Source organism: Misgurnus anguillicaudatus, chromosome 19 (assembly GCF_027580225.2).
Source record: "Misgurnus anguillicaudatus chromosome 19, ASM2758022v2, whole genome shotgun sequence".
NCBI classification, from domain to species: domain Eukaryota; kingdom Metazoa; phylum Chordata; class Actinopteri; order Cypriniformes; family Cobitidae; genus Misgurnus; species Misgurnus anguillicaudatus.
The window spans coordinates 13417790-13526289 of NC_073355.2; the positions used below are offsets into that span (position 1 = coordinate 13417790).

General features: G+C 37.1%; 4 protein-coding genes and 1 long non-coding RNA gene across 10 annotated transcripts; 2 read left to right on the forward strand and 3 right to left on the reverse strand.

The window, feature by feature from the left end:
* The first annotated feature begins 9403 nt into the window (after positions 1–9403).
* dsn1 (DSN1 component of MIS12 kinetochore complex) lies at positions 9404–16334 on the forward strand. 2 transcript variants are annotated; one of them, XM_055188244.2, is made up of 11 exons: positions 9404–9528; positions 9840–9867; positions 10094–10367; positions 10465–10538; positions 10624–10696; positions 11875–11956; positions 12042–12092; positions 12451–12522; positions 12606–12753; positions 13202–13289; positions 16240–16334. In XM_055188244.2, the coding sequence occupies exons 1-11, from the start codon at positions 9497–9499 to the stop codon at positions 16320–16322; spliced, it is 1005 nt and encodes a 334-aa protein (XP_055044219.2). In that variant the 5' UTR covers positions 9404–9496; the 3' UTR covers positions 16323–16334. The 2 variants fall into 2 exon arrangements, with proteins under 2 accessions (XP_055044219.2, XP_055044228.2); XM_055188253.2 differs by lacking the exon at positions 9404–9528 and adding an exon at positions 9541–9749.
* A 3407-nt stretch (positions 16335–19741) lies between these two features.
* pbx4 (pre-B-cell leukemia transcription factor 4) lies at positions 19742–73405 on the forward strand. Of its 4 annotated transcripts, XM_055188269.2 has the most exons (10): positions 19747–20209; positions 20730–21046; positions 25180–25281; positions 28616–28689; positions 48199–48443; positions 52976–53166; positions 53444–53579; positions 58223–58379; positions 67500–67586; positions 70826–73405. In XM_055188269.2, the coding sequence occupies exons 2-9, from the start codon at positions 20862–20864 to the stop codon at positions 67541–67543; spliced, it is 1134 nt and encodes a 377-aa protein (XP_055044244.1). In that variant the 5' UTR covers positions 19747–20209; positions 20730–20861; the 3' UTR covers positions 67544–67586; positions 70826–73405. The 4 variants fall into 4 exon arrangements, with proteins under 4 accessions (XP_055044262.1, XP_055044244.1, XP_055044236.1 ...); XM_055188287.2 differs by having other exon boundaries at positions 19742–21046; positions 58223–58271; XM_055188261.2 differs by having other exon boundaries at positions 19747–21046.
* Positions 73406–76301: 2896 nt separating this feature from the next.
* Positions 76302–82874, reverse strand: lpar2a (lysophosphatidic acid receptor 2a). Of its 2 annotated transcripts, none has more exons than XM_055188308.2 (3): positions 82690–82874; positions 81374–82229; positions 76302–76726 (listed from the first exon to the last, which is right to left on the reverse strand). In XM_055188308.2, the coding sequence occupies exons 2-3, from the start codon at positions 82113–82115 to the stop codon at positions 76392–76394; spliced, it is 1077 nt and encodes a 358-aa protein (XP_055044283.1). In that variant the 5' UTR covers positions 82116–82229; positions 82690–82874; the 3' UTR covers positions 76302–76391. The 2 variants fall into 2 exon arrangements, with proteins under 2 accessions (XP_055044283.1, XP_055044274.1); XM_055188299.2 differs by having other exon boundaries at positions 81374–82294.
* Positions 82875–86644: 3770 nt separating this feature from the next.
* LOC129430779 (epoxide hydrolase 4) lies at positions 86645–91898 on the reverse strand. Its single transcript, XM_055188312.2, has 7 exons — positions 91415–91898; positions 90079–90164; positions 89794–89951; positions 89585–89713; positions 89360–89463; positions 87249–87397; positions 86645–86932 (listed from the first exon to the last, which is right to left on the reverse strand). Exons 1-7 carry the CDS (start codon positions 91655–91657, stop codon positions 86674–86676), a joined length of 1128 nt encoding a protein of 375 aa, XP_055044287.1. The 5' UTR covers positions 91658–91898; the 3' UTR covers positions 86645–86673.
* A 2285-nt stretch (positions 91899–94183) lies between these two features.
* On the reverse strand, positions 94184–107546 carry LOC141351007 (uncharacterized). Its single transcript, XR_012359155.1, has 3 exons — positions 107469–107546; positions 95474–95617; positions 94184–94725 (listed from the first exon to the last, which is right to left on the reverse strand). It is a non-coding gene; the product is annotated as an uncharacterized lncRNA (long non-coding RNA).
* Between the last annotated feature and the right edge of the window lie 954 nt (positions 107547–108500).

The window sequence follows — 108500 nt, forward strand, 5'->3', positions numbered from 1 at the left end:
ACAAAACAAACAAAAAGGTACAAGGTAAGTGAAGGTAACAAAACAAACAAAACAAACAAAAAGGTGCGAGGTAAGTGAAGGTAACAAAACAAACAAAAACAAAACAAACCAAAAGGTGCGAGGTAAGTAAAGGTAATAAAACAAACAAAACAAACAAAAAGGTGCAAGGTAAGTGAAGGTAACGAAACAAACAAAAAGGTGCGAGGTAAGTGAAGGTAACAAAACAAACAAAACAAAGAAAAAGGTGCGAGGTAAGTGAAGGTAACTAAACAAACAAAAACAAAGAAAAAGCTGCGAGGTAAGTGAAGGTAACTAAACAAACAAAAACAAACAAAAAGGTGCAAGGTAAGTGAAGGTAACTAAACAAACAAAAACAAAGAAAAAGGTGCGAGGTAAGTGAAGGTAACTAAACAAACAAAAACAAACAAAAAGGTACAAGGTAAGTGAAGGTAACAAAACAAACAAAACAAACAAAAAGGTACAAGGTAAGTGAAGGTAACAAAACAAACAAAACAAACAAAAAGGTACAAGGTAAGTGAAGGTAACTAAACAAACAAAACAAACGAAAAGGTGCGAGGTAAGTGAAGGTAACTAAACAAACAAAACAAACGAAAAGGTGTAAGGTAAGTGAAGGTAACAAAACAAACAAAAAGGTGCGAGGTAAGTGAAGGTAAAAAAACAAACAAAAAGGTGCAAGGTAAGTGAAGGTAACAAAACAAACAAAAAGGTGCGAGGTAAGTGAAGGTAACTAAACAAACAAAAACAAACAAAAAGGTACAAGGTAAGTGAAGGTAACAAAACAAACAAAAAGGTGCAAGGTAAGTGAAGGTAACAAAATAAACAAAAAGGTGCAAGGTAAGTGACAGTAACAAAACAAACAAAACAAACAAAAAGGTTTGAGGTAAGTGAAGGTAACAAAACAAACAAAAAGGTGCGAGGTAAGTGAAGGTAACAAAACAAACAAAACAAACAAAAAGTTGTGAGGTAAGTGAAGGTAACAAAACAAACAAAAAGGTGCGAGGTAAGTGAAGGTAACAAAACAAACAAAAAGGTGCGAGGTAAGTGAAGGTAACAAAACAAACAAAACAAGCAAAAAGGTGCAAGGTAAGTGAAGGTAACAAAACAGACAAAAAGGTGCAAGGTAAGTGAAGCGAACAAAACAAACAAAAACAAAACAAAAAGGTCCAAGGTAAGTGAAGGTAACAAAACAAACAAAAAGGTGCAAGGTAAGTGAAGGTAACAAAACAAACAAAACAAACAAAAAGGTCCAAGGTAAGTGAAGGTAACAAAACAAACAAAAAGGTGCAAGGTAAGTGAAGGTAACAAAACAAACAAAAACAAAACAAACAAAAAGGTGCGAGGTAAGTGAAGGTATAAAAATAAACAAAATGGTGCGAGGTAAGTGAAGGTAACAAAACAAACAAAAAGGTACATGGTAAGTGAAGGTAACAAAACAAACAAAAATGTGTGATTTAAGTGAAGGTAACAAAACAAACAAAAAGTTACAAGGTAAGTGAAGGTAACAAAACAAACAAAACAAACAAAATGGTGTGAGGTAAGTGAAGGTAACAAAACAAACAAAAATGTACAATGTAAGTGAAGGTATCAAAACAAACAAAACAAACAAAAAGGTGCGAGGTAAGTGAAGGTAACAAAACAAACAAAAAGGTACAAGGTAAGTGAAGGTAACAAAACAAACAAAAAGGTGCAAGGTAAGTGAAGGTAACAAAACAAACAAAAACAAAACAAACAAAAAGGTGCAAGGTAAGTAAAGGTATAAAAATAAACAAAATCGTGCGAGGTAAGTGAAGGTAACAAAACAAACAAAAAGTTGCGAGGTAAGTGAAGGTAACAAAACAAACAAAAACAAAACAAACCTGCTCACGTCGTACCTGCAAATCCAGAGCCTGCTCACGTCGTGCCTGCAAATCCAGAGCCTGCTCACGTCGTGCCTGCCAAGCCAGAGCCTGCTCATGTCATGCCTGCAAATCCTGAGCCTGCTCACGTCGTGCCTGCAAATCCAGAGCCTGCTTACGTCATGCCTGCAAATCCTGAGCCTGCTCACGTCGTGCCTGCAAATCCTGAGCCTGCTCACGTCGTGCCTGCAAATCCAGAGCCTGCTCACGTCATGCCTGCAAACCAGAGCCTGCTCACGTCGTGCCTGCCAAGCCAGAGCCTGCTCACGTCGTGCTTGCCAGGCCAGAGCCAGCTCAGTACCGGCCAATCCAGACCCTGTTCAGTGCCTGCCAAGACAGAGCCTGCTCTGTGCCCACCATGTCAGAGCCTGCTCTGTGCCTGCCAAGCCTGAGCCTGCTCAGTGCCTGACAAGCTAAAGCCTGCTCTGTGCCTGCCATGCCAGAACCTGCTCAGTGCCTGCCAAGCCAGAGCCTGCTCAGTCCCTGCCATGCCAGAGCCAGGGCCTGCTCAATGCCTGCTAAGCCAGAGCCTGCTCAGTGTCTGCAAAGCCTGGGCCTGTGCCTGCCAGAGCCTGTCCAGTGGCTGCTTTGCCAAGCCAGAGCCTGCTCACATCATGTCTGCCAAGCCAGAGCCTGCGCATGTCATGCCTGCAAACCAGAGCCTGCCAAGCCAGAGCATGCTCACGTCACGCCTGCACAGCCAGAGCCTCCTCACCTCATGCCTGCCAAGCCAGAGCCTGTTCACCTCATGCCTGCCAAGCCAGAGCCTACTTACTAAAGGTAAAAAAGGTGCAAGGTAAGTGAAGGTAAAAATGGTACAAGGTAAGTGAAGGTAAAAAAAGGTGCGAGGTGAGTGAAGGTAAAAAAGGTAAAAAAAAGTAAAAAAAGGTAAGTGGAAAAAAAGTCCCTGCCAACCAAGAGCCTGCTCACGTCATGCCTGCCAACCAAGAGCCTGCTCACCTCATTCCTGCAAACCAAGAGCCTGCTCACATCATGCCTGCCAACCACGAGCCTGCTCACGTCATGCCTGCCAACCAAGAGCCTGCCAACCAAGAGCCTGCCAACCAAGAGCCTGCACACGTCATGTGTGCCAACCAAGAGCCTGCACACGTCATGCCTGCCAAACAAGAGCCTGCTCACGTCATGCCTGTCAACCACGAGCCTGCTCACGTCATGCCTGTAAACCAAGAGCCTGCTAACGTCGACCCTGCCAACCAAGAGCCTGCTCACGTCATGCCTGCCAACCAAGACCCTGCCCACATCATGCCTGCCAACCAAGAGCTTGCACTCACGTTATGCCTGCCAACCAAGAGCCTGCTCACGTCATGCCTGCCAACCAAGAGCCTGCTCACCTTATGCCTGCAAACCATGAGCATGCTGATGTCACGCCTGCCAACCAAGAGCCTGCCCACGTCATGCCTGCCAACCAAGAGTCTGCCAACCAAGAGCCTGCCCACGTTATGCCTGCCAACCAAGAGCCTGCTCACGTCATGCTTGCCAACAAGAGCCTGCACGCATCATGCCTGCCAACCAAGAGCCTGCTCATGTCATGCCTGCCAACCAAAACCAAGAGCGTGCTCACATCATGCCTGCCAACCAAGAGCCTGCTCACGTAATGCATGCACACATGAGCCTGCTCACGTCATGCTTGCCAACCAAGAGCCTGCTCACGTAATGCATGCCAACATGAGCCTGCTCACGTCATGCTTGCCAACCAAGAGCCTGCTCACGTCATGCCTGCCCACATAATGCCTGTCAACCAAGAGCCTGCTCACGTCATGCCTGTCAACCAAGAGCCTGCTCACGTCATGACTGCCAACCAAGAGCCTGCTCACGTCATGCCTGCCCACGTAATGCCTGTCAACCAAGAGCCTGCTCACGTCATGCCTGTCAACCAAGAGCCTGCTCAAGTCATGCCTGCCAACCACAAGCCTGCTCGCGTCATGCTTGCCAAGCAAGAGCCTGCTCACGTCATGGCTGCCAACCAAGAGCCTGCACACGTCATCCTTGCCAACCAAGAGCCTGCTCACATCATGCCTGCCAACCAAGACCAAAAGCGTGCTCACCTCATGCCTGCCAACCAAGAGCCTGCTCACGTCATGCCTTACTCACGAAAAAAGGTAAGTAGTAAAAGGTAAGTAAAGGTAAAAAAGGTGCGAGGTAAGTGAAGGTAAAAAAAGTGCGAGGTAAGTGAAGGTAAAAAAGTGCGAGGTAAGTGAACTTAAAAAAAGGGTGCAAGGTAAGTGAAGGTAAAAACAAAAAGGTGTGAGGTAAGTGAAGGTAACAAAAAACAAAAAGGTGCGAGGTAAGTGTTACATAGGTGAAGGTAAAAAAAGGTGCGAGGTAAGTGAAGGTAAAAAAAAGGTGCCAGATAAGTGTAGGTACGTAGGTTCCGCGTCGGTTTTCATTTATACTTTTGCGTCGTCGTCCGCGTCGACGTGCAAAAACACGCGCGACCGCTGGTTGGCAGTATCCACGCGTGTAACCACAGTAGCAGCACAAACGTGAAAGAAGAAGAAGCTTAGCAAGTTAACCCACAAACGAAGAAGAAACAGCAACTTGTTGTGTATAATTTGAGAAGACCAGCAATAATGAAAGTAAATAAAGAGCGACTTTTGATGCAGTTTGAGTTAAATCACTCCTCAACTTGGCCATTCTTTGTTTTCACCGTCACAAACAGAAATACCTATGACACAGTTTTTTTTACCTGATGGGAGGGGTTCTGGTGGACCAATCACAGCGCTTGGGGTCCGCGTAGATCTGACGCGCTGTTAATTTTTTTGTGAGGTGCGCAGAGGCTACGGATAGGTAGCTACGGCGTAGAACCTACGCACGACTATAAATCACGCTTTAGTGTAGGTAAAAAAGGTAAAAGGTAAGTCAAAAAAGGCTCTTGGTTGGCAGGCATGATGTGAGCAGGCTCTTGGTTGGCAGGCATGATGTGAGCAGGCTCTTGGTTGGCAGGCGTGACGTGAGCAGGCTCTTGGTTGGCAAAAAGGTAGGTGGAAAAAGGGTAAGTGAAAAAGGGTAAGTGAAAAAGGTAAGTTAAGGTAAAAAAGGTAAAAGATAAGTGAAAAGCAGGTAATGGAAAAAGTACCTGCCAACCTATAGCCTGCTCACGTCATGCCTGCCAACCAAGAGCCTGCTCACCTCATGCCTGCAAACCAATAGCCTGCTCACGTCATGCCTGCCAACCAAGAGCCTGCCAACCAAGAGCCTGTCCACGTCATGCCTGCCAACCAAGAGCCTGCCCACGTCATGCCTGCCAACCAAGAGCCTGCCCACGTCATGCCTGCCAACCAAGAGCCTGTTCACCTCATGCCTGCGAACCAAAAGCCTGCCAACCAAGACAGCCTGCTCACGTCATGCCTGCCAACCAAAACCAAGAGCGTGCTCACATCATGCCTGCCAACCAAGAGCCTGCCAACCAAGAGCCTGCCCACGTCATGCCTGGCAACCAAGAGCCTGCCCACGTCATGCCTGCCAACCAAGAGCCTGCTCACCTCACGCCTGCCAATCAAGAGCCTGCTCACGTCATGCCTGCCAACCAAGAGCCTGCCCATGTCATGCCTGCCAATCAAGAGCCTGCCAACGTCATGCCTGCCAATCAAGAGCCTGCCTGCCAACCAAGAGCCTGCCCACGTCATGCCTGCCAACCAAGAGCCTGCCCACATCATGCCTGCCAACCAAGAGCCTGCTCACGTCATGCCTGCCAACCAAGAGCCTGCTCACGTCATGCCTGCCAACCAAGAGCCTGCCCACGTCATGCCTGCCAATTAAGAGCCTGCTCACGTCATGCCTGTCAACCAAGAGCCTGCTCACGTCATGCCTGTCAACCAAGAGCCTGCCCAGGTCATCCCTGCCGAACAAGAGTCTGCCAACCAAGAGCCTGCCCACGTCATGCCTGCCAACCAAGAGCCTGCCAACCAAGAGCCTGCCCACGTCAGTGAATTTCAGCGATGCCATTTTCTTCTTGAAATGGCTGAATCTGCTGGGGAAACGGCACCGCCAGTATGTGTAACACAGCACCGAAGCTTTGATCCACACATGGACGGCGAGTCCTGGAAACTTATTTCAGGATTCCGAAGGTGAAACGGAGGTATAAAGTGAGTATTTTGTTTTTCACGTCCATCAGCTGAGCTATGGTTGTTATACTTACACTATGTTAGCTTATTGTATGTGAAAATAGCTTGCATTGCTAACGTCGTGCTTACTGTTTTTAGACAATATCGACTTACATCCTATCGTCATTTCATGGAATGGGTTTTGCAAGGCGAAAGACTGGGGAAAGGACACCGACTTGTTTTGCCTGCCTGTGTTGTTCAGGACATCAGACATAGATATCCAGCTCCTCACGGGCAATATAGCGGCTATAAAGAAACGGATGAAGATCTGGATGAGCTATAAGTGTGAATTGTTTGTTTTTTAATAAAAAGTTAAAACTCACATTGGTTGTGGTTCGTTTTATAGTCCTTATTGTTGCTACATTAGAGTATTTGCCTAGAGAAACAGTGACTGCAATTTGAGGAAAGCCTTCTTGCATTTTCTTTTTAAAGTTTATGTCTAAATTGTGTAACATGGCTTTATTTTGTAACCCAAATGATTTTGTAAAGTAAGTAATGAAAGCTAAATCAGAGTAACAGTAATCATTCCACCTCCACAAGTCTATAATGTATAACTTTGGTGTACAAAAGACAGGGTTAGATGAAGAAATGTATTTTTTATTGTTCACAAAGGAAAAATATTGTTCCACCAGTGAAAAGCACACATTAAAATAAACAAGGACATAATTTACATCTAAAAATGTCCCGCACAAAATAAAAACAAAGCAAATAATAATAATAATAATTATGTGTGTATATATATACACACACAGTATATAATAATATAAATATAAAGAGTGGTGGCAGAATCTGATTAGGCACAGCAATAGGACTCACGGAAGAGGTGATTATTATTATTATTATTATTATTAGAAAGTGTCAGTCTCAGAAGTGACTTTTGAAAGAAGTCTTGACAGCCTCCTTTGATGGTTTAGGCACTGGTGCAATGTTGGGTGGCAGCGCAGGCTGTGTCAGGGCAAGTGAGGAGGTTGGCACGTTGAACACAATGTTTGGATTGAGTCTTTTGTCAATGGCCTTCTGGATGAGTTCTGCTACAAACTGTGTGGTGTGTGGTATGAAGCTTTTCTTCAAGACCCACTGCTTGGATCTCTTGCAAAGGGTAGGAAATTAGATTGGATTCAACTTTACTGTCATTATGCAGAGTACAAGTACAAAAAAAAACAAAGTGTAATTTGTGTCCAACCAGAACTGCAAAAATATGGTGCAGGATAGACAGTAATATACTGTTTGTTTACAGAAGTTGGTTAGAGTAATATAAACAAAATATAAATGTGTGCAGTTTATTAGCTGTTACCTTGTAAGAGCAGAATAAATATGGATTTGTAATATGAAGCATGTATGAACAACATGTACAGATATGTGCGATTTAGTAGCAGTAACCTAATAGTAGTATAAATAATATTGATTTATGTAGTGTATAAACAGAATATATTATAAGAAAAACACAATAAATATTTATATTCAGCAAGAACCATATAGATAAGATATGTACAGCTATGGGCAGTGTGGTACCATTGTAGTGCAGGAACTAACATTATAAAAGTAGTAATATAATATTATGTTTAATATATGGTGTAGAATGCACTCAGCATTTCAGTACCTGCATGAAAATATGATTATTATCAATAAGTCTAGAAAAATCCATATGAGCCAAAAAACACATTTTCTGGCTTTTTTTGGCCTAGAAGGCACCAATTTCTAAAATAACTTCACACTTCTACCTACATAGGTGACCCAATTTAATAATATATGAAAATTTAAATTGGCTGAAGAAGTCCTTTAATTTTCAATATCCTCTTAATTTTTTTACACCCTGCATAATGTGGGAAAATTTGAAAATGTATGCAAACTTATGACCACAACTGTATACTGTCACCTCATTGTTTTTGTATGCCAGTAACAAGGGTCTATAGAAGAACAAGAGGGGAAACTCTGATTCGTTTTTGGAAACAGCCACTAGATGGCGCTTCAGTAGCGCGACCGCCATTTAGGAATGAAAATTCTCACAGCCAATTCATTCTCAATTCATTCATATTAAAATGTATTTAATACCTAATTACATAAAATACCGAAATACGTAAAAATTACATAAAAATTTTGTACTAAAGTACTTTTTACTTAAGTAGATGTTTAATGTACTTAAATATTAAATATAAACCAAAAAATTGAAATTATGAAATGTAGTGGAGTAAAAAATATGATAATATGCTTTGGAATATAAGTTTTCCAAAATAAACACTGATAAAATACAGATACTTGAAAATTTACTTTTATGTAGAAAGTAAAATTGTCTGCCTCTGTCAATATGCCATACTTAAAGGGCATAATTCAAAGTATTTTAGCATGAAAGCAGTATTTTTCAATGTGTGACAGCGTCCTGTATCATAGCTAAATCTCTGCCGCTTATAACAACTCAAACCGTGTGAAAATCCGGTAAAAATTAGGGGAGTTATTATGATTATTCCTCATTAGAAATGAATGCAAGGGAGCGCACTGGAGACCCACCCAAGATGGCGGCCGCGCGATACGTCAGCTCAGTCTACAAGGTGTCTACGTATATAATGTCTATGGTTCAATGCATTACCGTTTCTGTTTAATAAACGTTGTGCAACGTTTTGTCGGGGCTGAACGCAGCCCTGATGCATTGTTTCAAAATAAAAGTGCTTTGGGTTGGGTAACACCAATGACATAAACTTGGGGGACAAATATTTATTTGATGAAATTCATATTAATAGTGTATTTTTACCATTTCAGTGTTGTGGTAAATTCATACAGGGTTAAAGGTAACTGTAAATTAGATTTGTTTTATAAAAAACATGGTTTTAAATAATAAGTACACAGTTCAACTTCCATGTATGATCAAAGGGACAGGGCAATTTTCAGGACCAGACATTTAAAAAAAAGTTTAAAAAAAGGAAAAAAAAGAAAATTAAATAAATCTCTCATCATTTTAAGGACAGTCTATATTTATTAAATATATATCATTATGGGATTATTGGGTGAAATTAAATGATTAAGGGTTCTGCAAAAGCAAGGGACAAGCATTTTTTTGTAGAATGACCCACATAGCAACTTTTGCTTTTTGTTAATACTTATCTGCTGTTTTCTTAAAGCTGACTTTTAATTTACTTACAATAAAGACATTTAGCAATTCTCCAAAATTGCTTGGATTTATAGTTGACATGTAAGATTAGGTTTGTAGCCACATGGGTAAAGATGCAGAAATATAATTGCATATTTGTATAAATGTAGTTTGTGTTGCTGTTAAAATACAATTATAGTGAAAAACAGATGCCTTGTAGTGAAAAACTGATTATTTACCAAAACAAAAAACCGAGAATCTAGCTGAAGGGCTTATCAAATGTAAAATGACTGCAGTTCCCATAATCCATCGCGGTAGAGGTGCGCGTGCCTGGGCGGGGCATAGGAAAGACGGCGCGCGGGCTTTGAAAGAAAATGGCGGAGCTACAGAATGAAGGAGTCGAGCGGTAAGATTTTAGGGGATTTCATTACGAGACTATGTATTAAATGCATCTCGTTGACATATATTTAAGCTTACAATTTTCTACGAAGGCCTGTTTTATTAAAATGCTGCTTTTAGACATGTCCAAAGCTGTTAATACTGTCAAGCAGCTCAACATAATTGCCAAATACCCATAACTATCATTTAAGTTAAAATAAACAGTTTATCTGAGAATAAAAAAACAAGGTTATGTTATCTTGCTCATTGTACTGTCAGTGTGATTTAATGGTATACGATAATACCCACCTTACATGATTTTTACAATCATTCTTACAGGTGTGATGACAGCAACATTCTCACTATGGTAAATCAGTTTTTTATTTCGTTTTTAATATATTTGTTATAACCGATATCGGTGTATATTTAAAACGATATTTCGAAATGTTATTATTTATACAAAACCTACTATGGCAGCAACCAAGTGTACTGCATGCTTACGAGAGGGTTTTTGTCACGTGCACGAACACTCTTTTGCATAAGTGTATAATATTGGATGGTGTTATTTTCTATATTTTATCTGTCTGATGAAGGTCTCAGAGGCTTCTCAAGGGATCAAACGACCACATGATAGTAACCACATCTCAGGTCCTCCTCAGAAGTCCCCTTGCACATCTCCGGCTCCTTCAGGAATGCAGAATTTAGGAGAAGAGCAAGAGTCAGATGATCCAAAGACGAGCTGTGTGGAGGACGTTATGACCATGAATTTACCTGCTTCAGAATCAAATCCTCGGTCAAGGAGGAAATCCTGGAGGAGATCATCCAGAGGCAGACGGTCTCTCCCAGCCTTCCACAGTACATCACAGCGTAAGTGCCCAGTCACAAATGTGGAATTCACTTTTCACTTCCATTTTTGCCATGGGGTGATTTTCATGCTTGCTTGTTTTTTATTTGCATGTTTTAGCCCTGTGTGAATCTATCAGTTTGTCTTTATCTGAAAATGAGAGGCTTACCGTGCTAATGAAAGCTGCTATGCAGGTAACTATAACTTAAAAAATTGTAAACATAAATCTGCTTTTTTGCTTTTTTCTATTTAAAATTTATCTCTCCTCTTTGTACATAGAAAACGGTTAAACGGGTCAAAAACAGTCTATACACTATTCCTGGTGTTGATACAGAGATACTTCAGACTCAGAGTAAGCTCTTTTTTAATTCACATAAAATGCTGAATTGTTACTAGTCCAGTCATCATTTTTACTGCTTTTTATAATATAATTCGGTACTCGTTGTCATGGGTCACAATATATTACAGGCCATAACAATATAGTATTTTCTGTAAAAAAGTGTCTTATAGCTGGAAATGATGAATTAGGCAGTCTGAGTTATGTTATTGTCAAACCTAGAGTATCAGTGTCGACAGTAGATTGGACTATATAAGACATTTTTACAGAAAATAATATTTTGTTATGGGCCGGTATGAGATTTTGGCAATATTACAACCTTATGCAAAAATATCACAGGCTTACTGTGTTGTGGTATTGCCATTGCAACACTAAAATGCATTGTTATCAAATGTCTGCGTATACAAACAACAAATTTTCAACTGGACACAATACATTTTATTTATAAGCGACATAAAACGGGTATGCCGGGTAAAAATAAACCCTTTAAATTGTAATATTCTTTAAAAAATATGTATTTTTTAATGTAAATTAAATAAAAAAATCGAATTAATTACTTGACTCTATTTATTAATTAATTTTGTGTAAACACAGCTTATACATTTGAAACGCGACTATTCGTATACAGAATAAAAGTTTTTGTTTACATAAATATTATACACAGTACATCAACAAATATTATGTATATAAATACAAACACATGTATGTATAATTTTAAATTAAAAATAGATTGATATAATAAATATTTATATTTATATATGATATTTCTATATTTACATATAATTTATGTTTATACACATGCAATTTTTTTTAAATATATACATGCATGTGTGTGCATTTATATATACATAATAATTATACACATTACACACACATTTAATATGTCAACAAAAACTTCTGTAAACAATTAGTCGCGGCAGCTCTTCAGAAAATCTTAGTGGTTTTGAAACCATGACTGTTTAAAACCTCACTATACCCCATGCCTAGTTATGGCATGTAACATACATGACAGAGTACCAAATTAAAGTAATTTAAAAATATAAAAAAAAATTTTAAATACGTTTGGAATGGATACCAAATGAAATTGCATAATCACCCACATGTTTTCAAATGCATTTAACTCTTAAAAATCCTGTCTAAAGTCTGACGTGTAGTGGAATTTAGTTTATTTATTTCATGGTAATGTTTTGCAGTTGAATCCTTGCATGAACAGTGGGACTCTGTGGCTAAAGAGATCAGCTGTGAAACTCAGACTTCACTCCCAAGTGTTGACAGGTAAAAAACTGCTTTTTTCCATTGTATTAATTAATCAGATGCAAATACACTTACATTTGTCTGTTTTTTCTGTATGTATTATTAGTGACCCTGTTGTTAGAGAGATCAGTGAACGCATTCAGAAGGACATAAACAGGTAATCCTTTGCCTGGATTTTGCTGAGGCATAACAATTTAGGGCTGAATAACAATTAATCGCAACTAATCGCTTGCAAAAAAAGTTGATGTTTACATCATATACGTGTGTATTGTGCATGATAATTATGCCTGATGTGTGCATAAGAAATCTTTACGTATGTATATACATTTTTATATTTATATATCATTTTCATATATATATATCTTTACAAAAAGATACAAAAGTACAAAAACTTTTATTTTGCAAACGATTAGTTGCAATTAATTGTTATGCAGCCCTATTACAATTTTACACTAATTTCTGTTTTCATTATTACACTCTATGTCTGTTAATAAACATATTTTCCCTCTTTTTAGGTTACAAGCTGAAAGTCTATCCTGGGAGTCGCTTTTAAACAAACACCGGGCCAAAGCTGAAGAACTAGACAAGTGAGCACCATTAGCTTTTCTTTGACTGAATTTTTTTTTAACACATGGTGGATAGGTTATGTGTATGTTTCTGTCCCTTGCAGATGTGTGGAGCGTGCAGAGGAGAAAGGAGTGCCACTGGACCAGTCCTGCCTTGCAAAGTCCTCACAGAGTCAAATCATTCAGGGTAAACCAGACTACAAGGCAGTGTTGATCAGACAGCAAAACCTGCTCAGAAACATGGAGTTAGTGGTAAGGATTCATTAAGTATATCAAACACAGTGCCTAGTTTTCTGATTTGCATTTAAAACATAAACCCCTGGTTGCACAGACAAGGCTTAAAGCTAGTCCTAGACTAAAACACATATTTGAGCTGTCTCAAGTTAAAATAACTTGAACTGACAGAAGTGCCATCGATTTGTCTTAACATACACACCAGTAACGTCTTTCTCTAAGGCATGTTTATAAAAGATGCTTAAACACTTTAATTTAACCAAGGCCTAGTCCTGGCATTAGCTAAGCCTTGTCTGTGAAACCAGATCATAAAAGCATATTATATTTTGTCTGGGTGCTGAATTGAAATATGGTTAAATGCCAATACAGTAATAGTTATGTTATAATACAGTTTTGCTAGTAGTGTAGTGGTCTTAATATTATGCTAAGAGCATTTGTCATATGCAAGCATCTCCTGTCTTCGCAGATGGACTCCAAGTGTTGTATAATGAGGGAGCTCCTGTCTTTCCATGAAAACTCTCAGCTGCTACTAAAGGAGACTAGTGCCAGAATGGGTAAGAAACTTTAGCGTTTAAATCAACAAATTGAATAAATAATAAGTAATGGGTCCACAAAAATTCAGGTGCAAAACGGCAGCAATAGACAAAGTGAAATCAGACTGGACAATGCATGACAAAACATAGTGCTGTGTAGGGTCAGATGTTAAAGGGGCCATGGCATGACTTTTTCCATGTTGAAGTGCTATAATTGGGTTCCTATTGCTTCTATCAACCTAGAAAATGTGAAACAAATAACCCAGTAACTTAGTTTTGGTAAACCATTCTTTGCAAGCACATGAAAAATTAGGTTATTGATATTTGGCTCTCCTTAAGATGTTATAAGGAGATCTTATTATTAGGGGTGTAACGGTATGTGTATTCGTACCGGACCGTTTCGGTACAGTGCTTCACATGTGCACCGAATGACCGAATGCAATCTTTTATGTGCGGAACATAGGTCAATTTTTGTGTTTCCACTAGAGGTCGACCGATATGCTTTTTCTCTGGCCGATGCCGATGCCGATTTTTTAGAAATCAGGGCAGCCGATGGCCGATATGTTTGGCCGATTTTCTATATGTACATAATAATCAAAATGTTCTCATCATTATTAGCAGATATTTTAAATGCAAAAATGTCACTATTTAAGTCAAAGTATTTAAAAATATATGACTGGTCTTTCTGAAGAGTTTTACAACCTCCTCTGCACCATGCATTTATCAGACACAGATATTACCTGACACTCTGCTGTCATAATCTTTGATCAGTTTTTTACCATGGCTTTTATTGCTTTGTAGGATAAAATCCTTATTTGGTAGACCTGATTAAATATTTATTCATCATAAAGTTAACATAGTAAATGTCTATGGTTTTTAGTTGAGACTGTTATTTAGGGCAAATCTTTCTAAACACATTTACATTCTCATTTCTGAGACGCTATAAGTGACTGATTGTGCTGACAGTGACGTCTTGTGAGTTTACTGTGTTGGGACAGATCTGTTGTTTCAACCGTTCATTCAAACGAATCCGTTCAAAGGAGTCAGTTCGCGAATCGGACGCGCTGTGTTCTAATCCAGGCTGAGCAGCGCAAAACTGTAAACAAAGTGTTACTGTAACAACACGAAAAACATTTCCTTTGTGGATATGATTTGGTCTTCCGACCTTTCGCCATCGGGTCAGTTTTGTTTTGAGTAATAAAAGCAGGGAGACAGAAAGCGTGCACGCGCGGCTCTTCTCTCTCTGTCACGCAAACAAAACTCATCATCACTCATTAATCACATGAAATGAGCCTAATCTTTGCACGGACAGTGCACCGCGAGACATAAGCCCGTCGCGCTGTTGTACTGGCTGCTTAATTCGCGCGATCCGCCATCATTTAGTAAAGCTGTTTGTGAACAAGGCATGGCTGCACACACACGAGACGGGAGCGATCTGCGTGCAGCAAGAGGCAGCGTCACGAGTTCTACAACAGCGCTTAGGTGCCCGCAGATGCGCCTGCCTATTAATCGGCCTAATTTTGAAGCAAAATCGGCCAAAGCCGATTTTTTAAAATATGCCAAAAATCGGCCAATTAATCGGCCGGCCGATAAATCGGTCGACCTCTAGTTTCCACACGAACGTATTAAGTGGCGGAAGTCTCCGCATTCAGCGCAAGTCTTCTGTCAAACATATAACATAATTCGGCCCGCAGAAAGATTTTTATTTACTTAGTTGTATATTCGTTTGATTATAAATGTAAACATTTGCGTGTTGCGTCTAAACGCGCATGTTTTGTTCTTTCAAAAGTGTGTGAGAGATTGCGCGTCTTTCATTGCTACGCAATCATGAGTCGCGCTTCTGTGTCTGTGACAGCGAGAATAAGGAATGCGTGATCAGATTTTTCATCTGCACCTCACATCAATCATATCATTGTCACAATGCGATCAGCTGGTCGGGACAGAGAAGAGCTGTAACCCGGACTTATTCAGCTGTTACACAGCTGCGGAGGGGTTGGTTAGTTTAAGTCACAGTTTACATTGGCAACACAAGCAAAGATTAGGAGAAACGTGCAGAAGATAAAAGATGGCTATGTATGCAACTCACTCATCTCAATATGAGTGTATAATAAGTATATCATCATGTTGCTTGCTATGCAGTTACACATAGAGCAGTAATATTATTTTTATACAGAGATGGTACATAAACAATTCAATACAGTGACTTAAAAAAATCCAAAATAAATCAAAAATGTAGGCTAATAGTTCATAAATGTATTCAGGAATTGAATTTGTTAGTTTAGTGCAAGGTTTTAGTAGAAGAGAAGGTTAAGAAAAGATTTACCTACTGTTATAAAATAATGTAAAAAGTATGTTATTTAGTGGAGAACTTTGCAGCAGTATTTTATTTATTATTCTTTTTTATTTTATATATATTTAATTTATTATATTTTAATAAAAAGTGTTTAAAAAAGTGTAAACAAATTGTTAAAAAAAAGTTTATTGTAATAAACAACCTGCAGTTTAATGTTTGCATTTTTCCCTTACTGTACCGAAAATGAACCGAATCGTGGCTTCAAAACCGAGGTACGCACCGAACCGTGATTTTTGCGTACCGTTACACCCCTACTTATTATAATAATAGCGCCCCTTAATCTGCACTATCCAACCACAGCACTGCCATTTCGTTCAGAGAGAAAGAAAAAAAATGATTGTCAACACAATCGAGTTTGAATTGCATCAAACCACCATCATTGTGACCACTTCATCCGCTCATTTGCATTTTAAAGGACACACCCAAAACGGGACATTTTTGCATACATCTACAAAGTGGCAATTTAAAACATGTTATAATAAATTATCTATTTGGTATTTTGAGCTAAAACTTCTGGGGACACCAAAGATTTATTTGACATCTAAAAAAAAAATGTCCCCTTTAATACTGTACTGTAATACTGGTCATTTCATTAAAGCTTATCTGTTTTTCCCACAGCTTCCAGGGCCGGACTCCAAAATCTCCCTTTATCTCCAATTAAACAGCTGATTAAAGGACCCGTGTCTAGTGTGTTGTCCTAGTGTATTTTTTTTTTTACAAAAACTCCAACTATTTTCTCAATGCATTATTTCTCTATACATTCTGTAACATTTATCATTTTCCCCCTGATTCACTTTTATCTGTTCTGTAAAATATCCATGTAATATTTTTTCTGCTACAAAAGTTATAATTAAAAATATAAGCTTTTAGCAGTTTTATATGTGCATACTTTTTAGCTGCTTTGTGTAAACTAATGGGAGTAGTAGTGTTTTTATATATAACAGATGATGGCCACTAGATGGCAGTCTAGTTATTCACCAGATTACTTCCCTGTGTATTTTTAACTTCTGTACAGTGTTTTGTCAAATTTAAAGTGATTTATAAATATAATTAAAAGCATGCACATTTACTGCATATAGAGTTGATTTGTTATTTGTTTGCAGTAGTTTAATAGTGTAGTTTTTTTTAGGGGGTGGGGTTCAAAATTATTCCGTTTTGAGCTCCCAACTGCTTTTAAATGTTTCTTAATATGAACAATAGATAATATTAAGTGAATTTATTTTTTACCTAGATGGTTAAATGATGAATAAACGTGTGTTGTTTTCAAGACAAATATTAAGCAAGTATTTCTGTTTTAAGTCATGGTTATTAGCTTAAAGAAAAGACCTTTGAGTGCCTTTTTAAGCCTCTATTATGTTTATTCCTGCGCGTCCTGTGACCATTCATATGGGCTTGACCCCTTCCCCCACACTTCCATCTCTTGTTCTCTAATGCAGAGCTGCTGAGCAAGATGAAAGCTCGGAGGATTTTCCCAATGATTTCTCCACTTCAGTCTTCAATTCACATCCTCTCTGTTTATATCATATTTCCGTGCCCTCAAGACTAAACATGTCCTACTCTGAACTCTCATGCCAATAATATTCGAGTCGGTTAGAACAAAGCAATTCACTTTAAACGGTCGGTCCGCTGTGATCATAAAGATTGAAGGCAGACGTTTTGCGATTCTCAGATAGCGCGTTCGTTCACCATCAGGAAACTATTTGGATCTCTTGTTTCCATACAAAATGAGGTCATTTTTCTGTTTCGCGGGAGGCTGATGAGACCTGGCTTGTATTTAGTGTTTTCTGTTAATGTTGGGATGGAGGTGGTGTAGCGGGAGAGTGGGGTTAAGCGTTAGAAGCACTGGGGGTGGCACAGCAAGAGAGATCGATTCTTATTTAGATGAAAATGAGGCTATGCGCTCGTGGGCTGAGGGTGCATCTGCCTCAAACTGATTTAAAACGAATACCTATTCAGAGTCGAGAGAAGGAAAAAACTATTCTCGCGGTGGCAACTACTTTTAAATTGAACGTCAATTGACAAAGATTAATCTATGCACGTGATACGGTAGATGTCTGCCTAGGTATGGAGTTTTATCTTATGAGAAAAACCTTATCGTTCCGTTGTCGCTGGACATATTAAATTATCCTCTGCTTTTTTCATTATGTGTCAGGATGCTGGAAATCTTCAAGTGTGTGTTTTCATATATTTTAACCTGTTTATATTGTTTTGATCTGTGCAATAAACAGAAAGGATCCTTATTAAATACATGGAAATAATTCACTTGTGCCTTATACTATAAGCCCCTTTTTAAATATAAAAAAGGTAATTCCTTTTGTTCAAATGAATCAATGGGCCATCATTTAGGAAGTGAAAGATATAGATTTTCAATTATCCAAAATCTAGTGTGAAAGCAATGCTGTGATAATGAGTTCAGGTTACGGTTTGTTCCCTAATATTCTCATTCTCGCTTCAGATTGATTAGTGTTGGATTGTAGCTGAGAGATGTGCTAGGCGTCAGCATAAACCAGCACCGGTTTTGTCCTATTCCTCTTTGCACACACACATCATCAAACTCCCATTGAAATGCTCCAGGCTGCATCTCTGCTCGCCATGTATCCCAGCAGCCATTTGTCTGTCTATTCTTTCTGAGCGATGAAGTACCCAAAAATGTCCACGTTTGCAAAAAACACGGGGAACACTTATTTTTAATCTGCACTGTCTGTGCAGAAGACAGATTGAGTCAAATAAGTAAAAATATTATTAACCACTTATAAATATACAGTAAAGCATGTACTACCAGATGCTTGCATTATGAGATAAATAAGTCATAACTTAAAATTGGTTGATTTATCAAGTAAAACTTCAGTATGAGATACATTTAGTCCAAACTTTTTGACTAATATGCACAATAACAAAGTTTTGTGCTAGGTAGCTATATTACTCTATATTTATCCCCATGTCACTACGGCCTATACATACTGTTGGTAATATGTTTTGCTTTGTCAGAAGAAAAATCTGTATACCCAGATCCATATATCTAAACTTAAATATTGCATTCGTTGAAAATTTATTCATTGCTTGTTGGTAATCAAGATTTTTTTGTACTGTGTCAGCTGTCCAGAATCTGTTATTGGGACAGATTTGTGCTTTGAGAATAATATGCATTTTCAATATTTTGGTAAGTGTAGCGTTTTTCTCGTCAAAACAGTGACCTTATCTTTGAAGACATATTTTAAAACGGCAATTTAAAACCTAAAGCCAAATCTAAACCAGTTTATATGTTCAACTCCATTCTTCATATACATGTTAATGGCCAGAGCCTAAAGCAAATAAACATGCAAATGATCTAGAAGTCAAGTTAATATGTTAATTTAGTCAATTATGCATTGCATACAACTTTTGTGACTTTGTTTGAAAGAACTTAAGTGTAAGAAAGCATATAGGCAACATAAAGGGGTGGTTTCCAGGACAGGGATTATCTTAGTTTAATAAGGAAATAACTAGTTTTTAACAAACTTGCTTAACTAAAAACATTACTGGTGTGCATTTTGATGCAAAACATGATGTATTTTAAGATATGTCAGTGAAAGTTGTTTTCAGTTTGGACAGCTCCATACGTTTTAGTCTAATCCCTGCATGGAAAACCAGCCCAAAATGTTTGATTGGCATCCTCTTGTTATGTTATTTGTAAAATATTGTAATATTTTGTGTCATGTTTTGAAAAGAAATAGTCCCGGAGCATTTATTGGTAAAATAAATAAACATAATTATGTCAATAAAGACGCTTACTATAAATGTTAATGCAAGGTTGATGGTATTCCCTTCTTAACTATTAATATGTATCTTTTAAAAATAAATCTTTAATTTATAGTTTATATAAATGGACTAAAGTAGATGATTTAATTAAATCAGCTATTGTAGTAGTACCCAGTTCCTGCATGTGTTTAGGTAACAAGTATTCGTTGTACTTGTGGTTACCTAAAGGTCTTATAAACATAACAGTAAAGCAAACGACCTGCATAAAAAAACCAAAGCTGCACAAGCACTCATTTTTAAATCTAAACATTGGAAACAGTTCAGTCTGCGCGCGTTCACTGTCGCCCCCAGAGGCTTTCTCTAGTAGTGGCTCTTGTGTGCGCGCTGATGACGTATGCGCTCGAATGTAGTAGCGTGAATACGCGCGGTGGTGCGCTCGTTCTCGTTCAGAGGGGGAGAGAAAGAGCCACCGAGGAGGGCAGAAAGAAACACAAGAGAAAGGGGCAAGTCTTTCTACGACAGCACCACGGCTTGGGAAGAAACCAACTGTCTCGAGTTGGCTGGGATGGAGCTGAGCGTTTCCATTCTGAGCCGTGAACGTCTTTTCGCGCCGTCCGCGTAAAACTCCTAAATCGCGCCCGGGGACATTTAGCGCAAGGCCGGGGGCAGTTTGCTGTCGGTCCCGAGGGTTCGTGGAGCCGTGTGAATCTGTTGCTAGCATCGCTCAAATGCTAGTTAGCCCCGCTGCTAAGCTGCTAGCCAAGACTGCGAGTCAATTGTGTCGGAGATTTCTTACTTGCATATAAAAACTGTTCCGTTAATTCCCTCCTCTTGAAATTCATTTTCCCGGGTGAGTTTTCATTTTTCCTAACTGAGGAGAGGTTAATAAACCAGCTGTAGTGTTTTTATTTCGATTTATTTTCAGCAGAGACTTTTTTTCTCTATTAGCTCGTTAGCCGCTCTGCTTGGTTTAGTCCAGCTTGTTAGTAGTGTCGCTCCTCATACTGAGATTTTTACTGTAATAGCTGTCATCGCCAACAGCACTCTTTTCCGTGCGTTTCTTATTTTTTTTAAGTGTTTTATCTATATGTGTTTATTAAAGATTTTACGAGTTGTTTAGAAAGGAGATAGTTTGAGATGCCGCGCGTGGGATACTTGATGTTTCCAGGGACGCTTTTATTTGCATGTTAGATTGAGTGCTACTGTTCAGTGCTTACCTTTTGGTTTTAGTTGGTTTAAAATATTAGATTCGGCAGGAGTTGCATGACGTCCGATCTTTTTTTGTTGCATTGACCCACGCACTATCCTTAGACACCATTTCACGTGGGTAAATTTCACATTTCAGACCTGTTTACATTATTTTCACATAGGCGTTCGTTAGGCTCCACGTTTCTATTCACGCTGGTGGTCGTACATGATCACGAAGGTAGATCGCTGCACGGTCGCGAAGCGTCTTCATTGGTTTGCGGTTGGAAAACGGCAAGATTTGGCTTAAAAGTACTATGGATGAACAGACCCGAATGCTGGCTAGCATGGGCGGACTCGCCGGACTGTCTCAAGCCGACGTGGGTGACCCCGATTCGGTTCGGAAGCAGCAGTCCCTCGGTCAGCCGCAGCAAGACATTGGGGATATTCTCCAGCAGATAATGGCCATCACCGACGAGAGCCTCGACGAAGCCCAGGCGAGGTAAGACCTGTTTGAGAGAAGTATTGTTAAAAACATGGGCGTACTTTGCTTTCCATTAAATCAGACCTTGTTGAAAAATATATACTTTATTTCTTTTACTGGGAAATTGTAGTGCATCCGCAGTCAGACACAATCCGGCTACATAACACAATGTGTATATAAACAGCACGCGCCTGCACAGTATACACGCGCGATTTTGTAGCTCGAATATGAATTGCAGCAAAATCCCATGTCGGGATCAAATTAACGCTTTTTTTACATTTACACAGTTATCATATTTAACAATGCATTAGGAAAAACACGGTTATGGGCACTCAATAAGTACATTTGGTTTAAAGGTAAACAGACCATTTAGGTTTTTTTAATCTTCAAGCCAACTAAATCAATAACGATGCATCAGGTATCTGAGTGTAATGGCCTAAAAATAATATAATTTCCAAACACTTCTGTTTGGATAAGTAGGGTCGCTTCATGTTTTCATAAAGGCTTTAGAGGTCAACCAATGTGTTTGTTATCAGGATCCCCATAGGCTCTGTGAAGCCATTTGCTTTTAAGTGAGCGTCTGCCAGATTGAGGGCCGCGAGATAAATGAATTGGATTAATCTGCTACCTCGTCATTAGCATAGATAATTAGCGCGCGCCTAATTAAGTCATCGCGGTGTCAGACTCAAACTCCAGACGCAACATCCATATCCCGCGTTTCCTTGCGCTTTTCCTCCGGTCCGGTCAGCGTATTTCTATTATTGACCGTTGTGTAATCGATCCCTCCGCGATCGGATGGATCGCGCGCTGTGACCTGTGATCTGCTGAAAGGTCACCTCACGCGGCGGTTCCCGGACAAAAGATGCCTTTTAATGAGGGATCGTGTGCGTCTATGGCCTGTGATGTGTCATTAGCTTGTGATTTTCCACCGAGCCATTTGACCACCTGGTTCTCTTAATTAATTCACTTCTCTTTTACCCCCCTCTCCTCTCCTCCTCCTCCCTGGTGTTCATCCTTTTCATTGTGTGTTGGGCGCAATCAATTCTCCTATAATGTGCGCGCGAGTGCAGCTGTCCGCAAATTGAGTTTCTATTAATGAGATGGAGGGGTCGCTACACGGGCAACTTATAAATGCTTTTTACATAGGGGCGTCTATATTGCAATATTGCTCTTGTTTGATTTGGGTGATTATGTAGTTGTTTTATTACTTTTAGAGAGTGACAGAGAGAAATGGATGGTGGTGATCAATCGGAAAAGGGTCTTGCTGTATGTGTTTGGATTTGGCCATTGAGAGTAAACAAAACAGTCATGAATGAAGTAGTACACCCAAATTCTGTCATCATCACTTATTTGCCCTCATGCTGCTACCAGCTTGTATGGCAAGCTTTAAATACAAATGGAGGTATTTTGCATGTCCTTTGTACAAAGTAGTGACACTATCCCATTTAAAGCTTCGTAAAACATGCTAAAATGAATGTCGTTTCTTGCAGATCGTTCCTATAGCTGAAGCAAATCTAGTTTGCACTTCCTCATAGTTAAACTTTTCTGCACCTCTATTGGTTGAGACGCATGACATCAAATGCTATTTAGCATCACCAGACCCTGTGCAACACGTTTCAAGTGTCAAATTTGAATATGTGTGAGTGCAAATTAGATTTGACAGGTTAATAGTATTGGAGTACATTTTGGGTAAGCTATTTAAGCATGATGTAAGATATTGATAGTAGGGATGCACCATACAAAATTGCTGTGCAGAGACATCTACCGATACTGATAGATACACTCTTAACCCGAATTAGTTGACTTTACTAGAAAATTGCGTGGAAACCCGTTGCACTAAATCATTTTAGTTTTTACACAGGGTGAAACTAAACAGGTTAACATAGAACCTTAGTGGGTGTAGCAGACAAATCAACTTGGCATTAGTAGTCTTTACTAAAAAGCATTAGTTTACATTATGATTAAAAAAAATAAAATAACTATTAAGTTTAACAAAAAATAGTAAGTTTAACTTAACTCTAGTTTAGTAAACTTATTTTTAAGTTGATTTTTGCTCTGTCCAACATTTCTAGTTAATTAATTGAAAAATGTATTTTCTATTTTTTAATTCATTTATATTACTTTTGGTGTTATAAGTTGTATTATAACACAAAATTCATGACTGAATATAAGTCAATCATTCAATAAACTTGTTTCTCCACAGAAATACATACAAAAACTGCATTTTTGACATGCATTGTCAGTACTGTGGAGAGAAATACAATAAAATGCGCAAAACATTGATTACCTGAACGGTGACATCACAGAAGTATAATTACAACAAAACAAAATCAATAAAGAGCTTAAACCTATATGACATTTTATTAACAAATATTTAGTTCTTATCAGTTTTTATTCTGTGATAAAGCATAAATAATCAAAATATTCAAGTGCAAAGGCTTATGGGTATTCCTCACAACATGTACTGATAATTTTAAGTTTGTTTTACTTGAATGTTTTAGTTTAATGAACTAAAACATTTAAGTATAGGTTCAAAATATTAAATAATGTTTACTTAATTAAGTAAAGACAATATCTGTGTTAACAGTGTACCAATAGTTTTGCTTTTTACTACCTGTTTCAAATTTTTATGTTTAGCTTAATGAATTGTGTTCACTTAAAAGTTTAATGAACTAAAACATTTAAGTATAGGTTCAAAACACAAAATATTAAATGGTGTTTACTTAATTTTTTAGGTAAAGACAATATCTGCGTTAACAATGTGCCAATAGTTTTGCTTTTTGCTACTTGTTTCAAATATTTATGTTTTGAAATCCTAGTAGTGCAATGTGTACAAACTACACCCCTGTTGTCATTGTCACCCAATTCAAAATAATCAGTCAGTATGAGTTCAGATGCATTTTCTTCCCCATTTGATTGCCAGGGAATAATGTACCCTGATCAATCGTCCGAAGTCCAGTTTTTTTTTGCCAATACCGATTATAGGTTAATATTTGAGTGCATCCCTAATTATTAGTAGTGTAAAGACATTGCATTTTAGTGATTTTATCCTTCGCTGATATTCTGCAGCGTTTCACGAGAGTCTAAGTTCAGTCTTGTCTTCTTCAGTTTTGAAGCAGAAATGCCCTTCGGTACTTCCGTGCAGACCTGAAATAGTTCAGATGCCTGAGAGAGATATGCCTTATTAGTTTAAGTGTGGGATGCTTTTAGGGCAAATATGCATTATTATTTTGTTAAGCATGGGATGGTTTTAGGGCAAAGGAGGTGGTTTCATAAACACACTGAGAAGCGTTATCCAAAGTGATTATTGCATACATAGTGTGGTCAGCATTCAAAGCCCTTAATGTATAGGGATTTTTTCCATCGAGTATAAACAGATGTCATTTATTTAATAGTAATGAATTATGCACTGTTGTGGTATCTCATTAAATGGATTTGTGTCTCATCATAATGCATCTTTAATTAATTAGTGTAATGTGTCCCAAACCTGCATTATTTGCAGAGTGGAGGCGCACGTTTCGCTTGGTAAAGAGAGATGGAGCGAATCAAGACTGAATTGCTTTTTATTGTATGTTCAATAAAAGAAATGCAGGAGACTTCTTAACTTGCATTTAGATAAGATATACTGATATAGGTATTGGTTAGTTTAGTTGACTCTTACTAGATTAGATTACATCCAATAGAATAGAGCTGCACTGATAAGCATTTATATCACTGAAACACTATCTGTCATATATGCAAATGATGATCTTCATTCAGTATGCCCGTGTTTAGTGCAGACTTGAGATGAGATTTGTCTGCTAAACATCAAATATATCAGCTTGTAGCCTCCCGAGGTACCAGGTTTGAGTCCCACCAAAATATTTATGCTTGCTATAATATAAGGGATTAAAAGGCAGGACTTTGTTCCAACATCTCAAGTATTTTCCGGCAAAATCAGACTTGTTCTGATTTCGGCATCGCATGCATGCTTACTCATATACCACACTGTTTGATTTTTTTCACACTTGATCTGCATTTATACTGTGGGGGTCTCTGGTCCCAGTGTAACGGGATGTATGGGTTAGGATGTCATTGGGACGGAGGAGGCAGATGCCAGCGCTCTCTGTGCTATCTGCCCTAAGCCTCTCACCCTGTTGCCCTGTGTCCAGATGCTGGCCAGAGGATGCACCGGCGCAGTGGACCCCACAGAGGGAGGGGGAGCTGGGGGGGAGCACAGCAGGGTGTGCCCTGCCGCTCAACTTCCAGCACAGGTCAGTACAGGAGCGCATGAGCACCCCCCTTCTCTTCTCTCCCTGATCATCCCCTTCATGCAAATGACAGAGAAAAATGCACTCACATACTGTAAAAAAAACAAAAAACAATACAAGCAGTATAATAATCTCTGAGGTGTTTTAGCGGTGGGCTTAAAATAATTTTGAATTTGTCACACAGGATTGAAATATTCATACAGTTTTCAGCTCTAAGCCTCACGTAACCCTCAGCATTTACAAATCACTAGACGTTTCAGTCACATCATGATCATCCATCCATAGCTGTACGTATGGTTTTCTGTTTGTATTGTCAGTTGTTGTTATGCAATGTTTCTGTATTTGTCAGGTCCAATCTGCTTGAATTGCTAGGGTTTATTGCAGACGTTCAGAGGACACAAAATACTAGAAAAATACAACTGTTCTTCTTATACAAGAAACATTTCACCATAAACAGCCAAATAAAGTCCCAGCAAATAGAGACAATTGAAAATTAGGCAATGCGTTAAGAAATGCTAACTAATCGACAGTTGTTGCATTGCTCAAGCTAGCAACTCGCGCTGTTGCCCGTTTCCGACGAACTGCTTAACAAGTTACGCTATGTGTCATCAGCTCAAAGCCTCATCCAAGGATCTTATTCGGGAGATTTTCCCACATCTTTTTCTTTTCGCCTCCGAGCAACAGGGAAATATCCTAATTTTGTTTGGTATCGTCCATATATAGCCGCAAGTGTGGTGTTGAACAGTTTATTACTTAAAAAGGTTAGTTCGGAGTGGACTAGTGTAGCATGGTTTTTGTTGGGATGCTTATTTATGATGTGCATGACGTTGTTTAGACAATATTGAAATGTTAAATTCCAAATAACATTAAATTCAAGCTTGCCACTTGATGTGTTATTGGACGTGTCTGATCACATAACCGTACTACACTTAGTCTGAGGAATACTAGATAATCACTAGTGTACTTCAAGGGATAGTTCACCCAAAAATGAAAATTCTGTCATCATTTATTCATCCTCATGTTGTTCTAAACCTGTATGATTTTCTTGAACACAAAAGAAGATATTTTGAGAAATTATGGTAAAAACACAGCATATAGTTTCCATTGATGTCCATAAAATAGTTTGGAAGTATTGTGATAAATGATGAAGAAAATATTTTGATAAATGATGGTAAGCACACAGTTGATGGTACCCATTAAATTCCATCATATTTTTTTATTCCTACTATGGAAGTAAGGATGCGTAACGATTAATCGCAATTAATCTATAGCAGAATAAAAGTTTTTGTTTACATCATATGTGTGTGAACTGTGTATAATAATTATGTATATATAAATATGCACACATGCATGTATAATTTTGAGAAAAAATATATATTTATAGACCGTTTCAGCAGTAACAACATAAACAAGCGGCTGTCGCGGTCCGCACGTAACTTCCGGTAAACTCTACTAAGAATAAATAACAAAGTTCTTTAAAAGTAGTTTATTTATATAACAAGCAAAAAAACAACACATAGATTACCTAGCAAACCAAAACATTTGTTACTTTCGACGAGGCATTTGTTCAAGAGATCAGTTTAGCAACAAGTCAGACCATTAAAAAAAGATCACTTGCGTCCGATGTATCACATGCGTCAGATGAAACGTCTATATATTAAGTATTTATATTTATATATATATAATATAAATTATACATTAAAAATGTATATACGCATGTAAACATTTCTTATCTATACAAAGTTATTACACACACACACACATATGATGTAAACAAAACTTTTATTCTGCTATAGATTAATCGCGATTAATCGTTATGCATCCCTATATGGAAGTCAATGGACACTATATGCTGTGTGTTTACCATCATTTCTCAAAATATTTTCTTTTTTGTTTTGTTTTAGAAAAAAGAAATTCATACAGGTTTAAAACAACATGATAATGAGTAAATGATGACAGAATTTTCATTTTTGGGTGAACTTCCCTTTCATGGCTGTAATATAGTAAGCGCTTACCAATCAATCAATCAATCAACAGAAACGCTAAGGCATAGAAACCCCTCTGCATACATTGAATTGTATGTATGTCACATGATGTGGCTTTTTGTATCATTTTTGTATGCTCAGCTGGCATGTTCATCCCAGCTATACAGTAAACACCCAACTAGTGAGTACTCCACGATTATTGGCGTTTGTTAGGGGTTAACAATGCTCCTAGAAAGCACGCTTCATCCGCCCTCTAATACAGTAGCGCTGAAATCTGGCCGCGTGTAGATAAGCTTCTTTCGCATCGGAGCCCACTGAGCCTGGAAATAAAGTTTGCTGATGGGAGACTGCCCTGAAATGATCGATGAACAGATTTAGCACATATGATTCTTGCTTTGAGAAGAATGTTTCCTCTGTGAGACGCTTGTTTTGATATTCTCCAGACCTGCTCAATAAATTAAGCACGTTCGGGGTGTAAAAAGGGCCGGATAATACCATTAAACGGTGGAATGCTTTTCCCCGAAGACAAATGAAGACCATGTGTCAGTTACTCATTTAGCCAGAATGATCTGGGGCTGCCGCTGTATCTTCTCCATCTACAGACGCGCGGGGCTTTTTCAGAGACATGACTTTAAAGTCTTTGCATGTCCATTACATCTTGTGTGATTGATTTCTGAGTGGATGTTTGTACTTGTGATTGTAATCACATTGAGAGGTGAATGTTCAATGCCGCTGGCATCTTAAGAGTAGGTATAATAACTCTGGTTTGTTTGAAAGCAAACTATGACGTATATGCTATCAGTTTAGTAGTTCAGTTCAGATTGGGTACAGATTTAATAATATGCCCTTAAAAATCTTTTACATTGTAGTATAACGTAGTATTTTCAGTTTGTGATGCCAAAATAAATAAATATATTTGACCCTATGTGTCAATAATCAGATTAGGAGCATCAAAATTTGATTTCAGTTATTGATTTTATTCTTTGACATGGTCTTACTTAGTGAATATTAAAGATATTTTCACAAAATGATGTTTACATTAAGTAGGGTGATTTTTATGTAGAAAATAATAAATCTCAAAAAATGACTGTAGCTGGGTCACATATACATAAAGAAATAGTAAAATTAAATCTTAATAAAATAAAATTTGATCAAAATTATCAGCACAAAAAAGCTAAACTTTGAACTGACCCAACCAAGTACCAAGTAGGAAAGTACCACGTAACCACTTTCAATTGGGCAAGTATGTTTGTTTAGGTAGACTCATATATCAAAAATCTCTGCATCAGCCAGTTACTATTTGAAATAACCTGTTAACCAAGCCTTGTTAACATATTCTTTATCTTGTGCAGGAAACATGCCCTGAACTGTCACAGGATGAAGCCGGCTCTCTTCAGCGTGCTATGCGAGATTAAAGAAAAAACAGGTAAGTCGTTGACTTATTAACCCAATACTCTGCAGCTCGGGTTTGGTTCTTGCATGCTTCGAGTACATCTTTTTCATTACTTTGTATTGATTCTGGATTGACCATATGCAGAGACAGGTGTTTAATAATCATCAGACTCAATGCGTTGTGTCCCAGCCCTCTTTTAGCGTCGCTAGTGTTCCTCTGGGGTGTCCATATGTCCTTTTGTGTCGCCCGCTGCAATCATTAGGTGTCAAGGCAATAGATTTATTGTTTATGTTGTGCGCAATCTCTCTCGAATCTATTTGGAGCGTTGGTAAAGCAACAAGTGTATGCGTTTTTATTCGTACCGTTGCTGTATATTTCTCATTGTGAACCCCATCCCAATCCGAAACCGGTGACAGCTCCTGCATTTTAACTCGCAGTGGTCAGTTTTCTGGCAGATCGGCAGCTTTCTCCCCTCAAACGAGAGGCTGACAAACGATTAAATATTTATGGAGGTGTTGGCGTTGTCTTTGTGCCATGCTTTCTCTCGTTTCTTTCCTGTCATATCCCGCTACTCGAAATCCGTCTCGGGTTCCGTAACAAGCATGCTCATGTGGAATTACAGTGCAAAAATGATGTGCAGCGGTCTGTTTGTGGCAATCTGTCAATAACCCGGTCTTACTTCGCTATAATTGGATGCAAGTAAAGGGTAGGTTGGAGGAATGGGTGTCGGGGGCTGTCCCTGTTGCCAAGGCAACCTGCTGTCTTATTTACCTAATGTCATTCACTTTGATTTTCACATTTAGCCTGCCAGTAGAGAGAGAGAGAGAGAGAGGTCTGGAAGAAATGCAGCACTAAATGGAAGCTGTGTATGTGCGGACAGGGAAAGTTAATGGTCAGAATTTTCCATACATCACTCGGGTTATCGCCCAACTCGATCTAGAATCAGTGTTTTACCGTCAACACATCAGTGTAAATGAGCTGATTTACTCGATGACAGGAGAAGGCCATTACCGTCTGATCAGGGACGCGGTTGCGCTGTTAAACCTGTTTTTATTGCCAGCGGTGTATTAAAATGTTCGTAAATGCAAGGCTATTCATATGTAATCAAATTAGTCATGCTAATATTTAATGGTCAGTTATATTTCAGCATTCATGTAAAAAATATTTTACTTTAATTGGTGTAAGCAGGCTCGAGTGTTGTCATGTGCGCTCCACCTTCCCCGCTCCACCTTCCCTGCTCCATATACCTGCACTGCAACTCCAAGACTCCCCGTCGCTTTCATCTCCTGCCTGAGGAATGTGAATTAAAGCAGGCAGGCTCTTCTACTGCACACGATTGTACTCCTGATCAGCAGTCTTTACATCTGTTTTCCACAGTCTCTATCTGTCTGCCTCCGTCTCTCGCTCTCATACATGGGTACGGTGGGGATAAAAGCGAGCTGGAGCTCAGGCCTTTCCCTGCCGCTGCAGTCTTGTCCTCTCCTCCCTCCCTCTCTCCTGATGCCTTGCTTCCATTCTTGAAAGCGAAGTCTTGCTCTGAACTCGGGGCTTTGATATGGTAATGGAGGTGGAGGGGAGGGTTAGGAAAGCGTGGGGGAGGGGCATTGAATTCCTCGGAGTGCTGCTGCAGTTCGGAAGATTGTTTTTTTATTGTTAAGGAAATGTTCTGCTCAAATGTAAGTCGCACTAACCACCCCCCCACCGCCCAACGCATATCCCCATCTGTTTAACATAAACTTCTTGTGCGTGAAATGTACGATTTGTTAATTAATCTCCTTAGAAACAAATTAAGAGAAAGATGAGCTTTTGGAGCCAATTGTGCCTACGGTATTGGCCCTCCCCCATCTACTTAAAATGGTTGAAGCTAGTTGATTCTCACCCTCCTCGCCGCCCTGACTTTTGTTCGGGCTGACCGGCTCATCTCTGAGGTCACATGCTTTTGTAGTTTGTTTTTACCGATTTTTGTAATGTAAATGAATCACAGCCGATATGAATATGGGCAGTCGACAAATAACTTTCACGTTGTTTATTTCGCCATTAAGCTTTTATGGGTGTAGTAAAATGTGGGTAGTCAGCGTTTCTTAATTTGCCTTATTTTAATTCACTGTTTAGACTACTTTCTATGGCAGTTTACTTAAGTGGTAGTGTTGTGTGACGAGTACATTATTTTATGTAGTCTCCCAAGTAATAAGATCATACAAACTATGAAAGTAAATTTAGTTAAATAGGTAGGTGATTTTCACGAAATCCAGATTTAGAAGGTGTCCAGCATCAGAATTTTTAGAAAGCCCTTGAAGCCATTTTTTTCCCACAAGATTAAGGTCTGAACTTACTATAACTTTAAAAAGTATTTCCTATAGAATTATTTACATTTTTTAGATTATCATTTTAAAAAATGATCATTACCGCAACATGATATTACATTAAATATATGCATTTACAAACTCATGTTTCGGTAATGAGAACTAAAAAATTTCAACTTTTATCTGGAGAGAAAAAATAAGAACTGCTTACCTTGTAGCCATCTTGAGTGTCACAGTCAATTATGTCCCTTCCAACAATTTTTTTAAAAAGATAGTTCCTTGAGGGCTTTAAATGATGATTGAAAATTGTTGTGGAGGATGAGAAAATTGGTCTTGGACACATTTATATTCCTTATTATTGTCTCTACATTTACCAATGATCACCAAATACCACATGTTTCTTTACTGTAAATGTTTATAGTATAACATGCACTGAACTTTTTATTTTTTAGATTTTTTAATTATAAATATTTCCATTGCAAAGAACCCAAATCCAGTCATGGACACGTTGCGGTAATGAAAATTTTCCCCTTAAACATGGAAAAACAACATAATTGGTTTGATGATGTCATTTGAAATCATGATGTGCAAAATAGTCCATGAAGAAATGTTTGGTATGCTTCTTATTTTGATAGCATTTACTTTTTTATCAAAATGTTTCATGACACCTCATAAGTCTAATTTCGCGAGAATCACCCAAATGCTGATAGTACTACCTATATACACCTCCTGTATCCTACATTTACATGTGCAGTTCACATAAAACCAAATTTGTCATTCTGTTCAGCTAGCATACAAATCTAGCACATATTCAAAACCCTTCAGCCCCTTTTCACTTTACTCCTTTAAAAAAATCATTTTATTTCAAAATTTATAGCCTAATATGTTAGCTTTGACATTAATGTCAATTCTCTTGCTAATAGCTTATTATGATTAAGTCGTCTGATGTTTGTGGAGTATTTACCACAAGAGCCGGCATTATACTGCTATTGCATTTCTACATAGACAATAAAAATATCAAACAAGTAAAAATGATTTATCAGGACCAAGAATACTTTCTCCTCAAATAAACTTTTGTTCTTTGTGAAATGCATCCAGAAGTGGCATCATGGTTACCCGTTTAAAAAATGTCTTCAACCTTCTAGTATTTGTTTTGAATAGACTTAAAAAGGACAAAATGTCCAGTACCTGTCTAGAGCATTGGTATGATATAAGCCTGATTTATTAGCCTCTTGGACTACATTTTAGTATATAGCCGGTTTCCAGGAATAATCATTTCTAGACTTTTATAGTACTTTTGTAATTTCTTATTACCAGCAAGTCGACACTTGTTATTTGTAAAAAAAAAACATTTTAAACGGCTTTGAAGATCCAACTGGCCTCTATTCAAACCTTTAACTTTTATGCTGTATTAAGAATTATATGAGAAAACTTTTATAGCCGTGTAGTTATTATACACTGTAATGTAATAAAGTGTTTTTAAATGTCAGTTACTTATAACCAATATAAGGTTTAAATAACTTTCAATTGGAGCATTAAAAAGCTTGACACAAAAAATAGCTATTTTGCAGATATTGGAAACTGTAAACTTTAACATACGTATTTTAATGTTGACCTTAAATTAAATATAATGTTTTATGTTACAAGCATGAGCCAACATTGGCCCAAATCCTTGTTTAACCAACCTGGATGAACTGACTGACTTCAGTTTTGTGGCCAAAGACCTAATTAAGGCTTTATAATTGTCATTCATTTTTGAAAGACCCTCATTTGAACCCTCCTGTAAAATTTTATGATTTGTTAGAAAATCTCTCTACTTTTTTACGAGGTCGAGCCTGCAGCCTGAGAGTAAAACAGCCAGTGGACTGTGAAGACTTTTTACAACTTAAATAAACTGCATTCGACATAAACACGGCCGAACGATAATTATACATAGTACGTACGTGCGAGCGCAGTGACGTCATTTTCACTTCAGAATCGTCAGCAGAAATGATCACATGAGCGCAGCCAAATTCATAAAACCAGCTTCCCAAACATCATAATTTCACATTGGCCCCATTTTATTCAGCATTTCTTGTGTGGTGCTCTGTCACTCAATCTGTTTTCTCTTCTCTGTTCCACGAGTGAGAAAGATAGAGTGTAAAGGGGGGAGAGAGAGAGACAGCGATAGAGAGAGATTGATGAGGCAGTAAGAGCAGCAGTAATTACTCTGTGTCCATTCCCCACGCCGGATTGGCAGACGGCTAATATCACACAGACCCCTGGCCCTGACAGGCGCCCCCCTTCCCCCATCACAAGGTCCAGAATGGTGGATGGAGAGGGGGAAGCGTCACCCCAAAACCTCGGCTTCATCCTAATGCTGTGTGGGCCGAGCGTCTTTCCTCTCATTAGGTTATTCCTCAAGGAGTTCGGCCCTTTCTCTGGACTCGACAACCAAAATTGGATGATGCACTTTTGAATTCAGGGAAACATTCAAACCGTACAGGCCTTTGAGTTGACGGGTCAAGTGCTTCCGATGCTGTTTTAGTCATTATTTACTGGAAACGGAAAATTTAAAGATTGCGCAAAATCATAATTAACTCATTTTTTATTTTTTACATCCTACTGCGCTAAAGTACTTTAGTGCGATACTTTGTAGATGTTATTTGTAATCGTTTTTATCTAATCTATTAAGATAAAATAACTTCCTGAATCTGTAAAGACTTTTACTAAGTTATCATGGCTATAATGCAGTTAATCATTTACATAAGTTATAATGTGCTCCCTGTGTCACGCTGATTGTTTGTTTATGTGATAGTGACATTTAAAACGATAATCCTGAAAATTGTATAAAAAATTATAAAACTAACATTCAAGAACTATACTTAAATTTTGAATAAAAATAATTTCTTTAAATTTAAATTAAAACGTAAAATAACAATTATGCACAACCTCAGCTTGCATTTATTATTATTAGCTTATTAAAATTATTGGTGCTTAATGCATTTTATTTCTTAGGGGCATTCATAGCATTCATTGCATCCTTTGACTTTCTGGTTGCACCACCTGACCTCTGCAATAAATTTACATTTAACGGACTTCCACTTTCTGGTATAAGCTTTTGCCTGTGATATCAAATTCATGAATATACTTAAATATAATTATACTTAAAATATAATTAAAATGTGTTTGATAAAATAGCATCTTTTCTAGTTACACTGGTTGTACCACCTGACACCAAAGGTGAACCAGTCTACCAATTACATTAAAGTAGCTAATTTTTCAGTATTTGAGAGAAATCTACAAACTTTTCATTCAGCCATAAAGAGCATGTTTACAGTTTATACTTGTTAACTTCTTAATAAAAGGCCCATGATTGCGGTTGTACTACCTTGACATTTGAGAACATCCAAATTGTTGGACAAAAGATTTTTTAAATTATCCTAACATCCCAACAACTACTAATATTTGTGAAATTTGTTTATAGGAAAGGCTTTGAACATAAAATAATGCCAATTTTTCATAATTTAAACACTATTTTTACCTGTTGTCTTATGCTACGTACACACCAAATGCGGGGCATGCCGTTACTCGCTCTAGATTACTTGCGGGATTTAACTTTGTGTAAAAAACAAATTTTGTGCTTGAGTTGAATATTTTTTTACTTTGGCGAAGACGCGTTTGCCCATATCGCATCATTCGCATCGCGCATTTCCATTGACTTTGTATGTAATCCATTCGCGCAAATCGTTGAACTCGCGTCTGGTGTGAACTCACAGTTAAACTGATCATTTGTACGGACAGTTGCCTCGCCTGTTTGAGAAACCGAAATAAAAATGAGTATTTATTATAAAAAATACTCTATGTATTTAAACTAAAATAGGTTTATAGAAAAAAATGAGTAATGTAATCATAAATCTATAGACGGTTTCAGCAGTAACAACATAAACAAGCGGCTTTCGTGGTCATCACGTAACTTCCGGTAAACTCTGCGAAGAATAAATAACCTTTTAAAGTAGTTTATTTATATAACAAGTAAAATAAACAACACGTAGATTATATAGGAACGCAAAACATTTGTTATTTTCGACGAGGTATTTGTTTAAAAGTTCAGTTTCAGCAACTAGTCAGACAAACTAGATATTAAACAAACAGAAACCGGAAGTACAGTTCGGAGCGGACGCTTATTGCGTCACCGCACGTGTGCCTGATGAAACGCTCTATAAATAAGTTATTTTTATAATGCATAATGCGGCCGGACACAAAAGTATACATGTCATGTCATTGACCCCTATGCATTTTGCAGACCAGTTGTAATGTACTATTAGTAATGCCTATTTACTTAAGTCTAAAATATACTTTGGCCGTTACATCTCACCATCCACGCTTATGCGAGTCAAGTATACTTAAGAAGATGTGCGGACGCATGTGCGTACGAGATGGAGCAGGACGTGGAAAGTCAAGTATACCCGGGACTGCACAGGTCATTTGACTGACATGTAAAATAATTGCCAACCACCGTTCATTTTGTTTTGTAGCATCATTGTGATTGAAAAATTAGCTCGGCTAGCAGCGAAATCTCATTTAACAGCTTCAGAGCAGACATGCACGGGCGCATAATGTTTAAAGTGCTCCTGCACTTTCACTCTTTTACTCTCTTCTTAATAGTTTCCCGTCACTGTCGTCTAATGATGAAAAGGCAAATAGCAATAACGCTTTTATTATATACCATCTGCACATGAGCGAATATCTCAACAAAAAATGTGAATGTTTGAAAAGATTTAATTTCAGAAAGCATGCAGAAGTCTACCGATTAGATTTTCCCCTAAAGTGTGTGTCGTTGTATCAGCCTGAAGCAAACCTGTGTCACTAAAAGCAGCAAATCCGGTCCACGTAAACTGCTTTGGCTGAAAAACTGAGTGACTTTAAATTCAAATTCAAGTGGGCTATATTGAGCACTTTAATGATGATGTGTTCACTCATACAATGCATCTCGAATTCATTCATTCTTTGAGAAACTGCTGTCAGTCCACACACACACCATCTGCTGTTTTTATATTTTTTTTTAACTAAAATGTTGACTACTAAGAGTGAATGGTGAGGGAAAGCTGCTATTTACTATATGAATATTTTGTTTGGAGATTTTTACACATTTTTTGACTAAATATCAGGTTAAATAAAACATTATAACCTTATAAATAATCTATGATGTCTCATACTACCTTTAAATTATATAACGTACATATCTAGGATCATCTCACCGTTCTTTTTAAAAATCAACCATTATAAACCATTACATCCCATTACATGTTAAAAATGATGCATCCGTCCTCTTATAAATGAGTGGTCTGTGGTGAAACTAATTAAGTCGCTGTATTAACAGCAAATTCATTTTCGTTTTGTACACACTTCACATAATTTAATAGAAATCCTGTTATACAATTGTTATTTTGATAAATAACCGAACTGCACAGAGCGAGATTATACACACGGGAGTGACAATTGTGTTTAGCTGCGGTGTGCGTCAAAATCATGCAAAATGAGGGTATCATGGAGACGTCTCTTATTGTCCCGGTCTTGGGACTAGTGTTTGAAAGAAGCCCATGTTTCTTTAATTAAAGATATGTAAATGTGGCCTCAGCTGGATTACATTAGCTGACGTGGTTTTGGTACGGGTGAAAGAAGAGAGTCGGAGCCCAACACCTAATCCAGAATAATTAAGGATTAATTACAATTGATGGGAGCCGCTCGTCCCAGTGTGGAAGTCTCTGTGACTAATCTGGAGAGAGGGGATTTGAGCAGGGGTGATCTGTCGAGTTTGCTCCTCTTACTTTAAGCTTGTCTTCAGGCAGAGAGTTTCGGGTTTCAGTGCATGCCATTTGGATTGAGGCATTAGCCTTTTGTTAATCTAGAACAGTGTTTCCCAATCCTGGTCCTTGAGGCCCCCCTGCCAGAAAGTTTTAGATGTCTCCTTATTTAAAACACCTGATTCAACTAATCAGCCTACTTCAAAAATGGTAAACATGTCTCCCTAACAAGCTGATGAGCTAAATCAGGTGTGTTAAATAAGGAGACATCTAAAACTTTCTGGGAGGGGGGCCTCGAGGACCAGGATTGGGAAACACTGATCTAGAATAATCTGTTTGTCTCACGCAAAGGTGTCAATACCGCCTCACTCGCCAATGTGGGTTAAGATGGACACACTGATAGCTAGCGGTGCTGCTCATGCTATTGTCCGTAACACAAACAGTTCTGGATGGGTTGCGCACCAAAGGTCAGGAGAGATTTAAACAAACCCCCAACCTTAAGTTCTCATCCTTGGTGCATAATGCATATAACTTGAAATGAAGTGATGCATGGAAAATGATTTGGAAAATCGCATTTGAAGTGGCTAGGGTCAGGTTCTTCCCTGAAGCCACATATATACAAGAACGGCATAGAGACTAGTAGTTGAAATGTGTTGACATGCTCAGACACATTTTCAGATCTGGCTCACATCACCGCTAAAAATATTGCTAGCATGAAATATGCTAGGTGGCGTTTAACATTTTCAGCTGTTTAAATGTGGCAGATAAAAAATGGTCCAGGACGTGCTGTTCACCTGTACACACATTACGTCACAGTGTCTCTCTCTCTCTCTTTCTCTCTCTCTCTTTGAGCTACAATGGGCTAAGGTTAGTTTACACTCCCTCTCAGTGCAGTCATCCGCCACTCTCCCCGGCCCTGTTTGCTTCTGTCATATTTCTCGTTCGCTTGTTATAAATGGGAGCCGCTCCTCTGATCTATTGCTTAATTGCCACCTAATTTGCATAACAGTGCAAATTAACGACCTCTCAAATGAGCGTTCATTTTTCACAAGGTCTTTAGGAGCTCCTTAAGAGGCGGTGCTAATTAGCACAGGAGGCAGCTGCTCTGATGAGCCGGGGAGCGGGCGAGAGGGGGGCGTGCCGGTATCGCCACGGCAACGGCCTTCTTCCTCATCATCATCATCATCTTCCTCCCGCAGCGAAGTCTTCTTTTGTCCTTTCCCGGCCCGTGCGCTCTCACCTGCGTCATCGTGTTTGACCGGTCGCAACGCGCTGAGTGAAGCCTGTTGTACTGGCACTCTGCACTATGAAATGCTTGTTGAGTTAATTAAGAGCTGATAAATGACACGTTAGACCGGACGGCGTGTTTGCCTAAGGTGGGAGCGCTATTCACACCCTAATCCGATACGATACTGTTGACACTGACCAATGGCCACTCCCTGCGGGGAGCGGAAAGGTGCGCGTGTGACTGGGCGAGCCACCAGGTGCACGCCGCACGTCTCTAGTAGTAAACATGCCCACAGACGCTGCTTAACTTGAGCGGCTTACTGTCGGAAACGACTGGTGGATTTGTAGTTCTTATTCAAAAACAAGACCTAGATGGTGGCACGTTTACAGCCATTTAAAATCAATGTATTATACAACTCCAGCTCGCTACCCGTTTGCCAGTTTCCCATTAGACTTTTAATTTCCCTAACCTCATTTTGTTAAGTTACTTAAGGTATTTTGAATATTGTCATGGGTGACATTAGGCATTAACCCCTGCTGTTTGTTGGTAAGCTTGTTGTTTAACACTTGCTTCATGCTGGTTTTCCAGACAAGCGTAGTTTCGAGTCTTCTCAAGAACTTCTGTTGATGGATCATTTCGGTTCTGCAGTTTCTCTTAATATGCAACTTAAATTAAGAAATTGCATTTAAAGATGGATTTTATATATATTTATATTTTGAAGGACTTTTTCATAGTAAATTATTTATATAATTTATTTATGAAAAAGGTAATGTTATACATTGTATATTAAGAGACTGAGAGATGACATGAGGGTGTATATAAAACTAATAACTTAATAAAAGTAATTTTGTGTAACAAACTGACATGTATAATGAGACCAACCAACTAAACCACAAAAAATTCACAGAATTCACAAAATCTTTTTAATACTGATAGTTGGTCCACAAAACATGATGTCACTTCCAGAAAAATTATGTAATTTAAGGAACTGGCTTTTATAAGTTGATGAGATATTACAAAAGTCAAAGAGAATATAAATATCAAAAGTATAAATGTGAATTACTTAATTGCAATGTTGCGATGAAAGAAATTAGGGATGGGACGGTTACTGGTTTCACGATTAACCACGATAAAATGTCCTGCCGGTTAGTATTATCATTTAAAATTTAATTATCATTACAACCATGTCTGATTACCGTAATTTAAAAAATTTGCGGTAAATCCTGTCCAGCCAGAATCAGTTTGACGCAGGCGTGCACATGCAACATAGTTTTTTGCACATGAAGGCATTTAAGGGATAATGTATTGTATTCATTCACTGTAAACTTATTAAGACTTTTTTTTTACCACAGAAAGGGCTGTGCAAAAATATCGATACAGCGAACTATCGTGATAGCTAGCTGTATCGATAGTATATCGATATTTCGATCTCTACTATCGATATTTTAAAAAACCATCAAATCCCTCTGTGTGCGTCAAACGACCTCCTCTGCCGCTGCTGTAGTTGTCACTGTCCAGTTGTCTGCCATTTACTGCCATTCGGATCATGTCTCAGGAGTTAGAGGGAGTGAGAAAATGGCAGAAAATGTGAAAACAGCTCTATTTTTTTACATTTTTGATAAAAAAACGCATTGCATTGTATCATGATACGCATTGTATCATGATCAATGTATCGTGATTCGTATCGTATCGGGAGGCCCTTGCCAATACCCAGCCCTAGAAATAATTTCAGGGACATGAAATATTAAATTGTGATTTTCAAAAATAAAACTTGTTCAAATGTTTTCAGTGTGTGTATCTGTTCTTTTTGAACATTTCCATCTCATTTTAACAAAACCATGATAATATTGATAACTGTGATAACTGTGGTCACTATAATCATGATATGAAATTTTCATACCGTCCCATCCCTATATAAAACTTATAAATTAATAAAAATAATTTTGTGAAACAAACTGAAATGTATAATGAGACCAACCAACTAAACCACGAAAGAAATCACAGAATTCACAAAGTCTTGGGGTGGGTCCACAAAAATGATGTCACTTTCAGAAGAATGACTGGCTTTTATTAGTTTGTGGGATTTACAAAAGTCAAACAAAATATAAATATAAAAAGTATAAATTTACAAAAGTCGAACAAAATATAAATATCTTAGGTACACAAGACCTATTAAATAATTCTCAAGAAAGCGTGTTTTCTTTTAAACATTTCTGTAGGAAAAAGTTTTGCATCGTAGAAGTTAAAATACCGACATCCGTTTCAAAATTCATCCCCATGTGAATTACTTATTACTTAATTGCAATGTTGCGATGAAAGATGGATGAGACGATAACCGGTCTCACGGTTAACCACGATAAAATGTCCTGATGGTTAGTATTATCATTTAAAATGTAATCATCAATACAACCGTGTTTGATTACCGTGATTTAAAACAATTGCGGTAAATCTTGTCCAGCCAGAATCAGTTTGACGCAGGCGTGCACATGCAACATAGTTTTTTGCACAAGAAGGCATTTAAGGGATAATGTATTTTATTTATTCACGGTTAAACTTATTAGACAGATTTGATTTTTTTTACCACAGAAATAATTTCAGGGACATGCAATATTAAATTGTGATTTTCAAAAATAAAACTTTAAAATGTTTTCAGTGTGTGTATCAGTTTTTTTTTACATTTCGATCTCATTTTAACAAAACCATGATAATATTGATAACCGTGGTAAACTTTCGTCACAATAATCATGATATGAAATTTTCATACCGTCCCATCTCTAGGGTTTATATAAAACAAATAAATTAATAAAAATAATTTTGTGAAAAAACTGAAATGTGTAATGAGACCAACCAACTAAACCACGAAAGAAATCACAGAATTCACAAAATCTTGGGGTGGGGCCACAAAAAATGATGTCACTTCCAGAAGAATGATGTCATGGCTTTTATTAGTTGGTGGGTTATTACAAAAGTCGAACAAAATATAAATATAAAAGGTATAAATTTACAAAAGTTGAACAAAATATAAATATATTAGGTATACAAAACCTATTAAATCATTCTCAAGAAAGCTTGTTTTCTTTGAAACATTTTTGTAGGAAAAAAGAAAAATGAAGAAGCGCAGTTTTGCATCGTAGAAGTTAAAATGGCAACATCCGTTTTAAATTCACCCCCACATAATTTCTTAATTGCAATGTTGCGATGAAAAAAATCTAACGGATGAGATTTCAATCTTTTCAATCTCATAATATTTCATTCAGCATATTAGGACATTGGGACGTGGAACTGTTGTGCATAGTAGCAATGACCCTCATATTTCAATCTGACTCCTAATGGCATCGCAGTTGAAAGATAAATTCGCCTTATTTACATCCCACTTGGCTCTCAGGTTAGCGTGTTTGTTTGCTTTCATGTGGGCGTGCTTTTCAGCACGAATAAATCCCTCCCCCGTCGCAATCGCCATCCTCCTTTTGATTTATTGGCCGTTGCGGTCAAAGCGTTGTCATTTCCTAAGTATCGCCCTACACGCGTTCGCAGCCCACCGTGACGACGATCACCCCTTCCTTCGTTTCTCGCTCTCAGTCTTTCTCTTTCCTTCTCCCTGCCCCCTCCGTTTCTCCATCTTTTCGCTTTTCCATCTCCTCCCTGCTATTTTATCTCCTCCTGTGACTCCCTTTTGCTTTTCCCCCACAATTCTCCTCTCCCCTTTTCTCTCCTTACCTTCTCTTCCCCCCTTCTGTTCCCTCGCTCTCTCCCAGTGAAAGGCTGAGAATACCCAAGGGAGCTGATGCAATTAAAATGCTAATCCTGTCTGTCTACAGAGAGAGGTGGGGGGGGCTGACAGCATGAGGGATTGCGGCTCACATGGAGAACTCGACTGAAATGGAGAACAGAGGATGGGGGGAGGTGGCTGGGGGCACGGAGAGAGAAAAGGAGGCGGGGTATGGCGGGAGAGAGCGGCCGGATTGGGGGGGTTGAAGGAAAGAGAGAATGCGTTAAGAGGTAAAGAGAGAAAGACTGTCGAGGCCCGATCAGAGGCTGTGAACGCAGACGTGATGGACTGTTTCTTCAGTAATGCACTGAAAATGGCAGCATTAATATAGTGCTACCAGCAGTGAACACAATACCTTTGTCTGCGCTTAACACATCACCTGTGCCGTACCTGAACGCCGCGTTCCGCACGGCAGAAATGCGAGTGATTATGTATGCAGTCGAACCCAGCTGGGTACTCTGAATATTTCATAGGCTGACTCGCCGGCTCGGTCTGCCAGCGGCGATGAGGCTCGGACGTGCGTCAGATTTTCCGTTAGGTCTTTCGCATTTCCTGCATAAACGTTTGCGCCAATTCGTCGCAAATGAGGGAATTCCTCCATGCGTGCGGCTGCGTAAACCTCCTGTGTGTGTGTGTGGGGGGGGGGATGCTGTGCAATCGCACCGATCATTCATAAATTTAATGGAAGGATATTAGTGCAACTTGGACAGATGCACCACATTAAAATGTACATTATCTCATTAGCATGGCAGTGTGTTTGTATTAATGAAGTGTGCTAATTGAAAGATTTAACAGCCTGGCTTTATTAATCTTCTTAAAGCCTCACAAACATTTAGACACGTCCGTGTTGTCTGAGGCGAATACGGTCAGTATTTAAAAGAAGCTTGAACAGATTCAGAACAGTTTACCGCAGCGCTATTATAAAACCTATTCGAGCGTAGCAAAATTGCCGCTTTATTTATGGATACATTATTATGGGTTTTAAAACCAAGGGCGGCGATAAATTGCAACATAAAGGGGTATTGGTAATTTAAAGGAGTCCGTGACAACTAATGGCAAATGTTGTGGGTTATTTGTGTAGGTTATTTGTGTAATTATCAGTAATCACGGCTTAATTGAGATAATTAGGGTAAAGAAAAGGCTGTGTGCTTAAGGGAATCAGCTGGAGGCAAGGCCTGTAATGGATATTGTGGGTGATACTCTTTGGGGAGGTGGTAAATTTCACTCTATTGATTGTGGGGTTGTGGTCATAAAAACAGTGACCCTCCCCTCACCCGTCAGGCTAAACTAACTATATACACTAAACTTGGGACAGAGCCTGGAAACGGTCTGGCGTGGACCAGGAGCATATTAAGGTGCAAATGCACACGCGTTTGTTAGCCAAACAAAGTTATTTACTTGAAGTGCATCATAGTTAATTTATTTTTTATCCATTTTAAAGTTTGTAGCAGTATTTTACCTATTATTACCTGTTATTGGACCTTTATTACCGTACTTTCCGGACTATAAGCCGCAGCGTAGTACAAGCCGCATTATTCAAAAATGCGTTATTTAGACATATAAGTCACAGTAGACTATATGTCGTGTTTATTTAGAAAATTATTTCACAAAATCCAAGCTGGAGAACAGACATTTAATCTGCAAAGGCAAGTTATTCAACTAAACAATAGCAGACAGAACAGCAGGCTGAATAGATGTCTGTACGTTTAAAGTAATATTATCAGTTATTTAAATGATAAACCATAGCATACAGAACGTACCTGGAAGGTTGAATAGGCTAAATTAACCGAACAAGCCAACTAGCGTGAAGTTCACATACTCGTCATTCCACATCACTGAATCCATTGAATTATAAATAAATACAGAAGCAGCATATAGCGGACTCTCACGGCTGTAGACGGTAATGTTGTCTCTTGCCTTATAAATGTCCAAATTAATTCATAGTGACTTACAAGGCGCACCTGACTATAAGACGCAGCACCAGCCAAGTTATGAAAAAAACGCGGCTTATAGACCGAAAAATACGGTATGTAATTTTCTTTAATTGGCTTATTAAATGTATCTGTCTATTTTGCAAGTGTTGTATCACATGACATGCAGATTAAACGAATAAAGTATATATTGTTAGTGTTTTATTTAGATTTTACTTTAAAATTATTTATTTAGATTAGGGCTGCTCGATTATGACACAAATCATAATTGTAGATTATTCACATTGACATTGTAATTGCGGTTAATTGATTTTACCTTTACGTTAATGTTTTATAACTTTCTGTGAAGCAGCTTGCATGGAAAATTGGAAACATCCGAAACAAAATAATATAAATAAATAATTGGAAGTTAAGTTGTTAGTTAAAAATCCAAAATGAATGGCTAAAGGACACTTCAACTTATTTTATAATGTTTTAAAATATCCGATCCACCACCAGTGTTGGTGATAACGCATTACAAGTAACGTGCATTACGTAATATTACTTTTCTGAAGTAACAAGTAAAGTAACGCATTACTTATTAAATGTAAACATTAATATTTAAGTGACTTTTTTTAAAGTAATGCAAGTTACTGTTTTAGTTTAATTAATTTGATTAAAAAAATTATGTATTGAATTCAACTAAACGTAGTCACATTATGCACTCTACGCGTAAAAAAGTTAAAAGTAGCTTTCCCCAACACTGTTCACCTCTGTATTTGGTGCCGAAACGCACAAAAATAAGCACAAATGGATAGTTGTATTTAAGTCTTTTGGCTATTATGTAATTGTTTCACCTGTAATTATAATCTCAATTAGTTTTTCGATTAATTGAGCGGCCCTAATTTAGATTTCATGATTTTATTGCAATTCCCCCACGAACCACCAGGGTTTCGCAAACCACTGTATGAGAAATCCTGGCTTAATAAGTTCTAAAGATGTGTTTCTGTTTTATATACCTGACCTGTGGAGGGAACAAACATAAGCACTCGAAACAACAGCGCTGTGTTTATTTAATGTTTCTTTTTTTTAAAGTGCCATTAAACCAGATGCGTACTCTTTAAGTAGCTAGCTATAAACATGTCAACTTTCAGCAAGATCATCTTCGAACTGTTAAATATAGTTAACCAGAAAGCGAAAACCGTCTAAAGACACTTTAATGCTCACTCTCTCCGCAATGCTGAACAAATTACCTTCAGACACATTTTAAGATGCGAGGTGGGTGAAATCGAACTCGCCTAGCTAGAAGCCTTTGCATTCACATGTTTGCGTAAATTAAGTTTTGGCCCTCGGGAGTTTCGTGGTGCGACTTCTTCACAACGCATTTTGCTCGCACTTAAGGTGTCGCTCCGTGAACTCTACAGGAATACTCTCATCGCAGTAGCATGCACTCTGAGACGGATTTAATGTACTTTGGAGAGAAAAAACAGTCGTCTTTTTTTGTTTGACTTCGGGGAGTTTTGCTGGAGAGGTAAAGAGAGGGCTGGTGAATCGGGGTCATTAGTTCAGGCGGCTGGGTCTGCTGCATTCCTGAGCTTGGAGAGGGGGAGAACCAAAAAAAATGGAATGTAACTCAAAGAGAAAGAAAGAGAGGGAGGACCTGAGCCGAGGGACCCTGAAGGGGCAAGAGAGAACAAGAAAAAAGGGCGCTTGCCAAGGGAAAGAAAAAGTTTTCGACGAGAGAAAAAAAACGAGGGGAGGGAGAGTTGGAAACAAATTTTTGAGCTGTTTTTGGGGGAGGGTAAGAGCTGAAGTCATTAAATGTGTTATCAGTTAAAGGGCGGACGGGAGAAAAGCTTTGATTTTATTTTATTTTATTTGAGATGGTACAGCCAGAAGATCCACTTTCACAAAAACGAAACTCCTCAGAAAATGCAGTGTTATGTGCACTATTTTGCGCTTTATGTTTCTCACTCTTTCAAATCATCATAAACTGGATGAACGAGTGCGCTACTAAAGTCACGATCACCGTACGCGTGTAGGAATGTTGTAGATCTGCTCTTGTAGTTTCTCCAGCGTCTATTGTGTAAGGGAAACACAAAAGCTCTTAAACAGAGCCACACATTTCTTTACATTATCTTTCATACACTTTGCCCTTAGTCGCTGCTCAGGCCCCTTTGTGCATATGTATGGCAGCTTGGAGCATGCGCTCGTATAGGTTTGTGAGCGATGGGTCTGTGGCGGCGAGCTGACAGAGGTCTTGCTTTAATTCAGTGCTGGAGAGGTGTGTACTTGTGGCCGCTTGTGCTTGTAGTGACAGCACATGCTCTCTTTTTATTGGACCACTGCTTTGTGCATGTCGAACATGAGGTACATTGCTGCCATCTGCTGGTGGAGTGGGAAATTGCATGTCTAATTTAAAAAATAACCCCTGGTTTCTGCTGTATGTGAAATGACATCTTAACAATGTGTAACACAAAGCTTTTTTATCTAATCACATTGAAAGTGAAAATATTGGATTTGTAATTCAGTTAGGTGAACATAGCTTTAGATTCTATTGTGGAAGGAGCTAGCCATTACAGCACAAGACAATATGAGGAGCTCAGATGCAAAAGCCACTAAATATATATGTATACATATATAGAGAGAGGAAGAGAGACACACAGAGAGACAGTGAGAGAGACAGACAGACAGACAGAAATATAGAGATACAGTATATAGATACATATGTAGATATATAGATATGTATAGATGTAAATATATAGATGCGTATAGATGTAGATATATTCATGCGTATAGATGTAGATATATAGATGCGTGTAGATGTAGATCTATAGATGTGTATAGATGTAAATATATAGATACGTATAGATGTAGATATATAGATACATGTAGTTGCAGATATATTTATACGTATAGACGTAGATCTATAGATGCGTATAGATGGTTTCAGCAGTAAAAACATAAACAAGCAGCTGCGGTGGTCCGCACGTAACTTCCGGTAAACTCCGCTAAGAATAAATAACAACAAAGTTCTTTAAATGTAGTTTATTTATATAACAAGCAAAAAACAACACATAGATTACATAGGAAACCAAAACATTTGTTATTTTCGACGAGGCATTGTTCAAGAGATCAGTTTAGCAACTAGTCAGACCATTAAAAAAACGAAATCGGAAGTAAAGTTCAGATCCAGACGTGTGTTGCGTCACCGCACATGCGTCCGATGAAACCGTCTATAGATGTAGATATATAGATGCCTATAGATGTAGATATATTCATACGTATAGATGTAGATGTAGATATATAGATGCGTATTGATGTAGATATATAGATGCGTATAGATACATATAGGTGTAAATATATAAATAAGTATAGCTTAGGGATGCATAACGATTAATCGCAATTAATCTATAGCAGAATAAAAGTTTTTGTTTACATCATATCTGTGTGAACTGTGTATAATATTTATGTATATATAAATGTGCACACATGCATGTATAATTTTAAGGATAAATAAATATTTATATATTAACTATTTATATATAATATAAATTATACATAAATATCCAAATGTATATACACATGTAAACATTTCTTAAATATATACATGCATGTGTGTTCATTTAACTGTACAAATTTATTATACACAGTTCACACACATATATGATGTAACCAAAAATTTTTATTCTGCTACAGATTAATGGCGATTAATCGTTATGCATCCCTAGTATAGATGTAGATATATAGATGCGTATAGATGTAGATCTATAGATACGTATAGATGTAGATATATACATACCTATTGACGGTTTCATTGGACGCAGGTGCGCTGGCCCGATGCACGTCTGGATCCGAGCTTTGCTTCCGGTTTCGATTTTTTAATGGTCTGACTAGTTGCTAAACTGATCTCTTGAACAAATGCCTCGTCGAAAATAACAAATGTTTTGGTTTCCTATATAATCTATGTGTTGTTTTTTGCTTGTTATATAAATAAACTACGTTTAAAGAACTTTGTTGCTATTTATTCTTAGTGGAGTTTACCGGAAGTTACGTGCGGACTGTGACAACCGCTTGTTTATGTTTTTACTGCTGAAACCGTCTATTGATGTAGAAATATAGATACGTGTAAATGTAGATGTATAGATGCATATAGACCGTTTCATCGGACGCACGTGCGGTGACGCAATTAAGTGTCTGGGCCGAACTTTACTTCCGGTTTCTGTTTGTTTAATGGTCTGACTAATTGCTGAAACTGATCTCTTGAACAAATGCCTCATCGAAAATAACAAATGTTTTGGTTTCCTAGGTAATCTATGTGTTGTTTATTTTGCTTGTTATATAAATAAACATATTTATATAATAGGACTTTGTTGTAATTTATTCTTAGTGGAGTTTACCGGAAATTACGTGATGACCACGAAAGCCGCTTGTTTATGTTGTTACTTCTGAAACCATCTATAGATGTAGATAGCAACTAAACCTTTATGTTATATAAAGTAGAACTTTTTCACCTGTAACCGGTTTGTATTGCTCTCTTTCACAGTGCTGAGCATCAGAGGCGTACAGGAGGAAGACCCTCCAGATCCCCAGATCATGCGTCTGGACAACATGCTGCTGGCCGAGGGCGTGTCAGGGCCCGAGAAGGGTGGTGGCTCTGCGGCAGCAGCAGCAGCTGCAGCGGCGGCCGGAGGATCACCCAACGACGGCAGCATCGAGCACTCCGACTACAGAGCCAAACTCGCACAGATTCGTCAGATCTACCACTCTGAACTTGAGAAATACGAACAGGTAAGAATAAGAAACTTGTGCACTTTGTGTATTAGTCACACTGGGGGTTTACATGTGAGATATTGAAAGTTGGACAGGGTTATTACAGTAAATTAAAACTGATTACGAAAATTGAAACTATAGTGAACTAAAATAAAAAAACTCAAACTAAACTTCAACTATAATGTGGACCTGCAAAACGAACTAAAAATAAATTAATGTAGGAAAACAAAACTTTAGTTAGCAGATGTTTGCTGGATCATTAATGACCAGTAGGTGGCAGACTAATGTCTAGAACTTCTGACTAGAGCTGCAACTATCGATTATTTTTTTCGATTAGTCGAATAGTCTAATGATTTTTGTTTTACATGTATAATTCACCAACAAATAGTAATGGTAACATCTGCCAACATTTTATTTATGCATTTTCTTAATTAAACAAATGAACAAAAAAAGTGTAACGTGAAAAATAAAGTGGCCGTGCCAAGGAAAATATAACAAATCACAAAAACAAGTCCAACAGAAATTCAGCCTAACGTAAAACGTGCAAAAGGGGCATTATTCACCTTAAACAATAAAATAGGCATCTATTAATTATTAAAATTAAATAAGTAAAATTAAAATAAATAAAACTTAATATGTATCAACTTCAACATTGAACTTTCCTAAAGTTTGTAGAGCTGCACGATTAATCGTTAAAAGATCAGGATCTCAATTCGACCCCCCCAAACGATCTTAATCCAGCATTTCTACGATTCAGGTCATTATATTTTCAAGGAGGAAAGATGCAGTTCTCGCATCAACAGGCAATCACTAACAGCGGCCGACATCTTCACATCACATCGGGTATTGCGTAAGTCAGATGTGCTCGTGCTTGTGTTCGCTTCACTGGTACAGCAGATGCTTTCCCGAGAAGTTAGACAGAAAGAAACCGAAACGTATCCAGCACAGGGGGAAACATTGCCTGCATCCAAATAACCATACTTGTGGTCTTTGCACTTACATGACGTATTTCCTGTATTTGGCTCAAGTGTTCTAGTGGGCGTGAAGATCCCAAGGATGCATGTAGATTTATTCCCCTAATAGGACACACTTAGCAAGTGTAAAAATGTCAATCCACGTGACGGCAGTTTGCACCAAAACGTATTCGTTTTTATTTAGGATATATTTTAAAGTTTTTCTTTAAATAAAATGAACACATAAACACTTTAAAATAAACATTTGCTGAACTTAAAGATTATTATCTACACTTATCTGAAACTTTCAGAAGCAGAATTCTTTGCACCTGTAAAAAAACTCTTTCTTTTGTGCATGCAGCTTTAATAAAGTTTATTAAACTAGTCCCTGAATAAACGACACAATTAATGTTGTTTCTTATTATTCTAATAGATATTAAAAAAATTAATAAAATGTGCCTTTTCGTTTAACTACCAACATAATATGTAATATCCAATTATTAACTTACAATTAAAAGTTTCTGCGACATCATCTCGTAAGGTTTGGGCAAAGTTTTACGATTTGCATGAACATGATGCGATACAATTAGCCTTGAATACCGCTTTAAAGCTTTAGGTTTTAGGACATGGGTTAGGTTATGGTTAGACAATCTAGTGCACTTACTTCCTGTCGTGTACACTCGCTCTCGAGTGGCCAAGACCGCAAGTGTGGGTATTTGGACGCATCCAAAATCGCCATTCTGCCCCAAGCCACAAAATATTCATAGGCTAGTATTTCTAGCTAAGAACTTTTGAATGTGTGCCTTGTTTTCTTTTTAAATGTTTAATAGTAATGCTTTGTTTATTAACATATTATTTCTTATACCACGGGCATGTTAAATGCTTTATTCTGATTGGCTGAGAAATGTTCCATGGGTGTTGGTTATTTTTTCTGTAAACCGCACACCTATGTCAAATGTCTTAAAAATAGACACCAGAACAATGTTCGTGGTAATTGTGGTATAAGATGAATAATTGACTCCAGTCCTTTGAATTATTTGAAAATAATGCAAAGCTGCTTCACGTCGTGCCACATTACCACCTTGGGTGTGCATTATTTTAGAAAAAACAGCCCGTCGTCAATTATTCCTTACTTATTTTATTGCCATCTTGTTTGTTAACCTAATTTTCAGAGGTTGTGAATCTTTAAAATAAAAAAGCTTTTGAAAATTGTGCGGTGTCGTTTATTTTAAGCAAAAGAATCGTGATTCTCCTTTTACAGAATCGTGCGGCTCTAGTTACAGTTAAAAAAATCTATTTTAGTTAGAATAATCTTTTAATATTTAATAAACTGTGTTTACGCTACTGTTACTTTAAAGAAATGCATGCCAGAAATACCTAACAGGACGAGCTTTTGTAATATCAGCGCACATATTTGCAAAAAATACGTTGGTTAGGAACTCCGCACTGCCAGCTGGCTTTTTGTGCACGCGAGCTCTAATAGGCAGTAACTTATTATTTCGTAACTTCTTAATATAAAACATGTCCCGCTCTTTATTTACTGTTTCAACATACTGCCCAGATGCCATACTGCTCAGTCGGGCGTCTCGCAGCTCGAAAGATCTCAAAGATGTATACCCAGCCGTTTTAAGCACAATATATTGCCTGCATTGATTCTATTGTTGTATAAATACTTACTGTAATAGTTCAAATACTTATCCTGCCGTCTCGTCATTTTGAGGTCAGAGAGCCCCAGGATGTTTTTTTTTAGATGTTCATGCAGAGATGTTGTGCTGCTATGGTATGCCATTTCAGTTTTACACAGTGTGCAGCGCACCATTTTATTTGGTCTTTGCTTAGAGTATTCCCACACTTTTGATAGCATTCTGGCTGTTTGGTATAACGCCTGATTGTCAGTATCAACGGAGTTGTACGCAGACATAAGTTTGTACAAGTAGGATGAGCTAATTGGTTGGTGTGGTATGTCCCGCCCTTCCTTCACTGTGATTGGACGGCTAAAATAAATTTAACAAGTGCAGCATTTTCCCCCACAGTTTAACATTTTTCAACTCTTTAGAGCAGTGGAACTTTTTTGGTGTGCGGCCCCTCCTAGTCTACGGTGACCCACACTTCATGACCCCCAAAGAAAATGTTTGACATAAACCATACAATTTAAATTAACCAAAACTTATTAAAATATACAGTGTAGTGTGGTTGTTTAGTAGTCTTATTTTTCTGAGGTTTAATTACACAGATTTCATGATAATTTAATGCATTTTATAAAATATTATAAAACTGGGGCCCCCGTCACCATCTCAGGGCCCCCAGTTTGAGAACCACTGCTTTAGAGGACACAAAACTTACCAATAACAACAAGTACATGGTGCACTTTTGTTTGGTGATGATAAATAAAAGCGCAGAAAAAGGATTATCCTATATAGTAAAGAAATGCATTCTGCTCAATTGGAATCAACAAAGAAAAAACTGTTTAAACGAATCCTAAATGAAACTTTAAGACTGGAACAACACACATACACCCTAAAAAATAAGGGTGATGCCTTCCGAAGGATATGGGAACCGCTTATGGACCTCTGACGCTACCATGTCATAACGGGGTTTGGCATATTTATATAACATTAAAGAAAATTAATCATGATCTGTGACCATGTACTGACTTGATTTAATTTTCTGTATTTTTTTATTATTATTATTCAATTTTATTTCTTTTCAATTTATTTCTTCATTTCTTTCTTTTTTCTGTCTGCTATGTTAAAGCAACACCAAAGAGGTTTTTTTTACATCTTAAATAACATTTCCAAAAAAGTTTCAGTCGTTCATCCACTCGAAACAGGGTGAACGGCACTTTCACATTAGCTTTGCAGCCCTCTATCGGCCAAAACCGCACTAAAGAAGTTTCCAACCGTTGTGTCGCGGTCCTGTAGTTCGAGTGAAAACTACAAAAACTTGCTTTATGGCAGACCTACAATCCAATCAGAGCCAGCTTTGCTGCAGTAGGCTAAATTATTTACGACAGTGGTAATGGACAATTCCGCTTTCAACCTGTAGGGGGAGCAAAGAGCAAAAACTCTTAGTGTTGCTTTAATAAAATGTTAAAAATCAATAAAAAAATAATTGAAAAAATAAAAATAAAAATGTAGAGCTTCACTGCTGATGACTAACTTGTTCAGGCCAGGACTAAATAACAAACAAACCTTATTTAAAAAAAAAAATCTTATTATCCTCATATTTCCAACATTTCCTGATTTGGCAAGATTAATGCCAACTTTTGACCACCACTACCATGGTGATATTACGCTATAGACTAAAACTAAATAATAACTAAAAATAATTAGTAAACAAAATCAAAACGATTTATGCACTGCTAAAAAGAACTAAAACTAAACTGAAATAAAAAAATTACTAAAATATATATATATATATATATATATATATATATATATATATATATATATATATATATATATATATATATATATATATATATATATATATATATATATATATATATATATATATATATATATATATAATTTTAATTTTAATTTTAAAACTATAATAACCTTATGTATTGATCCTCTGATCTGTTATGTTATGCAGGCCTGCAGTGAGTTCACCAATCACGTGATGAACCTGCTGAGGGAGCAGTCCCGCACACGGCCCATCTCACCCAAAGAGATCGAGCGCATGGTGGCCATAATCCACCGCAAGTTTAGCTCCATCCAGATGCAGCTGAAGCAGAGCACCTGTGAGGCCGTCATGATCCTGCGGTCTCGTTTCCTTGATGCCAGGTGGGTCATGTGTGGCCTTAATCTTTTTTTATGTACAGGACTATAATTAAAAAACTAAAAATAATGTGTGATGATTATTTTGAAGATTGGAAGTTTTAGTTCTGCTTTTCAGAACTTGGCACAATGCATTCAACACATTAGCTTTGAATTCCTTAACTGTAAAACATAAAGTAAAACTAAAATAATAACTACATTTAAAACTGTAATGTGCTTGGATATACATCTTACTGGGCTGTGCTAAACTTCTAAAACTTTTCCCCACCTACTGTGTCTTCAGACGTAAAAGACGCAACTTCAATAAGCAAGCAACAGAGGTGCTGAATGAATATTTCTACTCTCACCTGTCCAACCCGTACCCCAGCGAGGAAGCCAAGGAAGAATTGGCCAAGAAGTGTGGGATCACTGTCTCTCAGGTGAAGATGAGTGTTTTATGTACTGCAGAAATCTGCTGCATGGTTCACACATATCCTGGAAAACCTGGAATTCAGTAATGCATTTTTCCAGTTATGTACAGGATTATAGAAAATCATGTACTAAAAATAAATAAAACCGGCTACATTAGCGAACGGCGTGACTAAAGATATCTACTAAGGATGCACCGATATAATATGTCTGTGCTGATACCAATAGTTTAGGTTATTGCTTTAAATGATGATGTCATGAAATCTTAAAAGTGTGGCGCTTACAAACTGCAGCTCGGTTGTCATTGTTACCCAATTCAAAATAATCACACAGTATGAGTTCATGCAAATTTGTTATGAATTTGTTGTAATGCCTTTTGGCATGTAGTCCGTGTCTGTTTTGCCAGCTATATCCTAGTGACAGCAAACTTTGACAAAGCACTGGCACATTTATTTTGTAAAAAATACTGGCTATTTATATTACAGCCGTTTATGGAAGGCCAGTGTAGATATGTCTCACTGAACTTCCTGTTTTAAAAAGAAACACTTTAACACCGGAAAGAAGAACTGTGCTCTTCACTAAAGGTCATGGGACTGACTGACTTATTGTATTATTGCTATTTTAAATAAAATATAAAAAAGATTTTGCAGATAGGATTGTGCTTTTCCTGTTTATCTCACCAGGACCATCACCGTAGAAGCCACATCATACAATTTACACAGAAATGCATTATATTCATTGTATCTGTATGTGTACTCGCATTCAGAACTGTGCCAGTATCCAAAACACAGAGTTAATCACCTGTAAATCAAATTTGTCATGAATATTTTACCAGCAAAGTTAAACTTGACTGCTGTAATAAGGCCAAAGCTTTTTACTTTGTTCACACTGCAAACATTAATGCACAAATCTGATTTTCTGCTCCGATCCAATACGCGCGTGTGGTGGGCTAGTCGGCCAGTCGACGCGTTTTATCGCCATTTTATCTCCATACGAGCCGAGTCAGTCTGCCACCGGGTCACGTGTCATCTGGACAACGCTTCGGGAAAGTCAAACACACTTATTTGCGTGTAAGCCGATATGCATCTTGAATAGTTATCTTGAGTAGTTTTGCAAACATGCTGTTGGTGCATATTTTCGCATTTGTGACAAAAACATTTGACCTGGATCTGATTTCGAACCACACGTGGAAGTGACTTAAATCAGAATCGAAGATCAGATTCCATGTGGTTTGTGCTGTTCACACAGTCATACAAAGAGACAGACATGGGTCACATATGAGCAGAAAATCCGATTTTGATGGCAGTGTGAACGTAGTCCTTGATATTTGGACATTATTAAACCACCAATGCATTCCTTAAACTTCAATGTGAAAACCCAACTAAAGTAATTTTTGTGATTTACTGTTTTGAATGTAAACTCATCTGAATATTGACTGATAAGGTCATGGCAGAGATTGAAATTAAAGTGAAATCAATGATTGAAATGCTCCCAATATCAGACTGAGTCTGGACTTCAGTCTGGATTTTACAGGGTCACAAATATTGTTTGTCGTAGTTCCTGTAGCTGAATTGGTTGGGTATCGGGTTGTCTGCACAAATGTATGGATTTGATTCTTAGGAAGAAAATATCTTGCGTGTTTTTTCTGCTAATTTAAAACAAATTAATTAAATTATAACAATGAAATTAAAATAACATTAACCATTTCATTATAAAAAAATGCTACATTTAAAATGAAGACACATTTTCATTTTCACAGTTACAATGCATCGTCCCTTTCAAAATTGAATTGATGATTTGGCATTTTATTTTCACGTCAATGTGGTGCTAAGCCTAATTTTATGCCAATATTAAACTTTAAAGGTAAAAACATGAAAAAGAAACGCCAAAATATTTTATTTATGCTCACACAAATCAAATTTAAATGAAATAAATGTTTAGGTTTCATTTTGTTCTCTTTTATTTTATAGTTTTCATTTTCAAAGTTAACTTGTATGCAAATTCTATGTTAATTAGTGGGTGGACATATCTAATGTTGCCAACTTGCTAGATTTACATTCCCTTACTTTTTTTTTTACAAAAAAGCCCTAGCAATAAATTTAACAACCGAAAGTTCACGTGCACATATTCCGTCATCTGTGGTGCCCCACAAGTGTGAGGTCAGGGCTGTTTCACACATACATTTGCAGAACCTATGTGGTGCATATTTATTTTACATGCGCATGTTAACAGTTTGGAGCATTTACACTGCATACAAATCCGGTTTGTACAGTCCGCTGCAGATGCATGGCGTTGAAGCAGTATTTGTAGTTAAACTATGGTAATATAAATGCATGGCTTAAAGTTTTCCAGCACCCTGCCGGATCTTTGGTTCGCCTGCAATAAGAGAAACACATCTTTCACTCTAAACCAAACTAACAAATCAGAAGTAGAAAGGGGCGGGTCTTTAAAAAGTGTCGTTGAGATCCAGCTGCAGATGTCACGTAGCAAGTGAACATAGTCAGTAGGATGATAAGTTTATGAAGCCTAGGGAAGATGACTTAATTGATAAAAGACTTAAATCAGTGGCGCTTGGCATGGATAGCAGGAATATAAACATGTTTTGACCATTGGTGAATCTCATTTATCAAGTTGTTTATGTGGCTTGTGTGCCTTATTATTACCATACATATATTCAACCAAAGATTTTTAACATATAATTTCTCATAGATCTGTGTCACTTATTTTTACTCTCTAAATGCACCACATTGATATATTTACCTTTAAATGCACAAACAATTTGACTAAATTTGTTCAGTCTGATGGTTTACTAATAGTAAATTATGTCAGAAAAGTTTGTGTTTGCGCCATATTTTAGTGAGTAACCTTTCTTTATATTGCTGTTTTGAATAGCCCATCATAATCTGTAATTTGAGCCTGTCATGTGCTAATGGCAATGGCAGATACATTACTAGTTAGTTTCAACAATGTTTTTAACAACATGTCCACCCCTGCCCCCGGAAAATTTTCAAGCTCAGGATTTTTGTTGCTTTAACCCCTATATATGGTAATCCATCTGCCAAAAACATGCCAAAAATTATTAATTTGCCTAAGGGAATTAATAATTAAAATTATATTTAAAGTACTTTTAAAGGAAAACACCACCGTTTTTCAATATTTTACTATGTTCTTACCTCAACTTGGACTAATTAATACATCCCTATCTTTTTTCAATGCATGCACTTAATCTTTGTACAGCGCAGCGTGAATGTGTTAGCATTTAGCCTAGCCCCATTCATTCCTTAGGATCCAAACAGGGATGAATTTAGAAGCCACCAAACAATTCCATGTTTTCCCTATTTAAAGACTGTCACATGAGTAGTTACACGAGTAAGTATGGTGCCACAAAATAAAACTTTTGTTTGGATCCTAAGGAATGAATGGGGCTAGGCTAAATGCTAACACATTCACGACACACTGTACAAATATTAAGTGCATGCATTGAAAAAAGATAGGTATGTATTAATTCATCCAAGTTAAGGTAATAACATAGTAAAATATTGAAAAACTGTGGTGTTTACCTTTTTAAGTAAAAAAACACTATACAGTATGTTAAATTGTTTTTGTGGAAGGCGTCAATCAGTTTACAATCTGATACACAGAAGCCGCAGATCAGAAGTGTAAAACACAATAGGCATGTGGCAGATTCCTAATATGTACACACTGTACACCGGGTATCTGTGAAACAGGTCTGAGGTGTGAATAATTTGCGCTTACTTTAAGAGATGCGTAAAATGAAACAGTATGTGTACAGATGCGATGCTAGTTCATCAAAGTTCATCCAAAAAAGTCGTTAGATTTGTCGCCTGGTGCAGTTTTGTAAAAAAAAGTTACTTAATCTAGCAACAAGTTGGCAACACTGCCTCAGACACTAACTTAGTTAGGTGAGCAAGTAAACTTCACCCACTAATTAACATATAGATAGGAAAACAAAATGAAACTAGAAAATTCGATTTTTAATATTTTTTTACTATTATTGCGTCTTTTCATGTTTGCCTTTTAAAAGTAATATTAATTAATTAATTTAATCAACTTCAAATCATCAATTGCATTTCCTTTTTCAGTTTGACGCATGCATCGTCACTGTGAAAAGTTGTTAGTTTTCTATTTTTCCCAGTTTTAATTTTTATCATTTAAAGGTGCAGTGTGTACATTTTAGCAGCATCTAGCGATGAGGTTGCGAAGTGCAACCAACGGCTCAGTCCACTTTTCACCCCTTGCTTTTTAAAGACATAGAGAAGCTACGGTAGCTGACAAATATCTCAACTTAGTAAAAAAATTGTCCGTTAAGGGCTTCTGTAGAAAAATGGCGGCACAAAATGGCGACTTCCATGTAAGAGGACCCTCGCTGTATGTAGGTAAAAAGGCCTCGTTCTAGGGTAATAAACACATAACAGTTCATTATAAAAAGGTCTTTATACACCCCTGATAATATAATTTTGTATTTTATTTTATATTCTTCTAAAAATTACACACTGCACCTTTAAATGAATGGATTTAAAACTTCAATAAAGCGTAAGGTTGTTTGGATAAAAGCATCCTCCAAATGGACACATGCATGTATAGCAAGACCCTACATTAAGATAATGTTCTGATCAAAGTGTTTTCACCGCAGGTCTCGAATTGGTTCGGCAACAAGAGAATTCGGTACAAGAAGAACATTGGTAAGTTCCAGGAGGAAGCAAACCTGTACGCCGTAAAAACAGCCGTGGACGCTGCCAATGTGTCAGCACAGGCCAGCCAGGCGAACTCTCCAGCAACACCCAACTCAGGTAAAGTGCACAGCAGCAGATAAAGAAAAGACACAACACCAAGAGCACACCACATACTAAACCCCCCCCCCCCCTTCTGTCTACATGCATTTTATTTGCCTTCCTACATTTTGTTTTAGTCACTTTCTGTTCATCCGTTGTCAGCTTTTGTCTGTCCATGATCGCGATCTGCATCAGGATCTGTCAGTCATGCAAAGCAATGTCGTTGGGTATGGAAACGACGTAGTTACTGGAAAGTTTAGAGACCGTAAAGTCATCATGATTGTGTAACTAGGTAACAGCTGTTTTGTCAACACATGCAGGATTAGACCCGTCATAATGCTTGTGTTTTCGTAAGGGCTGGGTATTGTGACTGCGTATATATAACATGCAGTCGGTAGAGATTTAGCTATGCAGTTTAAACTATATCTTGCGCTATGTAAGAGCGACGAGGAAATATGAAGTTGCATGAAAATACAGAGCAGGACGTGTCCCGAACAAGCAGGGAAGAAGAAGAGGAATTTGTTATTATAGGGTGTATGCAAGAACATTTCAGGTGTAGTTGTTTACAGTCGCGAAGCAACATTTCAACGTGACGCATTATTGTAGGATATAATGTATACGTAGTCATAGGTGTGCGTATATTAGTGTGATTATAACGCCCTTAAATGTGTCTCATCCATTGCAGTTGGGTCGAGTCTTTTCCCTGCAAAAACACCTTTTTTACTCAGTATTTTTGTCTTGTTTTCAGTACAACTGTCTAAAAAATTTAAAAGTCAAGATGTATTTTTTATGAGCAAAATGACCTAAGAAAATATGTCTAGTTTTTAAGACCAAAAATAGACAATTTAAGTTAATGTGTGCTTAAAACAAGCTAAATAAATAAATATATATGCCAATAGGGTAAGCAAATGTGAGTTTTTTTAAAGTGTATAAAGGATTAGTTCATTTTTTTTTTTATCCAGATAATTCACTCACCACCATGTCATCCAAAATGTTGATGTCTTTCTTTGTTCAGTCGAGAAGAAATTATGTTTTTTGAGGAAAACATTCCAGGATTTTTCTCATTATAATGGACTTTAATGGACCCCAAACACTTAACAGTTTTAATGCAGTTTAAAATTGCAGTTTCAAAGGACTCTAAATGATCCCAAACGAGGCATAAGGGTCTTATCTAGCGAAACGATTGTCATAGGGGTGTAACGATTAATCGTGCAAATGCGCGTTTTCTCAATGAATAAATTTGAATGAATTACGGTGAAATTCCGGCACATCCGAACGCCAGGGGGCACTCCCGTGCAGAAACTCCCTTTGTGCCACACAAGAAGCAGCATTTCAAACGCTATTCCAGGAAATGTCTACACAGGAATATTTATACGCTGTTCTTCAAATTGTTTCAGGTATTTTCATGATAATAAAGAATATTTTGAATGATTTTGTTTAACGAGTGTTGCTTTTTTAAATGCACATTATAAACGACTCCGACTCATAATGATTTTAGATTGATAAGGACTTCCTACTGACCAAATTCCGTAATACAGGCACAAGCTGTGCATAAAACAAAGAATCGCAGCCTTGCGATTCAGAATCGTTTTCAGACAGGCATTTTTAATGAGGACCGCGATTGAATCGTGATTGAATCGTTACATCCCTAGATTGTCATTTTTGGCAAGAAAAATAAAAAGTATGCACTTTTAAACCACAACTTCTCGTCTTCCTCTGGTCCTGTGACGCGCCAGCGCAACCTCACGTAATACGTCATCACGTCAAGAGGTCACGGATGATGTATGCGAAACTACGCCCCAGTGTTTACAAGTGTGGAGAAAGAGGACCGACATTGTTGTATGTCCAATGATACTAATGTCTTTGTGTCAGTTTATTGTTTAAAATGGTCTGCAAAAGTGCGTTTTATATATGTAACACGTGACCTTTCCACGGCATTACGCAATTACGTGAAGTTGCGCTGGCGCATCACAGGACAGTAGATTTTGTACATTTACTACAAATATTATCCAATAATTCTCAAAAGGGCTGTTTTCGACTAAGGATTTTCATAGTCGAATCTGATTCGTTAGATTTTGCCGTGGTCGACTGATAGTGGAACCTTTTTTAATTAATTCATGTCGCGGTGAATGAATTTAAATACAGAAAAGCAGTGTCTAAAATAAATTAAAATTAAGAAGGTATTTATGCACCTGTACAGAAGGCAATGAATACTTATTTATGGCATTTTCAATAGTATATTAGTAGATAAATTAATGTGTATCTCTAAAGTATGAAAACGAATAAATCATTATTTTGGCTAAATTAAGCTGTATAGATCATTTTTAGTCAGAAAGATTTGTCATTATTAAGTTAAAATGAACTTACATTACAATACAACTTACATTATATCCGAGTGTTACTTGGTCAAAAATATGTATAAATATAGCCTATGCGAGTAAAAAAAATTTAAGAACATAAATGTTTAGCTCACGCGGACTGAACGAAAAACCGTTAATTAAGCGGACTCTCAGCAACATACTGGACGTGCTGATCAAGTCGCAGGTGATTTTCAATGTTTATAATGTTTCATGCAGATACTGTGGATGAAAACTTTCATATCTAAATGTCCAGGTAAGACTCAAGTGTTCAGTCAGTTAATAATAAAGCCACCGGCGTTTTTGGCTGCAGCTCCCTTATTCACGGAGCAGACGCTGTATACAAAGAAAAAACCTATAAAGGTTTTCATTTTAAGTGGGTTTAATGCTGGTAAGCAAATCAGTTATATTATGGCGCTTTGTATTTGTGTTGATCAGTTAAATTAAAATAATTTAATTTACGCTACATTATTCTGTCATCTTAGTTTCACTTTTGCATAGTATTACATTTTGAATAGAAATGTACAAAAAACAAGTTACTCTCTTAACTCTTTCTATTTTGCCTTTATTGTATATGATGTGAAAAATAAGGCATAGCTATATATGAATTTAATGTGAAAAGCGCAGTTACTTGTCATCCATGCGGTTAAGCTTCTCTGTGCTGCTGCTCATTGGTTACATAACACTTCCCTACTATTCGACTATGAGGTTCATAGTCGAATCAGACCTCTCCGAATCCAATCGTCGAATCCTTGCCTATAAGAATTCAGCCCTAATTCTCAATCATATGTAAAACATTTGTGTTTTAAATGGTAAGGTTTACATACTTTTAAGAGTGTTAGATAAATACTATATGAATTGTTGTTCATGGATTGATGAAAGAGATGCGTCACAGTCCTTTTCGGATGCGGAGCTGCGCGTGCAGTTACAAAAAATCCCATGCACACCTCAACGCGAAATGGGGTCTCGCACACCCAACGCACACGTTTGAGAACTGCAATTTTAAACTGATTTAAAACTGTTAAGTGTTGGGGTCCATTTAAAGTCCATTAAAATTAGAAAAATTCTGAAATGTTTTCCTCAAAAAACATAATTTCTTCTTGACTCAACAAAGAAAGACATCAACATCTAGGATGTTGAAAATGGACTAATCCTTTAAAAAAAGTATAGGATTTTTTTCTTACCCCATTGGCAGATATTTTTGCTTGTTTTAAGCACAAATTCACTTAAATGTCATGTTTTTTAAAAAACTGGATTTGTTTTCTTGGGTCATTTTGATAATCAAGAAAATATTTTTTTAGATATTTGTACTGAAAACAAGACAAAAATACTAAGTAAGAAACTCATTTGCAGTGCTGTTTTTTCAGGTGAATCTATTTATGCACGGCTACCATTTGTAAAATAAAAAAATGCACCTTTTACACCTTTTTGTTTTGTAGCTAATAAGTTTCAAAGAGAAGGAGAAAATAATCATAGGAGATGAAGCACCTTTCATTTGTTCGGTATTTATTTCGCCGGATTACCCAAAAATAGGCCTTGCTACATGGTTGTTTAATATCTAAACAATTTTCCTGAAATAATTATGTAGCGTTGTATACATTACCGTGATGACAGTATAACTCATGCATTTAGGTCACACCACCCGCACCCACCCCGAGCCACGTGAACATTTACTTTTTCTATTCTGTTCTTGCATGATTTTATCCCCTGTGTGATAACCCGCATCCTTTTGATAACTAACCCAGCGTGTAACCTTTTCCCAAAAGAGTGAGCTTTATTCACCATCGGCTTTGACGCTGTGTTGTCTGTTCGTCACATTCACGAGTGCCAATGTAACACTCAACACCCCAAACACACGGTTAGTGTAGTAAAACCTCTATTTGCTAAGGAGGCAGAATTGAGAAGGTAGGTGACTGAACTTGGTATTGTCATTTTCAACCATGACCTCCTGCCATCCTGTTCGTCTTCCTGCGGACAGCTTAAGAACAATACGTGACGTCATTCAGAGGAAACCGTAGATTTACCACGTAACCAGTGTTGTTAGGTGCACCCTTGATTCTTGTGTCCTTTCTTCTTCTTCTCGGGTTTACTTTTCTTTTTGTCTCCATTCAACGGAAATAGCTGAACAGATTAAACCACTGTCTTGGATTTCGGAATGTGGCTTGTCCTGATTTTCACGCCCCGCTCGTAAAATGCACTGCACTAGAGTTTTAACACGCACCAAACCTGACCCTGGCAAAGCTGATGGGCTGCGTATATTGCCTGCAGGGTCCTCGGGGCCGTACGGCCTGTCTCACGTAGGAGATGCCTACGTCGGCCTGCGCTCTCTCAACGGGGACGGCATCGGTGTCGCTCACGCTGTGCAACAGCAGCAGGTAGGGCAGGTAGCCCCTCCCCTTTGAGTAGTCCCAATGCACCGAGATTCGCTTCCCCAACCCATGACACCCGTCTTGACTTCTCCCCACCTCACCTCTGACCCGACCTCTAACCTGTAGTCTTATCAGCCATCTTCACTGCAGGATTTCCATTTTAATTTCTTCATGAGTCATCCGAGTCACATCCTCGGTCAGTCCTCTTCCTGTTAGTTTAACTCGTTTCTTTGGTATCCTTTTCCCTAAGACTCCATATTGTTGTGGTGTACTAGTGAGGCTTACACTGTCAACCATTTCTGATTCACATCGATATCTGACACAGATTGGTTGCTGGCATGTAAACAGTGTGCTATAAATAGAGGTTAACTGCTCACACTTAAAACAATGAAGTATTTGTTAACATTAGTTTACGCAAACTTATAATAAACAAAGCTTCTATAGCATTTAGTTATCTTAGTTCATGTTAATTTAAGTATTTACTAATACATTTTAAAAAGTTGTAACTGTTAACATTAGTTGCACAACAAACTAACATGAACAAAAAAAACTATATGGGACAGTTTGCCGTACAGGGTTTAGATTAATCCAGGACTAGGTTTTAGTTATATTAGAACTTTTAAGTAGGTTTTACAAACAAACCTTACTGGTGTTCATCTTGAGACAAAACAATAGCACTTAAATATGTTACAATATGTCAGTGCAAGCTGATTTCAAACTCGAATAAGCTTTTTAGTCTTGGTCTAGATTTGATACCTGTCCGGGAAACCGCCCCCATTTTGCTCATAGTTCATATTATTTAATGCATTTACTAATGTACCTTATTGTAAAGTGTTACCAGTTAACTCTTAAGGTTAAAGCTAGGGGTGCAGGAATAAATGCGATATACACTAATAATACGTGGCCAATAACTATTCTGAATTGCACAGCTGATATTATTCACAGCTATTTCATGTACTAAGGCTTTTGATCGGTAATGCTGCGTTTACACGAGCCGCATTTGAGGCGTCAAAATCGGGTCTACCGCGGCTAGTTTGCCGCTTGAACAGTTTGAATGCATTCGCGCGTCCAGAGCGAAGTAGACGCGCGGAAAAAGCAAGCATTTGTCGGGCGTCAGACGTGAAATCCGCTTCTTGTGGGAGGGGCAAGTGCTATGCGGTTGTCTGTTTGCAAGATGGCTGATGTTGGTTGTGCATTTATCGAGAAAGTTACCGGTTTGTATTTGGTCACCTTACTATAGGGGGGAAATAGTTTAAAAAACAGTGGGAATGCCGTGGGTCGTTAAACGTCACGTGACTCAAAAGTGAAATGTGTATTTACAACTTACCAGGTTGCCCAATGTCCTCATTGACACTCTTCCAGCGAGGTCCTTTTTATTCCTGTCTCTATAGAAATAAGAACTTGTGTCGTTTAGCTCCGGGTGACTGCTTACGGACAATATCAAGCGTTCCTTCATGTTGAATGAGTGACTCCGGCCGGGGGTGCCGCCACAGCAGCAAACAGGCTCCTGATTGGTTAGCGTGGTGCAAAAATTCGCCAAAGTTCCAATCTTTCAACTCGGACGTCAGTCGCAAATTTGCGTCAAACGCAAAAAGCACCATTCGCGTGTACCGCAGCAGACGTTCAGTTCACGCCATTTGCACGAACTAGACGCGCGAATGAGGAGGAATCTCGTCTACAGCGCCGCACTAAACCCTCATTCGCACCACGAGACCTCCAGACGCGCGTCAACGCGTCTTCACATTGACTTTACATTGAAATCACTTGCGCTTGACGCCTCTACCGCGGCTGGTGTAAATGCAGCATAAGTCCTTATCGATCCGAAATTACTGTTAGTTTGAGTCGTATATAAACATGCATTAAAAAGCAACACTTGTCAAACATAATCATTATATTTTTTATTATCATGTAAATACCTGAAAAGGTTTAAAGAACAGCAATATAAATATATCCTTTAATCCATTTCCTGGAGCTGCGTGTCATAGCTGCGTGTATATGGTTCTTCGTCTGCCTCGCATATTGAGTTTCTGCACAAGAGCGCCCTCTGGCTTTTGGATGTAGGGGCATTTCACCGTAATTTATTGAGAAGCATAGCAAGCAGCATCGGCCGATATATCGGTGCACCCCTAATTAAAGCCACTCAAGTCGCATTCATTACGTGTCGAAAAAGCAAGTGAACACTACGTTTGTAGTGTAAATGCTAATCCGTCTTAATACATCTTAGACGACATAAATAGCCACTTACCTGTCAGTCGAAATTCAGTGAAATATTTTTTTGATATATTTGATCATAGAGTGTTTGTTTCTTTATTTACACAAGGCTTCTTAAATGAAGTATCTAAAGAGTGATCTGATATCTGTTCTCATATTCAATTGACCTATTTACTGGTTGTTGTGACAAGATCTGCTTTAAAACCATTACTTGTCACTCATGTGCACGGCTCAAGCAGTGCAAGCATTTCACTCGCATTTGCAACTAAAAATAAATGCATGCGAATTGAAAACGTATTTAGGAGCCCGTGTTGTGGTGAGATGAGTAGTTTCAGATGCAAAATGTCAACGACCCCATACAGTCCAGAAACACAGTGCAGCTTTTACTGTTTGTTTTTTTTAAACAGTATTTTATTATAGAGATAAATACTCTATTTAAAGTTCAGACTGTTGATACAGTTTAAAATATATAAAATTTTACAGTTATTAAAAGATTACAAAAAGTACACTACTTATTTAAGATACAGTAAATTAAATAGATTTTTTGTTTGTAAATGTCTCTTTGTAATTCTTTATTAAGATTTTTATGAATCTTCACCATTGGCATTCAAATGATATGGGTTACAGATATCTATTAATAAATGGGTTTATTGTGCTGAAATAATGTCAGTAATACAATAACACCTTTAATTCAATTCAAATGGCTTTCTATAGAGCGTTTCACAATTTTGCATCATTGCCAAGCCGCTTTATAGTAAACACATATCGTCATATCCTCCTTAGTCTGGCAATGTGTTCAATGTGTTCAGTATTGTTCAACTTCACTTTGTGACTGTCTAGACAGTGATTTGTGTATCAGTTTACATGCACCAGATACTGATGATAGCACAACACAAACCGGTTTTGACCAATTTTCATTAACAAGAAATGAAATGTCTCACAGGTATTAATGTATATGCATTTAGGGGCGGTTTCCCGGAAAGGGGATTAGACTAGTCCTAGACTAAAATAAATATAAGAGCTGTCCAAACTGAAAACAACTTGAACTGGCATATCTTAAAATACATCAGTGCTGTTTGTTTTGCCTGAAAATGCACACAAGTAATGTTTTTAGCAAGGCATGTTTGTTTAAACTAGTTATATTTCCTAATTAAACTAAGCTCTAGTCCAGGCTTAAGCTAATCCCTGTACGGGAAACTAACGTAAAGTTTAGTTAACTTAATTAAATGTAAATATCAAACAAAAACGTGTCAAAATTAAGACTTGCCACGTAAACTTAGGTTTATGGATGCACCGAAAGGAGAAATCTTGGCCGAAGCCAAAACTGAATGAATCATTTAGCTGAATACCAAACAACTGAACCTGTTTTATTATTATTTTCCTAATTATTTTGCCAATTTTTGCACCATTTGCATAAATTAAGTTTTCAGAATGTCCTATTTTTATTTAAAAATAAAAATAAAAATTTGAACATTCCAACATACATTATAGGCCTTATAATTTGTACACCTGGTCACTTCATTTTGTTTCTGTGAACGGATAGCTATCTCACTAGTTAAACCTGTTCAGTTTACCATCGGCCACATTAAAGTAAAACATTATTTTGTCTAAAAGTGCAAAACTTCGCCTTAAAAAACTTGCAACAGAGTTTTTCGACGCTTTGTGCAACGGACGTCCGTCTGCTTGCTCAAACCAACGCAACCTGCAGTGGTGAGGAAAGTGATACAGCGCAATGATTGACAAGACCATGACAGAGAGAAAATTGCTTAACAAAATGTTTTTCTAATAAACGTTGTATTTCTTTCTTTAATAAGCATGTTTTGTCATTTTTTTTGTTACACAATACTGCCACTCTTCGTCGTTTCCTTTTCTCATCTATGACATGAGATAAAGCGCAATTTGATTGCGTCATTATTAACATCATTATTCGGTATTTCACTTTTTCAGAAAATGTTTTTTCGCTATTTTCGTATTCAGTGCATCCCTCGGGTAAACACAGCCTTAGATGGATTTAGTGTTAAACATTGTAGAAAAAAATGTGTCTGATCTTGCCCCAGGATCTGTGGCAGATAACCCACAGATGAACTCCTTGATAAAAGTGTTTTTTACAACCTATATATAGAGCGTGTCATTAAATGTACGTATTTAAAGACTTAAGGTTATGTTGCTAAATAAAGGGTCATGTGTTATGTGTGCCATAGGTGGATATCCTGCACCGTGCTACACACCTGATGGCAGGCTATGAAGATCTGGCAGGAAGTCCCCTTTACACCCCACACCGTCTAGACGTAAGTACTGAAAGTTAAAAACGTTGAGATTTTTTTTCAAACCGGAAACTCTTGCAGGCAGCATGTTTGGTCCTTACGAGTGGTCTCTGCACCTACACAAAAGCCGAGGTTTGGGTGACAGTTTCCAACGATCATGCATGCATGCATTGAAGCTGTGAATTTTGAGTTCTGTCGGGTTTGATTCTGAATCATAATAGGATTGCACTTAATTTATTATTAACATTTATGTGTCAGTCTGTGAAAACCCAGCTAAAGTAATTTTTGTGATTTCCTGTTTTCTACATAAAATCATTCTATGTAATATAACGAACAAACTGACTACACTGCAAAAAATAATTTTCAAGAAATTAAAAATATCAGTAAAAATATTTAAAAATTCTTAAATTAAGATGCCTTTTCTTGATGAGCAAAACGACCCAAGAAAATAAGTCTAGTTTTTAGACCAAAAATATCAAATTTAAGTGATTTTGTGCATAAAACAAACAATGGGGTAAGCAAATTGTTCTTGAATTTTTCTTGAATGTAGTGTTTAAGAAAAATGTTAAAGATTTTTTGCTTACCCCATTGACAGATTTTTTAGTTTGTTTTATGCTCAAAATCACTTAAATTTGATATTTTTGCTCTAAAAACTAGACTTATTTATTTGGGTCGTTTTGCTCATCAAGAAAAAGCATCTTAATTTAAGAATTTTTACATATTTTTACTAGGGCCGGGACTCGATTAAAAAAATTAATCTAATTAATTAGAGGCTTTGTAATTAATTAATCGAAATTAATCACATTTTAATCACATCAAATATTTGACCTGAGAACATTGAGGAGTTATTTTTTCACATGGATTTTTAGTATACAATGAATAATGACTGAATACTATATTGCTTATATTGTTTATTTTTGTTCAACCAAGTCGTTGTACTCGGAGTCGGGCTAACGTCCACGCTAGCTGCTATATGTTTTGCATTGAGATGATACTTGAGGCTCGATGTGCTGCGGTGATATCCGAAATTCCTTGTTGCATAGCTTACACACAACCATTCTCTTATCAACGCTTCCATCCGTTCGTTTTTTATTAAAAAAAAAATCCCATCCACGGGCCAACCAAAGCGATCTCATCAGCTTCTTCGTTCATGTTCACTGTGGTTTGTTGTTGTCTGAAGTCATGATGAACGCTAGTTGGTGCTCCAGTATATTCGGTCTGCCGAAACTCATCCAATAAGAAATGTTCCGTGCAAAAATAAGTGTGATTAAAATGCGTTAAAAACATTTAACGCGTTATTTTTTGTGTAATAAATTAATCTTAATTAACGCGTTAAAGTCCCGGCCCTAATTTTTACTGAAAACAAGACAAAAATACTAAGAATTTTTTTTCTTGAAAATCATTTTTTGTAAGACCGTGTCTGCACATGTGTAAAATACCATATTTGTGTTTCGCTGCAAGATTTGTTTGTGTTTTTAATTTGCATTAACTCTTTCGCCGCCATTGACGAGTTATCACGTCAATTAAGAGAAAACGCGTCCCTGCCAATGACGAGTATTTCCGGCTTTCCGCAACTTCTAAAACCCGGAAGTATCGCCCTAGGGCAAGCAGCTGCATGTCCATGTATGTTTTAAAGATCGCTCTGAATCTGATCTCTAACAAAAGTCCTTCACAAAAAATTCCTTGCTCAAAATTTTATGTTTTTGAAGAAACCTACCCATATTTGAGAGGTCAAAGAAAGAGAAGTAATGAAGGGTAGGATGAAATATTTTTTTAAAGCTGAGGGTCTGTTTTTTATTTGATATTTGTTTATGTTTATATATTTAAAGAAGAACATTTTCTGGAAGGCATTAACCCTCAAACGGTCCTTGGGGTCTATATGACCCCAAACGACATTTCATTAGTTAAAAAAAGGTTCCCTTCAGCTCAGAGAGATAAAACTTTGTGACTTTTACTAAATAATCTATCTTTACATACACAAAAAACTGGGCTTGATTCAGTTGTTCTAAAGGTATGTAAAAAAAATTTATTTATCTGTCCCTTGGGGTCAATATGACCCCAAATGAAAATGAATGGGAAATGCAAAATATTTTACTTTTTTCCATTTATCAAAAAATAAATATCAATAAATCCAGCATAAATCTAAACATTTTGACACAAAAATGAAGGCCTGGGGCCTCATTTATAAAATGCTGCGTAAAAACCATCCTACATTTGATCTTACAATCATTTAACAAAAATGCGTGCGTGTGATTCATAAACCGAACGTACGCGCAGAAAACGAGCGTACCCCTTTCAAATCTATAAATTGCAAATGAACTTGAGCGCGCAGCCGAGCAGTTTCAGATCTCCGCCTTTAAACAATGCGTAATTAATGTCAGACATATAAAAGAGCTCTTGTCAATGTTTAAACCCAATTTCAAACAGCAAAAATGGCTTATTTTCCAAAAACCTGCAGCACTCGGACAAGCAAAAGTGCGTACGTCTGCACACTTTACGATCAAATCTGTGCGTACGCATGCTTTATAAATGAGGCCCATATTTCTTGTGCACAAATGCAATGCAAAAAACACATGTTCACACAAACACATACAAACACAGACACACACACACACACACACACACATACACACTATTTTTAATGTGCTTTCTAATGTTTATATAAACATAAATTCACAAAATGTATCACTAAAGTAGTGATGTAAGCAGTTGTCCATATCCAGTAAAATGAATGGGTCTCTATGGGCATCTGCTGGTCGAAATGATTTAATTCCTAAACAGTATTTCTTTTATGTTTTTTTCTAAAAACCGATGTCTGAATTCAACACCTAACAATTATATTAATATCTAAAAACAATTTAAATCAAATTTAGATCAGAATTTATGTGAATTTTCATAAAAATTCAAATTTTTTCAGGCAAGCCGATGGTGTAGTTGAGGAATTGAGTGGTAAACGTGTAAAAAAGTACTTCAAATCTCTCAAAACACAGCTTTATTGTATGGAAGAGAAGTAAACAAAAAAATTATATATTATTTGTATTATTGGAAATGTATATTTTTCTTACAGTTATGCTTTCAATTTTGAGGTCATATAGACCCCAAGTGCCAGAAGTGTAAACAGAAAACGAGGAGCGTTTGAGGGTTAAACTTGTGAAGATCATGAAAAATGCTGCCGCTGGCAATTTTAAAAAAAATGCTAGTTAAAAAGCCTTTATTCATGTTCCCAAGTTTCTCATACCGTCACTATTTTACTCTCTCCACAGGCTAACAACAGCTGGCAAGACAACACCAACCCGTCCTCCATCACTTCTCCACCAGGACCACCTGGCAGCATCCATTCAGACACCTCCAGCTAATGCAGCTCTCACGCTACCCCGCATACATTTACTGACAGACAGAGCATCCCATAATCCAGACTCAGCCCCGCCCCCTTTCCTGCGTCCTTCAAACTGGCAGATGTCAAAGGTCTTCCATAGTCCTCCGTTCCGATTTCTCCACGGTGCTCCTCCAGGGTTCTCGCACCGAACCGGACTGTTTGGATGGATGCACGCGTACCTTTCGCAAAAAGGCCGTGGAATGTAAGACACGTCCTCGTCTGCAGGCTGGACCGTAACTTTCCTGTTCTGACCTGTCCTGAAGATTACACACCTCCTCCCTCTTTGCTTGTACCAAAGTGCTGTCAACGGTTGTCACACCTTCCTCTCGACGATGAACAACCTCAGACAACTGCCGCGCAGATCTATTCGTTTGCATTTTTAATACGCTTCTCTCTTCTTCATTCCCCTTTCAGTAAGGAAAGCGATGCGTTAATGACTTTGTCGTGCTTCTGCAAGCATTCGCTCTCACGGAGGAAGCCGTCCGTCATTGTTCGACATTGTGTTAAGCACAAATCCTGTCAGTAACACTTTCACCTGACGGTTGAATCTGTGAAAAGGTACGACGGACGTTTAACCGTTCCATTAGTCGAGTTTGGTGCGAAAAAGTGGATGGAAAAATGACCTTTTTTTTTTAGTTTAGCTATTTGTATTTTGTTCTGCGAAGAATGCACCAGCCAAAAGACTTAAGAGCTCAAGTCGAGCGTTAGGAAATGGGACAGATAGGTGGAGTATTCGGATGGGTTATTAGAAATATTTTTAAAGGGAAAGAAAAATGATATTCCACTGTCTTCCATGCATGTAGGGGTGTTGACATGTTTTAGCCGTTCCATTTTTTTTATTTTCCAAACAAATTACTATTAAAGAGAGAGAGAGGGTGTAAGTAACAGACCAAATAAATAAACGAACAACTATGTGAATAAAAATATACCCACAATGCATACTGCCCGATCCAGCGCTCAGGCCTGGCGTTTCTCTAAGATATCCGTGGACGGAAATTTGTCGTTTTTACGCAACGCTCGGATATTTTTAAGGAGGCTACCATCGTATTATCGCGTATATGATGATGATGTTACACAGAAAATAGTTTTTTTTTTTTATTTGTCCACATGTTACTATGTTGTGTGTGTATGGGTGTCTGTTTTTAAAGGGTTGGGTTGTCTCGTGACACACTTTTGCTGTGCTTTTAAACTGATTGTATTGTACGTGCAATTGAAAGCACCTGTTCCTTGGTAAAAGCATGCTGTCTTTTTCGTTGCCTACAATTTCACTAAACAAAAGGAACTCTTCGTTTTTTGCGTAATCGGTAGCCAAGGGCTTTTCTCCTTTCAAATCGAACCAAAAATGAGCACTGGACGTTTTGGGATTTGAAACAGACGGACTGACGCTAATACTGAGGAACATTTGAATAAATTTCTATTTAGTTTTAAGTCGAACAAGTTATTTGTATTCGGGACTTGTTTTTATGCGTTTGTTTCCTGCGACGATTACTTTTTTCCCAATTGTACCTTTAGTCGTAAAAGCGGAAGGACGTTTTGATATATGAATGGAAATTCTATATATTAAACAAAGGACTAAATGACGTTGAAACGTAAATTGGGGTTTTGTTTATATGTACACAGAAAAACAAACTCTGAGGAGCTTTTCAAGGTATTCATCATCATCATCATCATCGTGTCCTCTATAGATTACTGTTAGTTATAAACATTTCATATGGATATCTCCAACTAATGCTATTACTACACCAAAATGTCTTTGTTTTGTTTTTCTATCAGTCATCTATGGATGTCACTGTACAGATTGTGGAATGTTTCAGTGTATTTTCTCTTTGTTTTTCTTTATATATATTGTTTTGTTTTTTATCGCTGGGGTGTTGGATTTACTCACGAGGAAGAGTAATATTATTTGTTAGTCTTTGTAATAATATTCATTTTAGCCTTACATTTTATTTTACGAGTCTCAGAGTGTTATTCGTTTATTTCGTGTGTGTCGAACTGGTAACGTTTGTTTACGGTGCTGTGAAAATTCGCACTATTACTATTTGGATGCATCGTATATATGCAGTAAAGATATCAAACACTACATATCGGATTATACTTATAGACTTCACAGCAGTCAGATTTGTGCGTTTGGCTATTTAAAGTTCCTGGAGTTATTGGGTGGATTCCACAGCACTAAATCAAATGATATCAGTGATTTATTTTTATCGATTTTTATGATTATTTTACTAGAATTGTAGTACACGCTTCCTTCTGTATTTACCATTCTCTCCCTATTCTCTACCTCTCCTCTCTCCATTTCATTTGTATATAAACCCCACCATTTTCAGACTTGGTAGTCTGTATAAACTCCTTTTATACCTCAACTTTAGAACTGTTCTAGTGAGAGAGAAAAAAAGAAATATGAGAAAATTGTAGTGTTCCTTATTAGAAAAACAAAAACTAATAAAATAATCTAGTGTGCTTTTGAGCCTGTCGTTTTTTCTTTCTTTCCTCGCGTTCATTAAGCGGCTGTTTGCATGTTACTAAGTGTAAAATGATCTCATTACAGCCGTTACGAATGAGTCTGCCTTTGAGGACTCGCTAAACTAGCCAATTGTCGCACCCAGCCTGAATATTTATGCAGCATAAGGATTATAATATGAGCATCATAATATATCAGACCTTTTTCTTCTCGTCTTAAATTGACTGTGTGCTTTGTAACCATTTGGTCTGTTAAAATGAAAAAAGTCCTGCAAGAAGTAAAATTAGGAACACAGCGCTGAACTACATACAATACAACAAATATTGGGATGGCCTTTCTATTTAAAAGATTTTTGAGCTATACTTATGTTTTCTTATTCAGTGTTTTCCTGTAGTATAGTTTACTTGGTAGAGCATTGTGTCATGGGTTCGATCCCAGGATCACACTTACTGTTAAAAAATCAAGTTGTTTTGGATAAAAGCGACTACAAATGGTGTTATCCTCTCCTGACCCATCTGATCATTTAAAAAAATAGCACATTTCTCAACATGGGGTGCAATTTAAAGGGATAGTTCACCCTAAATGAAAACTCTGTAATTTACTCACCCTCAAATTGTTACAAACTATACAAATATCTGTTTTACTCAAAGGGAATATTTGTAATCAAGCAGGAAACAGGAGCACCAATGACTTCTATAGTAGGAAAGAAAAATACTATGGTGCCCCAAAACGATTTGGTTACAAACATTGTTTAAAATATTTTTAGCAAAGCAAAGATATTTTTACAGGTTTGTAACAATTTTGGGTGAGTGAACGGTGACAGAATTATAATTTTTTTGGGTGAACTATCACTTTAAATTAACATTCATGGCCACTGCACAACCAATAGACGGCTAATGTAAAATATTTTAAAACTTCTCATATTAGCATAGTAATAAGGTTGTAATGTTTTTCATCACTAATGTTTTTGAACTTGACAAAGTAAAATGCACAAAAGATCGGTTCAGGATTAGCGTAAACTATATTGTTTAAAAATATTTTAAAGGGATAGTTCATGCAAAAATATGAAATTGTATAATTTACTTCATTCTGCAGAACACAAAGGAAGATGTTTTAAACAATGTTTATAAACAAACAGATCAGGGGCACTATTCACTTCCATACTATTATTTTTCCTACTATGGAAGTCAATGGTGCCCCAGACCTTCTTTGTTGAAAACATTCTTCAAATATCTTCCTCTGTGTTCAGCTGAACAAAGTCATTTATACAGGTCTGTTACAACTTAAGGGTGAGTGAATGATGACAGAATTATAATTTTTGGTGAACTATCCCTTTAAATTAACTTTCATGGCCACTGCACAACCAATAGATGCCTAACTTATAAATATTTTAAAACTTTTACTCATATTAGCATAGTAATAAGTCTGTAACCTTTTTTATCTTGACAAAGTAAAATGCATAAAGGATCGGTTCAGGGTTAGCGTAAACGATATTGTTTAAAAACTATTTTAGAGGTATAGTTCACGCAAAAATTTAAAATTGTATAATTTACTTGATTCTGCAGAACAAAAAGGAAGATGTTTTAAACAATGTTCATAAACAAACAGATCAGGGGCACCATTCACTTCCATAATATAATTTTTTCCTACTATGGAAGTCAATGGTGCCCCAGACCTTCTTTGCTAAAAACATCCTTCAAATACTTTCCTCTGTGTTCAGCTGAACAAAGGCATTTACACAGGTCTGGTACAACTCAATGGTGAGTAAATAATGGCAGAATTATAATTTTTGGGTGAACTAAACCTTTAAATTAACATTCATGGCCACTGCACAACCAATAGATGGCTAACGTAAAATATTTTAAAACTTCTCATGTTAGCATAGTAATAAGGCTGTAACGTTTTTCATCACTAATGTTTTTGACCTTGACAAAGTAAAATGCACAAAGAATCGGTTAGTTTAACTATATTGTTTAAAACTATTTTAAAGGGATAGTTAACGCAAACATTTTACATTTTATGAATAACTTTGTTCTGCCTAACACCGAGGAAAATATTGTAAAGAATGTTTATAACCAAACCAATCAGGGGCACCATTCACTTCCATAGAATAATTTTTTCCTACTATGGAAGTCAATGGTGCCCCAGACCTACTCTGTTAAAAACATCCTTCAAATATCTTCCTCTGTGTTCAGCTGAACAAAGTAATAAATACAGGTCTGATACAACTTAAGGGTGAGGAAATGACAGAATTTTCATTTTTGGGTGAACTATCCCTTTAAATGGCCACTGCACAACCAATTGATGGCTAACTTAAAATATTTTAAAACTTCTACTCAGCATAGTAATAAGGTTGTAATGTTTTTCATCCCTAATGTTTTGATCTTGACAAAGTAACATGCACAAAGTATCGGTTCAGGGTTAGCATAAACTATATTGTTTAAAACTATTTTGAAGGGATAGTTCACGCAAAAATTAAAAATTGTAAACATTACTTTGTTCAGATGAACACAGAGGAAGCTGTTTTAAACAATGTTTATAAACAAACCGATCAGGGGCACCATTCACTTCCACAGTATTATTTCTTCCTACTTTGGAAGTCAATGGTGCCCCAGACCTTCTTTGTTAATAACATTCTTCAAATATCTTCCTCTGTGTTAATCTGTTACAACTTGAGGATGAGTAAACTATCCCCTTAAATTTGCACATTATTCTCGCCCTCTTACTCACAACTAAATAAATTGGTTCAACATGGTCAGTTTTTGTCACGAAAGCTTGGGCTTTGGAGAAACAAAGACTTCCTGTATGCACCGAAATAGCCAGTGCCCAGTAACTAACAGACACAAAAGACCTCTTAATGGGCCTATTGTCAAACAAAGACAAAAACATGCAACAAACAAGCTATCAAAAATGAAGTATTTACTCTTTGTACATGCTGTGATCATTGAACCGATCAGATACAAAGTAAGGTATTTACACAGAAATGCTCTCCCTATTGAGAAAATAGGGTTTGTGAAGTAACAAGTTCCGAACACGGAGAGTTATTGCCGTTTTTCTCAGGGGGTGCCCCTGTTTTTACAGACTCAAAGCGGATGCTTGAAGGCCTCTCACGCTGGGGCATTCCTCTCCAAGGGAAGCAGAGAATGCGTTTGTAGGTGGTCCTCATGTCCTTGTCCCGAAACGAATAGATGATGGGGTTCACCAAAGAGTTGCACTCCGCAAAAACCAGGCAGTACTTTTCATATTTAAGTACCTCGCATTTAGTACAATTTAGACCATCCAGTAACAAAATCACCAAACCGGGCGTCCAACAGATCACAAAGGCCCCTAAAGAGAAGCAAAAAAACACGTTTTACGAGAGCCGTTCAGTGCAAGACTTGTTTGCATTGCACAAACCACAGAGACATGCAAAGCATTGTTTTTCTAACACAGTACAGTAATGTGTTAAAAATAGGCTTAACTTTATAATCTGCTTTACAAGCAAAGTTTTGTAAAACACAGTGTTGTGCAAAACAACAATAATGTAACATATGTGACCCTGTCTGTGAAATTTAGGCTAAAGTCTTCATCTAATTATGAGATTTTGGAGCATCCACGTTTGATTTCAATTATTCATTTTAATCTTACTCGGTCAATATTACAGTTATCAAAGTTATATTTTCACACAATGATCTTTACGTTATGTAGGATGATTTTATGTAGAAAACAAAAAAACATTATAAAATGACTTCAGATAATTTACTCACCACCATGTCATCCGAAATGTTGATGTCTTTCTTTGTTAAGTCGAGAAGAAATTATGTTTTTTGAGGAAAACATTGCAGGATTTTTCTGATTTTAATGGACTTTAATAGAGCCCAACATTTAATACTTAACTCAACACTTAACAGTTTTTTTTAAACGGAGTTTCAAAGGACTTTAAACGATCCCAAACGAGGCATAAGGGTCTTATCTAGCAAAACGATTGTCATTTTTGACAAGAAAAATAAAAAATATGCTCTTTTAAACCACAACTTTTCGTCTAGGTCCGGTCCAGCGCAACCTAACGTAAATGCGTAGTGACGTAGGGAGGTCACGTGCTACATATATAAAACGCACATTTGCGTACCATTTTAAACAATAAACTGACACAAAGACATTAATTAGTATCAGTTGACATACAACAACGTAGGAACGGTCCTCTTTCAACACACTTGTAAACACTGGGGCGGAGTTTCGCGTTCGTCCTCTGTGACCTCTTGACGTCATGACGTATTGCGTGGGGTCACGCTAGCGCATCACGACAGGATCTAGACGAGAAGTTGTGCATTAAAAGTGTATATTTGTCATTTTTATTGTCAAAAATGACAAACGTTTTGCTAGATAAGACCCTTATGCCTCGTTTGGGATTGTTTATAGTCCTTTGAAACTCCGCTAAAAAAAACTGCTAAGTGTTAAGTATTAAATGTTGGGCTCCATCAAAGTCCATTAAAATGAGAAAAATCCTGCAATGTTTTCCTCAAAAAACACAACCTCCTCTGGACTGAACAAAGAAAGACATTTTTGATGACATGGTGGTGAGTAAATTATCTGGATTTTTCTTTTAAGAAAATGGACTAATCCTTCAAGTTAAATTCTACACCTTTACACAATATGGAATAGTGTTACAAACAACTATGCACACTAAATGTAAAGATGCATAGTTTAAGCGTAACTATAGCCGTCTCTCCAGTTGGTGTCAATTACACGTATAATTTACATAGTTTTGATTTTACACAAACACTGACAGTAGCACTAAACATTTTACAGTTTTGTTGCAACTGATGTTTGCTTTGTTTTTCATGATTTGAAGATAACACAAAGCTATATACTTAAACCTTAAACCTCAGGGTAAATAAATAACTGCTTTTGACTTGAGGCACAAGACATAAGATAAGGTGTTAGATCAAGCATGGCTCAAACTGGTTTGGTGAGCTTAACTGTACTTAAAAATGACTCTAATGTTGTTTTAAACCAGTATGAGTTTATTTATTCTGTTGAACGCAAAAGAAAATATTTTGATGATGGATAATTGCATTTTGGATTCTGCAGTCGGGCGCAGATTGGAAAAGCATTGTTTAAAGGGATAGTTCACCCAAAAATGAAAATAATGTCATTAATGACTCACCCTCATGTCATTCCAGACTCGTAAGACCTCCGTTCATCTTCAGAACACAGTTTAAGATGTTTTAGATTTAGTTCGAGACCCTTCTTTGAAATCTATGTACAGTATTACTGTCCATGTCCAGAAAGGTAATAAACACAATCAAAGTAGTCCATGTGACATCAGTGGGTCAGTTAGAATGTGTTGAGGCATCGAAAATACATTTTGGTCCAAAAATAACAAAAATTACAACTTTATTCAGCATTGTCTTCTCTTCCGCGTCTGTTGTGAAACGCATGCGCGAGACTAAAGTCACGTGACTGCAGTGTTATGTGCAGATGACGTGTTATCATCAGACACGTTTTTTTTTCAAACTTACAGCGTGCGTCTCCCTCAGACTGTAAATAAAGCCCAGGCGCACAAAAAAAAAAATCAGCTGGGGCGCACCCGATAACACGTCATCCGCGTCATTGCTATTGTCATTACGCCAATTTAAGAGTATAGTCCTAGCCATATCTGCCTAGAAAATCGCAACTTTAAATTTTCTGTCGGTCTCAGTACATGTTGTAACTACAGAAGAGTCAAGTTTAAAATAGGAAAAAATATCGAAATGCTTTGGTTATTTCTTGAGTGCGATGTCAATGGTCCAATCAGACTCAATGGACTGTGCCAAGCCACGCCAAAAGTGGTAGCGCCAGACTCGGAGATCAGCTGAATGAATTCCAAAACGGTAAAAATCAAATGTTTAACTCTAGGGGTGCTGGAAAATGCGAATATTTTCAAAAAAAGTGGATTGTCCCTTTAAGTCTCGCGCATGCGATTCAAAACAGACGCTGAAGAGAAGACAATGCTGAATAGTCGTAATTTTTGTTATTTTTGTACCAAAATGTATTTTCGATGCTTTAACAAATTCTAACTGACCCACTGATGTCACATAGACTACTTTGATGATGTTTTTATTACCTTTCTGGACATGGACAGTATAGCGTACATAGATTTTCAATGAAGGGTCAACAAGCTCTCAGACTAAATATAAAACATCTTACATAAAACATAAAAGGTCTTACGAGTTTGGAACGACATGAGGGTGAGCCACTAATGACATTATTTTCATTTTTGGGTGAACCATCCATTTAATGCTCATTGGCCCAGGGACGTCAGCTGATAACTTCTTAATTCTAAAACTCCCCTACCTATAGTAGTTTTTATATTTTTTCAACTTATCATTGACATTTATATTTTTAATAGATTTCTTTAAAAGGTGCAGTGTGTAATTTTTAGAAGGATCTCTTGAAAGAAATGCAAAATAATATACAAAACTATATTATCAGTGGTGTATAAAAACCTTTTAAAATTAACCGTTATGTTTTTACAACCTTAAAATGAGACATTTTTATCTACATACACTAAGGGTCCCCTTACATGGAAGTCGCCATTTTGTGCCGCCACGTTTCTACAGAAGCCCTTAACGGACAAACTTTTTAACTAAGTTGTCTCCGATGATGAAATGTTTGTCCGGTGATGGCTATCGTAGCTTCATGCATTTCAAAAGTGAGTGTTGGGCAGTGGACTGAGCCGTTGGTTGCAATTCGCAACCTCACCACTAGATGTCGCTAAAATGCACACACTGCACCTTTAAACTTTTGTATTGCTGTGGAATTATTTGTACTGTGAGCTGTTTTTATTTCACACAACATTACAACAACTAGACTTAGTTTTATACATCCCAACATTTACTATGACTACGTTTACACGTGGGCGGCTATTTTCATAAACGGACATTTCAACCATTTGTGCACACATGTCAGTCACACATGTCAAGTGTTCATTGACACGTACCCGTGTATATATGGTGTAACAAGAAGGTCAAGCCCACGTAAGCCAATCAAAATCCAGAAAACAGCAACGAATCACTTCCTGTTCCTCTTTTGAAGGTCGCACTTTTAACGTAGGTGCGAGCTCTGACGCATAGTGTGACGTTGGCTGCCAAAACATCCGTTTGTCTGTTTACATGCAACACAGCAACCGAAGATTTTCAAAATCTCCACTCCAGCCGTAGATTTTTTTTAGAAAGAATCGGTTTCAGAGGCGAGTTCTCCGTTTGCGTGTAAACGAAGGGAAATGTCGAAGTTTTTCTAAATAACCATGTACGTGTAACGGGGCCTAAGTAGCCTTTTTTAGCAATGAATAGTTCACCTTTATTGATTCTCCTTATAAACATCTTCATGTAAATGCATTTATTGGTATTTCGGTTGCATCTATTTCGTCCGCGATCAAATACTCGATCTCTAATCTCTGCCTTTTATGATGTTTGTGGTCAACTAGACTGCGAGATTGATGAAGTGGTCGACTTTAATGCTCTTTTGTCATTCCTATCTGCGCTGTAGCCGCTTGCTCTCGTCTAAATTTAAGGCATCTCAAACAAGCCTATTATTAAACAGTGGAATCGAGAAGACCCTCCCCCTTTATTAAAATAACCAATAGCGTTTCATTTATGGCACAGTTCAGCAAAGACGTACTGTAACAAAACGAGGGCGGCACGATTTAGCATCTAAAGAGCATTTGATTGGACAATACATTTGATGAGAAGTTGAAGTGCAGGGTGATGTCATCAAAATTTTAGACTTTTTTAGCACACGTGCCAAACTGTAGGTTTGAATGTTTATAACTTCTGTATAAGAATTTTGTCAGATCATATATTTATTCTTTAAGTCTAACACATTTATACAAAAGAGAAAAAATGTATTTCATGGGGACTTTAAGCGCACAGTAAAAATAAGAAAATGAAATGAAAACACAAGAACAGAGCAGCAAACAAAACAAAACGTCTCCATAACACGTCAAGGTCTTACCCAAAATCATGGACATGGTCTTCATAAGGCTGATAACAGTCTGATTGTGCACAGGCTGATCGGTATGAGGTGACATCATTTGGCTCTTGCGGCGCACGTAGATGAAGATGCGAGTGTACACGGCCACCATGATGAAGAAGGCCACCAGGTTGAGCACGGCCCAGGACACCAGGAAGCTGCGAGAGTACAGGGGCGCAACGGTGCAGCAGGTGGTCAGATCGCAAACGCAGTTCCAGCCCATAGTGGGCACCAGGCCTATGATGATGGCCATCAACCAGATGATCACGATCAGCATCACCACACGCCACTTGGTCATGGTGCTGTGGAGCTGCATGGTAAAGATGGTCTGGTGGCGCTCCACGGCCACGGCCAGGAGGTTGACCACCGAGGCGGTCAGGCTCATGTTAATCAAAGCTCCACGGATGAACCACTCGTTCACCGTCAGATTGATGGTCCACGGCCCGGTGTGAAACACGAGGTACATGTAAGAGATGCCTGCGAAGAGGTCAGCGGCCGCCATGTTTCCCAGTAAGTAATAGATGGGATAGTGGAAATGCCGGTTGATGATGATGGCGGCTATAACCAACATGTTAGCCAGAACAATTAAGATACAAATCGGGACACCAAGTCCGACCACCACGAAGTCTTGTGGACGCCAGTTTGTGGTAATGGGCTTCCCAATTTTATTGTAAAAGAAGGAGACCGGCTCATTGTACGCCTCGCAGGAATTATTATATAACATTATAGGAGGGGTTTGTGTGGATCAGATGAAATGTTTAAGTTAGTTGTTGCCAGTTAGGCCAGTTTTTCCTGATGTTGTATTTCTGATGCGAGCAGCCTCCATTTGAAATGGTGCCTGTACATATCAAACAATGTAGAAATGTTAATGCTCTCGAGGCGTGTCCCTTTTGGCTCTCCAGTCTTAAACAAGAAGAAATAAGATAAGTGAAGAAGTTAATCTTTAACATGATGGGAACATGATGATATGGTACTAGAAAAACATGTTCTCCCTAAACATACATCATAAGTAGATTAAAGAAAATGTAAAAGGTAGTTAATAATATAAAAATTAGGTAAGGTTAGTGATTAAAAAAATCTCTATTTATAGTCGTCCCGCAAATAGAGGAAAGTGCTCTCAGCAGACAGGGAAATGAAACTTGTTGCATGTAGTAGGCTAAATGAAGTGCAAATTCAACAATCCGGATCACTTTATTCTCTAGAGCAAAGTTAGACTCGAAGTTTGTCAGAAAAGCGGCATTATTAACTTTCTTCTGAAACGACACTTAAGTAAGAACGTCAGAATCAAAAGCACTCACCGATGCGTGGCGTTGAAAGCAAGCAAAGAAAACAAACTGGGAGTTGAGTATGTGGGGTTGTTTTGGCACGCAGTAGTTTGCCGGAAATGCTCATCTGGCGGAGTTTACGGATCGATTCTTGACTTGAAGTGTGAGAGTTCGAGAGTTCTGTGATCGCTGCTCCCGCCTCCCTGAAGCTGATTGGCTGAAAGCAGAGGATGAGCGGGCCAATCATCGCGCGGTAGAGGTGTGCTGATATCACGTTTGAATGATGGTAACAGGTTTAGATGTTTTGATTTCTCATAATCTGTGATTTAGATTGTAAAACGAAAGTAAATAATAACGAAAGTGCCTCAACATTTTCATGTTTTCATCACGAACATTTAACCATAGTTTTACTACAGTTTAAAACATTTAGTTTACCAAAACAACAAACAAACAATAGAAACAATAACAGAAATTCTTTGGATTTAATGGGAATTTTGTTGTTGTTTTACTGGTCTCTATGTACTAAAGCCATATAACAATACACCTAAAAACATGGTTACTACAAAAAAGCATGTTTTTGTAAGGGTCCATCCCATTTTTTTGGCCAAAAATATATTTTAAATATATATTAAATACATTTTGTATAAGGTAAATCTTAATTAAATATATTTTTGAATATGAAAATATATTTAGTTTTAACCTTCATATATTAACATATCAAAATTAGTGCTGGGCATAGATTAATCTAGATTAATCTCATACAAAATAAAAGTATTTTTTGCATAACATATGAGTTTGTGCTGCGTGTAATTATTTGTGTAATTATTATGTATATTTAAATACACACACATTCATGTATTTATTTACATGTGTATATATATATTTATTTATATTTTTATATATTCTATATATTATATAAAAAGAAAACTACATATAAATAAAACATTTCTTAAATGTATATATATATATATATATATATATATATATATATATATATATATATATATATATATATATATATATATATATATATATATATATGTGTGTGTGTGTGTGTATATATATACACATACATACATACATACATACATACATACATACATACATACATATATATATATATGTATGTATGTATCTGGCAACTATATATATATATATATATATATATATATATATATATATATATATATATATATATATATATATATATATATATATATATATATATATATATATATGTATATATGTATATATGTATATATATATATATATATATATATATATATATATATATATATATATATATATATATATATATATATATATATATATATATATGTATGTATGTATGTATGTATGTATATGTATGTATGTATGTATATGTATGTATGTATGTATATATATATGTATGTATGTGTTTGTGTTAAAATATATATAATCAGCACAAACTCATATATTATGTGAAAAATTACTTTTATTTTGTATAAAATTAATCTAGATTAATCTATGCCAGCACTAATCAAAATGTATTTCAGGGGCAACAAATACATTTCTAATTTTACAACCCATACAGCACAAAATATATTTTTCCTTGCCAAAATATAAGTTTGTATAAAATGTATATAAAATATAAAATTATAAGTATATTTTTGCAGTTGAAAATATATTAAATTTTTGAGATCACCTATTTCATTGCTAAAAAACGTTATTTTGTATATTTGGTATAATACAATGTGTTCGCGTGGTTTATGGTTAAAAAACATATTATTTTCCACATACTGTATATTTTTGTAGCTCCAGATTTCACTCTCTTCCTGAAACGCATGCATTTGATAAGCTCTGTGGCCCTGATTGGCCAACTAATCTGTACATTATGATTGGTCTGAATATCTCTGACGTCAACAGGAAGTGTGACGCTCCTTACCATGTTTGAAAGATTCGGTTGCTAACAAGAGTTAATTTACAGGCTGTGAGTCCAAGTGGGAGGAAGTATGATACTGTCGGTCATGTCCACATCACCAATCCCAGGAACTGTTGCCTTCAATCCATGTGTTTGTTGTTGACCAAGAAATTTACGTTGGAGACGATAACTCGCATCATCGTTTACTTTGGGGTTTGTACCTTATGCATATCATTAACATGTACTTATACACACTTACACACTGAAGGAAATGTAAAATCGTGAATCGGATAATTGGTGCTCTTTAATCTTTTCGTTTACAGGTTTGTAACATAGAAAGTTTTTCTTACAATGTGACATGAATATAAATGTCAATTTAAAGTATATGTATTTTTAAAGTATAGACCTATTTCATATATGTTTTAAAATATATTTCAGTACTTTTGTATATTTTGAAATACATTTAAAATTATATTTAAAATATATATTTTGCCATATGGGATCGGTAGTATACATCGGTAGCATATTAGTCTGTGTAACCATATTGAACTAACTATTTTATAAACTGTTACCGTAGTATGTACTATAGTATATACTTACTATAGTAAGCTTCAAAAACATTATTGTGTGACATTTTACTAGTTAAGCACATTATATCGCACAAACAATATTGTGTATGCTATATAGGATTTTCTTCATGTCGGGATTAACATTTACATTACATTATATTTTTGAAGAAGCTCCGTTTATGGATTTTTAAAACTTTCTTTTACTCTCATATAATATAAAATATATATAATTTTTTCCTTTTTTTTTGTTGGCTGGACAAGAAAGCCCTATTCACAAAGATGTTGGCTTCCAGTGAGGTACAAGATGGGACCGATGATTGTTCATGGGTTTACCAGACAATGACAATTCTTTAATGTGTGTTCTTCCACTGTGGGAGAAAAATTGGTTAAAAACTTCAATGACAAAAACTAGGCCACTTCTGTGCTGCAGTATAATCTCATTCTTCTAGGGGTGGTTTCCCGGACAGAGATTAAACCAGTCCTATACTAAAATAAATGTAAGAGCTGTCCAAACTGAAAACAAATAGCACCGACATATCTTAAAATACATCAGTGCCCTTTGTTTTCCCTTAAAATGCCCACAAGTAATGTTTTTTGTAAGGCATGTTTGTAAAAACTAGTTATATTTCCTAATTAAACTAAGGCCTAGTTCTGGTTTAAGATAATCCCTGTCCAGGAAACCACCCCCTAAAGTCATATAATACCTTTATACACTCTCAGAAAAGATAAAGGTATAAAAGTTGTCATTGGGGCGGTATACCCTTTCAAAAGTACACCTTTGTACCCCAAGGCTGCATCTCAAAGGTACATATTGGTACTTCAAATGTACACATCTGTGACTTTTTTCTTATTTTTTTTGAGAATGACACAAATATTAATTTTCAAGTCTGCTACTTTAGTGTTTTTAGATCTTTTTGTCAAATGTTATTATGGTATACTGAAATATAATACCTTTCATAAGTGTCAAAGGCTTTTATTGACAATTACATTCCGTTTATGCAAAGGGTTAATATTTGCAGTGTCGACCCTTCTTTTTCAAGACCTCTTTAATTCGTCCTGGCATGCTGTCAATCTCATCTTTGGCCTCAAACTGATTGATTCTTACATAATCAATGCTTGGAGTTTGTCAGAATTTGTGGGTAAGCAAATATAAAAACAAATCAACCATTTAAAATAATAACTTATTTTTATGTTATACAATTTCCAGGTGCATTCTTAAGTGAAAAACACTATCTAGTGCTATTTTGGGTTAGTCCTATCAAGTTTTTAGTTGAATGGCGGTTAGGCTAATTGAAGATTACATAAAGGGCACAAACTTTGGATCCCAAATCTGAATGCACCTTCAAGCATTAACTGACCTACAAAATTGCGCCAACATGATACAGTGCACTAAACAGATGTTCAACCAAGGAAAACTTTTATAAACGTACTAAAAGACAAATCACACACAAAGCAAGTTGTTGTTTTTTCAAGAAGCAAATTTGCCTAACAACCTTACAGAAGCCTGTAGTGCCTCAAATGATTTATGTCTCATTTTATTGCTCCTATTCACAAGGCAGCTAGAAGCTTGGCATGATTGTGTTTTATAATATCTTCGTCCAGAACAAAGTCCCAGATGAGTTTGTTGACTATCTCAGGTTGATCCTGCTGAACCCAGTGACTGCACTCGGGAATAGTGTGAATGATGACGGGACCCCGGGCGTAAGGTCTGGTTCCACCGGACATTCCCTCTACCAGTATATTATCAGCTTCACCCCAAATTAACATGCAGGGCACACCGACATCCTGATGCTTGTACAGAGTGTTACTGCAGAAACAGGAGTACACAGTAACCACTCACAGCAATACAAAACACAGTGTACATGCCAGTACAGTAATTTTTGACTTTGTGGGGACATTTCTTTGGCCCTAATGAGGAAAAGAGCTTCTAAATCTAACTAAATTATGTTTGTTTATAAGTGTAAAAATGCTGAAAGTTTTCTGTGAGTGTTATGGGTTAAGGAAGGGGAATTTAATATAGAGCATACAAGTCATTACGTCTATGGCAAGATAAAACAGAAACCAGTGCATGTGTCTGAATTATTCAAAGCCATATAGAAGTGAAAGTGCTACGAGTTTTAAACCTCAGTAGGGAGCGAAAATAGTTCAGAGGAGCTGTGAGTCCTCCAGGTTGAGATAGTCGGTATAAGTAACCCTCCAGCTGGGCTTCGGTCAATCTCCTCTCTTTGTTTCTGATGCCCACATTTTTGCCACAGAGCAGACTTCGCACTAGCTAGACACATAAATATCGAAAATAATATGGTTTGCAAATAATTTCTGAATTAACTATAAGCATGAAAATCAAAAAGGCCGAAAGCTAAATTAAATGAAACAGTTGAAACCAATATCCCATTTGGTAAAAAAATAGATATTTGTAAATATATTTTGAAATATACAAAAAAAATGGCCAAAACATATATTTGCTAAAATATATTTTGGAATATGTTTACAAAAATATATTTTCCCCCAATATTTTTTGGCCATTTTTTGTATATTTTGAAATATATTTTAAAACATTTAAAATATATATTTAGCTGTCCATATATTTCAAATCAAGGAAATATTTTCACGTCCCATTGGAAGAAAAACTTTTTAGGCTGGTTTGAACAGGTTAAAATTAAATATATTTTCAACTTCAAAAATATTCTTTAATTTGTATTTAGCATATATTTCAAATATATTTTGGCCAAGAATACAAGAATTGTACAATTTTAAATGTATTTGCTTGCCATTAAAATACATTTTAAAAAACACTCACCTAAAAAATTATTAGGAACACCTGTTCAATTTCTCATTAATGCAATTATCTAATAAACCAATCACATGGCAGTTGCTTCATTGCATTAGGGAGTGTGGTCCTGTTCAAGACAATCTCATGAACTCCAAACTGAATGTCAGAATGGGAAAGAAAGGTGATTTAAGCAATTTTGAGCGTGGCATGGTTGTTGGTGGCAGACGGGACGGTCTGAGTATTTCACAATCTGCTCAGTTACTGGGATTTTCACGCACAACCATTTCTAGGGTTTACAAAGAATGATGTGAAAAGGGAAAAACATCCAGTATGCGGCAGTCCTGTGGGCAAAAATGCCTTGTTGATTCTAGAGGTCAGAGGAGAATGTGCCGACTGATTCAAGCTGATAGAAGAGCAACTTTGACTGAAATAACCACTCGTTACAACCGAGGTATGCAGCAAAGCATTTGTGAAGCCACAACACGCACAACCTTGAGGCGGATGGGCTACAACAGCAGAAGACCCCATCGTGTACCACTCATCTCCACTACAAATAGGAAAAAGAGGCTACAATTTGCACGAGTTCACCAAAATTGGACAGTTGCAGACTGGTAAAATGTTGCCTGGTCTGATGAGTCTCGATTTCTGTTGAGACATTCAGATGGTAGAGTCAGAATTTGGCGTAAACAGAATGAGAACATGGATCCATCATGCCTTGTTACCACTGTGCAGGTGGTGGTGTAATGGTGTGGGGGGTGTTTTCTTGGCACACTTTAGGCCCCTTAGTGTCAATTGGGCATCGATTAAATGCCACGGCCTACCTGAGCATTGTTTCTGACCATGTCCATCTCTTTATGACCACCATGTACCCATCCTCTGATGGCTACTTCCAGCAGGATAATGCACCATGTCATAAAGCTTGAATCATTTCAAATTGGTTTCTTGGACATGACAATGAGTTCACTGTACTAAAATGGCCCCCACAGTCACCAGATCTCAACCAAATAGAGCATCTTTGGGATTTGGTGAAACGGGAGCTTTATCTTCATCAACTGCAAGATGCTATTCTATCAATATGGGCCAACATTTCTAAAGAATGCTTTCAGTACCTTGTTGAATCAATGCCATGTAGAATTAAGGCAGTTCTGAAGGCGAAAGGGGGTCAAACACAGTATTAGTACGGTGTTCCTAATAATCCTTTAGGTGAGTGTATATGTTGATATATGAAGGTTGAAACTAAATTCAAATATATTTTTAATTGTCCTTTTTTTCATATGGGATTACCCAAACAAAATATGTATAGTAGTCTGATACAATGCATCAACAGTTTAATGTTTCTCCTTACAAATCTAGCCTAAACTTATTTACTCTTTAGGCTAGCAAACCATCCTAGGCTGGTTTATGTTTCGCTTAAGTTAACAGATTATATTATATTAAAGCATGTCTGAAAAAAGATCACACAACCTTAAAGTCTTCAAGGGACAGGGCAATCTCAGGTAGAACAGGCAACTGGAAGAAGCATGCATGGCCAGAACGCAACAGCTGAGAAGGTCTTCTTAAAACTGCATCTGGATTGGACCGAAATCGATATATCTTATTGCTTATATATGTAAGGTTCAGTTTAGGGAAGTATTTATAAACCAGAACTGAAATTTGAGCAGTGAAATTGAAGAAGAGACAAACTCTTACCCAGCCACGAGGCAGGGTGAGGGGCATTCATGACTATAAGAAGTTGTACCATGTCAGGCCGGTCCAGTGCAAAATGCCATGCCAGCATCCCACCCCAGTCATGACCCACCAATACACAACTTGTGTGACCTACAATTCCACAACATTTTAATAGTGTTATGTTGAATATAATGGATAAAATGGACCACACTGTGATATACTGTAAGTACCCAATTCGTCAATAGTGTTTCTGATGTCGTATAAGAGCTTTTCCAATGAATATTCCTCCAGCTGGAGTGGTGCGTCTGAATCTCCACAGCCACGCAGATCTAGCGCCACCGTGTGGTAATGACTGCAAAATTCCGGTAACTGGTAACGCCAGGAGTACCTGCAGATAATAGTTACCTCGTGTTGATCAAATAAACTTTATTAAAGAGGAAGTTAGTCAATATGATCTGAAAGGCCGATATAAAAAAATAGAAAACGGTTCACTGCAACATAGATGAGGATGTCACCAATTTTCTGGGAACCCATGAAGAAACAGCATTAGTGGCTTCCTGTGGTCTCCTTTGCTTACATAATGAAACCTCAAGCCTGAACTCTAAATAGGAAAGCAAATATCGTCATGAGAAAATTTTGGTGACCCATACGGTCAATTCATTTCAAAGAAATGAATGGTTTGTAGCAACACAAGAGTGAGTAGTAGTCAATATATATATTTATTTATATATATATATATATATATATATATATATATATATATATATATATATATATATATATATATATATATATATATATATATATATATATATATATATATATATATATATATATATATATATATATATATTATTTATTTATCTATTTATATATATATATATTTGCTGAATATGTTTACAAAAAGTTTTTTTTCACAGATATATTTTGAAATAGACCTGTAAACATAAAGGTTAAAATTTTATATATTTTCGACAAAAATATACTTGTATTTAGCATATATTTAAAATATCTTTTGCAAAGAATACACGTTTTGTCATATGGAATATACAATTAGAAATGTTTTTACTTGTTTTTGAGTTTTATTTTGAAATATATGTTGATATATGAAGGTAAAACTAAATACTGTATATGTCCAAATTCAAAAATATATTTTATTAGCTTTACTTTCTACAAAATGTATTTAGCATACATTTAAAATATTTTTTGGCCAGAGAAATAATTTTTTTGCTGTACGTTTAATAATAATAAAACAATAATTAAACACAATAAAAATAATAAAAATCTCTTCTAGTCTTAGAAGGAATGTGTAAAAGCAACACATTAGTGTTGATTCTGGGACACTAAATGCGTTGTCACAAAATCCACCTATTGAAACAACACATTTTGTGTTACTTTTAACACAACTTGTGTTATATTTAACACAAAATCAACACAAAATTACACATAATGTGTTAAAAGCTTACAAAGATGTGTACAAAATTCACAACAAGAACTGCATAGTAAAAATGACTTAACCACAAATTACCAGCAAACTTAAGTCCATATCAGATGTGGAAAAGATTTAGTCTATTAAATGCTACTTTAGCAAATCTCCTTCAACAATGACTCCTTCCACAAGTATTGTTGACAAAGTGGTTTGAATGAGATTGGGAAAGGCTGTGGGTTATGTTTAAGACACAGGAGGCGCAAGAACACAACATATGAGTCGTCATCATTTAACCTTTCACCTACTTTTCTACTTGAACACAGAAACACACTTACACATATATATTTATTAAATAACTGTGCTAAATATGTTTGAAGACATTATACATCATTTAAATAAATAGTATTATAAATGACTCTCACCCTGCCCCTAAAATATGCATGTTCACCCAGTGCAGGGTCTTGAAGACATTCTGGAGGTTTCTTACGGATGGTCCATTGGAAAGTACCGTATGGATCTGTAAATCCAGTCCAGATGATTCGGATCAATACAAAACAAGCTGTGATTCCAGCTGTGCCATACACAAGAATGTAATACACCAAAGAGAGAATCCATAAACTGAGACGCGTTGGTAAAAGAAGTAACAGCCATAAAGAACTAGTCATTTTGGTAATGGTAAAAAATAATTAGAGAGACCTATGACGCAGGCTTATTGTAGCAAATGCTCTCAGTCTTCTGAGAAGTTCACCTTTCAAAATAAACCTCATGTGACCGCATTGAAACCCAGGCAATATAAGCTATTTTTATACCACTGATAAACTAGTATTGAGTTTCCAAAATGCAATTAACCACTCGCGTAAAATAAAAGGGATAGTTCAACCCAAAATTAAAAGTCTGTCATCATTCACTCACCCTACAAACCTGTATAAATGTCTTTGTTTCTATGAACAAGAATGACGATGTTTTAAAGAATGTTTGTCAACAAATCGTTTGTGAGCCTCATTCAAAATAATAGGAAAAAATACTATGGAAGTGAATGGGCCACAAGAAAATTCCGTAAAACATCTTAATTTGTGTTCATCAGAACAAAGAGATTTATGGTCATTCTACAGAAACGTCCACTTTTGGTATGGCAAAATGTCTTAAAATTGATTTCTTTTTCTAACATTTAAACATAGACCATTATTAGATTACTCTTTGACTTTATGAGTACACATAAATGACAGCTTAATGATTTTTTTTGTGTGTTATTATTTTTTGCATCTACTTTACCTTACTATTTTAGCAATATTAAAGGTGTTTATGGCATATTATTTTTTATTTATTTTTTCAGCTTTAAAGGTTAATTTTTAGGTGTAGCAGAATTCAATGAATTTAAAATTATCATCATGTGACATGTGAAAATTTGTATTTACTGTAAAAGGAAAAAAACACAGTAACTGGTGTTAATGATCTTCACTGGTGTTAACCAGTGACAGTAACACCAGTGACAATTTTCATGAAAACTGCATTTTACAAACTTGCTGCTGCAAAGTATCAAACCACATGTTGTCAATCAATGTATACTGACTAAATTAAGTAGTTTAATCCATTTGTATTCTAGTTTTTTGCAATTCCCAAACAATAAAGGAGGTCATACCAGTGACTTAAACTAAAAGCTTCTTATGAAGTCATGAGATAAATGAGAAAATTTCTGATAACTGAAAAGAGAAAGTGGACTTACAGTGGGCTTCTTTTTATAGATCTCTAGAAAATTGAAAGAAGTCAGTCAAGTGATGTCATCAGTGTGATTTTTATTTAAAAATAAGAGCTTTTTTGTTAAACAGTAACACCAGTGACACAACTCCAGGGGACTACTACACTCAAAACAATATTTAGGCCTAATTCATACGATTTATGTACTTTGATTACATGTAGAATTTCCATCCATTTGGATTACATACTTTTAATCTAAAAAAAAACAAATAAACTTTATATGATAGATATTTTTAGATATATGTATATATTTACTTAATCCAATGTGTTTTTAATGCATAAAAAATGGATTATGTATTCTTTATTAATAAACTCAATTCACTTAAAATGCATTACATTTAGGTATCTTACTAATAAACCATTTATACATTTGTATGTATTCCTCCCCCATTCACCCTAAATCACAATATGCTATAACAAAAAAACACAAAAAAAAAAAATAGCCAGACCACTTGGTTTTACATTTTATCAATTTATTTAATACTTCAAGGCATTACTCATAAGGCAGCAAAAAAGCAGCTAGCAACTAGCATGACAGCCATGGCTTATACACCTCGTATTGTGTGCAAAAATAAATAAATAAGTGTGTTTCAGACATTTCAGCCACAATCAACCTCATTCCACAAATAAAAGCAAACATTTTAACAGGCTGCAGAAATAAAAAAAAAACTGTAAAACTCGAGACATAAATCAGTGACAACAACATTACTTTAACATTTTCAGAAATCTGTGACATGATGTAATAATAATTTAGAATGAAAAAAATGGCACATGGCTTAGTGTTTTGAGTGGCTGTGTGCCATTAACAATTTTCATGCATCTTTAAATTACATGTTAGATATACATCAATTACATTTTTCAAAAACTTTTCAACTTTTGAAATTGTTAAAGGAATATTCCAATTTAGTAAAACAAAAATCCTGATAATTCTCTCACCCCATATGTTTGTGTTTTACTTTGTTCAGTCAAGAAGAAATAAAGTTTGAGTTAAGCATTCCAGGATTTTTCTCAATTTAAGACTTTATTCGACCTCAAGTTTACAGTTTCAATGCAGATTTAAAAGGGCTCTTAATTATACCGAATAAGGCATAAGGGTCTTATCTAGCTAAACGATTGTCATTTTCAAAAAGAAAAAGAAAAGAGGACTTTTAAATCACAACGTTTTGCACTAGCTGTGTGACACGCTAGCATGACATAATTGAAACTACCGCTCCAGTGTTTACAAGTGAAAAGAAAGATGAGCGTTCAGATGTTGCTGTATGTGGAATTATACTAATTAATGTCTTTGGGTCCGTTTATTATTTAAAATGGTCCACAAATGTGCGTTTCACATTTGTGATGTGTAACCATTTGACGTTATTACGTAATAGAAAACTATGGTAAATGTGTAAAAAACACCATCACAAAGCTATGCAGCTAAATTAAAACACATCAACAGCATTTTTAAGTCATTTATAAGTTTTTTCACAGATCTGTCTTTTTACAAAATGAAAACATAACAAAAAACAAACACTTTAAAGTTTGTCTTCAGAATGCCCCTGCCACAGCTGCGTGCTTCAACCGCACTAAAAACACACTCTCTCCTTCAACACAATACTGTAGTTTTCTTGGCCTTTAGATCGAAGGGGATGTGAGTAGGAAGATGTCAGAGGAAAGAAAATGTAGATAAAAGATTAAAGTCAGAGCAAAGACAGAGACAAGAGAGAAATGGAAACACTGAGGTGTGATATAGTAATGAGTTTCACGCTCCTCCTTTTGGATCTCGCAGAAATGCCACCGTTCAAGTACCGCAGTCCTGTAAATCCTGTTCACAGACTGGTCACTAGGGGCAGAAGCTGCTGTTTCGATGACTGTCAGCCGTAAAAGTTCACTTAGGCAACCTCAGGGTTCCTTTACCTAGCAGGAACTGCAGAACTCTGTCCACCAGCAGGGCGGCGACAAAATCCAAAACCAAGACCTTGGCTATTATTAACTTAAACTGTAAAGGGAAAGAGAAAGAATATAAAAATACAACAAATTAAGTGTAAAACACCATTTTTGTACACTGGTGATTAGAGGCATTTATTTAGCTTATTAACTCATTTAAAGAGTATTGCTGGATTAATGCATATACATTTTGTAAGATTATTTTAAAGGTACTTGTGAATGGCATACTATGTCTGTGTCCAAAATAGACCCCTATATAAATAGCCCACCATTTTGTAGTGGTGTCCAAAATTATAGTGGACAATAGCCAGTGCACTTATTCAATTCCATAATGCACTGAAATAATGAGTGTACAACTCAGCGGCTAGTCTCACTGTGATGGTACGTTCACACATGTAATGTTTAAAGCGTTAACGCTTCCCATTCACTTTTAATGGGTGACGTTAAGCGTTGCCGAACTGAATTATGCTCACGGCAGAAGTTGAACATTTCTCAACTTTTCAAGCGGCAACGCATGCGTCAGCCAATCAGATCGCCTTATGCAAATAACTTATGCAAATCCAGCCAATTTTGTTTATGGAAGACCGGAACATGTGTGGCGGCCACTGTGATTGGCTGTTGGCCACGCTTCCTACAAGCGTTAACACTTCTGTCCCATGTGAATGTACCGTAGGGCACATGCCAAGTGAACTCCCAAGAAAGTGCCTGCAGGGCTTCCAGTGCTTGGTGAATTCAGTCACTCGCTCATATTTAAGTGAACTATATTAGTCAAGTGTTGGATAGTGGTCTGAATATAATACCTCAGTTGGAATGTCTACTAAGGCAAATTGCTCATTGAATTCAGGTGATGACCCTGACAACAACCCAACTATGGCAAGCCCTGATAAACCGATGCTCCATAGCAGGGGCTGATTCTCTCGGAGAGACTCCATGAAGGGATGGCCCTGAGGAAATAGTTTGTTGAAATAGCTTATTTAGACATTTTTAAAAAAAAAACATTTCACTTAGAAACTAAGCTACGATGCAGGAAACTGTTTCAGTAAATAACTTAAGGCTTTTGCACAAAGCTATTGAATCAAGACGACTTAAGAGGACTCAAAACCACATACTGAATATCTCTTTGTAGGGGCCGTACTTACTAATTATGTAATTGTTATAAATTTGTACATTTAAAATTCATTTTGTTATAATTTTTATGTTCTTTATTTTTGTAAGTATGTACGTATAAAAAGCCAGGGATACACTGCACGATTTTTGGCTGTCCCAGACGAAAGATTACTATTATGAAACAATCGTGGTGATTTCTGTGATCGTGGCTCTTCGTCTGTGGTTCTATGTCGTACAGTGAGAGCGGTTCAAAGATTTAGATTTAGTCCGAGAGCTTTCTGACCCTCCACTGAAAATACGGAAAATAACCAAGTAATTATCTAAACTTGAAGCTAACAAAAATAACAAAGTAAACGTTTTAACTTGAGCTTTCAAAAAACTGGGAAACTAGACCGACTACACAAGACCGGAATATTGGCAAGGCACATACAATGACGAACTCGCAGGGAACAAAAGGCTAAGGGCACTAATATAGTAAACCAAACGAGGGATGAAATGAGAAACAGGTGCGGGACGCAGGTGTAGGAAATCACGAAGATGAAGCACCCGGGTGACAGACGCGCATAAGCAGAGCTGTAAAACATAAACACAATGAAAACACAGAAACAGAGAAGCTGATCAAACCGACGTCATAACATTTACCTTCACTTACCTCACACCCTTTTTTACCTTCACTTACCTTGCACCTTCTTAACCTTCACTTACATTTTACTACTTACCTTTTTTCGTGAGTAAAAAATGCTCTGGCTTGGCAGGCATGACGTGAGCAGGCTCTTAGTTGGCAGGCATGAGGTGAGCACGCTCTTGGTCTTCGTTCGAAAGCACGACTTGGGCAGGCTCCCTGCTGGCAGGCACGACATAAGCAGGCTCTTGGTTGGCAAGCATGACTTTTGCAGTCTCTTGGTTGTCAGGCATGAGGTGATCTGGCTCTTGTTTGGCAGGCATGACGTTCGCAGGCTCTTGGTTTGCAGGCATGACGTGGGCAGGGTTTTGGTTGGCGGGCATGACCTGAGCAGGCTCTTGGTCTTGGTTGGCAGGCATGACGTGAGCTGGCTCTTGGTTGGCAGGCATGACGTGAGCTGGCTCTTGGTTGGCAGGCATGAGGTGAGCAGGCTCTTGGTTGGCAGGCATAACGTGAGCTGGCTCTTGGTTGGCAGGCATGAGGTGAGCAGGCTCTTGGTTGGCAGGCATAACCTGAGCAGGCTCTTGGTTGACAGGCATGACATGAGCAGGCCTGTGGCTGACAGGCATGTGTGTGAGCAGGCTCTTGGTTGGCAGGCATGACTTGAGCAGGCTCTTGGTTGGCAGGCATGAGGTGAGCATGCTCTTGGTCTTGGTTGGCAGGCACGACGTAAACAGGCTCCCGGTCGGCAGGCATAACGTGTGCAGGCTCCCGATTGGCAGGCGTGAGGTGAGCAGGCTCCTGGTTGGCAGGCATGACGTGGGCAGGCTCCCGGCTGGCAGACATGACGTGAACAAGCTCGTCGCTGACAGGCATGACGTAAGCAGGCTCTTGGTTGGCAGGGTCTTTTTTTCCACTTACCTTTTTTTCACTTATTTTTTACCTTTTTTACCTTCAATAACCTTTTTTTACTTACCCTTTTTCACTTACCCTGTTTCACTTACCCTTTTTCCACTTACCTTTATTACCAACCAAGAGCCTGCTCACGTCATGCCTGCCAACCAAAAGCCTGCTCACGTCATGCCTGCCAACCAAGAGCCTGCTCACGTCATGCCTGCCAACCAAGAGCCTGCCCACGTCATGCCTGCCAATCAAGAGCCTGCCCACCTCATGCCTGCCAACCAAGAGCCTGCTCAAGTCATGCCTGCCAACCAAGAGCCTGCTTATGTCATGCCTGCCAACCAAGAGCCTGCCCACGTCATGCCTGCCAACCAAGAGCCTTTTTTAACTTACCTTTTACCTTTTTTACCTACACTTACCCTTTACCACTTACCTTTTTTTCACTAACCTTTTTCCACTTACCTCGCACCTTTTTTTACCTTCACTAACCTCACACCTTTTTACCCTCACGCACGTCACACTTTTTTTAACCTTCACTTACCTCACACCTTTTTTTACATTCACTCACCTCGCACCTTTTTTTTACCTTCACTTACCTCGCACCTTTTTGTTAGGTTTTTTTACCTTCACTTACCTCGCACCTTTTTGTTTATTTTGTTACCTTCACTTACCTCGCACCTTTTTGTTTGTTTTGTTTTTGTTTGTTTAGTTACCTTCACTTACCTCGCACCTTTTTGTTAGTTTTTTTACCTTCACTTACCTCGCACTTTTTTGTTACCTTCACTTACCTCGCACCTTTTTGTTTGTTTTGTTCTTGTTTGTTTTGTTACCTTCACTTACCTCGCACCTTTTTGTTTGTTTTTTATACCTTCACTTACCTCGCAACTTTTTGTTTGTTTTGTTTTTGTTTGTTTTGTTACCTTCATTTACCTCGCACCTTTTTGTTTGTTTTTTACCTTCACTTACCTCGCACCTTTTTGTTTGTTTTTTATACCTTCACTTACCTCGCACCTTTTTGTTTGTTTTTTATAACTTCACTTACCTCGCACCTTTTTTTGTTAGCTTTACTTACCTCGCACCTTTTTGTTTGTTTTGTTATACCTTCACTTACCTCGCACCTTTTTTGTTACCTTTACTTACCTCGCACCTTTTTGTTTGTTTTGTTCTTGTTTGTTTTGCTACCTTCACTTACCTCGCACCTTTTTATTTGTTTTTTATACCTTCACTTACCTCGCACCTTTTTGTTTGTTTTGTTTTTGTTTGTTTTGTTACCTTCACTTACCTCGCACCTTTTTGTTTGTTTTTTATACCTTCACTTACCTCGCACCTTTTTTTGTTAGCTTTACTTACCTCGCACCTTTTTGTTTGTTTTGTTCTTGTTTGTTTTGTTACCTTCACTTACCTCGCACCTTTTTGTTTGTTTTTTATACCTTCACTTACCTCACACCTTTTTGTTTGTTTTTTATACCTTCACTTACCTCGCACCTTTTTGTTTGTTTTGTTCTTGTTTGTTTTGTTACCTTCACTTACCTCGCACCTTTTTGTTTGTTTTGTATACCTTCACTTACCTCGCACCTTTTTGTTTGTTTTGTTCTTGTTTGTTTTGTTACCTTCACTTACCTCGCACCTTTTTGTTTGTTTTTTATACCTTCACTTACCTCGCACCTTTTTGTTTGTTTTGTTTTTGTTTGTTTTGTTACCTTCATTTACCTCGCACCTTTTTGTTTGTTTTTTTACCTTCACTTACTTGCACCTTTTTGTTTGTTTTGTATACCTTCACTTACCTCGCACCTTTTTGTTTGTTTTGTTTTTGTTTGTTTTGTTACCTTCATTTACCTCGCACCTTTTTGTTTGTTTTTTTACCTTCACTTACATTGCACCTTTTTGTTTGTTTTTTTACCTTCACTTACTTGCACCTTTTTGTTTGTTTTTTATACCTTCACTTACCTCGCACCTTTTTGTTTGTTTTTTTATACCTTCACTTACATTGCACCTTTTTGTTTGTTTTTTTACCTTCACTTACTTGCACCTTTTTGTTTGTTTTTTTATACCTTCACTTACATTGCACCTTTTTGTTTGTTTTTTTATACCTTCACTTACATTGCACCTTTTTGTTTGTTTTTTTACCTTCACTTACTTGCACCTTTTTGTTTGTTTTTTATACCTTCACTTACCTCGCACCTTTTTGTTTGTTTTTTTATACCTTCACTTACCTCGCACCTTTTTGTTAGTTTTGTTATACCTTTACTTACCTTGCACCTTTTTTTGTTTTGTTACCTTCACTTACCTTGCACTTTTTGTTTGTTTTTAAACCTTCACTTACCTTGCACCTTTTTTGTTTTGTTACCTTCACTTACCTCGCACCTTTTTTGTTTTGATACCTTCACCTACCTCGCACCTTTTTGTTTGTTTTGTTCTTGTTTGTTTTGCTACCTTCACTTACCTCGCACCTTTTTATTTGTTTTTTATACCTTCACTTACCTCGCACCTTTTTTTGTTAGCTTTACTTACCTCGCACCTTTTTGTTTGTTTTGTTCTTGTTTGTTTTGTTACCTTCACTTACCTCGCACTTTTTTGTTTGTTTGTTACCTTCACTGACCTTGCACCTTTTTGCTTGTTTTGTTTGTTTTGTTACCTTCACTTACCTCGCACCTTTGTGTTTTTTGTTACCTTTACTTACCTCGCACCTTTTTGTTTGTTTTGTTACCTTCACTTACCTCGCACCTTTTTGTTTGTTTTGTTACCTTCACTTACCTCACACCTTTTTGTTTGTTTTGTTATCTTCACTTACCTCACACCTTTTTGTTTGTTTTGTTTGTTTTGTTACCTTCACTTACCTCGCCCCTTTTAGTTCGTTTTGTTACCTTAACTTACTTCGCACCTTTTTGTTGGTTTTGTTTGTTTTGTTACCTTCACTTACCTCACACCTTTTTGTTTGTTTTGTTACCTTCCCTTAACTCGCACCTTTTTGTCTGTTTTGTTACCTTCACTTACCTCGCACCTTTTTGTTTGTTTTGTTACCTTCACTTACCTCGCACCTTTTTGTTTGCTTTGTTACCTTCACTTACCTCGCACCTTTTTGTCTGTTTTGTTACCTTCACTTACCTTGCACCATTTTGTTTGTTTTGTTACCTTCACTTACCTCGCACCTTTTTGTTTGTTTTGTATACCTTCACTTACCTCACACCTTTTTGTTTGTTTTTGTATGTTTTGTTACCTTCACTTACCTCGCACCTTTTTGTTAGTTTTGTTATACCTTCACTCACCTCGCAGATTTTTTGTTTTGTTACCTTCACTTACCTCACACCTTTTTGTTTGTTTTGTTCTTGTTTGTTTTGTTACCTTCACTTACCTCGCACCTTTTTGTTTGTTTTCTATACCTTCACTTAGCTCGCACCTTTTTGTTTGTTTTGTTTTTGTTTGTTTTGTTACCTTCACTTATCTCGCACCTTTTTGTTTGTTTTGTTTGTTTTGTTACCTTCACTTATCTCGCACCTTTTTGTTTGTTTTGTTTGTTTTGTTACCTTCACTTACCTCGCACCTTTTTGTTTGTTTTGTTACCTTCACTTACCTCGCACTTTTTTGTTTGTTTTGTTACCTTCACTTACCTCGCACTTTTTTGTTTGTTTTGTTACCTTCACTTACCTTGCACCTTTTTGTCTGTTTTGTTACCTTCACTTACCTCGCACTTTTTTGTTTGTTTTGTTACCTTCACTTACCTCGCACATTTTTGTTTGTTTTGTTACCTTCACTTACCTCGCACCTTTTTGTTTGTTTTGTTACCTTCACTTACCTCGCACCTTTTTGTTTGTTTTTTTACCTTCACTTACCTCGCACCTTTTTGTTTGTTTTGTTACCTTGACTTACCTCGCACCTTTTTGTTTGTTTTTTTACCTTCACTTACCTCGCACCTTTTGGTTTGTTTTGTTACCTTCACTTACCTCGCACCTTTTTGTCTGTTTTGTTATCTTCACTTACCTCACACCTTTTTGTTAGTTTTGTTATACCTTCACTTACCTCGCACCTTTTTTGTTTTGTTACCTTCACTTACCTTGCACCTTTTTGTTTGTTTTGTTTACCTTCACTTACCTCGCACCTTTTTGTTTGTTTTGTTACCTTCACTTACCTCGCACCTTTTTGTTTGTTTTGTTACCTTCACTTACCTCGCACCTTTTTGTCTGTTTTGTTATCTTCACTTACCTCACACCTTTTTGTTTGTTTTGTTACCTTCACTTACCTCGCACCTTTTTGTTTGTTTTGTTACCTTCACTTACCTCGCACCTTTTTGTCTGTTTTGTTATCTTCACTTACCTCACACCTTTTTGTTTGTTTTGTTACCTTCACTTACCTCGCACCTTTTTGTCTGTTTTGTTATCTTCACTTACCTCACACCTTTTTGTTTGTTTTGTTACCTTCACTTACACCTCACACCTTTTTGTTTGTTTTTTTACCTTCAGTTACCTCGCACCTTTTTTGTTTTTTTACCTTCACTTACCTCACACCTTTTTGTTTGTTTTTTTACCTTCACTTACCTCGCACCTTTTTTGTTTACTTTTACCTTCACTTACACCTCACACCTTTTTGTTTGTTTTTTTACCTTGACTTACCTCGCACCTTTTTGTTTGTTTTGTTACCTTCACTTACCTCGCACCTTTTTGTTTGTTTTTTTACCTTCACTTACCTCGCACCTTTTTGTTTGTTTTGTTACCTTGACTTACCTCGCACCTTTTTGTTTGTTTTTTTACCTTCACATACCTCGCACCATTTTGTTTGTTTTGTTACCTTCACTTACCTCACACCTTTTTGTTTGTTTTGTTACCTTGACTTACCTCGCACCTTTTTGTTTGTTTTGTTACCTTCACTTACCTCGCACCTTTTTGTTTGTTTTGTTACCTTCACTTACCTTGCACCTTTTTGTCTGTTTTGTTACCTTCACTTACCTCACACCATTTTGTTTGTTTTGTAACCTTCACTTAACTCGCACCTTTTTGTTTGTTTTTTTACCTTCACTTACCTCGCACCTTTTTGTTTGTTTTGTTACCTTCACTTACCTCGCACCTTTTTGTTTGTTTTGTTTGTTTTGTTACCTTCACTTACCTCGCACCTTTTGCTTTGTTTTGTTTTTGTTTGTTTAGTTACCTTCACTTACCTCGCACCTTTTTGTTTGTTTTGTTACCTTCACTTACCTCGCACCTTTTTGTTTTTTTGTTACCTTCACTTACCTTACACCTTTTTGTTTGTTACCTTCACTTACCTCGCACCTTTTTGTTTGTTTTTTACCTTCACTTACCTCGCACCTTTTTTACCTTCACTTACCTCGGACCATTTTTACCTTCACTTACCTCGCACCATTTTTACCTTCACTTTCCTCGCACCATTTTTACCTTCACTTACCTCGCACCTTTTTTTACCTTCACCTACCTTGCACCATTTTTACCTTCACTTACCTCGCACCATTTTTACCTTCACTTACCTCGCACCTTTTTTTACCTTCACTTACCTTGCACCATTTTTACCTTCACTTACCTCGCACCATTTTTACCTTCACTTACCTCGCACCTTTTTTTACCTTCACTTACCTTGCACCATTTTTACCTTCCCTTTCCTCGCACCTTTTTTTACCTTCACTTACCTCGCACCTTTTTTACCTTCACTTACCTCGCAACATTTTTACCTTCACTTACCTTGCACCTTTTTTACCTTTAGTAAGTAGGCTCTGGCTTGGCAGGCATGAGGTGAGCAGGCTCTGGTTTGCAGGCGTGACGTGAGCAGGCTCTGGCTTGGCAAAGCAGCCACTGGACAGGCTCTGGCAGGCACAGGCCCAGGCTTTGCAGACATTGAGCAGGCTCTGGCTTGGCATGCACTGAGCAGGCTCTGGCTTGGCAGGCACTGAGCAGGCTCTGGCTTGGCAGGCATTGGGAAGGCTCTGGCTTGGTAGGCACTGAGATGGTACTGGCTTGGTAAGCACTGAGCAGACTCTGGCTTAGCAGGCACTGAGCAGGCCCTGGCTCTGGCAGCATGGCAGGGACTGAGCAGGCTCTGGCTTGGCAGGCACTGAGCAGGTTCTGGCATGGCAGGCACAGAGCAGGTTTTAGCCTGTCAGGCACTGAGCAGGCTCAGGCCTGGCAGGCACAGAGCAGGCTCCGACATGGTGGGCACAGAGCAGGCTCTGTCTTGGCAGGCACTGAGCAGGCTGTGGCTTGGCAGGCACTGAACAGGGTCTGGATTGGCCGGCACTGAGCTGGCTCTGGCCTGGCAGGCACGGCGTGAGCAGGCTCTGGCTTGGCAGGCATGAGGTGAGGAGATTTGCAGGCATGATGTGAGCAGGCTCTGGATTTGCTGGCATGACGTGAGCAGGCTCTGAATTTGCAGGCACGACGTGAGCAGGCTCTGGATTTGCAGGCATGACCTGAGAAGGCTCTGGATTTGCAGGCATGATGTGAGCAGGCTCTGGATTTGCAGGCACGACGTGAGCAGGCTCTGGATTTGCAGGCATGATGTGAGCAGGCTCTGGATTTGCTGGCATGACGTGAGCAGGCTCTGAATTTGCAGGCATGATGTGAGCAGGCTCTGGATTTGCAGGCACGACGTGAGCAGGCTCTGGATTTGCAGGCATGATGTGAGCAGGCTCTGGATTTGCAGGCATGACCTGAGAAGGCTCTGGATTTGCAGGCACGACGTGAGCAGGCTCTGGATTTGCAGGCATGATGTGAGCAGGCTCTGGATTTGCAGGCACGACGTGAGCAGGCTCTGAAAAGGTGAAAAGGACATCAGAAGGCATTCATGTGCAATTTTTAGCTAGAAAACTTCACAATAATTAACAGCTGACATTCATTCATCCATTTGATTAAGTAAGTGATCCTGATTAACCCAGAAAAATGACAGGCAGTTTCTGTAGGAAAAAAAAAATAAAGTCTACCGTGAAGCGTTATGGTGATGCAAAATACTGCAACAGGTCATAGATACAAGGCTGCAAATAAACATTGATAGAATTTTCTAGTATGATAAGTGCTGGAATAGTTCAGTTCAGTCTGGACCTAAATCTAAAGCTTTTTTATCGAAAATCACTTCAATTTCATTTTCAAATTAAACAAAATGAATAAATGATGTGCCCATGACTCTTACTTATTGAGTGTTACAAGCAAAAGGTGTGAGGCAAGTTTTTCTCTCTCCTCATTGCTCCTTACCTGACTATAAATTATATCACATGCACCATTATTTATACATGTAAATGTATGTGTATAAATAATGCTTAAATGCTTAGAATTTTAGAATAAAAATACATTTTAAAAATTAAGTTATTTCACATGCAAAATGTTCACATAAAGTTTACAACACAAAGTAAGAACAGAACTTCTATTAATAACTCAATTAAAAAGTTTACTGATGCTTAATACTGCACAATGTTACCTGGACAATCAATTGTTATGTTTTGCGATAGTTGTCTTTGCTTTTCAGCAAATTCTGCATATTTGAACCCTGTTCACCAGTGACTGTATGATGTTGAGATTCATCTTTTCACATTGATGACAATCAAGAGACTCATACACAACTATTACAAAATATGCAAACATTCAGTGACGAACAGGAAGTCAATACCATACATTTTAAAGTCAGGTGTATGGACAGGGTAAATTGTAATTTACACCCACCTGAGCATCACTGAAAGTTTGTATCTATTCACTGTAGAAAAAGTTGAGTAAACTTAAATGTTTTAAGGCAACTTATCGCAAGCGCATTATTGAGTACACTCAACAAACAGGGACCAAACGAGTTGGAAAAACAATTACATCTAAGTCCAGTCAACAAAATAATTTTGTTAGCTGGATGATTATGCTTATTTCATTCAGTAAGCACACTAATAAATCAACCCTCTTTCAACAAAAAATCTTTGTTTAATTTACTTAATTATCTTTGTTGGAATAACAATAATTTTGGAATACATTTTTTTATAATTGTGTATGAGTCTCCTGATTGTCCTCAATGTAAAAAGATGAATCTCAACATCATAGAGTTATTGCTGGACAAGGGTCGGTCAAATATGCAGCAGATTCTGCAGGACCTGGAATATTTAATGGGTCAGGACAAACAAGAAATGTTTGAACAACTTTCAAAAAACATAAAAACTGTCATTGATTGTCCAGGTAAGACGGTACAGCCCTAGGACCAGATAAACATTTGAACTGGGCCATTTTTTATTAGAAAATGTGTTATTATTATCTGTTGCAAACTTTATGCAAACAAGTCTTATGTGAAATAACTTGTTCAGGGCAGGACTAAATTAAAAACAAACCTTGATTTTTAAAAGTCCTTTTTAATGCTTTGTTTAGTGACAATTCACATACAAATTAACAATAAAAGCAAAATGTCAATATATTCAAACAGACAATAATTGTAAAAAAAATTAAGGAGAATACAAATAAATTAACAAAAAATAAGAACTGTATACAGAGGGTTATTAAGAACAAATCTCCAACTACAACATAAGTACAAAAGTCCTTCAAAAGGATAACGGTTCAAGGCTTTACAACAATCTATAATTAGAGGGTATGCACGTGATGTCACCTTTGGCGAAAGTGACTGCGGTTACGCCCACTGAGTGGCAAAAGACAGAGCAGTAGAATTTTTGTACAGTGTGAAATCAGCAAAAACACAGGGAAAACGAGTCTAAATGGGAAAACCTGTTGTGCGATAGACTGTACTAACAGATTTAACAAGAATTCAGAGAGCCTCATAAAGTGACTGATTGCATCCTTCAGTGTATATCAGTGCTTCTCAAATAGTGGGGCGGGACCCCCAGGGGGGGCTCGAAGCGACACCAGGGGGGGCGCGCGAGACCCCAGGGAAAATACTTTTTCAGGAAGTGATTTTTAAAGACATTACACCCCAATCACGCTGTAAACCGCTATAATTTATTGATTATATTTAATTTTTCAGTATCAAATGGCCAAAAAATATTATACTTTAAATAAGGATTGATTTTTTATTTCAGGCAAATTGATGCATTTTAAGTCTTTTCTGTTACAGACTAAAAACAATGTTAATAAAGTTATTCTTTGTTGTAAGTTGATCAATATTTCTTTTTTTGTGTTTTCTTTTTGTGTTTTCTCAATGTTAATAAGGATTCAATGTTTTGCAGATGTGTAATTTAATAACAAATTATACTATTTTCAGTCGCGGCGGAGAGTTGGGGGGGCGTGAAATGTTTACCTCTTCCTAGGGGGTGCGTGACAGAAAATAATTGAGAAGCACTGGTGTATATTAATCCCTAATTCATCGTAAAGTCAGTAAAGCTGGACCTCAACATACTCAAACCACTGTTTTTAAGAAAAAACGTTCATGCAACTCGAGCAGATACTGGAGGATTTTTGCCAAGAACAATGGGCAGTGTTACCACCCAGGACAAACCATGAACCCATCTATCACAAAGGGACGCAATGTTTTTTTAACATTTAGGGGTGGTTTCCCGGACAGGGATTAGCTTAAATCAGGACTAGACCTTAGTTTAATTAGGAAATATAATCAGTTTTAACAAATATGCCTTATTAAAAACATTACTTGAGTGCATTTTAAGGAAAAACAAATGGCACTGATGTATTTTAAGATATGTCAGTGCAAGTTATTTTCAGTTTGGACAGCTCTTCCATGTATTTTAGTCTAAGACTAGTCTAATCCCTGTCCGGGACACCGCCCCATAAAGAGCCAACTGAGATAAAGCGTGCAATATCTTATTCAACCAACATTGTGACAACGCAGCCAACAAAATCCATATTTTAAACATTAATAAAAGGTGAAAGCTAACTGTCTGTGCCTCCTTAAATTCACACACCATATAATAAAGGGCAAGTGTCTCATTCCGATCTGCTCCGTATAAAGATTAGCACTTAAACAAGTTACTGAAGTAAATTTTCTTCAATAAATTTCTAAATTCATCATCCATACTGTAAACATTTGGCAAAGGCCGTCATTAACAAGTGGAGAAATGCGACATGACAACTGCATAAGGGATGAAAAGACGACCAACCGCTTGACAGTTAGCAGATCACGTGAGGTAAACATAACTCACGATAAAAAAATCAAAGCACGACAGCAGTGATATTTACTCCATTTTAAACACAGTCTATGTTATGTTTAGTTCAATAAAAACGATAAAAGTTTGGATTTACCTGTCGCTTGAACGCTGATTTTCTCTCTTCAACTCTCACCGTTGCCCTTAGAAACCAACTGAAACATTACAGCGTCGAACGCCTCGATTGTGACGTAATGCACACTAATACTTTTTTTTAATTACAAAAAAAAGGTACAATATAAATGTTTGTTACAAATCTAACATTTGTATCTTATAAACTGTAGGCTTCAGTTTGTCCATCTTCTGTGACAATGGGTTTTGTTGTGCTTTGCTTCACCCAGATGCTTTGAAAAGCAAGACTTTAGCATCAACAAGTGTTATGTTATGCAGTGGTGTTTAAAAAAATAGCAGTGTACTAATAAAAGTGAATAAAGTGCAAAAATGTTATAAATAGAGTTTATTTCCTTATTTCAAATGTATTGAAAACATTTAATTCCAAATCAAAGTATTAACAAAATGTATGCATGTTGAAAAAATAGCAGTGTCAACATTTTTCTCTGTAGACACTTTAAACTGAAGATTTTTTAAAGATTTAACTTTAAACTGTATTACTAATATTTAGTTGCATTGTTGTTGAAAACTGCTGTCAAATCAATTCAACCAACTTCTGCAGGTAAAAACCAACATCCCACAGTTCCTGTCAATTTTTAGGTTTTGCTCAGAAACTGCATTTTTAATGTCACCCCACAAGTTTTCAGTGGGGTTGAGATCAGTTGGCCACTCCATAACCTCAATCCTTTTTTTCTGGAACCAAATTTTTCCCTTCTTGCACTGCAAAAAATGATTTTCAAGAAAAAAAAACTCGTAGTATTTTTGTCTTGTTTTCAGTAAAAAAATATCTAAAAGTTCTTAAATTAAAATGCTTTTTCTTGATGAGCAAAATGACCCAAGAAAATAAGTCTAGTTTTTAGAGCAAAAATATTAAATTGAAGTGATTTTGTGCATAAAACAAACAAAAACAAATCTGCCAATGGGTTAAGCAAATGTTTCTTGAATTTAGTGTTTAAGATTTTTTGCTTACCCCATTGCCAGATTTTTTTGCTTGTTTTATCCACAAAATCACTCAATT

Coding starts and splice junctions, on each gene's coding strand:
- LOC129430779 (XM_055188312.2), bottom strand. CDS start 91,657: ATGACTAGTTCTTTATGGCTGTTACTTCTTTTACCAACGCGTCTCAGT. Junction 90,165..91,414: donor ATGCATATTTTAGGGGCAGG/GTGAGAGTCATT, acceptor TTTCCTATTTAG/AGTTCAGGCTTGAGGTTTCA. Junction 89,714..89,793: donor AAACACTATTGACGAATTGG/GTACTTACAGTA, acceptor GTGGAATTGTAG/GTCACACAAGTTGTGTATTG.
- dsn1 (XM_055188244.2), top strand. CDS start 9,497: ATGGCGGAGCTACAGAATGAAGGAGTCGAGCG. Junction 10,697..11,874: donor AGAGATACTTCAGACTCAGA/GTAAGCTCTTTT, acceptor AATGTTTTGCAG/TTGAATCCTTGCATGAACAG. Junction 12,754..13,201: donor TCAGAAACATGGAGTTAGTG/GTAAGGATTCAT, acceptor CTGTCTTCGCAG/ATGGACTCCAAGTGTTGTAT.
- lpar2a (XM_055188308.2), bottom strand. CDS start 82,115: ATGTTATATAATAATTCCTGCGAGGCGTACAATGAGCCGGTCTCCTTC. Junction 76,727..81,373: donor GACCATGTCCATGATTTTGG/GTAAGACCTTGA, acceptor GCTTCTCTTTAG/GGGCCTTTGTGATCTGTTGG.
- pbx4 (XM_055188261.2), top strand. CDS start 20,862: ATGGATGAACAGACCCGAATGCTGGCTAGCATGGGCGGACTCGCCGGA. Junction 53,167..53,443: donor TCTCGTTTCCTTGATGCCAG/GTGGGTCATGTG, acceptor CTGTGTCTTCAG/ACGTAAAAGACGCAACTTCA. Junction 58,380..67,499: donor TCCAGCAACACCCAACTCAG/GTAAAGTGCACA, acceptor TGTGTGCCATAG/GTGGATATCCTGCACCGTGC.